We start from the raw sequence: 139653 nt of genomic DNA on the forward strand, positions 1-139653 counted from the left end.
TAGTAAAGATCAAGGGACAAAATAATACCAGCAACTCATAAAAAATCAAAATCAGTGCAACTTCCAGACAATTCTTTTGATATTTACAGGTAATCAACCATTATCTTTTATATAACCTATAAGGTAATCAACCATCTCCAAGTCCAGTATTAGTTGACTAACAATAAACATACAGCTGCCAAAGGGAACATATCAATAAGAAAATCTTCCAGCAAAATTATCTCTGTTTTATGATGGAGTCACTAATGCATTATGACCGCGCTCTATTCCCTTGTGTAACAGGGAAAGCAAGATGTGGTAAAACAAGAAAAAGGACTGTACTCCAGCAACGAAGATTATTCCTTTTAAAAGACAACTAGACAACATCAGTACAAAACTCCAACACTGAGTTTCTGTTCTTTCCTTAGAATCAGCACAGGTCCTTGGTCCTCCCAAAAGTCCCTTCAGACATTATTGCTAGATCCTAGACACAAGCTTAGAACAATCATCAAAGAAGATAAAAGTATTTCCCATAGCCGGTGAGTGATTTTAGTTAAACATTAAGCAACAAGCGAAGGCCATATTCAATCTGTTCTATACAAACTGCAACTTTTCCCACTATCAATGTTTGAACAGAGAAGAAAAGCTAGGTGACAGCAGCATGACATAATTCACTGTATTGCCATACACACAACAATCAACGCGTATAAACACCATGGACATACGCAGATGAAAAACAATGAAGAGATAAAAAGTGAAACAAAGAGGCATCTTACATTGCTATCATCTCCAAAACCATACATCATGTGTTGCACTGTGTAATAAATAAAAGAAATATTAATAAATAAAACAAGATGAAGTTATTTAACATTATTATCACATCTACATAAAGAGTCACTAACAATCTTTCTGAAACATGCCACGTTTCCTCTTAAGTGAACTTTCTGAAGGTTGTGATGCTCCTACTCTAGCTTTTGAGGATGGCCCTGCAGAAGAGTTGTTCATTTTCAATTTATTTTAACGTCCACCTCTCAACCTGCCAAAGTGTCATACCATCGCAAATACCATCAATCAAACGTATCATATATTATTATCTGACAGATACATCACGCAAGTACCATTGAAAAGAAAATAGAAAACTGAACGCACAAAGAATGCACTTCCATAGTTCTTATAATGGTTATCACCACTTACCGCCTACACAATTAGCTCAAAATTTCCCGGTTCTATAAAAAAGGAAGCTCATGGTAAAGATGGAACATACGTTCTTCTATGCAGCACCCAATATATACACAACTCCATATAATAACTGGAAAAAAGTTCTTTTACTGTAAATGATCATCAAATAATAGAATTTATGAAAGATTAAAAGTTAAATCTATTTTTTTTTTCTGTATGTACATTGTGTGGAAGCCATTACTGAAGCTTTGTTATACAAAATCCAAGGTGGGACAGACGCGAATTGGGCTTATCGATCAACAACAAAAAATAATAATTAAAAACACAGTTATCAAACAATCAACATCCAGGAGACCAGGAGTACGAATGAATTGAAGAAAAGGAAGAGAATGCAAGAGCACAGAAAACATAAATTAATTAATTTCTGCAGTCACAATCACAATTAGGATCGTAAAAGAGAAAAAGAATTCCGAAGAGAAACCTGCAAAAGTTTTGATTCCACTGGAGATGACGAGAGCACAATTGTAAACAGAATTTCAAATTGAAATTCCAAAATTATTAAGGTATTAAAGGCATCCGCTCAAATTTACGAGAAATTGGGGAAAAAGTTTATGTTGTTCAAACGGGTATGTCGGTGAAAAAAAAAGAAGAATTTGGGCTTAATGGATCATAGTGGCCATCAAACAAGCCCAAAATAGTTTTAATCAAAGGCCCAAAACCAAAAAAAACTGTTATTCGAGCGATAATTTTGCATGTTTAACAATTTTTTTTTAAAAAAAAATCGCTACATAAATTTTTTGTTGTCTATCAGATATATCAGTTGTAAGTCAGACACAATGAACTTGTTCAATTGATGATAAGTTATGTCTTGTAGGTAAAAATGACATGTTTCGATCAATTGATCATAAATTGTAATAATCAAATAAAATTTGATGACATTCATTCTAATTTCTACGTATCGTATTAAATTGTTACAAGTTATAATATATTGATAAAAGATGTTGATATAATTTAATTATTCACAACTTTTTTCCTCTGGCTCATATAGAATCAATCATTCCTATAATCCATTAAAATAAATTGAAAAGGTGTATGGCTAAACTAATGTAAAAAAAAAAAAAGACTTTGATCATGATTAAGTACAGTAAGTTTAATTAAACAAATGGACTTCTAGAAGATAAGGTAAGTTAGTTAGATACATGGACTTCTAGAAGATAAAGTTAATATTGGAAAAATAATTATAGAATACCTTAACATATTTAGCCCATTCTTCACCTTTTGGCACTTTGCTATTCTTATTTTGAAAAAAATTAGGTAAAATAAATTATAACAATATGTACAAATTAAAATGAAACATGTGTCCTTAGCACTCATTCTTGAGTGTGATTTGTATCTTTTTATTCATGAAAATTATATTATTTTTTAAAATGGTGTTTGTATCTCAACATTTTCACACTACTACTTTTTTTCTTGTAGTAGGACCATCTTTTCCACTCAGCCCTCTTTCCATTTCATAATATCTTAAATTTTGAGGTGTTACGTCTCTTTTTAAGAAAAATAGATTAAAATATAAATAAATTTTTTATTTTTATTTTTATTAATTATTATAAAAAATAACTAAATATTAGGAGGAATAACTAGTTTTAATACTAACTTATAGGGTAAATGGAAGAATATTTTAAACATAATTTTGAAAATTAAAAAATAAAATTAATTTAAAAAATAAAAAAAAACTCAAAGCTTAAGTTATTATGGAATAGAGAAAGTAACTTTTTAATTTTAATTTTCACCCGTAATATCTAAAATCACAAAATTGAAAAGTATCACGGCATACAATTTATACATTTCAGTATAATATCATAAAATTTAAATAAAAGTATTTACTTTTATAAAGCTTTATGTCAAGTCAAAATCAAAAAAATAAAATTAAAATTATAAAAAATAATTAACAAGAGCCATTAAGATAATTTATTTTTTTTTAAAGAACATTTTTGTTCCCTTCTGAGAGATCAGAGATGTCATTTTGGTTGTGTTTGTTACAAAAAAAAAAGTTGAGATTAATTTAAAGATTGTTAGTCGGCAAATTGTTTGTAGCTATTTCAAGAATTGTAAAACCTGTGTTCTAGAAAGCAAAAAAAATACTGAAAAGACAATCTAGAAACAATAAATTAATTAGCTTACATTTAATAAGTATCGATATTATTATTGATCCTTCCTTTTTCCCCAGAATATTACTTATTCTCTAGTATTTCAATCGTAAACACCTTACAACACATCCAAAAAGGGAGCTAAACTAATTGTTTTTATTTTTCGCTTGACGTCTGATATATATATTAAAGTTCGGGGGGCTCAGTGATTTGGGTTTAAGATTTTTCATGGAGGTCTCAAGTTTGACTTTGTTGTTGCATCAAAAGAGATAAATGTTGACTAATTTGGCTAATATTGACGTTGGTAAAATGAAATGGTTGAATAATTGAAATATGAGATTATTCAGAAATACATATTGAATATTGAGATTACGCATTTAATTTCTGATAGTAGATCCATGATAAAAAGAGTTTTTGTGATTGTTCCAGAAGAAATGAAACAAAAAGAAGAAATGAAACAAAAAGATATGATAGAGCTGGGACAGTTATTGTATGAGGTCTACCCAATGCTAGATGCAGAAGCGCATAGTAGATCGATATGAACATTATGAGCTGTCCCGTAATAAAATCAGTTGTTGCTGATACCTTTTTCTCGATGTTTTACCAGCGAAAGCAAGAATTTACATTTTGGGTCGAACTCAGCAGAGAGTTTTACCATGTATGCACCGAAAGAGTAGCGGCAGCGGCAGAAAATCAATTACTCAGAGAGTGACCAGTCATAATCAGCCACGTAGCATTGATTAATAAGGAGAAAGTCCACTGTTCCAAATTTCTTCTTATAAAAACTGCTTCACCATTTCCTCTCTCTCAGCTCAGCCATTTCTTATTTACCTCTTTAAAGAAACCTATTTTCTTCTCTATTTCCTCAGTTTAATCACCTGGGATTCTCCATCAGAAGCTTGAAAGTCTAAAACTTTGGTTATTTTTTCGACCCTTTTGCTTGATTGGTAAGAATTTGAGCTCTTCCTCTTCTTTCTTGAATATTAAAACTGATTTTACCTTGTTCTGTGGTGATTATTGGTGTGTAAAGGGTTTGATCTTTGATGGGGTTTTCTCTGTTGATCTGTATGGTACTATCGTTAAATGAATTCTTGTGTTTGATCATTTTGTACTACAATAGATGATCTTTATTGATACTATTTAAGTCTTCACCTTCTACCCACCATAAACAAATGATTTTTTTTGGATTTTCTTGACCTTATGGTTATGAATTAGAAGAGAATTTCTTTAGTTATATCTGAAAATGCCATGAATGCTAAATGAATATTTGTTGTTGATCATGTTTGGTAGTTTTTTCAACCATTTGAATTGGGGGTAGATGAGGAAGATGGGGAGGAGAGTTTAAGGGGTATATATTTGGATTAAACTAAGATTTTGACTATAAGATAGATTCAAGATTGAGACATATTTGTCAAACTGATGCAATTAGTTTGCCCAACTAATTCTAGAAATTTAGTTCTAAGTAGACCTGATTTGATGCAGTGGAAAGAATAGGCTATTTGATCTTTTTCTGATAATTTTTATGAAAGAAACAAGCTAAGGTTTGGGCTTGGGACTTCCATGTTGGAGGTCTCACGTTTGAAACCCCTGGCTAGCGAAAGTAAGGGGTTTGTCTTCTGGGTCGAGCTCGTCGCACCAGGCTTGCCTTGTTCGGGTTTCCTCTCCTATGTGGTTTGCGAGTTATTACATAGGAGCGGGGTTTTTACCCGGGCGCACCCAAAGGGTTAGCGGCTGCGGGTTTTTCTTTTCGTCAAAAAAAAAAGTGCATATCATTTTTCTGATCTAACTGATCTCCATCTCCCTTGGTTGCTATGGATTGCTTTGAAGCTTCACTAATCTTATAAAATTTGTGTTTTTTATTCACATGCTTTGTCTTTTTGTTCTCTTCTGTTGTGTGGTAGGTGGAACTTAGAAGCTACTATCTAGCTTCCTCCCCACCCTTTTTGTTCCTAATGTAGTAGCCTGCCTACTAATGCTCAACAATACTTTAATACTTTGATTTAAATTTACTTTTCTTGTTGCTAACTATTGATTGTGCTTTCAGATTTGGAAAGACCCTTGGGTTGAACAAGTGTTCAGAAACAAATCTCATGGCCTTGGAGCAGTATTATTCAAACGAGTGGAAATCGATCCCTACTCCAGAATCATCAGACTCAGAGAAGACTTCTGCCTGCTTTGATTGCAACATCTGCTTGGACTTTGCCCGCGATCCGGTTGTTACACTTTGTGGCCATCTCTATTGTTGGCCCTGCATTTACAAGTGGCTTCACTTTCAGAGTGATTCTCTGTCTTCGGATGAACGCCCTCAATGTCCTGTTTGCAAGGCTGAAATCTCCCAAACAGATTTAGTCCCTCTTTACGGACGTGGGGAAACACTACCTGTGTCTGAACCTGAAAACAAGCTCACTCTAAAAGTGCCTCCCAGGCCACCTGCTTTCAGTCCATCATCCTTGTCAAACTCCTTTAACCCTTCTCAGCAACCACCACATCCTCATGCCTATGATCCCCATGCCAGTTACCTCAACAGTTCATCGCCTCCTTCATTCAGTCTCGGAAACAATACATCAGTTGGAGTCTTTCATCCAGTTGTTGGAATGTTCGGAGAGATGGTTTACGCGAGGGTATTCGGTAACTCAGAGAATTTATACACATATCCTAACTCATATCATTTAGTGGCAAATAGTAGTCCAAGATTGAGAAGAAGGGAAATGCAGGCTGACAAGTCTCTAAACAGAATTTCCCTTTTCCTCTTTAGCTGTTTTCTTCTTTGCCTATTGTTATTCTAGTTTCATTTGAGGCACTTTCATCTTGTACACATTGTATAAAATTGATCTTTTGATGAGCATCAAGTCATTTAAAATCATATATGTGAGATTATAACAAGCAAGATTTTGGCTCAAGCACAATGAGTTCAAAACTGACATTTTTGAGTTATTATTGTCCCTCTCTGGCCCCAATATATCTTGAAGTTCATGGAAGAGCTTATAGAGTTTTTCTAGTGGCACCATCAAATAATATGGTGCAGTAGACGAGCTGCTCCTGCCATAATCAAAGATCCAGGGTTCGAAAATTTTTGGTAGGTAGGGGTGCTAACTGCCGGTGCAAATTCAAATTAATTGAACTTGTGGGTTTCAATATCAGATGAAAAACCCAACTCATGGCAAACTTCTTAGGGCTCGTTTGACCATAAATTTTTCAAGAGTATTTGAGAGAAAATTTGACAAATAGTGTTTGTTCATATAAACTTATCATTATTTGGCAAATATTTGAGGCAAATGTTCTAAATTTCCAAATACTAGTTTTTTTTCAGCATTGGAGTCAAATCTCATTATTTGGGATCTTTCAAAAATTGAAATTTTACACCAAACTTTTATTTTTTTTACAAATATACCCTCTATAGTAGTTGATTGCGTTGTATTATATAATTTTTTACGTGAACACCAAAATAGTGATAAAACATTTAGTAAATATGAAAGTGATGATATGATTGTTGATGAAATGAACAATCGACTCAAGGTAACAAAGTCATGTTTTTTGTCCAACTTCACAATGTATGTAATAATGATTGTTGCATTCACTCCAAAACATTGCTCCAGTGTCATGAACACTACTTGTTATTTGTCGTAATGAAAATTCAATTGGCTTGTAATACACTGTATAGTTAGTTTTGATAGTTTTTAAAACTTATGGATATAAATTGCATTTTTCTAAAAAATAAAACTCAAAATAATATTTTAAGAATATTTAAAAATTTATGATCGTTAACGTGGATAAGTTAAATCACTGTTTTATATGGCAGGCAATAGTGATTGTATGGTCCTCTGGCCCCAACATATCGTGGATAAGTAAGTACTTATCATGCTGCTTGTCCACATTTATTTATTTATTGATGTTCATATCTCTTTGAATCAATTATTAAGAAATTTGTCCCCATTAAAATGATAAAATGCTTTAGCCATAATTGTCTTCACTCCAAGGAATATATGATAATATATTACTACTAACTAAAATAAAGGTGCAGACCAAAATATTTATTTTATAATACTTATCATAATAAATATTATTAATGGGTAAAAATGACAATTCTAAGGGCCCGTTTGACCATAGATTTTTTATATAATATTTGATAAAAAAATTGACAAATAATGTTTGTCCATACAATTTGTCATTATTTGACAAATATTTTTGCAAATATCTCAAATTCTCATATACTAGTTTTTTCTAGTATTTGGGCCAAATCTCATTATTTGGAATTTTTTAAAAATTAAAATTTTACCCTAAACTATTTTTTTTACAAGAACACCCTCTATAGTAGTTGTTTACGTTGTATTACATAATTTTTTTACGTGAACACCAAAATAGTGATGAAATATTTAGTGAATATTAAATAGTGATATGATTGTTGATGAAGATGATAAAAAATCAGTTCAAGGTAACAAAGTCATGTGTTTTGTCTACTTCACGATGTATGGAATGATGCTTGTTGCATTCACTCCAAATTACCACATTGCTCTAGTGTCATGGACACTATTTGTTATTGTTGTAACAAATATCCAATTGACTTGTAATACAAACTTATGGTTAGTTTTGATAGTTTTTAAAACTTATGGATATAAAACATATTTTTCTAAAAAGGTGAAATATACTTTCCAAATCCTATGGCCAAACACATGGTGAAATTTAATCTAAACTTTTACTTAAATAATATTTGACAAATTATTTAAAAATTTATGGCCAAACGCTAGGTAAGAATGGCAGGCTGGTATATAACTATGTTATCAACTTTAACCAATGTTCCATAGACATTACAGGCTCTTTTCAAGATATAATAACTATTTACTAAACTAGTATTTATATTATAAGTTAAAAAATTATTTTAAAAAATATGAACTCTTTCTTTAAGATTTTTCATCATTTATTTTGTTTATGATAATTTAAGAAAGATTTATATAAGGTAAAAAGTATTGAATTTAAAATCGCAAATGTTAGGCATCATCAATAACATAAAGGATCACAATATTGCCAATCAATGCTAAATATTTAGTTTAAAAAATGTATTTAAGTTATTAAATATCAAAAGAATAAAACGTAGACTATTTTAGAGTCCGTAGCTTAAAGGGTATAAAATATTAACAAAAATTCCAAAATGGTATACAAAATTTTATATTAACCAAAACGGCAAAATCGCTGGAACAACAGCGATTTACTCTACCGGAAAAAGCAAAATCGCTGCTACTGCAGCGATTTTGCAAAATGTGATTTCTTTTTTTAAAAAAAAATTCAAATCGCTACCATGGCAGCGATTTTCAATTATTTTTTTTAAAAAAATGTTTTTGTTTGAAAAACGCTGCCACTTACATTATTTAAAAAAAAATCTTTAAATTTTTTTTTAAAATGGAAATCGCTGCCTAGGCAACGATTTTCAAAAAAAATAAATAAATTTAAAACAAAACTGTAAATCGCTGCGATTTTCATTTTTTTTTAAGAAGCGTATTTAAGCTATTATATTACGTTATAATGGCAAAATTCCTAATTCTTCCTAACTCGATTTAATTTTTTGTTTTCAATCTTTCGTGATGTATTTAATTTCGAATATATTTCTATCTTATCATATATTCTAGAACTCCTTAATTTAAAATATTATAATGATAATGAAATAATAATTTTATCTATTATAAAATCAATCTTCATTTTTTGAAATAACACAAATTGTACTATGGTAATTAAATTTGTATTAATTTATGTTTCTCTTAGAGTTATTGAGTTAAGGTCTAGTAGAATCAAAATACGTTGGATTAGCAAATTTCACATTTATGGCTTTAGACTTTAGTATATGAAATAATTGGTGGAATAGTTATAAACGTGTATAAACGTTTAAACAAAAAATATCAAAAAGTCCACAATAATTGGGAGCCTAATATTTTATATAATACAAAGTAAATTAGACCCTAGGCGGTGACGTTCGAGACATATATATAAAAAAAATCATAGCATTGATCAAATTATCTTTTTAACATTCTTAATTAGAATTGTCACATCCAAAATAATTAATACCAATTTAAGTTCATGTCCCACCCATTATAAGATATTTTAATAAACTTTGCACTTGATGTGATTAATATAATCTTACACTAAAATTATAAAAGCACTCAAATTGTTAGTTGACATGTCATAGTTTTGCCAACCACAAAAAATATCCTAACTTCTTGTCGTAATGAATTTTCCATCTTTGATTCAAATATTACCATCTTCTCTATCTTAAAAGGAAAAATTACATAAATTAAGCATTTTAAAAAATAATTACTGATTTTAGCGATATTTTTTATTTATTATTATTTGTAGCAATGTTTTGTTAAATCTGTAATATGTATTAAAAGTGAATTATGTATGCAATATATATTAATTATAATTGTTTTTTGAAATATATTATGTTTGTTTGGTAAAAAATTGCCACATTGTATTATAAGTGTATTAAAATGTGTGATAAATGTATTATTCATCATTTAAATTTATATTATATGTGAATAATAAATTGTTCTTTGTAATGTGTATTAAACTTATATTATAAATAAATTAAAAGTAATCAAGTGAAAAAAAATATTATTGCTATAAATGATAAATATTTTTTATTACAGTATATTTATGCAAGTTTCCCTCTCTTAAAAGTCACATGAAGAATAACAGCATATGGCGAAATGTATACTTCCTCTATCTCATTTTATGTGACAGTGACACTTTTTGCATTTCGAGATTCAAACAAGTGTATTTTTTATCGTAATATTTTCATAGATTCTTTCAACATTTTGAATTATCAATTATTGTGATTTATAGTACTCTTTTTACGTTGTTTACAAATATATAATTTTCATTTCAAAAAAATTGAAAATTTCATACGCAAATGTCTAATCAAAATTAAATTGTTTGGCACTCGAAAAACGAAAAGTATCACATATAATGATGCAAAGGTCGTATCATTTAATTTTGTAATCAACTAAATTGAAAGTAGTTCATATTTCCACACTATATTATTCTTTCAGCTTAAATTTTATCGCGTACATAATACATTTTTTTTTATTCAATACTTTTATTGAAGTTAATTAACTTTAAAATATATTAACTTACTAATTATTTTTTTCAAATAAGTTCAATAATAAACTATAATGAAGGAAAAAGTATTATATTCCATCCAATATCTCAATCATGTTAAATACAATTTAAGAAAATGTGGAGCATATGAGCTAATCATTCCTGCTTTAAATATCGACTTTATTAATATTTAGAGTAAACGAGACTTTAACTAAATTGTTTACAAATTTACGTAAATATAGATCTTAACTTGACATACAAATTTACATAAAATTTAATAATGTAAAAAATATTTTTAAATTTTATGATATTAAATTAAAGATGAGTAGAATGTATAAAGTTTTTTTATTAATCTTACAATTTTAATATTAATGTATTAAATTAAAATATAATTTAATTTTGTAATTTTAAACTTGTGGAAAGTTGAAATTAATTTTAATAGTTAACAAATTGAGAAAAATGCATTTTTGTAAATGGCTTAAAATGAAAAATAAAATAAAATAAAAACAGAAATAAATTGAAATAAAAGACTCGTTACTCTGATTCATCGTTTAAAAATTTAAAGTATATGATAGTACTCACCCAACATAATTGGTTGAAATAAATATTCAAATTACTTGCATACTTCATAATCTAGTAACTAATAAGTAAAAGCTTAATTGAAACAAAACTTATTTAATTGTTTAAATGAAATATCGATCATGACTAATATATTTAATATGGCCATGTATTATGCCTACTACAGTAGTATTACTATCATTAATTCATGATATTGATCATTACATGAAATTAATTACGCCGAAGTTATTTGTTAGATAATTAAAGAAGCGTTGTTAACATAAAAAGAAAGAGTCGTCCTCACCCCCTTTTGTCTTCTTTAATTATTGAGATAAAAATAATAATTTACCTAACTATGAAAATGTAACATAACATATAAAGATTATGCATGCAAAACTTTTGTTTTCATTACGAGTATATAAGACTTAACATTGGACAAATATTGAATATGCATCTTTTTTCTTTTTCTTTTTTTAAATCATCACTATTATTATAACAAGCAAAAAATGAAGATGAATTCTGGAAAAGTTTCAACTTTGTTATTCCTAATAATTTACATAGGAGGATCAAATAGCCAATTCACAACTTGGCCCGGCGGCCCTGCTGTTCCTCATCCACTTTGTCTGTCTCAATTTACACTTGTGAACAATGCATGTCAGTATTTGCCAATTACTCCTTTGCCTCCACCAGGACCTGCACCTGTATCCTCTCCAGCACCCCCGTTGTCTCCAGCACCCGCGCCTGCACCTGCACCTGCACCTTCTACGAATCTTGGGTATAATACACAAACTCCAGTAGAAGAGGAATGTTGTAGGTGGATGAAAGCTGTCGATAGCGAATGTGTCTGTTCTCTATTGGCTCATTTGCCTATTTTCCTTTCTAGGCCAATCCATCAGTATACTACTTTGGCTCATGCAACTTGCAGTGTAACTTTCACGTGTGCTTCCTCCGCTAGGTTCCAACAAAATGATCATCAGAAGTCACCACACTCTCCATAACTACTTATTACCATGTTGCATGGAGTTTGCCCGACTCCTACTAATTACCTACTTTATTTACAATAAGTAAAGATTTTTAGGAAGGGATATGGGCCTTTACTTAATTAAAACTCCTAAAAGTTTAAATTATGACTCATTGTATTGAGTAATAAATTGTAATTGTCATCATTTGAATATTTTAAGTTACTCTAGTAATTACTTCAAGCAACAATCTTAATCAATATTAGATGCAACTATGTCTGAGAGAATGTTCACAAGAATAAACAACACCATGATATATTGTGTGTATTCAATCAATATAAATCACATTGAGGAGATAGGAATAGGGAGGTAGGAGACGCGCAAAAACTGAAACTTTGTTCCCCAGATAACATTAATATAGATTCTCCCTAACTAAAAGCTTTAGATTGAAACGCCTAACCTTGTGAGAGTTGCTCAAATCAGTTGTTTCCATACAAGCTGTGTCGGTCAGGTTTGGAGTTTTTCTTCCTTAATAAAGCACAACAACTTGTCACGAAAAACTGGTGAGAAGATATGGTCCTGTTCTAAAGACCTTACAAAATCCGCTGCATTATCCACATTTCCCTGCTTTTCCCAGTAATTTACACATGTAGCTAAGGTCTCCTTGCTAGGTTTGTAATTAGGCGGGCATATTGAGATGGCCTTCTTCAATGCTTCTACAGCCTCTGGGACTAGATCTTCATGTATGTATCCATTTGCCAAGTGACACCATGTGGTGACCCATGGAACACCCCCTTTTGATATTCCTTTGTCCATTAGGGCCTTAGCCTTCCCCAGAAGACCATTTCTACAATAACTGCGAATCAAAACGTCTGGAACACGGAAATCATAGGACAAAGCTTCCGATTCCCATTCCTCAAAGATCTTCTCAACTCTTTCTGTATCACCAAATTTCATTAATGCGCTCATCACACTAATGTAACCTTTATTAAGAATTCTCATGTTCTGCTTATACAAATCCCACACTCGGTGCACCTCTTCTTCCTTTCCAGCTTCAGCATACAGTTTTAACAAATCATTATATGCACCATTACTTTTCTTACGAGTCAAAATCATGCTGTCAAGTTTACTCAGCAACTCTAGAGCTTTTTCCACCTGCTCAACTTTCAAATACAACTCTGCTGCAATACTGTAAGTATCCCAGTGCAAAATGATTTGCTTATCAGATTCCATCATCGCTAATATTTTATCCATCCCCTCAGAATCTCCAGCAGTGGCATATGCAGTTAGCCGTATCGTAAGCGTGAACTCATCAAAATTTACGCCCTTCTGCTCCATTTCATTCATCAGTTTATCCATTTTCTCCCATGTTCCTGATTTACAATAGAGGTTCATCATATGGTTGTAGCACAATGTGCCCTTAGCGAACCCCATATCTCTTAGTTGTTGCATTATGGCCTCAGCTTTCCCTACAGACTTCTCGTTAGTATAGCAATTGAGAAGAGCGGTATACACCTCAGGGCGTCTCAGTATCTGCGAAATGCTATTGAAGTATTTTTCAACCTCTTTTAGGCCTTTAACTTTATAGACTAGGTTAATTCGTTCTGCAATATCAGCAACTTGGAGGGGGAGATATCTTCTGTCTGTCATCCAATGGGACACCTGTTCACAAACTCACAAAGATGAAAGGGCAAAATTTATACAATCAAGAATGAAGATATATAAGTAATTAGCTCAGATCTTTTCACACCAACAAATTAGCCTTTGCAATGCGAGGAGCTATTTTCTTCATTCCTATGCTCATTAGTTGTTACCTTTGGTTAAATTAACAAAGTGACCAAAGGCCACAGGAGCAAGGAACCACACATCTGCAAATTATTTTTTTCAACGATTAATCACAACTAGGAAGCAATCAATGTACACAACATTTGTAGCTTATTATTTCGATAATATCAACTTGCATAAACTGAGTAGGCACGAACTTTCTTCTTAAAACGGCATGGCCTTTTGAGTGGTATGCCTTAGATCATTTGGTGACTTCTAGCATGCACTTGTACAGAGGCAAATGTAGCCTTTTGAGTGTGGGCTCATCTGAACCCATAATTTTTCACACAGATCATAGATATATGTGTAAGAACTTGTTACAATTTCAACAAATATTAGATTTGGACCGATAATTTTAATTTACAGTAAATGGGTTTAGAGCTAAAAAGCTCAAAGGTTCAAACCATTAAGTTTAAATCTTCGATCTACCTTTGCACTTACTTGTACACAAACGCAACAAAGCTGTCAAATAAATCAACTGCACCAACTTATTTTCTCCACCAGAACCTAATTTAGTAGGGATCAAAATTTCTCCAGCACTGTATAGGGTGAAATCCAGGCTAGACAGATGGCGAATCATAAGATGTCAGGCAGAAGCGACAAGCATGAGTCGGCATGAAGTATTTAGAGAAGTCGGTAAGGAACAGGTAAGTCATCTGGATACGATGCTACGTGTGGAAGCCCATCTAGCTCCGGAGACGTGGTACCAGGTACGAAGTGCAGACCGGATTACACTTATTCAAACATTCAACCGTTACACAAGATCCCTATCATTACTCAATGATGATAATGAGCAGCTATTAGGGTTTTAAGAGAACATATTTTGTGGATCTTATCCCTTGATGCTTAGCTATATATATAGGGCCTTACTTCCTTGTTAGAGAGGATCCAAATTTCACTGTCACACAGGTACTACACTATAATTCACTAAGCTACTAAGCTCTCAAGTTCATAACACATAGCTGGTATACTTTCCGGCATTGTTATCACCATCTTACTCGAGGGGGTAATTCAATCTTTTATTTTGGGGAAAAAGGACAGATATACCCCGAACTATCATAAATGCTATGCAAATACTCCTGTCATACTTTTGGGACATTGATGCCCCTGCCGTCCAAAAACTAGAGCATATAAACCCTTTATACTAACGGACGGACATAGACGTGTCATAATCTTATCCATCGATTCGACATATATCGACGTATAAGATAGCGTCACGTGTCCCTATTTAGTCTTCCGTTAGAGTGAATATATGCTCTAGTTTATGAACGATAGGGGCACCAATGTATGTCCCAAAAGTATGACGGAGGATATCAGCATACCATTTACGATAGTTCAGGGGTAGATTTGTCCTTATTTTCTTCATTTTAATTCAAAACAAGTTAGTTCATTACAATTTAACCATTTGGTCAATACAACTCATGTGTAATACCTAATTCATATTAGAGACATATTTGCTGTAGCAACTAATTCGTATTAAGGGCTTAGGTTCGTGCCATCCATTTGAGTTCATGTTTGTATCATTTGCTTAAGAAAAGAGAGAACACAATCAGTTTCTTTCACAATGCATAGTATCAAAACTCACTAAACAACCAAAAAAAAAACAGAAATAAAGTACCTCAAGGGCATGTTTGTATCTTTTATAGCTGTTCAATCTTTTGATAATCCACTGAAGCTCGCCTTTCGCCACTGTTTTCCCTTCTTCAATCCATTGTTCCAGTACTGGAACCATAGACATGTCTGGGCTGCCTAAAGGTGCAATTCTTGCGAAAACCCAATCACGCTTCTTATATTTAGTAGATGTTGTTCCATAGAAACGGTTGATTATTGTTCTCTGAAAATGCATTGGAATTTGTTTCCATAAGGCAGAGAAAGAAAGCTTCATTTTGGAGAAGACGAAGAAGAAATCAATTTGGGGGGTTTTTAGGCGGGTTTAAGAAGCTTTGTATGACCCGATCCATTTGAAATTTAGCCCAAATGAGAAGGAATGTAAATTTTGTAGTCCAGCTTATTTCAAGCCCAATAAATACTGGGCCAAGAAACTTGTCTTGTCCGTTTTTTTGGGGGGAAATTGGCAAAAATAGCCACTTTTGTATTTAGCTACTTTTTGACAATTTTTTGTTTTATGACAAAACTCAAAAGTAAACTTATTACTTGAGAGAGTACTGAAAACACCTTTAAATTTGACACGAATTATAAGTTTTATCCTTGAACTAATGACAAGCTTAATAATACTCATTTACTTGATTAACGAAACTTAAATATATTCACGATCTTTCACATGACATAGCAAGTGATTTCAAACTTTTATAAGAGCATGATATACTCTTCTTAAGAAATCGACAGAAGTGTTAAAAATACCCCAAGTGTATTGACAGTCTTAGAGATATTTTCAATAGGTCTCTCTAAAAAATATAGAAAAACACTAGTATGATCAAAGCTTAGTAAACTCAAATACACTATGTTACCTATTGTAGTTTGAAATTATTTAAAAAGTGTAACTCTGAGCGTGCACACTATGCTCAAATTTTAAAATTTTAAAGGTAATTTCAATGTATAATAATAAAGTTCCAATCCAATTTTTTTTTTTTATAAAAAAAATCAATTCATAGCTGGACTAGTACAAATTCTAGTAGATAACTATGAAGTTGGAACTTCGACACATGTGAAATTGTCTTTTAGTTCAATAAAATGAAACATGGGTGATCTTCAATTTTTGAACAAAATATGTGTAGCATGAGTGTTTAATTCGATTGATCCTAATAATAAATCGAAGGTTATCATGTCAAGTATTGTTTGAAGGTCACGATATCAAGCTTTTACACATAATTTAATTAAGCTATATTTAAAAAAAAATTAATATAAAATTAAATTAAAGTATATTGAATACTTCAATTGATTGATCGCAATATTTAGTTATTACATTGAATTTTTTTGATAACTAATGAAATAACAAGTCAAAATAGGACAAATGTATAATATAACGTAGCATGTATATGATAACTAAATAGGAAAAATAATCTTTTTATAGACACAACTTGAAGAAATTTATGTACCATCATGGGAAATCAAAGAACTTAGGGAAAAGATATAAATTTACCCTTTAATTTGTAGTGAAAAGTAAGTTACACGTTTAAAATATCATGGCGATCTATTACACAATTACTTTTAATAAAATTTAACTAATACCATCCTAAAAAACTGACATGGAAATAAAATTAAATTAAAAAGTAAATTAGGTGTGTTTGAGTCAAAATAAAGTAAAAAATATATTTATTTATTTTGACCTCCACGCCCCTCTATTTAATGCTCATCTTTTCTCATTCTCTTTTAGACTTCTTCTTCATCTTTTTTTCTTATCTTAAACTCTATAATTTCTCACTCAATATCATCATTCTTGAGAATTCTTCACTAATTTAACGCATACTTAATTCAGCAAAGTTATTCACCAAGAAAGATAATTTTCTAATCTAAATTTTACATAACCCATTAGCATCAAAAGAACATTAAAGAGTCAAACCCTAAATTCTTAAATATTTCTTAACAAGAAAAGTTAATTGCTCCTCAACCCCACTTATCAAGATTATCAAGTATACATAGCGCTGCAAATTTGATAGAACGAGGACTTTGGATTCAATAATGATTTATACATAGCAAAATCAAAATTGACTCGACTATAAAATTGATCAATATCAAACTAAAATATTTATTTCAAATTTCACAATCCGTCACCATCAAACACTACTAACTAAAGAGAAATTTCAAAATAAATCATTACCAATTAAAGTTCATTTGTCCCATATTTGAAAAATCCAAAAGAAAGAAAGGTGTTTAGATCGGTTAAGAAGCTGAGAAATATAAGTTTCGGATCCAAAATTGACGTCAATGACGATGAAAAGTGGGACAAAACTATATTGTATAATAATTTTGACTTAATTTGCTATCCATGCCCCCATTTCTTCACGAATTTTCTAATCATCTTTGTTACTCCGTCGATCTTATTTGGCGCAATAGTTTATTTAATATGTTTTATAATGGAGAAGAAAGGATTGAAAATGGAGAAGAAAGGATTGAAAATATAGTCATTCAGGTTAGAAAGAAAAGGAAAAAAATAAAGATAAAAATGGTGTCATTTATGTAAGGAAGAAGAGAGAAGACAGAGGTAAAATGATTAGGAAAAAAGTGAAAAAATGAAGAGCGAAGATAAAGTCAAAATTGGTTAGTAAAAAAAGTGAAAAAATTAAAAAATTACACGTATATTCTTGCACATAATTTGGCAGGCGCGTGCACACAACTCTAATAAATGTGATTGATTTTGTACATTAGGAGGTGATATTAATTACATTTTTAACAAGAATAAGTGTGCAATATGTCGTTATAATACTTTAAACGTGTAAATAACTTTTGGGTACAAATTTAAAAAACAATTTATGCATTTTTTCAAAAACTTATTTTAAAGAACGTGAGATAAAAATGTTTGAAATAAGAAACAAAAAAACAAAAAAATCTAAAAATTGCACATGCAAACATGGGCTCTATACTCTAAATTCCAACTAAACAGATTTAATTAGAGTCAAATCAAGTCAGCTAACAAACTAACTTTGATATAAATAAAATGAAACAAAATATATAAAAAAAAGCTACACTTTCCTGTATTTGATTTGTTTAATTTTGATACTTAGAACTTTTTCCTAATCAAACCAACAAGTCAAAGGCATCTCATTGCTTATTATAAAGTTTATAATAATATATTTATTTAGTATTACGCTAATAAAAGATGATATCTAGTTTAAGTGTAAAAAGTACATTATAATTTGAAATTATATGATTTTATTATTGATCTAAACCTTGGAAAAATATACAATACATGAAAATTGATTTTCCAAGTGTTCTTCAATTGTGATTGTTCATCTGATTTGATGGTAACCAAAGAGTTTTGAATTTGTTGAAGGTCAAATATACTCCATTCAAAAATACTACGTAATTGTTCATCGCATGTTATTTCATTACCAAAAATAGAAAAAGTAAAAAAAAAGTTTTTAAAACATCCAAAAAAAAAACATATCAAGTTATCAACTAAAGAGTTTGAATTTTTTGAAACATATTCAAATATTACCTAAACTGTTCATCACATGTTGTAATAAAAAGTAAAAGTAGAAGAAAAAATAAACGTATTCCAAAAAACATACCAACTACTTGTTTGGTAAAAAAGAAAAATAAATATTAATTTATAAATATTTGTATATAATCTAAACAAAAAATTATGAAAAGTTATATGAATACTGATTAAAAAATCTATGACGATATATGAAAATGAGATGTGCTTATAATAATTTATAAAACCTGTTTTTCCTATTTTCGCTAAAATGAATCATATTCCTCCTTTTTAGCAATTTTGTTTTCTTTTAAAAAATAATTTTTAAATTTTTAATCAATTAAACATAAAAAAATTCAGAAAATAATGAAGATTGCTATTAATTCAAGAAGAATTTTATTTACAAAAAAGCATCAAATGATATACGGATGAAATATGTGTCATGCCGTGCGTGCACAAACATAGTGCTCTGGAGAATAATTTTTTTGGATTTGCATTAATAATTGAATATATATGTTTCCAACAAATTTTAAACATATGGAAAATAAATAAATCATACAAATAAAATATAAAGAAACGTGATTTTATTCATCAAGATTGTGAGCACCTCCCTTGATTCTACTCTCTAAGATAATTTATCCATGATTCAAGGGCTGACGTATTTCTCGAACTATGATGATTTAGATTTGACCTCTCTATATGAATAATCCATCAATTTGTGGAGTATTCGAGATGTTGATCTCTTTGTGGATTTTTCGAGATGCCTTTTAAGGGAATTTAGTATCCTTTATATAGGCATAAATTAGGATTTAGGGTTGAGCAGCCTCCAAGAATACTTATCTGAGTTGAACTCAATTTGTAGAGTCCCAACTCGAATTGAACGCATCCATCTTGTAGAGTCCCACAAAATTTCAATGTCTACAATATACTTTTGAATAAAGTTACATTAATCTTCCAGAATAATAAAAGTCCCATGGTTAATGAGATGAGTAGACTCTTTATAAAGCTTGGACACTCTTCCTCCTTTGAGCTAGCTTTTGAGGTATGAGATAGGCCTAAAACTTAATTTCACACACACTTCCTTTTCACAATTTTTTGTACTCCAATAAATTTCTCTTTTTAATAGTGTACAATTTAATTTTAGATTTTGTGAAATAATTTATATTTATACAAATATCTGATATTTTACATTATAGATATATATTCTTAATTTATATAAAAGTAAAATACTTGAAACATTACATAGCACACGACAACAATATGATAAGATAGGGTATGTTTGAAGAATGAGTATCGGTCTTTGACGTTACGTTAAAAGAAATTCTAATTAGACAAATGTGTCCAAAGTCCATGTATCTTTGGCTTATTATATTCAAGAATCATGAAACTTCTACACATATTCTATAGTCTAAGATAATTATCATATATATCTCTATCACCACAAAAAGATAAAAATATCCACTGATTGAATATTTTGTTGTCTATACAACTAAAATAATGTTTGCATGCACTTGACAGAAAATCTTTTAAGTACCTTTAATTAGAGGGCCGGAGAAAATCTTCTTGAATTTAAAGTTATCATTTTGACATTGACCTCATGGTACGTGATTTAAATTTAATTGAGATTTTAATATGAATTTTAATATTAACGAATAAAAAAGAAAAAGTTATATAATTAATTTAAAATAATATAATATCTAAAAATCCTACCATTTAAATTAATCATGAAAAAATTCTTTTTTCTTCTCTCTCTTAACATAATAGATACACTCCACCTCTGTCAAATAAATTATAAGTTTGTTTGCGTACTAGTACAAATGTTATTATTGATACAAAATCTCAATTATTTCAAACCTAAATCAGTATGAATCCGATTTATAGTAATCCATTTGATATATAATTTTTATATCTAATACATAACTTTTGTATCATTTTCTATTGTATCGAGCGAAGAAGCAATATATCAGTGAGTTTTCAAAAAACTGAGGTTACTGTAATTTAAGAAACTATCCAATATAATACGGTTAACGCCCAAATTGTTGAAATTTCTACACTTTATACTCCCTCACTTTAAAAAAAAATAACCTTATTTCTTTTTTAGTTTGTTTAAAAAAGAACGACCTCTTTTTTTCTAAAAAACCTTTAACTTTAAATTTCCACGTGACATATTTAATGCCACAAAATTAAAAGACATTTTAGTATATTTGTCATAACTTTAATTTATATTTTTTAAACAGGGAAGCCCACCAAAAGCGATAAAATAGAACAAAACGTGCCCGGCCCCTTTTAAAATCTTTCAATCATACATATTACACGTTTTTATTATAAATAGAACAACAAGCACTACACCCTTTTGGTTACTCAACAAAATACCATTAATATAAAGCTATGGCCACAGATGATAATCGGAATATCCATCGGAAAATCGGACGGTCGACGACGAGAACCAAGTGTCCGGCGCCGTTCTTATCGAAAACTTACGATCTTTTGGAGGAGCAAGAAGAAGAAAACAGTAATAGTAATATTAAGGTTGTTTCATGGAATGGTGAAGGAAATGGATTTGTTGTGTGGTGTCCAGATGAATTTTCTGAGGTTATGTTACCTAAATACTTCAAGCACAACAATTTCTCTAGTTTCATTCGTCAACTTAATACCTACGTAAGTCTTTATCTATATCTTCGTTCTGTCTCGATTTGTTTTACTTACTTTTCGTTTTAATTAATAAGTGGAATCATGGTTGTTTCATAATATTTCGGCAAATAATAAGATGAACGATAATATAAATAATAGGCCCAAAGATATGTTATTTCAAATTTTCAACCAATTGACTCAATGGTATATGACATGTATTTGTTGGTAATTGGTTTGATAATTTTGCTGTGGAGTTGGTCTACATTGGTGGCCTAAAGTAAATTTATTAAGCAATTATATTAGCAAAATTGTAGTCCATTTGATTAACTTCTTGTTGTGTGATCTCCACTAATTTATTTTTGAAAAATCACATAATTAATTGCTGTCAAATTGGCCTACCTATATATTTTGCACTGCTCTTTAATTTTAGTTAATCACTAAATATTTTTTTATTGCTAAGTTTATATTTTTATATCATAATACACATTTTTAAAGAACTTATGTCCCCTGTTAGATATTTCCTTCATCTCATTTTATATTTCATCCTTTTCTACAAATAGTTGGTTCATTTTATCTGTTATTTTATAAAAATCAATGCATAAATTATTATGTCGTTTCTTTTTTATCCTTGTGAGTTATTAGCCTTGAAAATACACGTTTGACCAATTTAAAAAAACTTAAATAAAAGATTCATATTCATTAATTGAAAATTTGAGTTCTAAAAAAGTTAAATGAAGGTAGAAAGATAAAATTACATCATTTCTTAATACAAATACAAAGTAAAAATGTGATATACAAAATCAAAATTAAAAATCACCTCAAATTACATGAAAATCTTTGGTGGTCTTTGTCCAAAAAAGTTTCCAAATATTTATTTTGGAAAGATCGTAAAAAATATTCTAAACTTTTTCATTTCACTTTTGTCAAAATTTTGGTCTATAGTGACATCTCTTGGTGACTAAAATGGTAGTCAAATTGGTTGAAAGCCAAAACCGATCAACAAAATCATCCTACTCCAAAGTCAATTTTTGATGACATCTTGTCCTGCTATGGTTTCGTGATGAACTTATTTTGACAATAAAATAGAATACACTATTTCATTTACAATCTAAGAAATTGAATTTTTCAGAAAAATCTCACGCACTGTCAAGATTTTAAAACTCGTTTATATGATTCACATAACTTTTTTCTGAAAGCAAGTTTTTAAAGCTCGCTTTCTGATATGAATTATAGGGTAACTCAAGATCAGAACTTCATTTATTTATGTCTTACGCATAATATATTAACGCGCACTTTAGAAGGGAGGATAAAGCGGTGGGTTGATTTTTAAAGTAGAGTGTGGAAGTGAAACTCACCCGTTTATCACTACACCAAAAATGATTATTAGTGGCAGCAATTTGTCACTCTTTGTATATAGGATTTAATGACACTAAACTAATGCTGGTAAAGACTTAAGCACTCTTTATTAATGTCAATATTTAATATCGCTAAAAGTTGTTTTTGTTGTAGTGTATCTTGATATTAGACTTTTACGATCTTGTCTTTTATTTTATATTAGATTTCTACGGACTTGATAGAAAATTAAATAACTTTTATTTGTGTATTTATTTGATTAAATTTATGTTAATTAATTGCTTTAAATGTATATAGGGGTTCAAGAAAGTAGCATCAAAACGTTGGGAATTTCATCATGAAAAGTTCCAGAAAGGGTGTAGACATTTGTTAGCAGAAATAACAAGAAAGAAATGTGAGCCAAGTGTATTTCCTACATACTTAAATCCTTCTAAAAGGAGCACATTATTATTAGCTACAAATAATAATGATCAAGAGAATACAATTACAAGGCAACTTCTAATGGAAGAGAATCAAAACTTGAAAAAGGAAAGAATGGAATTGCAAATGCAAATTGCACATTTCAAAACATTGGAAATGAAGTTGTTGCAATGCCTTTCTCAATGTGTGGAAAATCCACATAACAAAACTAGAAGGTTGTTTTAGATTGATACGAGTGATTTGTACATCGAACTATTTTTTTTTTAATTCTGAATCATACATGTATAATTATATATCCTAGCCATCCATCGTTAAATGACGAGATAACTTTGTACACTGAACTATTTTTTCTTTTCCCAAGAAGGGGAATAAGGGAGAAAATAATTAAACCCCCTCCCATGCACCCCAAATCTCTGTATAGTTACGACTTTTATTTGTTATGTTGCATTTTTAGAAAGTTAATTTGATTAATATTTCAAGTTAATTAGATTATATTAATTCGATATGTTAAATAAAAAATTTAGATATCAAAACTATACGAAAAGTATTATAATAAATTGTAATTTTTCACACATCAATATGATTAAAAAAATACATTATAAAATGTTAGTTAAAGTTTTTACATAGTTTGATTCTAAAAAAGAAACTACGACAATTAAAAATGGACAGAGATAGTAATTAACAAAATTGAGGGTTGAACCTTTCAAGTCTTGCACAAATTAATTAGTCGTTCTAGTCGTAAGTTAATATATTCGTTTCAAAACATTGATTAATTGTAGAACTAAAATTTCCAAAAGAAGAACTTAACATCTAACGTTAATTTAAAGCCAATTTATTCCTTTGGAAATTCTTGCATTTTTTCTGACTAGAATTAAGAGATTTGACTTTTATTAATATCAACCTTAATTTCTAATTAGGTGATTGCTTTTGGAAAAAATCTTTTTGGCCAGAATTTGGCTAGAATGTAATTTTATTTTTTAAAAATATTTTTACCCTTTTATCTTTAATACCTTATATTAAAAAATGGAAAAATAAAATCAATTTATTTTATAATAAAAAAAGTTATAATTTTTAAAAAAAATTAACCATTTAACATTTCTTTGCTTTTATTGTCGAGTTCATTTTTTTTCTTGGCCACAGACTAAATTGACTACTTATAACTTCAATTAATTGATTGGAAGAAATGCAAGAATGTAGGTGAGAAGTAAATCATTTGTAGAACTATGATTATATCAATACACAAACGCAACTTAAAATGATACTAGTAATCATATTATTGTAAAAGTATTCTTTAAGGAAAATTGAGTTTAGTTTGAGGCGTGTCAAGAACATTATTGTTAAGAATATTTTATCTAAATAATATATTATAAGACGTATTTTTTTGAAATTAATCAATCTATTTTTTAAAATTAACTGAGTACAGAAATAACAGATTTCAAGAAAGAAAATTCAATTTTACTTTACATAGGAGAAATAAGAGAAATAGATATAAAAAGTTATAGGTTTTTCTCCAACGACTAGTTAATGATTAATTATAATTAAATTGACTACATTAAATATCGTAAATTCAAACTATTCGATCAAACTTTTGAAGGGTCAAGATACTTATTTTTAAAAATTAAGGTATTTAGCCAAGCTTTTCGCCAAACAAGGAGTGTTATTTTTTTACAAATATCACAATTAATTTAATTTAAAAAGTAGCTGGAGTTGTATATTTCCAGAAATTGAAGGGTGAATATGCAATTAATGGAACTTCCTTTCGTCCTTCTCCCAATCAGCTAAACCCCGCGTAAAAACTCCCTAAAACCCTAATCACAGTGCTTCACAGAGCAGGAATTTTTGCCCAAATTTCACCGGAAAATGCAAGTGAATCGCCGGATTATCCAAGCCCTAACCGGAATTACGAATCGATTTTACCATTCCGACAAGCCGAAGAAAGTGTCACTCTATTCTAAAATAAGTCCACTGGGAAACCCTAGCTGTAGTGTAACCAATGAGCTAGATGAGTGGGTTTGCAAGGGCAATAAAATCCGATTCGCGGAGATTCAACGCATCATTCTTGATCTTCGTAAACGCAAACGCTTCAGTCAGGCCCTGGAGGTACCACCTATCAGTTCTTACTTCTTTTTGAAAGTAAAAAAAAAATATTGCTTTTTCTGTTTATTATTTTTATTTTGTTGAAACCTTTGCAGCTAATTGAAATATTAGAAATAGAGTAATCTACTTTTCTGTTATTGGTGTTGTGGAATTGGTGAAGCTGCTCAAATGTTAGTAATAATTTAGGACTTGTTTTATGATTGATGATGCCCAGACCGGTCCAGTTTGCGTGAGCTTGGACTATTCCACGGTTACCTGCTACCTCCATTCGTATATGACCCTAAGACCTCAGGGCGATCATTTGGGGTGGTGGTGGTGGTGGTGGTGGTGGGGTTCATCAATGTTACTCATTTATCAGATTCTTCTGTTTCAGCATGTATATGTGTTCTTTGTCCTGACTGAATGGATGTTAATTGTTGAGCAGGCTTCCGAGTGGTTGAAGAGTTCTGGTATTTTCACTTTTTCATCAACTGAACATGCGGTACAACTGGATCTGATTGGTAGGGTTCATGGGTTTCCTGATGCTGAAAGCTACTTCAACAACTTGAGCAAAGAAGATAAGAATGATAAGACATATGGTGCTCTTCTACATTGTTATGTTCGCCAGTGCCAAATGGATAAGGCATTGACACATCTGCGGAAGATGGAGGAGGAGGGTGTCTCTCTATCTTCTGTGGCCTTCAACGATATAATGTCACTGTACACGAGAACTGGTGAGTATGAAAGGATCCCTGAAATGCTGCACCATATGAAGGAAATTGGGGTCCAACCTGACAATTTAAGTTACAGAATCTGTATCAATTCGTATGGAGCAAGATCAGATATTGAGGGGATGGAGAGGGTCTTAAATGAAATGGAGAATCAATCCTTCATTGTCATGGACTGGAACACCTATGCTGCTGTGGCAAATACATATGTTAAAGAAGGCCTAAATGATAAAGCAAACAGTTTCCTCAAGAAAGCGGAGGAGAAGATCGATAATAAAGAAGGGATCGGGTATAACTACCTCATCTCTGTACATTCTAAACTAGGAAACAAAGATGAAGTCATAAGATTATGGTTTCTCGAGAAGAGTGCTCTAAAGAGGTGCATAAATCGGGATTATATAAATATGTTAGAAGCTCTTGTGAGACTTGATTCACTTGAAGAAGCGGAGCAGTTGCTCAAAGAGTGGGAGACATCTGGTAACTGTTATGATATCAGAGTGCCATACATAGTCATTATAGGGTATACGGATAAACAGCTATATGAAAAGGCAGAGACCATGCTTGAAGATATATCTACAAAAGGGAAGATACTAACACCAAATATTTGGGGGAGGCTGGCGGCAGGCTACGTAGATAAAGATAAGTTTGAGAGGGCTGTGAAATGCATGAAAGTTGCTCTTTCCTTGAAGAAGGATAGAAAAGGATGGAAGCCTGACCCTAAGGTCATCATGAGAATACTCAGTTTGTTTGCGGAGAATGGCAATGTGAATGACGCTGAATCATTTTTTCATTCACTGAGGCCCATTGTTGCTGTAAACAGAGAGACGTATCATGCCTTACTAAAATCATATATAGCAGGTGGTAAAGAAGTTGAAAGCCTTCTAAACAATATGAGAGATGATAACATTGACGAAAATGAAGAAACAAAAGTGATACTTGGAATAAACCAATGAGGTTCGAAAAGTTACATATTCTGTAGGAATTTCTTCGATTGTCAATTCTAGATAACTGTTTAGTCTAGTGATGGACATGTGTTTGTCCAGGCTTGCCATGTTCATAACAGTTTATGCGATCCTTTGTTTTTCCTCCTTCCATAGTTCTTGGTTTGTTTTCTTCTCCTCATAATGTTGTCCATTCCCTTGAAAATCATTGCCAAGTCTTTCTGATTTTCTTCATCATCATCTAATTCATTTTCTATTTCCTCAAAGAAGGTTTTGAATATACAACATTCAATCTCTTTCTTTCCCTTCCATGGTTTTGAAGACAAGTTTTCTCGTAAATGATAAGCTTTATTTGAATTTCATCATATGACATTTGAACCAGACATTCATATTCCATTGCATCAACAAAAGGTTTCCACTCTCTAGGCAAAATCCTCAGAATTTTTCTGACTTGTTCGTCATTAGAGTAGGATCTCCCTAAAGCCCTGAGATCTCCAAGAATTTTATTAATCCTCCCGAACATGTCTTTAATGGTTTCATCTTCTTCCATCAAGAAAGTATTATACTCATGAATCAGTTGATACATCCGAGTTTTCTTTAGTTTCTCTGTACCTTCATGGATTATCTCCAACTTGTCCCACATTTCCTTTGCAGTCTTACATCTATAGGTGTTTTCGAACTCTTCCATGCTCAAAGCACAGTAAAGTATGTGTTTGGCTCTAGCATTGGTTTGCAGGACATCCATTTGTTCTCTTGTATAGGATGCCTCGTCGTCATGTTCCTTTCCTTCCTGATCACCAGGAATTGGTAGTGGTCCGTTCTGTATGATTAGCCATGATTGAAGGTCAACTGATTGCACATACACTCTCATTCTAGCCTTCCAATGACGATAATGTTTTCCATCGAAGTATGGTGCCCTTGAATCTTCTTCTTCTGGTTGAAGATATCCTCCTGCAATGTGATAACTAGCCATTGGTGTTTTCTCACTTTCTGCTATGCAAAAACAAACTTGTGAGAGGCTTAAGAAAATATGCTGGAACATAAGTCGAATGTTCCAATGGCAGTCACAATTATATTATATATATACAAAATATGATTTTAAATATGAAAAGTTATGCGGTTAAGCAAATTTATACTACTTAATTAGTAGTTATATCTATAGTTTGCTATAATTATAATTCACGACTAACATTATACATTAATTATGTGGACTGACTTCGAGTTTGTATAATTTGTCACATTTTTGTATATGTATAAAATATACAAATATATATGTATAGTATATAGTTATTTAATCAGTATACATATACAATTCACATCTGTTCCATTCTGTGACCTCCCTCGCTCGCCTCTCTCCTCCCTTTCACTATCACGCTTGCCTCTCTCCTGTCTCTCACAATCTTGCTTGTTTTTTATACAAATGCATGTTATAATATACAATTATCTAACCAATATACATATATCATTCATCTCTCTCCCAATCTCGTTCGCCTACTCTCTGCCCTCTCTCGCTTGCCTCTCTCCAAATCTCTTAAACTCGCTTGCCATATATATAAGTACATATGTATAATATACAATTATCTAACCAATATACATATATAATTCACCTCTCTCACATTTTTACCCCCTCTCTCTCGCCTATTATACAATGTTATCACAGCATAAATTAATTTTAATCAAAACATAAAATAGAATAAAAATACTTAAGTGTTTGAAGTGATGAAATACGTTTTCTCGTCGAAGATTGTTTTATTTTTTGACGGAAGCAGCTCTTTATATAGACCATGTTATAAAAATTTGAATTACATAAATAAATACATTTTTAAAAATAATTACTGATTTTAGCGATACTTTTTGTTTATTATCATTTATAGCAATATTGTGATAAATCTGTAATATGTATTAAAAGTGAAATATGTATGCAATATATTTGAATTATAATTGTTTTTGAAATATATTATGTTTGTTTGGTAAAAAATTATCATATTGTATTATAAGTGTATTAAAATGTGTGAATAAATGCATTATCCATCATTAAAACTTGTATTATGAATAATAAATTTATCTTTGTAATGTGTATTAAACTTGTATTATAAATAAATTAAAAGTGGTCAAATGGAAAAAAAAAAGTTATTGCTATAAATTGTAAATATTTTTTATTATAGTATATTTATGTAAGTTTTCCTTTGTAAGGGAAGGGACATAACAAATTAGTGATGTACTAGTTAATAGTACGTATATATATTCAAAAATATACATCATATGATAGCTTTTTAGATTTGGTCTAACACAAGTGTAATCTTTTAAAAAGATCAAGGAAGTATTAGTTTTCGATAAACCATCGATTCGAAAGACAAGTTATGGAAGCAGAATCAACCATAGGCAAACTAAGATAAGAAAAATAAGGTCTCTACAGAAGCATACATAATTCATGACACTGAATAAATATCAAACTCAGGACTCACACAAATATAGAGACTAGAGTAACAGTAACCATCTCTAAAATTGTGCTGCTCTCATTATAACATGAAATTCTTGTTCAAATACCATCAAAATCACGTCGACACAACATGTAAGGTCTCAGCTAACATGTTATGTCTGATACGCGCAACCTGGACTGGTGGGGGGTTCTTCTATTCAGATATTGTTGACTTCAATTCACCCCCGCTATGTAATTCCAGCACGATATCACATCCTCCTACAAGTTCGCCTTTGTAATACAGCTGCGGATAAGTTGGCCAGTTAGAGAAGGTCTTTAATCCCTGCCTTACTTCTTCGTCGGATAGAATATCAAAGGATCCAAAATCAACCCCTTCCTCCTTCAAGGCATTTACCACCTTGGAGCTGAAACCACATCTTGGAGAATCTGGTGTACCCTTCATGAAGAGCATTACAGGTGAGGAATTCAGTAGATTCTTTAGACGGTCTTCAAGACTAACTTTCTGGTGTATCCCCTTCTCAGTTAGAACCTTCCTAAATTCACCGCTCTTTTGCATCTCCAGTACAATGTCTGATCCACCAATAAGTTCACCCTTTATGTACAGCTGTGGATAACTAGACCAGTTGGAATAAACTTTCAGTCCTTGACGGACTTCATCATCAGAAAGAATGTCAAAAGTCTCAAACTCCACTTTCTCCTGTTTGAGAATATCCACCACCTTTCTGCTGAATCCACACCGGGGTTCATCAACTGTTCCTTTCATAAACAGGATAACTGGGCTAGAGTTTATCAGACCTGCAAGACGAGTAGTCAAGGCAGTACTCAAGCCAGATTGTTCAGATATGCCACCCTTCCCACCAGCAGTTTTATTTGGTTTAGTTTCAAGAGAATCAGAGACCCCAACCCCGTGATCCTTGAAAACATCCGTAAGTTCACCATTCTCATGCATAGTTATAACAATATCACAACCACCAAGAAGTTCACCCTTGCAGTACAGTTGAGGATATGTTGGCCAATTGGAAAATTTCTTCAGACCCTCACGGACCTCACTGTCCATCAGAATATCAAAACTTCCAAATTTGACCTTCTCTTTCTTCAAGATATCGACGACTTTCTGGCTAAAACCACACTTGGGTTCTTCTGGGGTCCCTTTCATGAAAAGCAATACTGGATGAGAAGAAACCAGCTGCTGAAGTCGCTTTGTTAGCCGATCATCAAGACCAGAACTTGACACTTGAGGGGCACCGTTTTCTCTAGACAACTCCTGAATTGCTTCAAGAACAGAGGGACCTGCAGCCATTCCTAGGCTAGCAGGAGCGGCAGGATCCCCAGGAGTGATTGACCCAGCAATTTTTGCAACCTTGTTAGCCAAACTAGATGGATCGGCCCCTTCCAATGTATCAACAGCTTTCCCTTCCTAAAATAAGTAAAGCAATAGATGGCATGACAAGCAAAACGTAGGTTCAAATCAGAGGTAATTGTTCAAATGTCACAAACAATTACAGATGGAACCTAACAAATTTTCTAATCAAATTCACACAATTAGTGAATACCTTCACTTAATTTTTGAAGAATGTTATCTTGGATTTTGGTGAGGCAAAATCATATTTGTTAGGCTAATACAAATGAATTTAATGTTTCTTTATCTTGCTAACAGATGTTCACCTTTTCAAAATAATTAGCTACAAAAATCTGTCCTATTTTCAGAGAAGTTAGTGACTCAAAAATTTGAAATGCCACATTGATGATTTATCTACTGCATAAGCCTTACTCTGAGACTTGCATAGAGCCACCTAAAGATAATGGCAAAAGGACAGACAGTGGAATCTCCAGAAGACAAGTGATTCGAGAAAAAACGTCTAGCAATCAACGTAATTACCCCGTGATGATGTGATGTTTAACAGAAGACACTAAAATTTGCAAATGCCAAGTACTGGTCTGGCATAGAAGAACTACGGAAATGAAGAAGTGAAAATAAGATTATTTATGGACTTCTATATCCGACTGCACTCATAGAGTTCACTGAAGATTTACCAACTTAAGGATGCTTTCAGTAGAAAGTACATGATGTTTAACGAGAAAGATAGCTGGTGTTAACATATTGTAAAGCTTATAGCCTTATACAGTAAGAGAGGTCGCATATTTCCCATTGTCCTTCACTTAATTGCCACCAAATAGTAGTGATATCACATGAAGATACAGATGGCTCTTATACTCTGCTCATGCACGCCTAAAGATGCATATGGTTTTCAAAGATTACGAGCACAAAGAATGGCATGTCGTTGGCAGAGCACAGTCAAGCACTCAAGCATTGTCTTTATAGAAATAAATGAAGAAATGAGAGACAGAGTTTCATATTCAAGTACTATCTGGAGAACAAAAGGAACTCTGAGAAATTAGTAGAATTTTATTTTTTTAAGTGGTTAGAGCATCTTCTGAATATATTTCTTATTCTGAAGACATACAATTTCTATGTAAGAAGTCTCCTTTAAGTAGGTAGACTGTTCTTTGTAAATAAATTTAAGGAAATCATTAGGTTAATAATGTAATAAAAAGGTTGAAACAGAATCCTCACTTCAATACTTTATTTGTTGGCAAAACACAAAAACTATGGAGCTGAGCAGATAACTAGCAGTAATATCATGATGACTCTCAATGCCACGTCCAGTAGCTATACAAAACAAAACATCACAAGTGATGACTCCTGAACTAAGCCGGGGGGATAGCAGAAGTTCTTTAGGATAACTGGAGCATGAGCTGAGGATTACTTCTGCTACTGACCCTCCAAAACAGTAAGGTCACAGAATGGCTAACATGGAGTTGGAAGCAAACTGCACGAAATGCAGGTAGAAGTCGCACAATAAGAGGGTGAGACATTCATTCCCCATCTATTCAGAAGCAAATAAAGGTTTACTAACAGAAACAGATAGACAAGGAAAGCAAATTCCCATGTTAGATACCTTGAAGAAGACAAAGTAAGGTACAGCAGAAACGGAGTGCAGCTCAGATATCTCAGGCTGTTCTTCAGCTTCAACCTGAATACAAAGACAGAAGCAAAATAATCACCGTCAGAGATGAGCTGAAACATCAGAATGAGTAATGAGCAAATTCCAGTAGCACCGGGACATAATTCATTAAGGAATTCAGTTTACAATGGCATCAACCGCTATAGAAGAAAAGTTCATTCCCAATTCACTATGCTAGAACAAACAACTATTCGAGTGTCCTGTGTTCTCCACTTCTCTGCTTGCAGGAAGTAAAATTTGTAGATTCTATTCAAGCAGTAAAATTTAAAGAACCAAATCAATGTAAGACTGCAGAAAATCAAGAGAGGAATAATATTGCTAGGCAACCACAAGAACATATCAATCTGTGTGTGCCCATTCAGGGAGACAAGTTCTTAGTTAATAGCTTTTTCCTTATCTTTTCTGTGTCTATTTGAGTTATCACGGGTGTTCATTTTCTCAACTTGCTTAAAAAATTGAACTACCAAATTGAGGTAAGACTGAAGCAAATCAACAGAGCAATAACTATCTCCACTCTCCCAAAAAAAACTTGTATTACAAAGTCCTCATATTTATATAACATAGCTGGGTAACCACAAGAACTCATATTTCTCTGTGCATCCATTCGGGGAAATAAATTCATATTTAATCCCTCTATCCCAATTTATGTGACACGCTTTCTATTTCAGTCTGTCCCAAAAAGAATGCCACCTTTCTATAATCAGGAAAAAATAACTTTAAAATTTCCTCTTTTACCCTTAATGAATTGATTTATAGCCACACAAAAGACTAAGGTCTGTTTTAAACCACAATTTTAAAAGTCTTCCTTTCTTACTTTGAACTTTGTGCAAGTCAAATGGTACCACATAAATTGGAACAAAGAAGGACTTGTTTTTCCCTACCTTTTTGTGTTTATTTGAGTAAATAATCCATGTTCACTTCCTCAAACTGCTTTTATTTCTTCAACATCTACCGGAGAATGTGACAATGAGCTTTTAAGAGGTAATAATAGTTGCCTAATAGAGCAATGCTTATTTCTATTAGTACCAAGTTTGACCCAAAAACTTTTAACAGTAGCACCCTAAAATTTCACCAAAGTTGGCCTATTGTATAGAAGATTGGCTGTCATTGGTAGAGAATCATATTTTGGTATAAATTCTCTACGTCTTGGCATACTGCTAGTACATAAGAGCTTTCCCGAATTAATAAAACAGTGTGGAGAACTTTTTGGATTTTGTTAGTTCCCTATCTCTGGGCCCCTTTTGACTGTTTCTCAAGTTTTTGCCAAGCTAGCTCCATATATTGCGTTTTGGAGCAGCTTTCTTGCACATTGTGCTTTGTGACTTTGCATCTTCTTGATGCTTTCTAATATCATTTAATTACTTTATCAAACAAAAAAAACAAAAAAAATAAAAACAAAACTATATATCTTATCAAGACAATTGTTTACTACAAACCAAGACTTACTGCGCAAAAGGAAAAATCCCATTGTCACTACAAGAATGAGCTACATTCACTACAAGACCATAAACCCTTCGAAGGATATCTTCCCAAAACAAACATTTTTAAAAAAGCACCCCAAACAGAAACAATATGTCAATCAAAACATCTTTCAATAGCACATCACGAAGCTTCATAGTTCGTCCAAAATCTTATGAACTGTCCTTTTTACTAATGAAGGTGGTACCCGGTAGCGGCTTGCACGCATTTGACTAATCTACCAGTGGTAAAACTGCTCACCAAGGCTAAACACCATGGGGTTATAACCCAGACTCAGACCAATTATCTCCAAGTTGTCACTCCTATGCCTAAACCACTGGACCGTATTGACATCGATATAAACAATTGAGATATATATACTTTCTGAGTTTACTTACATATGAAAACTGAATAGGTTTATGCTGTATGTACTTGGAATTTTCACATTATGAGACCCAAATGTGTAGAATCTACAGTTCACTAAAGAATGAACAACAAAACCCTAAACCCTCAAAGCACAGCAATAAAAAACAAACCCAGAGAACCCCCTCCAAACAAAAAGAGCATATCAAACAGAAAATAGCAATCCAGTAGTTCATTCAAAATTCCATAAGCCACATCAAAAATCATTCAACAAAAATACCAGAACTCAACCAATAAATTAAAAAGATATAAACTTGGTCCATCTCCAATAAAGTTTCACATCAGAAGTGTACAAAAACTCTTAACCCTTCACACCATAGTTAAAAGGGGGGGAAAAAACTAAACAACCCCCAACAAGAACATATCAAACAGAAATATATCAATAATCCATCATTATATTTCATATATTTTGATCATTCAATACAGCGGCAGTCATATATCCAAAACTAATACCAGAAATCGATCAATAAATCAAAAAAGATACAATCTTTTTGGGCTTCTCTTTCATATATACACAAATTGAGGATATTTTGCTTACTCTTAGAAAATGGGCATGTGGGAAATCAGTAGAAAGATGCGAAAAGACTTGGTCCATGTGCTTAGAAGCTTCACACCATGATGCCCAAAAGTGCAAAATCGCCGGTGATCCATCGGCGACAATCTTATCAAGCTCCGTCTTTGATTGAACTTCTTTCACTGATCCTCCTCCGCCCATTCTCGATTCTTTCAGATTCTCTATTTCTCTATGAGAAGTGAAGTAAATACCCTTCAAAGAACAATACCTCCAACAAAACGAAATTTCTCCTCTTTTATGCTGTTTTATATAAAAGCCTACTTCTTTTTCCCTTTTCTTTCATATATATTTTTTAAAAATCTTAAATTCTTCAAATTTTTAATTGTTATTTAGTCTTTTTTTTTTTAATAAAAAAGTTGATTTATAAGTTTATATTTTAAATAATAAAAAAATTTATCATTTTAAATTTTATAGATCGATTAATGTTCAATATGAAGAGATTGTTCGTAGTTTAGTTAGTATTATCATCAACTAGCTAATTTTTGTAAAAATATATGTAAAACATAAGTTTGTAGTCATAACAAGTAAATGCAAGTATTTATTTATCAAATATGAGTTTGCTTATTTGATAAAATTGAATAAAAATTGAGAAAATTTTGCTAATTTCACAAATTATAGGACTTGTATATTTATAAGGAAAAAATATAATTTAAAAGTTAATTGTCTAACAAAATTGTAATTTTAAATCAACATATTTTGAAATTTTAATTTCGTATCATAATTTTAAATTATTACTCAATCATATCATATATCATATATTTATATAAAAGAAAATCCTAGGTCACGTGGCGCCATCACAAGCAAAAATTTCTTTTTAAATTTATTTATTTCTAAAACTAATCTTCCTCTTTCATGATAAGATGTGACTTTTATGAAAAGTTGCGACTTTAAAGAAGAGCTGCGATTTTTATCAAAACTTGTGACTTTTATGATAAGTTGCGACATTAATGAAGAGTGCGACTTTTATCAAAAGTTGTGACTTTAATTAAGAGTTGCGACTTTTATGAAAAGTTGGACTTTAATGAAGAGTTGTGACTTTTAGTAAAGGTTGTGAACTTTCCGAAGGGTTGTAACTTTTCCTAATAGTTATGACCTTTCTGATAAAGCACAATAAATATTTGTTCACACTACCCTTTGTTGTCTATAAACAATGAGATTCTCTCTCATTAAAAAACAACAAAAGTTCTCATGTTCTTCTTCTTCTTCTACTACTTCCTCAAATTTTAATATTCGTGAACTTTGCTCCTGTGGAATGACTTACTAACACCACTGCTTTTGTATCAATAAGTTGATGAATAAGACCGTTCCATCCTAAGTGGATGTAATTCTGTAAGCCTCTGGGATTGGAGGGGAATAGTTTTCTTAAGGGAACATCGTGCATTCACTAGATTCGATTTTTTTCCTTTCTATTCCATTTTGTTTTTACATATCCTGGTATGTTTTTTTACATTTATTAATTCATGCTTATGATATAAATTATTATTTTTGAGTACATGTTTTAAACTCTGTTGTTTATATTTCTGCAACGTAATTGTCTCTGACTATATTGGGCATATACACATATTTACGAATATTCATTGTGCAAAAAATAATAATTGTACTCAGTTCCAAAAATTCATGTTTTGATATTCTATATTAAATTCAATGACTTATATGTACTATATAAGATTACATATTATTTATTTTTACATAGATAGAAAATTCTCGCTTATCAATTGAAGAAATTCATTATGCATGTTCAAAAGTTATAATTGCTTTCATGTTCAAGCGTAATTTCTTTTTTGAAGATGTTAACAAATTTTTTAGTTTTCTCCTAATGCATATCTCACATTTGTATAATCTATGCAACTTAAATGTTTCTTTTTATTACGAAATGTCTTTGTATATATCTTCTTATTTACTTCTTTATTTTTCTTTTAATGTTGATTAAAAAATCAATGATTTATTATTTCGTCAGTAGTTCATTTATTAGAGATTCTTGAGCTATGTGATAATGACAAATAATCAAATTCATGTTAAAATATTACTAATATTTTTAAGAACCTATTTTGACATTATTTTTGATGTGTGAATATTAGAAAAAAAATATTTACAAGTTCAATGCAATTATTATTTTTATAAGCACTTAAAAATTACCTAGTTTAGTATAATAATTTGAAATCATGTCCTTGATCTTAAAAAGGGTATTCTAAAATCAATTTTCTAAGATGCACTAAATAACAGTTTCTAACGACATTACATTTTTAATGCTACAAATAAAATATAAAATACTCAATCTTTTTTGCCTTTATGTAAAATAGAAAAAAGAGATATTGTTGGAAGTTATTAAAGCAATTTCATCACTAATAATAATGCCCATCATCTTGTAAACTCAACTAGTTGGCTTCTTGTGAAATTAGGTCTTAGGCCCAACTTACACCCCAAAAGCTAGCTTAAAGTGAGGAGGATTGCCCAAGCCTTATAAGAAGTTCATCCATCTCATTAATCACCGATGTAGGTCTTTTGTCATTCTTTAACACCCCACCTCACGTCCAGTGCTTAGCGTCTGGTGCCTAGGCAATTTTGATTTTGAGGGGCCCCAACATCAGGTGAGATAGGTCTCGATGTTGGGTCCCCCAAAATCAAAATTGCCCATGCACCAGATGCTAAGCACTGGTCGTGAGGTGGGATGTTAAAGAATGACAAAAAAGTCCCACATCGATGATTAATGAGATGGGTGAATTCTTTATTAGGCTTGGACAATCATCCCCTCCTTGAGCTAGCTTTTGGAGTGTGAGTTAGGCCTAAGACCTTATTTCACACTTCTCTATTTAGTTAAAAAGAATTTAAAAAATTAGGAGCACTTGTCTAATCGTGAACTCGTGGCTTAGCATATTCTTTTTCCAATCATATGTTATTCGAAATCACTTATTTAAATAATTTAAATCTACATATATATATATATATATGAACTTCATGTTTAATATCTTGATAGTTAAAGTCATATGTATCGATGTTTGTAGCTTCATTTCTTTTTAAATGATTAGATTCTCTAGAATTGTCTTTATCTTTTTTCCTTCTCTTATTTCATATTTAGGTTAAGAAATCGTTGTATACTAAAATTATGAGATCAGTTATTCTTTATAAAAAGTGGAATAATATATTATATTATATATTTTCAATCCTTTTTTAGTTGCCCATATTTTCTTTTAATTGTTCATATTTTTTTTAGTTATCCCTATTTACTTGTTTATTTTGACAAATATCAAAAATGAATAAAAAAAAATCTTATTATACCCTCTTGAAAATTTTTAAGTTTTAATTCATGTCATTATAACTTCATTATGCTAATTATTGTTATTTTAATATGCGTGTATTTCTAAAGTGGACAACTAAATATGGACGGAAGGAGTATTCCGATACATAAGATGTGTTTGTCTATCCCATCTAAATAACCAAATGGCCTAAGTAGTTCAGATACAATGACACGAGACTTAAACATCTTTTATTGGTGCAATATGTGTAGGTTCAATTTTTATTATTCTTTTACCCTTTCCATTTCTTGATCTCCATAGTAAAATAATTCATTTTTTAAAAAAAAATTCCAAATAATGCAATTCCCACAAACTGTAACTGAGGTGAGACAAAATTTTGTTTTCCTCACACCAAGTTCATGTTTCCAACAAATTAATACATGCAACCTTAAATGTTGCCTCAGATTTGCCTTTTTTCTGGAAAAGCTCCAATTGTGTTAGGAACTTGTGGCCTATATATACTCTTGTGTTGGTAATAGTATAGCATCATCAACAATCAAATCAAAGTCTTTTTCTTAAATAAACTTAGCTAAAATGGCAGCTCCAACATGTTTGAACATTTGTTTTATGGTTTTGCTAAGCTTAGCAATATGCTCTGCCCAGCCTAATGAAGTTCCCAGAAAGCCTATGGAAGTTGATCATCATCACAACCACAAAGCTCACACTTTGAGTAATATCGGAGGAGGCAGTGATGGCGGATTAGGCATTGGTGGTGGTGGAGGTGGATTTGGCATTGGCGTTGGTGTTGGTGTTGGCGTTGGTGGTGGAAGATTTGGGTTTGGCATTGGTGGAGGAGTCCCTGGTTATATACCTGGCTTTGATTTCCCAGTCTATTCCCCTGATTGTGGTTATGTGTGTCTTGTTAATAATCCTACTGGAGAAGTCACAGAATTCAAAATCTCAGGATTATCACCCTTCACCAAACCATACAGATGCAGGCCAGGGCCAAACAAGCGCGGAGACAGAGATTTTAACCATGAACTTCTTCTAAACTTTGTTTCTACAATGCAGGACAAACAACAACATCTACACAATGGAGGACACAGTGGAGATGTAGGTCACCATGTAGGGGGAGCTAGACGTTTAGGATTTGGTCGTGGAAGTAGCAGAGGAACAGGTGGTTCTGATACCTCTGATCAGTATGCTACTGAGGACCCCGGTTGGAGTTTTGAGGGATGTGGTTATGTATGTCCAGGCAACAGTCCTAGTGGAGGACTCACTGAATTCCATATCTCAGGAATATCACATTTCAGTGAACCTTACAGATGTAGCCCAGATGTATGTGACACTGAAGAATGTGGTGAGTTTCTTCTACGCTTTGTTTCTCCAATGCATTACAAACACGAGAACCAACATGGTCATCAGTCAGAGCAGCAAGACAAGCATGAGAACAAACACGGTCATCAGTCAGACCAGCACGACAGACATGAGAACCAACATGGTCATCAGTCACAGAAGCAAGAGGAAGATATCACAAACAATATCCCCGACCCACCCACACCCCAATCCTGAATCCAAGAAAAAGAAACTATATATGTAATAATGTTATGTAGCTTCAGCCAAAAAAACAGTATATACTGTCTAAGAAGCTAACTATATACAAGTAACTTAATAAAACTTGTTTTAGTTGAATTGATTTGATCACACTAAAAGAATCTCTGTCTATTGAGAAATGAATAAGCAAGCAAAATAATTTGCCCGTATCCAAAGGGTCCACCAAATCATGCTATTGTAGTGCAAAAGAGATCTAAAATGGCTTCTGTTCATCAAACTCGGGTTTTCTACCAAGCCCGAGGTAAGATGGGCTTATATTGGCCATGGTGGGTTCTTATACTGAAAAAAGAGAACATCCTTGTTATAGTTGCTTAATGCAACCTCCATAAACCAAAACAAATGTAAGACAACATTTTGTTATTTTCTCCTCCAAATAGACTTCATGTCGCAATCCGCTGTACTCATAGGCTCAAGCCAACTAGACCTACGAGCCTAATAATATTATGTGACTCTCATCATGTTTTACTTCACTGATTCTGTCAACAATAACAGAAGGAGAAACCTAAGCACACTGTTTGTTTCAAAAACCATGAATGGAGCCACCAGATTATTAGGTAACTGAACACATGTTTAGTAAGAAACAGTCGATTGGTGATGGAAATATTATTATTGCAGCAACATATGATTTCAGATTATTTAACAAGATGGCCACAAAGTAGCATACCGTTTGTGATTTAACATTATTACAATCATGACTCAACTTGGGAAGATCGTCAAAGTTTCAAATCTTCCGTTTCATTCAACCGTAGTAGCACCAGCCCAATTCGCAGCACTTCCCCTGCGAGGAATGCTGTGGAGTTTGGTATACAAGTCCACCTGGAAAATCACAGCATTGACATTTCCTTCATCATCTTCACGCGCAATTCCTTTTACTTTGTGCATTGGATGATCAAAGCTTATTAGCCCAGTGTCACTTATGAAGATACAACCTATACAATCAGCTTTAACACATTGAATACCACTGGATCTCCAAAAATATCAAATTAAACTTAAAGAGGATTTGATTAAGAAACCTGGAGGAAACGGGGTATACAATTTCCCACAAGAAGCTTGAATGAACTCTGAATCATCAGAACATACTAATGATCCATCTGTAGCAGTTCCCCAGTGTAATGGCACACTTCCATCGCGATCCTATACATTGTTTGGAGATACATCAAGTTTATTATGATAAAGGAGCTAGTTATGTTATATATACTGATCATAACATTCAGATTCTTTTCCACTATCAATATAGTTTTAACGTGTGATAGTACGTTAGAGAATCGTCTATAATTGTCTTATAAGTAACTTTATTACTCACCCTAGCAAGAAAAAGAGTGGAGGCTTTAGAGTCAAAGAGAATGAAAGCAAATTTGCCTTCAAGTTCTTTGATGACTTGATCAGGAGGGTATGGCGCCCGATCCCTTAAAACTTTGTAAGCCTCAACCATTATCATAGCTTCTGTAGCTTGTCTTGAAAGACCATAATATTTCCTCAAATCAAAAGTGTTGTCTAAACCACCAGAAAAGATGCAGAATATGTCATCCATCACCACAATAGACCTATATATGTTACACAAAACAAAACAAGCTCCTTTAGTCAGTCACCTTGTTTATTGCCTCTAATCTTGAAATATAACAAAAATTCCCCCTTTATGTATACCCTCATCATCAAAGTACAACAACCAAATCCAAGCACAAACAAGAAACAACTGATCCAAGACATTATCATTTTATAAAAGAAACAAATTAGTTTCAGAACTAAACTTTAATACCTTGGATGGAAAGGGTTTTCATTTCCATGAGAAAAAGCCATGAAATTCCCATTTGAAAGGTGGTAAAAAGTTGAGTCTGGCTTCCATGATTTGAAACTTTCTTCAATCTCTTCCTTTGTTCTAGCCTCCTTTTTCTGTCTACCTGTCTGAGCAACGCTCAGCTCTGAAGGTGGCTTCCCAATAGATTGCTCAAACACAGCCAACATGTTTACTCAAATAAAAGCTAGAAACTTTTTTCAACAACCATAAAATCCCCAGCAGCAAGAACAATATTATGACTATTTATATAAATCACAAATTTCAAAAAAATTAAAAAAAAAATTAAAAATTTCGTATCAAGTCAAACTACGAAATGTACAAACTCGCAGCTGATATGCTTATCCAAATGACTGTTGTAACCGAAAATAAAGTACTGACGTGGCATCAATAATGCTGATAGTACATCTGTCACATCTATCCATTGTTCAAATGGCACTTATTAGTAGTTAAATATTTTACGTTATGAAAATTTTGTATAAATAAAATTATCTTTTTCTTGGAACATGGTTTTGAAAATCCAGAAAATATAACATACTAGTTTTAAATTAGGAATATTTATTATTGTATAGAAGAAAGAAGCCAAGAAAGTTTTGTCTAAATACTGAAGGCTGAAACAAGCAGTGTATAAATGACTTTTACGCACTTCGAGAAGCAGGCAAAATTGGACTCTTCTGGATAACTCATCCAATAAAACTCAATATGATTTGTCTATGCAAAATGAACAAGTTTTAGATAAAGACGCTATACTAATAATGCTTTGGGTCTTTTTCAAACTTTCATTTCTGATAATAATTTTGAGCTAATTTTTCCTTCTATGGAGGTGGACGTGAGAAGGTATCTTTCAATTTCAAGAGATGGGAAGATAACGTAATTAACGATCGAGACATTACGTGAAAAAAGAACTTGTGGGACACAAAAGAACCCACAAAACCATTACTCGAAAACAATGGTCTTGGATTGTGATTCTTTTTGGACTCACACAAACTCGGGATATTTTGTGTATCAGATTGTCCCTTCTTTTTTAATGTCATGTGTTGATTGAAATAACTTGTGCAGTTCAGAAACATGGGTTGAGTAATATTACTTTTATACTTTGGTCCAAATGTTTTCATTTGATATAAGCAACTGTACAGCCATAATTCATAGGACTTTCCTGTTCAAACTTAACAACACGAGGATGATCTCTTAGTAATTTAAGTGCAGATTCTTTTACGACTCCAGTGCCCATCCCATGAATAACAAAAATAACAGAATTAGGCGCTCTTGAATCAATGGCTATTTTGAGCTGATGAGAAGCATCCTCCACTCTCAGGCCACGTAAATCTACGGTGTTTTTAGATGTCTGCAGCACAGGGCCATAAGAATCCTGCTGATTTTTGCTTGCGTCAGAGAGACTTCCAAGGTCCCTGAGACTCCTGATCCGCTGAACCTACATCATCAATCATGATTATCTTTTTTTCATTCCCCATGTTTTTAGAGAGAGTGAGATTTAAGCATTAGCAGAGATCAGTTATATGTGAAACGCAGCCCAGCTCACACGAACAATCTCTAGATACTCGTCTTTACTGAAGCATGCAACACCATTCATTTATCTAAGCTAGGCCTATAAGTTCCAAGCTCAGACTACCTAACTGTTAAACTAGCCTCACATGCATAAAACAATGTGTGTCACTCTATTTCAATCCGTCTCAGTCTTATGTAGAAAAAAATATGTTTTCCAGCATTAGAAGGTAGCTACATTTTCTGTTGGTGTATAAATCTCTATAACACTAAGAGACTCTTAGAACTGGAGCTCAAGTGACATACCAACATGATTAACTCGATCTCAAGTAATTTGGGAGTATTCTTCCATTGTACCCTAATTTTCACAACATTTTCATGGACTTCAAGAGACTGTAGGTCTTTGGAAACAGCCTTCTTAGGTCTACCTCGTTCCATTGAACACCTTCAATTACCATGGTCTCACTGACATCGGTGCGTATGTTCACATGTGTGTGTGTGTGTGTGTGTGTGTGTCTATTATATGTATGTGTATTTTACTTCAAGCAAGAAAGAGAGAGTGATTGAGAAGATAGAACTCAAGAGTCTGCAAACCTGGGTTTTCAAGTTAGCTGCACTGGAGGAATCATCAGGGGGAATGGGTCTTATACTGCTCCTGCCCACGCGGACTCTGATTTTTCCATATTGAACAAGGATAGTGTCATCATCCCCAGGTTCCTCAACCACAGTGGCCAACTTATTTCCAAATGCCTTCACATATACTTGTTCGCCAACCTGTGGTGTGTAAAGGCTCTGGCCTATTTCTCTGACAAGAAAATCTTTACTAGGCTGATGAGCTTCAACTATCGATGCAATAGCAGCTTCCGCTTTTTTTACAAGTGTATTAATCTCGTCAGCACTTACATTTCCAAGTCGGCTCTCAAACCGCTGTACTATAGTTTGGATCTCATTTTTCACAGCTCTCACTTCCTGTTGTACTTCATGTGTTTCCTTTGCTATGAGGGCAGCTTCACGTCCATCAAGATCTTGTGTTTCATTGTTAATCTTCATTGCATGAAAAAGAAGAATGAAAATAGTGAAGATCATAGGAAACCCAAATAATGGTTAAAATATTTCTGAGGTCGGTCGACAGCATCTCCCCAAAAAATATCTGATAATATTTCAAGTCAGTTAAACCAGAAATATTTACTCTGAAGTTATAAACTATGTCGATTAGAGTTTACTAATATGGTAATACACCAACAGGCAACAATCAAATAGAATCCGCAGTAACACAGATCTAAGAGCACATCTAGAAACTAAATCAATGACGTTTCAGAAAAGCGAAAACAGTTGAAAAGAATTCTCATAGCTGGGTTCACGCAAAGAGAATTGATAGAAAAAGAGAGCAATACAGAGCAGAACTGAGGAAACTGAATGACAGTATGCAACTTCATCTTGACTCTGCTGTGGATAATGACGACAATTTTCATGCGGAGGATCATCGCGAAAAGATGCACACTCACAAATTAAGATACGGTGGCCTTTAGGACACAACTTGGATAAAAGATCAAGAAACCTCCTGGATATGATAACTTTTTGAATTGTCATATCATCCACAAGTTTATACATTCTATAATAGCAAAGAAATTGGGACCTTCTTTCTCTCATTTGTACTGCGGATATATGAATGGGATAATGGACTAAATCCCCAAGAAAAGTACCAGAAAGATACCTCATTATAAATGTTCATAATATCTGAATGAAGAGAAGCAGCTTCCATTGCTTGAGATTCTAGTCTATCTCTTTCTTCAATTAGTGACCGATAAAGTAAACCCTTCTGCTCCTGCTGCTTGTCTGGTCTCAGTTTGTTCACCCATAATACTGCTCGCTCAATTATTCTTTCATCAAAGCCCATTGATTTTGCAATATTCAAGGCATTTGATTCACCCATGCTTCCCCATAGAATCCGATAGGTAGGCTGTAGAGTCTCCAAGGAAAACTCTGTTGCTGCTGTTTCAAACCGATTGTCCTTTTCTTTTAAGCGAGTTAAATCCGCATAGTGGGTAGTTACAACAGCTAAATTAACCCTATCCTTGAGATATTGCAGTATGCTTTCTGAAAGTGCTACACCTTCTGAAGGATCGGTCCCACTTCCAATTTCATCAATAAGAACTAGAGATTCTCCAGAAGCAACTTCCAGAATCTCACGAAGCCGTGAAATGTGCCCACTAAAGGTTGATAGACTTTGCTCCAGAGACTTCAGCAGGCAAAATATAAAATTTCAATTGATAAGATAGATGGTGCGAATAAAAGAAACAAGACAATGAAGAAGCACATGAAACTTCGACTGGGTTAGATTGAAAAAAGACATACATCTGAGATGGATGATGGGGAAAGAAGGGAGTACAACAAAACCAAGTACCTGTTGGTCTCCAATGTCTGCCAGAATAAGATCAAACCATGGAAGCTGTGGTTTATTTTGGGCAGGCAAATACATGCCAGCCTTCAACATCATAGAAGCCAGTCCTAGAGTCTTCATTGAAGCCGTTTTGCCTCCGGTATTTGGGCCCGAGATGACAACAACCTTTGTTCCATGACCAATTTTAATATCAATGGGCACAGGGAAATGTGCACGAGATTTTGTCTCGAAATTCATGACACCATTTCCTTGATCCAAATCAGGTGATCTTGGGGACACATCAGCCGACAAGTTTTTCAAGGAGGACTCAAGAAGCAAAGGATGTTGTATCCCTTCTACATTTATAGATAAATGTTCAGATTGGGATATGTTGCAATTTCTTGGACTTAAAGCTGGACAGGCAGCACCCATCCACTGAGCATGAGCAGCCCTTGCAAATGCAAGATCGATTTCCAATATTTTATCTAATAAGTGCTTTATTTTCATATTAGATTCTGCTATTTCAGATGTAAGCAAACTCAAAATTGTTTGCTCCTCAACCCTCTCAGAACTAGAAAGTTTAACTTCCATGTTGTTTAGCTCAACTGCCTCTTTAGGTTCCATGAAGTATGTAGATCCACTACTGCTTGTATCTAGGATTACAGAATTAGGAAGCAAAGATCTATGTGAAGCTCTCACAGCAACACACAATCTTGAACGGCGCTTGGTCACTAAAGGCCTATCAAATCCTCCACCTTGAAAAACTTGAGTTGATAATTGCTTCAACAATAATTCTAGATTATCCATGTTCCTCTTTCTCTCAGATCTTGTAATTTCCAAATCTTCACTAGCTCTATCAAGGATTACTGAAAAGCTGCAATCAATACAGAATTCTATTTTTTGCTCCAATTCCACAAGAAAATCACAACTGTGAAGAATTTCCTTCAGAGAAGAGTACCTGTTTGAAGATAATTAGACATTCTAATGAAACTGCTCAATACTATTTAAATGGCAGTTCATGAGAATCCATCACTACCACATGAGACATGCTTCGCCATTTTGAGTTAACTGCAATTGGGAGTAGGAAGGCATTCTCAGAGGAACAGCAAATAAAGGGAAAACACACTCAAGGTGAATTCATCTTTAAAGCCCGCATTCTTAATAATCTTTCAAAAAGCACCACAGCATAGCGTAAATTCGAGAAAGGAATGAGACCGTATTTACCACTTCCTACAAATATCTTGGAAGAGTGCTCACTCCGATATTCATCAGATGAACTATATTTCACCTCTTACTTTTTCATTAAGTTTATTCCCAGATGGACAGCCACCAACCTCTTTGATACATTTTGGATAGAAACTTCAGCTATGCGGCAGTTCTTTTGACCAAAAATCTAGAACTATTGTCAATTCTACCATATGATTTTGCAATCAGTAGAAAACAAAATTTACCAACTGTTACCTTAAGACTTTTGAGCTAAGCAAAAAACGTTCTTAAAGATAAATTAGCAAGCTTAAGGCATGCTATAGAGACAAATTTTGCTTTTGAATCATCATCCTATGGACTAGCTGACCCCAGATTTTAAATTGCAATTTGCTTGAATCTCACGGGATCACCCTATCATCTACAATCAGAGGTTCTTTATACCATAAGAATCCAACACCAAGCAACTACAACGTAGAACAACAAACAAAATAATGCAATGCTTTAAGTAGAGTACTAAATACAGCAATATACCTTTCAGAGAAATCAATCTCCTCCAACTGTTGGAGCAAAAATCTCGCCGCTGCCAAGGTCCGTTTCACAGAGCAAAGTTCACGAATCGAGAGTATACCGCCTGCAACGGAAGCATCAACAATTGGGGAAATATCTTCAATTCCGGTAAAATCCAACGGCCGAGGTACAGCCACGGCGGCCGAGGTCTGAGAGAGAAGTCTACTGCTCTCTTCACGAGTTTTACCCACCGGAATCCGAGCAGATTGTGCTGCGGCGTATCCCATTGATGTGGACGTGAAAGCGGAGAGCTGTTGACACACGGCGGGCCATTCTAGAAGCTTCAAGGTTTCGGATTGCAGTGACTCGGCGAGTTTGACTCTGTGAGTTGACTCGGATGAGAAACGGACGGAGAACCTAGTTGTACGACGGTTACAGAGCGAGCTGTGAGGCGGAGGAAGATGAATGCTGAAGAAATTGTTGGATTTGCATTTGCAGTTGAAAAGATTCATTGAAGATAAAGTTTGAATTTTGTTGAGCTTTTGGGTGCGTTATCCAGTTACTCTAAAATGGAGGGAAGGGTGGGTTACACGGCAATACAGTAAGCTGTCCATTATGTCATCAACACTCTCAAACTTTTTATTATGGGTTCGATCCGTAAAATCAATTATTATAAATGTTTTATATCGTATAAGATGTGTTTTTTTAAAACGTCAAACTATATCAACGTGATATTACAATTTGCTGACTTTAAAATATGAAGCGATTAAAATCTAACAGAAAAGTGGTGTTCGAATCAGTTTTTGCAAGAAAGACAAAATTAAGTTGATATTCGTTTCTCATGGAATTTGTAACTATGAAGATGGATTTAAGTCTTACAGTGTACTTCATCAACAACAAGAGCTTTCAGCTTAAATTGACATATTTATTTTCTACAGAGTTAAATATCGAATGACTATCAACTAAGGGCGTACAACAGATTATATACACTCCAGCCCTGTTGCATGCCTAAAAGAAGAGTTAAGACGATGAACAACTTAGATCCATGCAAAGATTGGTTTTGATCTGAATTGACAAAGTTCTCAATTCCATCTACATGTCATGCCATGTGGTCGTCTCCAACCTATGCAAAACATGGAACAGTAAGACTGCAGTTTGAAATGGACATCAACATTGCATAAGGGAATGAATATGGATGATATGGTGAGCGGTAGATTTACCAATAGGCTCGTAGCACTAACTATTTATGAAGAATTGGGAGAGCGCATGCTTGAGAAGCATGATTTCCCTCCTTGTATACCAGATTTCCGCCCACAAAGGTTGACAAAACTTTCCCAGAGAGTCTTGATCCCATGTATGCGGATATACTCTGCCAATACAGAGAAAGGAATAAGAACAATAAACAAGATTTGAGAATCAAAAACCAGAAGCAAGGAATGTAACAACTGCAGCATGCGAATAATCTGACAGCTGAATTTCAAGTTGTAGGTGATTTACTTCTGTCTAAATTACAACTTCATCTATTTGAATATAACCCTTAAACGTGTTTCCTAGTAGTTATTCCTTCTAAGAAAAAAATCAAAATCTCTGCACACGCATATCAGGTATAAGAAACTACTATAACAATTACTAGTTAACAGGTAAGTTTACTTACAGGGTGCTTAATATGTACAGGGTAGTCATTATCCAGGTCGAACTCCATGTCTGGCTCCCAAACAACTATATCTGCTTGGTTCCCCACAGCAATTGCCCCCTGCAAAAGAACTATAATCAAATACCAGCTACCAAGATAGGAAGTATCATAAAAATTTACAGCAGCAGTTACAAAACTTTGTATGGATCATAAACCGGAACAAATTATAGTAGCCTTATCTGACATCAATTTTTTCAAAACTTAAAGCAAAATGACATTTGAACTTGTTTAATTCCTAACAGTAAATGTAATATTGAACTACTTCAACATGATACCTTAGTCGTTAGACCTGCAAGTTTGGCAGGCTTCTCACTCCACCAAGAAGCCAATTGCTCAAATGTTATTCCATGCTTACGCCCATGTGTCCATGTCACGGGTAGAACAAACTGCATAAAAGTAACAACACCTTATAGTATTTCAAACAGATTATGATGATTATGTTTTGATACTTATGCCAAGCATTGTGTTAATTGTAATTCATTTCTTTTAGTCTGTCTGAGAAACCACACCAATATTGACATGCCTGGGAACAGTAGCAGAGCTACAACTGTGGTGCATGACACACTATCAACTATCTACTGTAGGTCAATTTGCAAGTATAACAGGAAAGTCGCTGATAGGGCTAAGAAAGTTTATGTTGATAAATATGTATTCTCATACGAGTGGCTAAAAGGTTATCTTTATACTCTAGATACACAAAAAGGACCTATATGACTTCTCTAATCTTCAGAAACAAAAGTGCAACTAAGATGGTATCGTAGTTCTAATAGGAATTTTTGGAGGACTAAAAGAGTAGAAGTTTCGGAATAAAAATCTCGCTTCAACCATGAGTTCTACGAAAAATGTTTGACTGATACATTGGAGACATAGTTTACGTAGTCCCATCCATCCATATGCATGTAAGCTTTTCCATAATATATGAGTTTCAAGATGATCCCATTATCTCCAAATGGCTTATATCTGCATTATTTCTGAGCCCACATAGTAATCACATGTAACTAGTAAAAGTAAAGACCTGTAAGGAAGATATGCCACCCCATGCTTTCAAGAAGTCACCCTCATCTAAAAGTTTCATTTCTGGCACAGAAGGCGAGTGGTCAGAACTTAACATGTCAATATCTCCATCCTGAAATGTACACAAATAAATGAAGTAAATTCTTTGAAAGAAGAAATATGGGATGTGATTATAGCAGTAACGGAGTTTGGAAGTTTCCTATACCAGTAACGCATCCCATAGTTTTTCTTTATTGGCTGCATCACGAATGGGTGGAGCACACTTAAACCGAGTATCTCCATCAGGAATATCTTCAGCTGCAAAAGCGAGATAATGGGGGCAAGTTTCAACGGTGATGCTATCACCCCTTTGTTTGGCTTCCTATGATTAAAAAGGAAGAAGATATTTTCAGAATGATAATGTAAGATATTCCACAGCAATTTAAGGTGTAAAATTAGAAACAATTATTTTAATATCTAGGCCACTCTCAGCTGAATCAATATTACTGTTTACTCAGCATTCATGAAAGTGACCATATTGTGATATAAACATGTGATGGTCAGCCCTTACATCATTTACTAAAGTCACGAAGAGTAACAGAATTTTTTGACAATGATGACTTCCCTTCTCTTAACAAAAATAGCCCACCACAAAGGGTCAAGGGGTACAAAGGCTACAAATGGGATAGAATACAAATGAACAACTAAAAGAACACAGAACGGTGAGAGAAATGTTTTGTTACCTTAATGAGGTTTAGTGAAGTTCTAGCATCAGATAGATGAACAATATGGAGATGAGCTCCTTCAGCAGAACCACCAGCCCTCGTGTCCTTTGACAGTGTTATGAGCTGATTGATAGCAGCCTCTTCCCTGTTAAAGAACAAAAATTTCAAAAGGTAATACGATTTGAAAAAACAGTAGAAAATAGATGATGTAAGAGAGAAAGAGAGAGGGATAAGAAAGAGAAATCATAGTGAGAGAGGAACGTTTTGACAAAATTTAAAAACATTAAAACATGCACCAGATGAAAGTAAAGAAAGAAATGTTTGTCATACCTTTGGAAATACATACAGACATGTTAAGAATGAGACACAACCGGAAACACAAGAAGAATGACATGTAACCTCAACACAAATCTACTCTAGATTCGAGCATATGATAAAAGGTAATATATTTACATTGAAGCAGGCCTGGTCTTGAGATATGTAGAGTATGATCTAGCATTCTCGACCCCATCCTCCAGCTCCACTTTTTCATCAAGATCTAGTAGCACTTCGGCATGAACAAGTAGGGGTCTTTTGTATCGAGCCAGAGTTGGGAGTGCTTCCTGCGTAGTTAAGCATTAAATCATAAGAATAGTAGAGAGTCTAATAAAGTTGGTTCTAATGACCATCTGCGAAGTCATACCTACATAATTGCTGCAGAATGATTGACAAAAATAAACAGAAGAAAATATATTTTGAGAAAAGAAAAAAAAAAAGAAGAAAGATTACATACCTTTATGTGGGATGCAGTTGTCATGGGAAAGTCATTGATGCCTGATGGCACCATAAAAGACTGCAAAAAGGAAAATATGTCCAATTATAAATGTGACAAATTAATTGAAGTCACATAGTAGAGTGCTACAAAGGATGCCCAAAATGATCTCTCAAACATTAAAGATACATTGTCACTTCGTAAGGTAATAATTGCAAAGTTATTAACTTGTCCAAAAATGTTTTGTATTTAGTTTATTGGATATGTCATCAATCTTTGCTTGACTTCAAGACAGCTATGATATCAAAAACTGAAAAGGAACAGAATGCTCAATCTGAGGTCTAGTGCATGCATGTTTGCCAGTATACCTTCAATCCCAGAACCCCTGCATTTAGAAGTCTTTCCAGAGAACTTGTATTTTCTGCATTTTCTGGAACCAAACCTCCCCAGAAACCTGTTAATACAAAGAGTAAGTACCGTCTTACTACAACATCAATCAATCAAGAATAAAGCTTCACAATCATACCAACATCCACGTAGACCCTCCCTTCTGCAGCCTGTACCTGCCAAAACAACAGTAACCCTGATTATATGTCGTTCAATATGACTACACCTATATGAATCTAGGAGCTTCTGTTAGCATTTTTATATGTTCATTAGTTTGAATGCCATAAACTCCTTACAGATGCACCATATTAGAAAACCAGCTGACCTCAACAAAAACAAAAACACATGCACTAATAATCACGCGAGAAACAATAGTTTCCTTTGGTAAGCTAGAATTATTTACTCTGTCAAAATGGTCTGCAAAATATATCAAAAATCTATATGACATGCTTACCTTAAGTTTTAAAGTTTCTTCAGAAACTGTTGATGGAGCACTATTAAGAGGCATGTCAACTAATGTGGTTACTCCACCTGGAAAGAACATTGTAAGATGAAACACGATATTAGGTTCTGCGTAATCCCACACATATGAACACTGAATGTTGAATCCAGCAAAATAAGGCAGGCAGCTACAACTTCAAATTACAAATATTTTTAAAAAAAGTTTAAAAGAACAAACTCATATTAATGTCATAATTATCCACATTCATAGCTACCCATCTCGAATAGTTTTAAGTTACATGTGACGAGCTTGAATTTAAATCCATGTACCTGCAGCAGCTGCTTTTGTTCCTGAAGGAAACCCTTCCCATTCTGATCTTCCAGGATCATCAAGATGGGCATGCCTAGAATGGACAAAATAATAATTAGGAACAAGGCTTTATGAGTTAACCCTTATCATCTAGTTTTGATATTGGCAAAGAAACAAAAACTAAGCTCAAGTCCTCCAAATCGAGCCAGAACTAACACAAGCCAGGTATATCATTTTAGACTCCCATCACTACTCTGCTAAAGATTCTACTTTATTTTTTACTCCCACACTCGCTGGGAGGATTGATAGTATTATGCTAAATCTTCCACACAACTCGAACTTCTAACATACTAGTTGGGGTCTAGTTGGAGTCTCAATCATCAGCTATTTGTGAGATGAAGTCTCATAAAGAAATAGCATACATCCTGAAAGAATTGTGATTTATTTTGTAGATTAGTATTGGAGCTAGGAAGTCTATGACAGAGAAATACTTCAGAGAACTAGAGCAGGTATTCTGGATATAAGTAAGGCAGGGTAAGTGGAAACGGCCTTAAGTTTTCAGGTACTCATGCAAGTGCAAATGTATGTACGACAGTATGAGTGATTGGTTGCTGACACAAAGCAACATCCTTGAACCATAAAACCAAAAGGTTGATTGTCTAATAACTGCAAACTTTTAAACCTAGTTCAACTTATCAAGGAAGTCGTTTTGACCAACAGCATGCTTCAGGACCCAGCATATTCTTTCCAACAGACAGCTTTGTTGGGTTACAGGTGGATAGATGATGACAATAAGCCCTTCCATTTTTTGCCTAAAAGATTCATGTTATGCTCATCTGAAAGCCTTTCAAGGTTCCATCAGTTAAAGAAGTACCCTGCTCTTACAGTGAAGTTAAAGGTTTTAAAAATAAATACGAAACTCCATACTAAGGAATTCAATGAATCCAAATTAGTATATAGACATCACACTTGATCAAAACCCATGGTGTGGACAATCCAAAGACATCAACACCTCCAAGATGATAATACTTCCCCCTCTTAATATCCAGTGAATGCAAATTATGCTTAAATATAAGTGGCACACACTATCAATTACACCAGAGTTGTCAAATGCTTAACATAAAGAGAACATCAAAATTAACTCTTATTCAGGTTTGACACCTTTATCAGTAAGGAATTTCCAATAGTTAAGAGCTATGATACCCTATTTTCTTGTGAAATAATATCTCAAATTTCTCATTAAAAAGTTTAAATTTTCTCTCCACACAGCAATTCCCATCTGCTGCTATTAAGTGCATAGGCCTAAACAATTGTTTAGGTTTTCTAAATCTGCTTAAAGTTCTCCATGATTTAACATAAATTTAAGAAACAACATAGGAAATCATAACTAACACGAGGATAGAGTTTTATCTTACACATCAATAAATCCAGGCATGACCACAGACTCCCCAAAATTGACCACTGTGGTAAACCGAGAATTTACATGCCAATTCTCTTCAGCAACAACAGATATAATTCTTCCTTCCTTTATCTCAACTGTTTACATCACATTAGGAGAAACAATTTGTCACCAGGAATGAGAACAAGTAGCTAATAATTTCCCTGAAATCAAAGAAATTTTAAACTTTAGTTCAACAAACCTGCACCGGAAATTGTCCCATTTGGAGTCACAATACGTTTGCTGGATATCCAATAGTGATTATGAGGCAGAAGGCTGCAGTCACTTGAGGGAAGCTGAGGTATAAAACCATAAACTGTCTTGAGGATCATTCAAAAGTTATAGAACAAAAAGATAGTACCTGAGTACAGCATACTATGAAGCATAAAAACTGGAAAAAGCACATGTAGATGGCTGTTAGCAAAGGTTAAATTACATAAGCTTGCCTCAAGGCTCTTAGATGTACTGCATGTAGACATGCTGAAATTTGACCAACTTTTTTATTTATTCAGAAAAATTATTATATGTTTCGCAGTAAAATCTCAGGGAATCCAACATAGTATCCCTTCCCTATTTCTTATGGCAAATCTTTTTCCATCAGTCTTTCCATCATATAACTAACATGATAGAATGGATATCCAGATCTACAGTACTTAAGCATTTCACATGCAAGAACTTCATGACGAAACTTTTTTGACAAGTGCTTCATGAAGAGGCTTTTTTCTGGAATTTGTTAAGATTCCATCATCAAATCTCTTAACAAAAACAAAAAGCCCCCTTATTTGGAAAAAAAAAAAAAACTCTGTCCACAAACAGACCATCCAAACACAAAATCACACAAATGTACAATATATGCATAATCAACAACAACATATCTCATTGTAACACATTCTAGATTTCAGTGAGTGTGTGTCTTTATGAATGTTAAGAAAGATTAATCTTTTCCTCATTCTTGAAAAAGGGTAACCAATAAATTTTATTTTTATCATCCTCCCCTCACCACCCCCAACCCCACATCACATCCTACAAAAAGGGATTTTCTGCACAAGAAAAAAACAATGGTATATTTAAAAAAAAAAGCATAAAGATCAAACCTTTTTTGAGAAATCAAAGTAAAACAGGAAAGAAAGGAAGAGTGGTAGCAGAGCCAGAGTACTCTTCTTTCCAGATTCCATGTTTCTCTGCTAACCCTCAGCCTTCTTTGTGTATGATCTCTTGTGCATTAATGGCTTCCACTTTATACTGCAAAAAGTTTGTTTTCTTTTTCAATTTTTGATTGTAATGTTTGTTGACGTGTAAAAGATGACCAACCAATAGCACGCACAGATTTCCACCTTGTATGGAAAGTAGTAACATTAACCACAAACCAAGAAAATACAAAAAACAATCAATTAACAATGGGCGGCTCAGAGGAATCTGTTAAGATACTGCCCCCACAATGCACCAGCCTCCTGTCTCTGCCTACCAATGGAATAGTGTAGAACTATATTGCTCGAACCCTTTAAAATTGTTATTCTAAATAAAATTTTATAAGTTTTATTTATATTTTTAAAGAATCTGAATAACACATCATTAAAAAAGTCTTTTTGAATATAACGGTTCCAAATAACATTTGTATAATTTTATAAATATTTTTAAATTAGAATTTCTTTAAATTAATTGAGCTCGAACGTAAGTAATATATATAAACGTAACTTTGATAAGTAATAGAATATACGTGAAGATATGTGTTATATATATATTCATGCTCCTAGTTTTCTTGATTCGGAAAAAATAATTAATATGACAGAATGTATCTTGAAAATAATGAAAGATTGGAAGTATAGGAAAGCAAATTTTAATAATTAATATGACAGAATGTATCTTGAAAATAATGAAAGATTGAAAGTATAGCAAAGCAAATTTTGAAGTTCTACAAGTAAGAAAATAAATGAGAAAATATTGAAAGATGTATATATTTAATATGATTTAATCAATCGGCTTTATATTTATTGAAGGATATAAATAATTTACTATATAAAAAAAATACATGATATCGAGAAAAATAATCTCATCTAGACAAACTTTTTCTAATTAGAATAAGACTAGTCATATATAGAAACTCCGTTTTACTTTTAGAAAAGTTCAATTATAATTTTTCTAAAAAATAATAATATTTCTTTATTTTTAATTATTTATTCGTTTTTTACTTAATACACCTACTAATAAAATAATAGTTAAAATAGCAAATTTAATATTTTATTCTAATGATTCGATAGAATTTAAAATAAATTTACTAAAAATCACAAGATTTAGTCATTGATTTTAATATTCAGTGACAGAGGGGACTGATGGTCAAATTATTAATTTAAAAAGCCTGTGAAGAATCTCGTGACTACTATGCCTAGAAAAAAAAAATATTACAAATGCTTAATACTAGCAATATTTAAATTAATAAGGTTACACAACAAATTATTAGTTAAGTTAATAATGACTTGAGTCATAAAATATTTTAGTAATAGAAAACACAATATATCATATAAATTAAAATAAAATTCAAGTAATAAAAAAGGTACTACATGTTATGTACTTTTTGTTTGTTGTAAAAATATTATTAAATATGATCATCAAAAACCTCAGTATAGAAATGTTTGTCGTTGCACTTATTAAAAGTCAATTTGACTAATTTTCAAAGGTAAATCAGATCACATTAGTTTGATATTTTAAACAAATAAATTAGATATTCTAAAACTATATGAAAAAGTACTATAAATTACAATTTTTTGCATATTAATATGATGAAAAAATGCATCTTAAAATATTAATCAAAGTTTTTATAGTTTGACTCTAAAAACAAAAATCATGACAAATAATATCGAACGAAGAGAGTACTGATTATGTTATTATTGTTGTTATTACGTGTAAGTTTTCTCTTTTTTTTTCTCCCCTTTTTTTCTTTTCAAGTTGTTGTTTGGAGTGATAAATTCCAATAAACAAGTGACAAATTGATAGTGAAGTTACCGAGTGATTCCTACAAGTGGGTCCATGTGAATAATTTTTTTTTTGAATATCTTCTCTTCTTTTTTCTTTTTCTTTTCCTTTTTTATACTTAATTAATTAATTAATTGTATTAGATTCTACTCTATATGTGGCCCCATTTTTCTCCTTATCTTCTGGAAGATTCATTGATTAAGATTCACTAATTTATTAAACCACAAACAAAAAGTATGCTTAGTGCAAAGTATTCTTTGACCTTTGCATTAATTTAGAGGAGAGAAAAATATATTTTTCTGATGTTTTAATATTAATATAACTGGTATATTTTTTTAGTAAAAGTTATTCTAAAAAATTGTTTTTTAAGTAACATTTATTTTAATATATATTTAAATTTGAAATTGTTAGTCAAATTTCATTTTCCTTATCTGTCCAAGATGTATTTTGGAGGTATTCACTAAAAACAGGTGATTAATGTGACAGTTAACGAGAGATTCTAATAAGTGGGTCCAAATGAACATTTAATTATTTCATTACATCCAAAACGTGTCCTCTTAATCCTCATTAGATTATAAAGAAAGGTCCACTAATTAATTATACATCCACGCAACAAAACTCCATTATGCACATTTTGTTCGCTAATTAGTAAGATCATCTTGATAATAAAAATTTATACTTTATTTTTTTTTTCAAAGCTCAAAAGGGGATTGTCCGATTAAAAAGAAAATTTGATAAATTAATTTCAAGATGCATGTTTCACTTGTGAAATTTTGCCAGTATATTATTGTTGTTGCGATTCATTACAATTCTAAATCATTTTTTAACAACAAAGAGCATTCACTCTCAATAATCATTATGATCATCTTAGTGATAACCTTTCTATCTCTATAAAATAGAAATAAAATTCGTGTACTTTATTTTCCTCAAAAACAATTAATGGAATTTTACAAATATATCGTTGTTGTTGCGATTCACTATATTTGACATCTCCCAACGTGACTCTAGACTCTAGAAAGGACCTTTTTTTTATAACAAAAATGAGCATTGGCTCCCAAATACTCACTAATCACTATGATCATCTTAGTAACAACCTCTCTATCTTTACAAAACATGATTTTATACTTTGTTTTCCTCAAAATCTATTATGTAATTTTATAATTATTGTGACTCGCTATAATTGACATCTCGTAGTGTAATTCTAAAATGACTTTTTTTTTAACAACAAAATAAGCATCACACTTGCGATACTTTTTCCCTACAAAACATTAAATTCTCATACCTTTAGGAGGGGGTGCACATACATCTGCTGAACTTCAGAAAAAAATCATGTATATTTATTTTGAAAAATCGACTGAAATTAATATATAATTAATAGTGCACTCATGAGAAGCATAAGAGTGCTAATGTGTTGTTGGTACAAGTTATAGAAATCACATGTGAAACTAGGGTTTGAATCCTACTAAGTTTAACTTAGAGTTCATATTTGAGCTAACGTTATATTAGCATAGTCTGAAGTCTTCAAATTTTGAATTCGCCTTTACGACATCAAAGAAATAAAACTTTATTTTTTAGTAGTAACTTTTTTTTGTTAGTGGAAAATTTTGACACATTGAGAAAACAAAATAGGATACGAAACTAGCTAAAGCATGGCCAATGAATTATAGATAAAAGAAATGAATAGAAAGGTGTTTGTTGGGTCTCTAATTGCTTATATATTTTCCAAACATATGATGTGAAAGTTATTTTGTCCTCCTCAAAAAAGCCTATTTTCTTGCTTATTTTGTTGACGAATACACTAAATTGGTGATTATTTATTTCTTTTAAAGAAAAAAAAATAACATTATTGATAGAAACAAAAACAAGTGGTTAATTTACTTTCTTGCTAATGAGAATCTTTTCTTTTCTTTTTGATAAAAAAGAAAAAGATTTATTTTGAAGAATAAAGATGTTCAGTCAAAATTTGATGAAGAATAAAGATGTTCAGTCAAAAAAATATTAATTTAGAAGTTTGTTTTTAGTTGTTAAGCAAAAGTTGAAGACAGCAGACTCTCAAAATTAAGTAGTACTTTTGTTTTTTTATATATATATATAGTTTTAGGGCAAACCAAATTAAATCACAATTTGACATTTCAAAGGATTAATTGAACACAAAAAATAATTATGTTTGAATTAATTTATGTAGTACAATTTGGATGTGAGTGTTAGAGTCCTTAATTTTGATAATAATGACATATATTGAATCCTAAGATTTTTGAAATAAAATTTACAAAATTTAAAAATTACGTAAGAAGTAAGATATGATTTTTTTAAAAAAATACAAGAAAAAACTCACTCAAAACTTTTCTAATATGAAAGATGACAACATACATTGAGAACAAAGCAAATAACAAAAGCACTTGTCATATGATTTGTGTCAAACGGTTACTCTTTTGAAGTACTTTTTTATATTAAAAATAATAAAATTTATATTCAAAAATTCATTTGACTCTTAAAATTCGATAGATATGACGGAGAATTGAAATAGGATCGAACAATAACTTAAAACACTGCTTAAACAATTTGGTAGAACAAACTCTTATTTTAACTCAACCAACAATCCGAGCTCATTGAAAACGTGTTTACACAAAAATAATATAGTGAGATATTAGTGTTTTTTCTTGATGAAATTCAATTAAATTAATTTTTGGAGTTGATTAAATTAGATTTTGAAGTTTAAATATTTGGAAAAAAAATAGTATAAATTACAATAATTCTTATCTTAATATGATGCATCTTAAAATGTTGATATAAATTGATATAATTTGAATCTCAAAAAATAAAATGTGATTAGCCAAAAAAAAAGAATCACAAAAAAGTAATTAAGTGAGAGTTAGCAAATACCCCACTAATGTATATTGTCATTTCAATGGTATGTTTTTTCAAACTTAGTTTAGGTTGTGTTTGGAAGGAGAGAAAAATATATATTTTTATGATAAGTATATTTAAATATATTTAATTTCTAATTTTTAGTAAAGAAGGAAATGATTATTGTCCCAAAAGTATTTATATGCAATATAGCAAAATACTATACGTGTGAAATGAGATGTAAGAAGTAGGGTTCCGGGATGTGATGATTGAGAGTTGAGCGCATTGGGAGACGTAGAATATTAACGAATTTGGAAATGATTTCGTCTATCAATTTTAAGAAATTAATATTACTAGAAATTTCGATTCATCAAACATAAAAAATTGCAAATACCAGAGCTATAAGATTTAATTATATAAATTTAGATGTTACATATTGTGCAACTAAACACTAAAAATAAAGAGATTAATGCTAGGAATAAAAAGCTAAAAATAAGGAGAAGATCAAAACATAATAATTGCTTGCCTTAAGAAACTCCAATACAATCAGCAAACATTATAATCCATGAACGAGAAGATCAAGGAATTATTTTGAGGATATAAAAACTTATACACTATACTATATTTATAAAATTGTCAATTTTGGAAACTAACTATGAAAAAAAATCAGATTATTTATTAAAAATTGTGTTCAAAATCCTCTTTGGGCCAATGTGAATTCTCCTTCCACGTCAGGCGTTTGCAAGAAATAGCCTATTTAACATGTCATATTCAAATTTTAGTCAAATTTAATCTATGCGCTACTACTTCTACTTGTTGAATTGTAATAGTAAAATTAGACTTTCAATAATACGCAAGAAATTTAATTTTGCTTCTTCTTTCACAATTGAAGCAATAGCAATTCGGGAGATATTGTTCATATGTGGCGATTGATGATATCTTTGGAAATAGAGGTCATTTGCGAGCGATATCTGGTGATTGATGAAACCTTTCGAAGAAATCTGGATTATATATATTGCTCGAACATGCAATATGTTAGCTCATAATCTAGCTAAATTCTCTATTCACGTATAAATAAGTTTTCTTGGGATTCTTTCAGTAACAGATCTAGGATTTTCATTAAGGGATTTGGAAGAAATCAGGATTATATATATTGCTCGAACATGCAGTATGTTAGCTCATAATCTAGCTAAATTCTCTATTTCACGTATAAATAAGTTTTCTTGGGATTCTTCCAGTAACAGATCTAGGATTTTCATTAAGGAATTTAGAAAAAAAGAAAGAATAGTGCTTAAGATTTAAAAATACTTCAAATATACGACGTCTGGGTCCGCCTCTGGATTCTTCCCTCCCAAGTTGTGTTGTAACTTGTAACTGATGCAATTGTGTCCTATGGATATCTAAAACATATTTTAAAGTAATGCAATGAAGTGTTTTACTGGAAAAAAAACTTCAAATCGTGAGATCTCAGGGTTAAATCCCAGGTGTTACATTGTAGTAACTTTTTGAATCCGCTGGTTTGAATTCCATTGGACCTAGATGAATAAAAATGTGAAATTTGGTTGAGGTTTTAGCTCAAGTGATACAATATGATTAACGATTGTGCCTCGTTTAGTAAAATGGTGCACTTAAAGTGTTCAATGAATTGCTTGAATGATTTTTGTCAGGCAGTCCCTTAAGACAACTGCTGTGCAAGGGAGGTGTAAACTCAAGAAAGATGTGGAGTTGGAGTCTGATTGCGACTCGTCTAATCCTGAAACATTTGTGCCCCAGTTGAACTAGCTGAACGGGAGGATGATTTAGTGATTGACGAGGCCTGGAAGCTGTGGGATGACATATTGAGAGAAGAGGTTGTCTGTCCTTTGCTCAAGGACTTAAGGGTGAGGCAAACCTTACTCTAATTAGACAAATTGGGATCATACCCAAAGCGACATTGTCTGGCTTAGGGGTACAGAAGTGGATATCTATCTACTCATGTTCCTCTCAGACTTATGTCTAACTATTGGCAAAGAGAGCAAAGTCTGGATCTGCCCCTGTATGCTAGAGGTGCTCTGTAATGACCCAAGCATCGCGCATTGGGTTAAGAATCAGTCCACTGACCATGCAGCCTTGCCAAAGTAATTCATGAGCTAAATTGTGTATGTGAGAGTCAGAGATACACTCTTAAACTTAAAGTGATCTAGTCTGTAGCATGGTATTGAGGTAGTTAGAGATTTGTTGTAGAATATTGTTTGGTGCATGGACTATCAAAAAAAGAAGTGACTAAGCTATTGAAGGTTATATGGGGTTGGATCACTGCCATATGTAGCCTTAAATGAGAAGGATATGAACCTCGGAATCTCCATACCTGGTTTCAGATGAATGTGATTTCAAGGAACAAGATAAAAGTTACATTATCTTTATGATACAGTACTCTCACTCTCAAACTATTCCTTAAGGTATGCTCATTATTGCTAAGTTAATGAAGGTAAAGAAGCGTTATGGTTTTTAACAGTCATCGCTGTTACTGCATGTCACCTGACTGTAGTATTAGAGTTGCTATCTTTTACTACATGTCACCTGAGTGTAATGCTAGAGTTGCCTTCATCAGAGGGGCACTTTGTCTGCTATCTATTAATCTACAAGCTTAGATAAAAATTAGTTCTGAGTGAACGACATTAACCTGCTTGCTTAACAGAGAAATGCTTAAAAGTTTGCTATTATTCCAGAAAACATAGAGGAAACATTTTAATGTGCTTTTGTTGAGGATCAAACCAGGTTACTCTGTAGAGTTGTCACACAACTGCCCATCCAGAGAAGCAACTCGCTCAGTAGTGTTGTCACACAAGATAAGGCTTCTCATCTTCTTTTAGCCTGAAGTAGTATGATTAGTGCAAGTAAAATTTAAGAAACATATTAGGGGTAAATGCAATGTGAGCCACAAATCAAACAAATTAGTAACTACTCCAGATAATGTCGATTACACTCTTTTTTGGTACTTTTTTCATAAAAAAGTGTCAGGACAGAAAATGGCAAAGTGGTTTACAACATGTTTTGCATAAATCTGCATTATTGTCTTGTTACTCTCTACAATTTTGGTTACAAACAAACTCAATTAAACATGATCATAACTTAGCATATTTCTTGAGATTCACAGCAGCATCTTTAGCATTTTCAGGTATAGACATGTTGACCTTAAGAGTAACTCTTGATGATGCTAACAAAGTCTTTTTTTCCTCATTAGCTGGATCAATCTTCCAAAGACAAACTTCCCAAACATGAATACTTTTGCCAATATTGATTGGAACAGCCTCAGCAAAAACAAGGTCCCCTAAATGAGCACTCTTGAGATGATGGATGCTTAGATGAACTCCAGCCACTCTCTGAAAACCAGAAGCCATGTGTGCTCCCATACTTGCCAGAGACTCAGCCATCAAAGCTGAAACTCCACCGTGCAGCACCTTAAATGGCTGACAACACTTATCTGTCACAGGAAGACGACCAGTGATTTTGTGGGGTGTGATTTCTACAAACTCAAAACCAATCCCATGAAGTGGAATATCTAAAACTTTAGCCTTTACCCCTGATGATGATGATGGTCCCATATTCTCTGTCTCTTTTTCACTCTTCAAATCTTGAAAAGAACAGACTATGCTTCCTTCAAAGTTATATACATCAATATCTCAACAATGAAAAGATAATTACACCAGAAAGTTTCAGTCTTGGAGTCAAATATTGTGAATCTTTGATATGTTTGTGGGAATCAAGAATCTTGATTTGAAGGAACCAGATTGATACAATAAAGTTTCAGTCTTTGATTTAAATATTATGAAATTTTGGATCTGATTATGAAAATCAAGAATGTTGATTTGAAGTGGCAGGTAAAAAGCAGATTGAAGATGAAGATTTAATCATTGGAGTTTGGTTTGCTGTGAGGAGGAAGAAGGTCAAACGATAAAGTTTGTGGTAGGTGGAATATGAAAGGGCACCGTTTTTTTGTTCCTAATATAGGGTTAATCTTGAATTATGATGCATTTATTGCTAGTTAGCATAAAAAGTACTAGTATTTTCTTTTTTTGTTTTTTTTCTAAAATAAGGAAAAACTACTTAATTAGAATATTCTTATAATTTGAAATTTATATCATCAATTAATAATTTCGTATCATATTTCAAATTAGATACACTTAAATGTATACTTTCTTCATTCATTTTTACTTGTCATATTTTTATTTGTCAGTTGGCATGTCTATTAAGAAAATAATGATTAATACAATGAGTTTACCATTTTAATTCAATTAATTGATGGAGTTCCTAAAATATTTACTTACTATATTTTTAAAATATATAAATCATTGTTAATAATTTGAGGTTATAATTGACAAAAAAAATTTGTCCTTCTTGATTTGTCAAAAATGAAAAGTAAAAAAAGAAATCATACAAGGAAATATTTGACGAATAAATAGGGACGGAGGGAGTATTTTATACACTAAAATACAAGATTTTTTATTACTAGATATACTGAAATAGGGTGAAAGGCGAGCGCAAATAGGATAAAGGAGAATGAGATTCGTTTATATATCTCATATATCTGCAAAGCAGACTATATGCATGTTCCTCTAGGTATTTGGTGTGATTCACATGTGTCTAATATATCATATATATATATGAGAGGGTGACTAATACAGGAGGAAGGCGAGCGAGATTTGTTAGTTTATCTAAGATACATGATATAGTGTATCTAGAGAAAATTACATCTAATTTTGAGTCCAGATACTTTGTAATACATATATTTGGACATCTTTGATTGCTTCAAAATTTAATAGGATTTGTAATATTATAAACTTACGTGTATCTAAGTAACTCATAAGGTTTTCGTAAACTACCCTTTTAGAAAAAAAGATATTTTTCAAACAATAATTATTATTTTAAAATAGTTATAAAATTAATTGATAAAATGTACTTTTAAAAATTAGGCTAAAGAGGCTATTGGTTTGCCTCTTCCAAATTTCACAATGTGAAAAATGCATTTCCCAAAAAAGTTTTTGGACCACAGGCAATCTTTTCAATTTGGGATAGATTTGTATTTTGCATGGTTCTTTGGATTCCATTTTTACGGTGAATAAGACATGGAAAATTATAGTCGTTTTTATTAATTTATTTGTTTATTATATTAAAAATAAAATAATTTTTATTTAATTTAAAAAATTAAACAGACTTATTATTTTATCTTTATAAAACAATGTTTTAAAATTATTCATAATTAATTAGAATTGATATAATAAAATAATTATTTGTTAAGGGCGTATCAAATAAGTACATTTTGCATTGTTTATACATAAACTAATGAAATTCATCAAAATTCCCCCGTAATATTATCAATTCATCGTTAATTTATATTAAACTATCTATGTCTAATTATCAATTATCGAATTATTAAATTCAAAATTTAATAATTCCAAACCGAATACCTATGGAGATCTTAACGAATCAATAGATTTGTATTTGCACGACTCTTATAGATTTTTTAGAGTGAAAAGATTGAAAAAAAAGTAAAATTTTTACCTTTTTTTTATACCCCTTCTACTCCTTTTAATTGGTTCATTATTTTAAAAAATAAGTTTTTCATTTTTATTTGTTATATTTAACAAATAAAAGAAGATAAATATTTTTTTCTATATTTATTTCTCACATTATTTTTAAAAATTTAATACTAAACATCAATTAACAACAACTATGACCGGAAAAATGGGTACTAATTGATAAGGCCTAAGCGTATAACACGTGAGTTGTGATACTCTGGTGAAATTATTTTATCTTTGATTAAAAATTTAGAGTTCAAATTTTGAATATAGAAAAAATCTGATTGAGAGTTGCACCTCAAAATGAATGCTGCAATATGCTATGTGAATTTAATTAAAACTTCAACATAGACTTTAAATATGAAATAAAAATAATAATTTGTCGTTTATCTTGTTTTATTATTATTGATGAGGACATGCATGTTGCGGCCTCCGTGATTGCTTCGCTAGATTTTGAAACGCATGCGTAAGTTGCTGAGCACTACGAGCCATTACACTCAGAATTTCAAACAGTTGTCAGTTTCAATTTTGTTCTTCCTGAGGGTAAAATAGGAAAAAAAATAATATTTTCTTAATTTAGTAAGTGATTGAATAAAATGAGTCCATTATTGTTAGTAAGATGTCCATATAATATGGAACGGAGGAAGTATTGACTTGACATAAAATTTTAAAAGGAAACATAAAATTTTAAAAAGGAAAATTCTTTTGGTCAGAACTTAGCCAAGGTGATATTCAATCTGTGTTATTTTATTTTTTTAAATATTTTTACATTTTTTTAACTTTAATACCTTTTAAAAAATGGAAAAAATATCAATTTACTTTAAAACTAAAAAAAATATTATAATTATTTTTAATTTTCTAACTATTTAGCACTTTTCTTTTAAAAAATAAAAAAAAATTAATCTTATAATTTTAATAAAATATAATAATTAGGGCTGAACTCATAATTTGAAGACAACTGATGCACCACTAATATACGACTAATGCACGTATAAATATGAATGAAATGATTATACTAGATAAAGTTTGTTTTGTGGATTTGGTGTCATATATATATATATATATTTTATTTTTTTTTTTATTTTTTTTTATAAAAAAATTTCGAAGTTATAGGACATGTGAGTTTGCTTCTGCATAAAATCAAATTCTACTTAAAATGTACTAAAATAATTTTTAGTATTGTGATTTTAAATGTATGGTGAAAAAATTGAAATTATAAAATTGCACTAAAAAAAAAAGAAAGAAAGAAAAATGACATTTTTTAAAAAGTAAATCAAAAAATAAATTTAAAAAATAGGGGTATTTAGAAGGTGAAAGTTGATATAAAACTATAGTGAAATAATTTGTACTCAAAACTAATAATATGCAGGAAAACAAAAGCAAGAACAACAAAGTCGCCTAAATTTCCGAATCAACGATTATTCCCCCCATTTCCTGCATATTCTTTTTTATTTTATTAAAATCCACTATCTTCATCTTCCACATAATTAAAAAAAAATAAAATTCTGCAAAATTTGATATAGATAAAACAAAATACGAAAATTAAAGATTAGAGAGAAATAATGATTCCACAGAAATGGGCACCACCTTGTAACAAGCAATGCACAAATAAATTCTCAGCCCTCACCCAAATTCCTTGTAATTTACTCTCTTAATTCCCCCTTTCAATTGTAATTTAAAGGTCTTATATTTCTGTTAATATTTGAACTTGTAATATCATCGCTCATAAGTATCAAGTAATTCGATTAATCGCTAACCAATTAGTAGGATCATGGAATTAAGATGGCCTTCGTATAGCTGGACCTAACTAGTCTGGGATTGAGACGTGAATGTTGAATTAGTTAGAATAATGACTTGTTTTATACTTCGACTCATGGATAATGATGCATTTTATTTGTTGTTTTAAACAGTAAATTATACATTATCATGCGTAAAATTTTTGTAGGGAGAGTTTTTTGCAAAAAGGCGTGTGATGATGACGGCGATACATGGGAGGAATGTAAGTTCCCTAAACTTTATTGGTTTCTATGTTGCAGATGTATGTATCATGTAGAACAAAGGAACATTCAAATTTTAAAATGATATAGGAAAGCATATCGTTGTTTAGGCGTTTAATTGAACTTGGAACCTCGATGTATCTGTATTCAATTTAAGGTAGAATAGAAATGAAAAGGTATGTGCAGGTTTGGAACAATGCGATGAGATGTGCTATAAAGGTCCGGTTATGAAGGATCAACAATGGAGTGCTTGTATTGATCGCGCCCCTGGTTCTGCTACCCACTCTGAGGTTTACACCATCTCTTCATTTTTATCACTTTTGCCCTTTTTATACTATGCTGTTCGAATCAACGTGTTTGTTCTTTTATCAATGCAGGATTGTCATCGCGCTTGTGTAGCTGGCTGTGGTTTCAAGGTCAGTTTCTTGTATATTACATAAAACAGGGAAAACATGCTATATACATAGTCTTAGATCCACTCTGTTTTTAGAGGCGTATTTATGATGAGTACTATTGCAGGTTCATCTGAACCCAAACATATAATATATTAATAAGATCACGTTCATTCTGAACCCTCACTAACTCTAGATGTTACGTTAGCCTATTACCATTTTGCTTTATTGGATGCTGTCAAATGTGTTTATTTTTATCTTACTGTGTTGCTTGTGCAGTTTGATATCCCTCCTGAGGAAGTAAATAAAATCCAATCAAACAGGTCTTCCAAGACTCTAGCAGAAGAGGAGCCAGCTGATAAAAACAAGTAAACTTGAAGATTTTCTTAATGCAACTAATTGTAATGGGCAAGAATAGCATATATATATATATATAGTTTATTCTACGAGATAGGATTTCTATTATAGGAAACAGTTTCTCTATTCCTCGAAAGGTACAATTGAGGTCTGTGTATATTCCATTCTAATCGTACACTATTTGTGGGATTATACTGAGTATATTATTGTTGTAACTTCATTATGCAAATAGAAGTGTTAACTTTTTCTTTTTGTAATACAACAATCTATACATAATTGCTCGTAAAGTTTAAATTTATGCAATTATAAATTACAACGTAATTATGTAAGTAAATCTTTTATGAAAATATTGACGGGTAATTAATACTTTATCGGTGGATAAACTACACTAATCATGTGAAAATTATTTACATAATTTATACCATCAAAAATATTTAATTTAAAATGTTAATCATAATGAAGAAATTAGCTACCTGGGAGATAAGTGACAACTTGCTTACAATAGGTTTGAGAAGCTTCTGCTTTTGGAAATTTCATAAGCATTCGAGAATTTAATTTTTTTATGAAAATATGATAAAGTTTCACTCGAGAAATTTGAAACTATATAACAAAATTAATTTTCGATACGAAGTAGTATTTCGTTGAACCCAAAAATGCTGTCCAATTCATATTGGGCCTTCAAAGTTTTTGGCCCAAATAGCAAGAGAAAAGTACCTTTGCTCGCCCGAGTGGGGTTTAATACATAAATCTACAGTTCCTGTAATGTTTATGAATCCGGCGGTATATGTATTAGCAGAAATAGGGGAGAATCATCATTCAGCAAAACTAAAACCCTAGATTGAGAAATTGAAGTATTGAAAACCTTTATTTGATCTGTAACAACAATGCCGCAAGTGAAGATCGTCGCCAGGAATTTCATGGACATGGTGGCTTCATTGCCTGTCATGAAACTCGACATGCTTTACGACAATTCCTTTATCTGTGAAGCCATTCTTAGGTATTCTAAAAATCCCCAATTTGATCGAATGTTAAGAGTTTTTCTTGCTGCACAACCAGTTATAGGATTACTTTCTGCAAGTAAAAATGGATGTAATTTCACCATTTTAGCATATAGTGATATGTACTGTGTACATTTGGATGCAAAAGATGTTTACTTTGTCTTTAAGCTTATTATTATGGAGAAATGAACTTCAAGATATAGTCATAGATGGATGAAGTTAATCAGCAGCAAGTGCTGTGCTGACACAAGTATAAACATACACAAGCACAAAATTTTTAATGTTTGACTGTTTTTATAGAAAGTATTTGGAGTATACTTTTTCTTGTATGCATGGCAACAAGAGATTGATTAATTCACTAGTACTTAGCACTCACTGTTTTCACCTCGAGCTATATCAGGGGAATTCACTTTGTGATACTATTTTGAAACATGCCATATTATGTGCTAGATCGTTACCTCCCTTAGCGAAGAAGTATGTGCTGCAAATGTTGTATATAGACATACCAATTACAGCCAAGTCGATGGAGGAGTGGGTGCTTCCAGATGGATTCTCAAAGCATAAAGTTGCCATTGATAGATTGATACAGCTGAGAGTAATGACAGAAACATTTGACAGGTTATTGAGCAGATTCTTCTCTCTTGATAGCTGCTATATTTTTTTGTCTTGAATAACGCTGACCTATAACAACATTTGACACTTAAATTTTTATTTGGCTGTTATAAGCAAAAAAGAGATGCAAAAAATCTAATTTTTAATGTGATAAAAGAGGATAAACTTATTAAATTTAAAATCTCAGAAGTAATCATATTTCAGCAATTCAAAATTAAAGAATGCTTGTACATTATTAATGAATTTTGACCCTTACAAGATGTAGTTTTCCTCTAATGGAATACAAAGTCACTGCCTGTTGTTAAATTTCCTCCTCAACCGGAGGCGGATGCTATATAGAGGTCTGTATTTACTTTTCCGGCTTGATCTTTATCTGGTTGTCATGTTTTTCACTTAGCACCTTAAATACACATGAGCAAAGTTAGAACTTTGGTCAAAATAAGCAAAAGCATGATTAAAGGGAATATCTTGAATTGTCAATGCTTGCTTATCTTTCTTTTGTTTTTTCCTTTTAAGTTTTGCTCTTTATAAGCATTATAGAAGTTTTAGGTAGTAGAAATCATGTCTCAACTATTGGAATGACGAAATCTGGTCAGGTTGATCCACAATATCTTTGCATGTTGTTATAGTCAGTTTTTGATTGTTGAACGTTGCCATTCTCTTTGATTTCTTTCAGGAAAAAGGAAGCCATGTATCAACTAAACCCAAAATTTCAATTTAATCTTCAGAAGCATATAGTCTATGGGTAAGCTTTATTATCTTATTTATGTTATTTTCTTTGTAGGTGTTAATGATCACTACTGGCCAGCCCTCTCTGAGATGGGTGATTTAAAAATGAAAGTACATGTACAGTTAGTAGAAGTACTAGTCAATGACATTTGGCGTCTAGACACCAGATTCATGGCCTATTAATCCCCGTCTCAAAGGAACGATTTCTTTACTCATTTGCATATTTGAATAAATTTGGCCCAAATGGAGTTGAGTTAATATGGAGAATTGATGTAGGTGACTGCAACTAGTTTGGGATTGATCGATTGAGGCATAGTTATTATTATTGTTGTTGTAGGTATATTCACACTTGTGTATATGTTCCATTTTATTCATCCTATATGACTTCTTGATTTGTCTTGCTAAATTTCTAATTGGGCTCAAGTTCAGAATTTGACCCTGATACATTTGACCCTCAGTTGACCTATAAGATGCTATACTTGATACAGTAACTTGTTGTGGTAATACTTCTACATGATGCTGAATATCTGTCTTAACCTTGGTCTTGTAATTGCACACTTCATATATAATATGTGATTTCAATTACTGTAGTGGAGTCTTACCAAGGGAACCAATGCCTTCTAATATCACTGTGAGGCTTCCTAGCTTGGAGGAGTTAGAGGCATATGCTGTTGAACAATGGGAGGTATGACTTGCATTTTGTTAGTAGTTCTTGTCCGTTGATTTTCCAGGAGCGTTCAGAATATGTAATAATATGTTGTGAGACAATCTGCTTTGCTTTCGGTCTTGATCAAACTGCAGCCTGAATATAATTTTGGCAACTATTTTTATGACTTGCAACTGTCGCAACCAGTGCTTTCTGCTGAACCTTATAAGCTCCAGTGAAGCTGGAAAGACCACAAACATAAGCTCTTCGATGATGAAAATCTTCCAGCGTGGACTTTTAAGTCAGAGGTACCGTCCACCTCAGTGTTATGGATATATATTTACTCGCACAAAACATATGTATAGTTCTTTGTCCTCATGTGTATGGATGATTTTGTAATAATCGATATAATCTCCATGAGTTCATGCCTTCTTAAGCAGAGACGATAGAGAACCTCCTAGGTTGACTGAAAGTGGGTTCCAGTTCTTGGTACGATTTACTGAATTATCTGAATCAATTAGTGTTCTTTTTTGTTGGGAAATTGTATTGACTGGTGGCATATTACAGCTAATGGACACAAATGCACAGCTTTGGTACATCATCAGGGAGTACATAACAAATGCTGAGGTATTGCTGACCACCTCCTTCTCTCCCTGCATGTGTGTGTATGTGTGTCTCAAGCTCCATTGGTTCATTGGGTGGTGTTGTAATTCAGTTACATTTGACATTTGCTTATCCCTCACTTTTGCGGCTAGTCTTCTGATAGACTTTGAAGATAGGTGGGGAGGAATTTTCAGAGATGCAGCTTCGGCCTTTGTAGAGCTTGCTATAATTATATCACCTTCTCTGCCTCTCTAAGGTCGTCAAAGCGAAAGCATTCCTAAGCCTGAATAGAGGAAGAGAGTTGAGGGAAACCGGTGGCCAATGTAAAAATAGTCAAACTATTTTGAATACTGAAAAAATGTGCAGAATGGATACAGGCGATTAATACAAGATCATATAGCTAACCCCATTTAGTTTGGGGATTGGAACCTAGTTGAGTTGAGCTTATTAGTTCCACCTTAGATTTTATCGTTGCTGATAACATATTTTAGGCACTCTTTCCTTACCTCTTTAAATTAGTTAATACAAGCAAGAATCAAGAAGATATTCTTTCTTTGATTTAAGATTTTGGTTGAGAAGATATTGTGCCTATGACCATTATTTGGATTGTCTAGTATGGACTTCTATTTGTATAACTTTTGGAAAATTTAATGATATTAAATGATTACTCTGTATTTTCATATTAATGCAGGAGCGAGGAGTGGATTCAGCAGATCTTATTGCATTTCTTTTGGAGCTAAGCTTTCATGTTACTGGCAAGGTATTGCTAGACAGTTCTAGAGGAGCTTCTTGAATTAAGTTTGTCCTGGAGCTGTAGTAAATGATACCATCTTTTGAACTCTAAATGCTTGAATTTTAGTTAGTTCTGGAGCACTCAGATGTTTGGTTGAAAAGTGGTGAATTTGTTTTTGCAGAAAGTTTTGTACTTTGACTTTAAAAAACAATATTTGAAAAAACTGAAAAATATTGTGACAAAGTCTTTCAACCATTTTCCCAACCACACGGTTGTAATCTTCATTTCTTCAGTATGCTCAAGTTTCGTATGTTTGTTGAATTCTCTTCTGATATAGGCATACAACACAAACACAATAACTGATCTCCAGAGAAGTATAATTAAGGACCTTTCAGATTTGGGATTGGTCAAACTGCAGCAGGTGAATACTCCTTGTTGCCCCATCAATGAGCTCACGAGAGTGAAAGATTTTTGTCTTTTTTATTATGTTCTTAATTACCCATTTGATGCTGTTTAGGGAAGGAAAGAGAGTTGGTTTATTCCCACCAAACTGGCGACCAACCTGTCAATTAGCTTAGCGGATACAACTACTAGGAAACAGGTATGCTGCACTCGCAAGTGTTCCCTAGAGTAGTTGGGTCAAGTTACACAGAAATCCAATTTATCTATTTGTTTCTATCTTTATTCTTAAAGTTTTCTTATAAAGCAAGTGTGTACAGAAATTTTTGAATTTTATGCTTCCTGTCATCCAGATTTTTTTTGATCATGAAAAAAAATAAATAAAAAAATCTGGATGACAGGAAGCATAAAATTCTAAATTTCTGTATACACTTGCTTTATAAGAAAACCGTAAGAATAAAGATAGCTTAGTTTGAAACGAGTTCAATGATACCTTACTGACAGCAAATGCATCTTTGCCTTCCCACCCACACTCATCAGGGTTTTATCGTTATTGAAACAAACTTCAGACTGTATGCATATTCAACATCAAAATTGCACTGTGAGATCCTACGCCTTTTTGCAAGGTACCAAACGATTTGCTGCTGCTGCTTGTGTTTTTTTTATAGTTTGGTTGAGAAAAGAGATCATATGGAAAGAACAGGTGCTAACTCTCCTCTTGATAGCATTACCTGGACTCTGTTGCTACTTTTTGTTGGAATTAATACCATCAAACTTTATCTGACACTAGTCTGGTGCTTGCCAAGAAATGCATTACTTGTATCATTTGCGAGGTGGGAGAGGATGTCCTACTTATGAATCTTCATTTACCTTCATACGGACCGAAATATCAGGCAGATCTTGTTCTTCTGTCAATATTATTATCTTAAGTATTTCATTTGCTTTCACTTCCATTTATGCAGCTCTCTGCTATGTATTCAGCATCTTAATCTCATAGGTGTGCATTGATGGTGTTTTTCCAGTACTATTTTGGTGGTTGCATATGTTTACCTCCATACAGAGTAAAAAAGAGAGCATATAGACTCTGTCAAATTTTAGTAAATTCATCATACATCATGTGCAATATATTAAACAATTGTGATGCAAGAGTTCAAGGCTTATCTAAATTCTGGAGTATACTAGAGAGTTGGCTTTCCCTAGATTCTGGAGTATCAAATGCAATAAATGCTACCAATCTGGATATTATTACACACATACACCTCCTGCTGAAAAAAAGGAAAGAACTAGCTACGTGGATAAAAAAAGATGAATGAGATTGTGCATCCTACTGGCTCAATGCAGAAGTCAGAAGATGTCACCAAAAGAATGGAACACTTTCTTCAAATCTGTGTCATAATTGGCCTGGGTAAACACAATCATTGATGCTTGGAGTTTGGATTAAATAGGATAGATTGTTTGGAGTTGATAAGCAGAAGAATTTCAGCAGAGCTATTGGAAAGTGGATAACATGTTTACAGTGTAGAATGCTTCTAGGGATGTTTGTTTGAGCTTTTGCTTCTCTCTTTCTTCCCCCTTCTGAGATAAGAACTTGTCCAATTATTCATGGGTTATGCCTAATACTCTGTGTTGGCTGTTGAGTGTATATTTTCTAGTAGTAGATTTCTTTAATCAACTTCTGTGGTTAGATTTCCAAGTAACAAATTTTAGCTGCAAATACAGGGTGGAATACCAGCTTCCAAATCTCATTGTTGGTGCTATTAATAAAGAGAGTTTATATAAAGCTTTTCAAAACGGCATTACTTCTGAGCAGGCAAGTTTCAGCTGCTATTTATTTATTGACCAGCATTGTCTTGTATCAGAGACAACTAATTAAAATACTATCTAAGAAAGCAACTGTATGTGGAGTGCTTGCTATATTTGTTGAAGATTTTTTTTTTTTGATGATGTGTGGAATGCTTATATTTGTATAAAAGCAAAACGTTGACAAATATTGATGATGTGGGACATTTTTGTTGGAAGTTCTTAGTAATTCTTCATCAGCTACTTATTGTGGACTAATTGATAGATGTTGATTAATTGCACTCCTCTCAGAAAAGGTCCTTCTATAGTTTTGTTTCTGGTCCTTTAATCCACTTATCATGTTTAATAGTAGTTACACACCTTTCAAAATTAGCACACCCTTGAATGCATTAATGGAATTACTGAGCCTATTGTGCTTCTGGTACCAAAGTTCTTACTGCAGTACCGCACTTCAGAATTTTGTATGAAGTAGAAAGAGTTAAATATGACATAATGGAAACTGTTGCTTGAGTTGTCTGGAGTGGTTTATATTCGAGTTCCAGTTATCCTATCCTTAGTTATCAAAATACATGGACTTAGATGTCACGGTTCCCCCAAAAAGGAACAATCTGTCATATGGTGATTCGTCAAAAATGTTTCAAGTGATACTATGAAGTATTCTGTATGGATGTAATTATACAACACAAATGAGCAGCTACTCTACAATTTCTTTTGCTTGTAGTTAAGTTTTGACTGCTGTTGTGATTTGAATGCATGGATTGCAGATAGTTTCTTTCCTTCAGCAGAATGCACATCCTAGGGTTGCCGAGAGGATACCATCTGTGCCGGAGAACGTTACTGATCAGGTTCCTTCACTATCTCTCATAGCGTTGAAACTGAAAGACAGCTTTAGAAACCAAATATTACTCTAATTGCACCACATTTAATTGACAGTCCTATAGAATTTGTTCTTGACTAGTCACACGTTCCCACAATTATGGCGGACCAAAATCTATTCAAACAATCCATTGACAGAGATATAACTTATGAAAAGATTTATTGGAAAATAAGTTCTTGTCCAACTAACTAATTCAACTGCCACTTTCTCATGCCAGATTAGATTGTGGGAATCTGATCTGAATCGGGTTGAGATGACGCCAGCCCACTTCTACGATGAATTCCCTTCTAAAGTGGGTATCAAGCACCATGTTATTTGCATTGCAACCTAAACTTCGCTTTTTAATATGTTTGTATGCCTAACATGATTGTGGTTGCTTACTTTTAGGATGTCTTTGAGGCTGCCTGTGATTTTGCCAGAGAATATGGAGGATTACTGTGGGAGGACTCTAAGCGCATGCGTCTCGTTGTTAAAGCTGATATTTTGGCTGAGATGAAGGAATTTCTTCGTCGTCAAAAGCAATAACTCTTCTTTGCATACTGTCTTCATTTAAATGAAGGGTTTCATCAGTTATCGTCCGTCTATATATTTATTCCCAACTTAACTTGTACATGAATTTTGCTGTGGGTGTATTTTATTCATTGTGCTTCGACTTACAAATCATCATCAAAACTATTGATAGCCTAAAAGAGCCTTGTGAATCTGTTTGGGTTTACACAAACATAATATTATGTATTGCTATGACTATGATCTTTTATCTTTTCCAACTAGTTGTGGATATAAACATAATATCTTCATAGAATCATCTTGTCAATAATACATCCACATCTCTCCTTTAAAATCTTGGGATGTTGTTATCATGAAAAATTGAAATTAGATTGTTCTTATCCTTGACCACATATTTGGACAAAGATCCATTTTGGGTTTATATAAGCAAATCAAGCAACTCATAATTCAGTAGGTCCTCCAACAATAAGCTCTTTCTTGGAAATTTCTTCTGAGCCTATCTGGGGAACTTTTGCATATCTAGGCATTTCACCATCACTATTATTTCTTTAAAAAAATCAACAATCTAAACAGTTATAAATCACATCAATATGCTTTCTTATGCACTCTTCCAAGCATCCTTAAAAACATAAGAACAATTTTACCTAGCAAGTGCTCTTCTATTTCCCCTCCTAAGTGAATGAAACAGCTCCTGTTTAAAATTCAAGATGGTAAAACTTGTAAAGAGTTGCCTGCAATTATCCCTCAAGATCACAAACATAACAATAGGATTTATGGGCATTGCCATGCTCATCTATGGTGTATGGATGATCAGAGTTTGGCAGCGCGATGCTGCCAACTCACCCTCATCCCCTGATTATGCTCAGTTTCCTTGGTGAGTTCGGGTATCTAACTTTCTTTTTTATTTTACAATACAGTATAATTTTTCAACGAAGCTAATACTCACAGTGGTGAAATAATGACAGGTTTATCCATGCATTTCTTGGTGTTGGCACTGCTTTGTGTGCAATCACTTTCCTTGGTCATGTTGCAGCAAACACTGGCAATTCCTATTGCCTCTCATTTGTATCCTTTTTTCTTTATATTTCTCATATATAAATACTCTTTGAGTAAATTTATTTTTGGTCCAAAGGAGAAAAATGGAACTGCATAGAGAGAAACAAAAATGGACCTTAACTATACTTATAGTATATGTTCTTCATATTTGTGCTTCTTTTAGCAGAGATTGCAATTACAGCTGATGTTTTCTTGAACTCTGATTGGGAGAAGGTATGCATCTTACATCTAAGATATCTTTTATCATATTGTTATATTCAAATCTATCTCTCTGTATTCTATTGATCAAGACATCAACAAAACAACCTTGTGTTGTAAAAATGGGAAAAATATAATTGAAGAAGAAATGACTTTTGAGGCGCGAAAGAATAGACTTTTCTTAAAGAGATATTGCTTCATGTTCTTTCACGAACAGATGTTTTTGTTCAATTTAAAACCTCTATATATTACAGACTATCTAACAATACCACCAACACATGTACCGGATAACTCTCTGTCCTGCCAAAGCTTGGACAATTTGCTTCTCTCCAATGTTCTCACTGTGTTTTACCTGAATCAGGATTTGCCTGAAGATCCATCAGGAAGGTTTGATGATTTCAAGGATTTTGTGGACTCGAATAGCGATGTCTGCCAATGGATTACCCTGCTTTGTGTTCTAACACAGGTAAGAAATAAAAGCAACCACCTTCAAGAATTTCAGTATGTTTTACTTGGCTCAGATTAGTTACATGATTCTTAATGCATAAGAAATGATCATAAGCAGGGATGTTGTATCTTATTGGCTACAATTCTAAGAACTCTTGGGCATGTTAAGGAAAATAGTCATGAGTATGAAGGTGAATATGCAGAACCATCAGCTCCACTTCTTCGCCCTCCGCAACTGCCTCCAAATCCTCTGTATCCATATGTTATTGGTGAACCAGTTCATATTGAACCACATTCTGCCTACAAAAATGTTTGAGTTTTGGAAGACAAAATGGTTTGATCCTCTTTGTAAAACTAAGAAACCTCTCTTTTTGGCTTATATGTTATTCAAGTCTGAAGAAGTTGAAGTGAATGAAGTTATCCTTTATGGAAAAATATGCTATGTAGCTTCTCCAATTGCTTAAGAATGAGCTTTTTTAATCAGAAACAGATGAGACCATTTTATGTATAATTAAGATAGTGAGTTTTGCAACTTTTATGTTTTGAGTGGTATCATTTTTGTTTATTACAATGAACAATTAAATTACATTGTTTATGCATGTTGAACTTCTTTCGACTTCTTCATATATTAAACTCCCCTACTGAAAATCCTTTGCGAACATTTTCATTTTCTGAACCATTTCTTATCCTTGGTAAAAATTTAACAGCACTATCTTACTTCAAATGCTTTGCAGAAAAAGGGAAAATTACAGATTGGAAACTAAATACATCATATATTATACATTCTTATAAATAGCAACCATACAACTCTGCACTTGAGAAAGCTCAAATGCTGGTATTCATGGCATACTTGAAGATTAGAAAACAAACAACAATTGTGTTTTCAAGAAGTAAAACTGAAACTGTACAGGCATGTACAAATTAGGAGATACAATTAAAAACCTCCATTTTTTTTTTGGCTAATCTTATCTAACTTAGCTTCAACCCCTGCACCACAATGACTCGGTCGGGTTCTTCTAAATCAGGAAGGTGATAAAGTAATCCACCTGCATTTCTAAATCTAGCGAGACCAATTACTTCATCTTTAGTATGATTCAATCCCCCAATGAAAGCATTGATCATCTACCTTATATGAGTATCATAGTGATCAAAAACATTATCTGGCACGATCAAGGGTAGCTTATCTATAAACATGAATAGCCGCCTCAGATTCTCCCTTGTTATCGTTGACATGTCCACGATGTCTTTGTTGTCCATGTATACCCACAGATCACTGGAGTTTACCCTTTTAAGGCTATCGCGGCAAAAAGGGCAGGATTGTGACCTTGAACGCCTGCAATGCATTGTATGAGATAACTCTCAGTGTGAGTAGTTGTACGAGCAAAATTAGCTGTACAGAAAGGAGACATAATGCTGAATATACATATTTGGCAGAGTAATAAAGTATGACGCCCTAGTAGAAACGAGTGCAATACTGACCCAAAAAAAGAAAGTATTTGACCATCACTAAGAGCTGCTATTCTCCCCAAAGTGGCCCTTAACAAGAAGATGGTACTACTAAATTCCATATATCGCTTGCCACAGGAACTTGATAATTTCGAATACTCCCTATTTAGGAGATTGCTACAGCTTATAATCAATTGAACATACTCAGAATGCAGAAATGCGCCACAGTGCTTTTCCCTTTCGTCCCTCTTAATAATTTTCCATTAGGTTGTAAGACAAAACGGTAAAGTTCTCCCATGTGATTTATAGGTCACACTTTGAGGCGTGGAAGCAGCCACTAATGTGTCCATTATAATAGGTTGTCAACATAACACCCCTTGGAAGTGTGGCATTCCCCGTACCCTGCTAACGAAAGATGCTATGTGCACAGGGCTGCTAAAGGTTGTAAGACGCAATTCCATCAATTTGGTTCCAGAATATAGTACTACCCCATTTCATTTCATTAAGCTGAATAAGATATAGCAGGAACCAATTTACTTCACCCCAAATGGAGAGGCAACTGCAGCAACTTTATGCCTCCTCTAATGCTTTAGAGGACCATGGGGATCCTGTTATCTTATCTTCTCCTAAGAAACATCCCCCCCATGGAAAGGCAGCAACCTAGGACGGTAGAGATATCTTTACCTAATATTATTGACAACTCCAAATGCGGTTAAATGGACAAAGCACATTAACATGGACTAAGAAATTAGTCCTAGCTGCAACGTTTGTGTGAATAGCCCCTACAATCTGCAGAATAGCAGCAAATCTATGTGCCTGCAGGATCTCTATATTGTACAAAATCACGCAAAAAAACTTGGCAGGCTAGTTAGGAGGTGGAGGTCTGCCTCTTCGCAATTAATTCACCAACTTATCATATGACTATTTATTAGTGATGTTCTCCATGCACCCGCGTGCAGAGGGAAATCCTCCTAAAACATCCCGGATCAGTATGTTCAAACGATGACACTGAAACCCGGTACTACGGTGATGAAAAGAGCAGAGATGCACTCCAGCTTCTCAGACAATTCAGAGTTACTGATTAGCAGGAAAATCACACTCTGGGCTCTGGCTGTAACATGTTTCCTAAATACAGAGTATTAAGATGACTGCTAGCTTTATATAGAGCTTAACACTGATAATACTCACTCAATAAAATGAAATAACAGTAACAATTTAGGACAGTGCACTTCTCCTGCACATGCGCACAGCATCGTAAAAGACACGAAATAAATAAAGAAGAATGTAAAAGCACACACAGCAGACAAGCCTAAGCTATATAGCTATATCACTTGAAGTAGCTCCCTTTTACCATGTTCTGCTTAACTATACCGTGACACAGGGAAACTGACACTATCTGAAGCATTTATCACAGTTTATTAAACTGCCAACTACAAAAGGAAGGGGAGATACAGATGCAGCCATTTTCCTAAGCAAGTCATCTCTATAATGAATTTCAAAAACTAAGGTACAAAAGGTCCAGCTTACTAAAAAGAGTTTTGTATCATTAAGTTATGTGGCTAACATGCACACAAGAAAGTAAATACTGACCTACCCTGTAACAACCCAGACCTAGCTATTAACTTGTTCCTGCCCTAGACGTTTTTAAATAGCTGACCTGATAAATAGAGCTAGACTACCTAATAGAGGGACCACCCACAGAACCTCACACCAGGAAGCACTCGACAGCTGTTCTGTGAACATTCAAGTGTATGAAGGGGGTTAGAAAGAGTGGAAAGGAAATGTGGAGTTGGCGTGGGATGATAGAGATCTGAATATAGTAGTTAAACTTAACACACATCTTCTATCTCAGACAAACTGCAAAATTAAACATACCATTCACGATAGCATTTCAAACACAGGGCGTGATTGCATTTGGGAAGGACAATTTTGCTGTTCATTTCCATGCAGATTCCACATTCCTCTTCCCTCTCAATGTCCGAGTCAGAAGATTGTCTGTAATCCTCATCATCTCTTCTCCTGTACCTCTCCTGGCAAACTGCTTTTTGCTTTTTGTCTTCTGAATCCGTAACACCTCTTTCAAGTTGAAGTAAGGAGGGATAAATAACAGCTGCACAATATTAATGATGAATAGCAACCATTATTCAGTATAGCTGATTAATCTTAACAGTTCACATGAATGAGAAAATGAAGGAAAATGTAGAAAATCACCATAGAACTCCCTAATGCTTGCTTTCCTTTCATGAACTGACATGGTTGTGGTGCCATCAACATAAACCTAGAGCCCAAAGAAAAATCCAGTTCAACACCACATTATTGCAACATGAAAAAAAGCTTGAGATAGAGGGAATTAGCAATGCATGAACATGAACATCCATACCTTGTAAATAAGAATTCTCAACAATCCAAGTGCACCAGCAAGGTGGCAATCAGTCCACTGGACTAAGAAAAGGAACAGGTGCGCTGCTGGACTGTAGGACATTCTCATCTGTAGGCAGGCTCCATCGTACTCTCGGGGAAAGTCAGATGCCCTGCACCCCAAATTCCAACAATCACATTCCAAATGACAGAACTATCAAGGAAGAACTAACCACTGAATTACCAGGTCCAGACAAACATATTCACCATACAGAACAAAGAAAAGTTCATCAAACCATCCTAACCGAATTGCAAAAGCCACTAATAAAGGAGGGAAGTGGGAAAAGAAAAATGGAACGGTAGAAACAAGGAATACAGGGACAATGCAACAATTAACTTCCTCTTATTATTGTTCAGCCATGTAACCACATTGCAACAAATTGAAATTCAAGGAAGGGACACCATTACAAAAAATAAGCACCTCTACCCCACTCCCACACAACCCACCCACAAAAAAGGTGCGGAAAACTAGCCGACTAACCCTACAGTAAGTACCTAAAATGGATATAGTCAGGATGAAGGTATGCCTTGGAATCATAAAAAAAGGTTATTTATTAATCATAATATTAGAGTTTAGACGCTTTTTACAAGCTAAGCATCAGATTAGCCTTGAAAATGATAACTTTATCTCCTTTTGAAGCAATCAAAGAAGTGAACTCAAAACAAACACTGATTGATAACAACCTTATTCAAAAGCACCACAATTTTAAACACAGAAAAAACAAAAAGAGGAAGGCGAAAACTGTCACCACTGCCACCAAATCTTAGCAAATCTAACCACAAAAATTTCAATTTGCATAAAGAACAGTAGAAAAAAAGAACTTATAGAATGTTAGAGATGAAAATCAAGAAACAGAAAAATCAGAGAAAAAATTTCAAACTTTTTAGCAAGAAATAAAAACCCATATCATAAAAATCATTCAAAACAAAATAGACCAGGAATCAAAGAGAAAAAAATCACCTCTGAACCAAAATACCAGAAACAAGAGCATACTTGAAATTTGAAATGGTTAAGACTCTGAAGCCATAAAATCATGGAAAAAGGAAAAGAAAAAACAAAAAGGGTCTTACGGAAATACAGTAAAACTCCAGAAAACAACAATAAAGATTCATCCCCAAGCATAACTGATAAACAAGAGCAACAAAAAAGTTCTGTTTTTTTTTTCCAAGGATGTTGATGATGATGAAGAAGAAGTTTGACTCACAGAGTATTAGCATGCTGAATATCAGCTTCAAGAACTTTAAGAGAGTCCTTAAAAGACTTTCGCATTGGCCCTCCAATTCCAATTCCTCCTCTATTCATACCTGCAATTTTCCTTCTCTTTCGCTCTTTTCTCCAACCACCCAAAACCCAAAAAAAAACGAATTTTACTCACAACCAAACACTCCTTACCATCACAAATCCACTTCAACACCACCCCTTTTTTTCCTCAAATCAAAATCTATTCGATTCTCTTGTAAGAATTTTCCCCAAATTTTGATGACTCTGTTTCTTCTTCTTTTTCTCAGCTTCTTTTACTGTACAGAATGAAGAAAGAGAAAAAATAAATGGAAGAGTTCTTATCCCTGGACACGTGGACTTGAACTTATGACAACCCAAAAGGATTCAAAAGTAATAATACTCATACACCAGGGGTATATTTGGAAATGTAATGTATCAAAATTAATGGACCACTAAACAAGCACATCAATTTCAGCTTCCGAACTTACTATTTCAAAATAAGTGATATTTTTAATTCAGACATATAATATGATATCGATAATATTATTTTATTTTATCGACGATAGTAAATATAGTACAAACTGACATAAAAGTAAAGTGTAAGCAGGATGTTTTGAGTTAGTTTTTAAGTATGTGATGACAAATTCTTCTATTTCTCTCTCTTTATTATCTGTTTTTCCAAAAAGAAAAAGGATAAAAAATGTCCTTACTTAAAAGAATAAAAAGTCCTTCGTTTATAATTTATCAAAAAAAGTTTTTATTATTAATATTTTAATTTAAAAATAATTTACAATTAATATTTTGATCCAAAAATACTCTTATAGTAAGATAAAAATATTCTTTTTCACATAAATATATTTTTTTCTTTTTAACCATATTTTCTTCTTGATTAAAGAACAATAATCTTATTTTCTTTCTTTAAAATCACTTTAGCAAAATGTAGCAAATATCTTTTTCAATTCTTAATCTCATCAATCAATTAAAATAAAAGTAACTTCATCTATCGTCTCGCCAGATAATATATATCATATGTATAAGATCATAGTGTATCTATTATTAATTTATATTTATATAACAATAGCAAATAATTATAATAAAATAAGAAATATTTTCATTTTTTTATTTTTTTGATTGAAGATAATTTGCTAATTTTAAAAAATATTATTAGAAAAAGAATGTGTTATATAAATAATATATTTATTTGAATAAACGAGTATTTTTTATCCAAAATATTAATAAAAATATTTTTTTAATTAAAATATTGATGAGAAAAATATTTTTGAATAAAACTATAAATAAAAGATATTTTTGTTTCTTTTACATAATTTAAGATATTTTTTATTCTTTTCCCTTTTAAAAAATTATTTTTTGTTTTGTTTTTGTTTGGTTAGTTTTGTTTTGTCTGCCACTTTTTTCCTTTACTTTCGGTTGCTTTCCCTCCACGCACCGATGACGGCTTACCCCACATCCTTCTTTAATTTTGCCCTTTCGATTCCTTTTATTTACCTTTTAGCCACTAGCCTTCTCTTTTTTTGACCATTTACCTAATTTGTACGGCCTAATAATTTAATTATTTTCCTTTTGTAGTATTAATTTATCTTTTATCTTTAAATGAGAAGCAATTATCTTAATTTGACCTTATCTTAATTTATAATCCTTCCATATTTTATCATATAGTATAATCACGAGATTCAGCGCAAACTTCAATGCAAGTGCTTCAATTGTTCAAAATGAAAAAAAATATCAACATAAAAAGGAAAAAGTTAATTCAACATAAAACTTTATTTGGTATATATCCAAATTAGTCTTAATTAATCCCAACATAATATCGATACCAAAATTTGAAACGGATAAAAAGAAATTAAATTATGTATAACACGTAATAGTTTCAATTTTTTTTAAAAAAAAAAGATATTTTAATAATTCAACTTAAAATACAACATTTTCAATAGCATCTATCTTCTTCTTTTTCCGTTTGGTATTTAAAATTTTGTATTAAAATTTGACCTATGAAATATAGAATTTCATTCAAGGGAAAATGTTTTATATTAAAAAAAATTGTATAATTTAAATTTAAATTTAAAATTCTGATTAAAAATTCGATATCATATTTTTTTCTTGGTGATCCAAGTTGATAAAGAAAATACTACCCAAAAAATATCTCCAGAAACAACAAATTAACTACTCGTCCATTTTAGAATAAGTTAATTATGGTAGTTCTTTTATAGTTTAAAGTAAGTGAATTAATCAAAATTTAAGAAAGTTATTGAAATTTTAAAATTTTCATTTTTGTTATTTTTATTTTCAAAAATAGTTTGAAGTTTGAGAATAACAAAAATGGCAAAAGCGAAAAGTAATGATTAATTTATGTCCTAAATAGTTTTTCTTAATGAGTGTCAATTGTATTAAAAATTCACTAATTTTGAGATGAAAAAGTATTATTTAACCTGATCAATTACTAATTTGTGATCTTAAGCATTTTGATGAAATAATCCAAGATCAAAATGACCAATTTTTTTTTAATGATTCAACCGTGTTGACTTTTGAACTAAAGTAGGTAAATCAATTACTAGATTATTAAAATTTATATATGGGTGATTTATTATTTAAGAAAAGAGTGGTGATTGTTTAAATTAAATTTACAAGTGTCAAGCATCAACATTTAATTCTAATTTCATGATGACCAAATCCTTACCAAACTTAATCAATTAGCCATTATAATATATTTCTTCATCATTCAAAGTGCAGAATTACATAATACCATTATTGAAAAAAAAAAAAGATTAAAAAGTAAGTTTTTGATGATAAAGGTATCAGTGATATTGATTGCTTATAAAATAATAATTTCACAATGTTTTGATTATACTTTCTCGGTCCTTAATTATTTATTTATTTTGATCAATCAAGAAAGGATAAATTTTTAATCTATTATATTCTCAATTAAATAATTAATTATTTTAAAAAATATAGAATTTTTTATTTATTTCATAATTAATAGGGTTAAGATAGTAAACGTAATACACCATTAATTATTTTTTTAATATGTATGTTAATTTAAAAGTGAATACGTAAAAGAGAACGGGAAAAATATTTACTCTTAAAAAAATAAAAGAGACTTCCGACGAATAGAGGTGAACTCAAAATTTATTCAAATATGAGCTCTAAGATATATTTAAAACTTTATAGTAAAAACAATGATTTGAATACTGTGGTTGGATTCAAACCTAGTTTTCGTGGTAAATCCTCTAACTTGTACCACCAATATGGTGACACTTTAATGTTTTCAATGAATGCACTGTTAATTATAAATTATGTCAGTATATATATTTATAATATGAAAAATTCTTTTGACAAAAAAACTTGACCATAATTTGACCAAAATGGTAAAGTAACATATACATATTATAAACTAAGTAATTTTTATTAATATTTTATTCGAAATTAACGGATACATATATATTCTTTTTCTCTAAATTTTACTTTTTTATGAGTACTTCAATAGGCATTTTTTCGTTACTTTTTCTGAAAGTGAAATTTAAAAAAATGGTGATGTTTTTCAAAATTTTAGGTCTAAAATGTCTCAAAGTTCAAACTTCAGTTTTGTTTATTTTTTTTTCATCTTAAATTTATATTGCGGAAATCGAAACTAAGAATACCTCCATTTCAGTTTAAAAGATATACTTTTTACAAAAATAAAAAATAAAAAATAAAACATTTCTAAATTTGATAATAATTAATCTTAAATCTCTTATCTACTCTTAACAACAGTCCTTATAACCACACATAAAAGCTCCCCTTTTTGTTAATTTTTTCTTTAAAAAAACAGTTGTACAAGTTGAAAAATTAAAAGAAAAGAAAAAATATGATCTCAAACCTCTTTAACGCACTTAAAAAGGGGATGAATATCAGCATTTTGTGTTCAATAAAAATAATTTCTAAATAAATGGAGTCTTCAATAGGAATATATTCTAATTGAGATATTTAAGTAAAATATACGAATAATTTTAAGTGACTTTAGATGATTGAAACTTTTTATTTTTAACTGCATAAATTTTATTAACTCAAACTATATCACGTAAATTAAAACGAGTACAATATTGTTGCATGTATCCCAAGAAATAATGGAGGGTCCCCTCAACACATTTTGAGAAGTTGGGATCCATTTTTTTGGATCCCCAAAAATATTGCTAATTGCACTTGCACCTACATATTTTCTCCTATAAACGAGACACAAAAATATTTATGTGTGACATATTTTTTTATCTTTTTTATATTCCATATATTTTGTTCATGTGATGATTAACATCAACTTAGGGAGACAGTGATATTATTTGGAGGATTTTTTTATCGCACTTTTCTTTGAAAAGTTCATTCAAAACTAATATTGGACTAAGAAAATATCATATTTAATTTTTTGTCAATTGTCATAACATATAAATGTACTTTTTTAATTTGATAAATGTATGTGTTCGATGTGATAATTTGTGTAAATAATACTTAATTTAATTTGTATTGCATTATATAAAATATGCGTATATAATATTCAGTTTTATATAAATTTGAATATTTACTTGTAACACCTAAAATTAAAAAAAGATATTTTCTATGTCCAACAATAGTTATTCAATATTGACTTGGCACACTCTTGAAGAAACTGTAAATAGAAGGGTAATTTTACTATATCACTCTTTAAATATAATAAATATACTGTCTTAAAAAGTGTAATAGAATAATGACTATAATTAATAATAACGTAAATTAGGAACTAAGTATAAACTTATCCATGAATTTTATAAAATGGACAAATATTGTTAAACATATATTTTTAGTATAATAAGTTAGACATATATTTTTAATATAATAAAAATATATTATTGAACAATGAACATTACATTTCATTATTGGAAAAATACATATATATTAATTGAGATCAAATTAAATACATTTATATGTTATATTAAAAGCATTTTTTAAAAATTTGAGAAGTTCAATATATAACATGGGGCCAATGGTTGGTAAAGAGTATTTAAAACTAAATTATCTATATTAAAAAAATCTAATTGTAGTGCTAGAGTCTACTAGAATATTCATATTTTAAACTTTCTTGGAAATTTTATATCATTTTTCCAAACTTCATTTTTGTGTATATATAATTTAAATATTAATTATGTATGCCTTTTCTCTAACATTTTTTTCCCAAAAGATAATATTATACTATTAATGGAATAATCACCAAGTCAACTTGTCAAGGTTAGAATCATTAGTTACAATCTAATTAATACATTTTCGAAAAGAATCCGTTGGATTTAATTTTGTAAAAATACTCAAATACATTATCAAGAAGTTCTTGAGTTTATTTTGACTCTTTATTATTGTTCGATATTTATATTAAAGTTTAATTAAATTTAAATTCATATCGTAAAATGTTATATTGAGTATAACACTCCTTAACAATAGATACTCAAGTTCAAAACTTTTAATTAAAAAAAAACAAAAACTTATTCATTTTATCACAATTTTTGAGTTTCAAAATAACATCAATTTATTCGATATAAAAAAAATACTATCATACTTGATTAATTGAAATTTGTATACGAAGGGCCAAACAAAAAAGTGAAAAATATTTTTATCGAGTAATTTCATTTATACTTGAACTCAAAATTTTTGATTAAAAATAAAAAAAACTTTTAACTATTACTGACATATATTAAATAAAAAAAGAAAGACAATTTGAAGTAGTACTACTCTAATAAATAGTTGGAGTTAGTTTTGAAATTATATACACCTTCTTCTTCCTCTCTTTTCTTTTGGGGGTGGGGTCATTGTACTTAATTTTTGTGTCTTAAGATGATTTTAAAAAAAATTTATCAAGCATCAATTTATTTTTTTATGTTATGATATTTTTAAGTTATATCATTCACCCTTCAAAAAGTGTATAGGCTGCTAAGCATAAATTTAATTGTTAAAAGAATAAAAATAAAAAATCAAATCATTTAAAAATTAAATCATACAATTAATCCATTTGAAAATTAAACCATACAATTAAATATTTATTTTTGCGCAATTTTTTAATTGTATATTTAATATTTGATATTTATATTTAAACAATTGAAAATCCCAACGGAGAAGTAAAGCCCTTCACCTATGATTTATTATTATTATTTTACAAAAATTCCATAGTGTTGAGAGTTAATCATATTATATTTCTACTTTTTCCAAATTACAAAAATTCTTTATATTTGATGAAATTCGAATACATCTCAAAACGTCTTGATACATCGCGTCTCAATTTTATGTACATCACTCCACATAAAGTGATGTATCCGAGAGATACATTTTTGATGTATCTGGCTAATGCATCACGTAAAGCAACGTGTCGATACATCACATATGTCTCAATAATCATCATAAAGTGAAGTATTCAATTGATATGTAGCATAAAGTGATGTATTCAACTGTTACATCGCATAAAATAAGAGTGTTTTAATAATTTTTTCAAATAATCGATTTTTAAAAAAAATAAATGATACATTTAAGTAATTTTTTTTTCTTTTCTTTTTGTTGATCTAAATGAATGCAAAATTGCACAGGAAAATAGTGAATGAATTGATTACTTGATTGATGAAAGCTATGAAAAAGATATTATAAATGGTGGGTCATAATCAATATATAGAGATAATGAAGCTTCATGATAGAGGAATATATATTGTGGGGTTTGATGTCAAAATCAATAGGCAAACATATATTATAATATAAAAACTTTATCTTTTTATCATTTAATATCACTATCCCACAAACCATGCAATCAAATTAGGATAAGGACATAAATGCAATTGTCTATTTCTTCACATATAAATAATAATATCATAACTACTGTTTTTCTCATAATTTAATAATATCTATTTTTTTAAATAACAAATTTCTCTTTTTTATTCCCTGGAATTTTCCTCTGCTAGTTGTTTCTAAAACAATTAGTATTGCACATTTTAATTTGGTACAGCAATTCATGAGTGGTATTAGTAGTTGGGATTTAAATATGAATTGACTATTTTGTGGGTTTATTCCCTTTTTAAAAAAATGAATTCTCAATGTTACAATATTCATTGTCCTATTTGATTAAGGTATTTTTAGTTTGAGAATCTCTCAATATTTTAATTTGAGTCCTTTTAAGGTTGAGCGTATTAAAATTTCACCATGTTTGCTGGGAGGATGGCGTAAGAATTAGGATCGTTTTATAGCTAGTTTGAATTATATCGATATCAATAACATAGAGATTAATCATGTATGTATTATTATTTTATATACATACATGTATTATTTCTTTCAATTTTACATAATTTTCTTTTATATATGACATGTATTAGTTATGCAGGATTTGAATTACAAATCAGATATCATATTAATTTTTCCACCAATTGTTTATATATACTAATTTTAACATAAACATGAAAAATGTTTGAACATAGACTTTTTTCACTCTAATATATTTAGTTTATAAATATATATATATACCTTATTATAATTTGATATAAATATTTTGAGCAAGTAATATTATCCATTAGATCACTTCAAGATTTCAATTATATACGTTTCCAATGGGCCAATTCAGTGGTCATAAAATAATAATTTAAATTAGGGTACCATTATCCATGCCACCTATTTTATCCATTCATTTTTTAATTGTTATAATTTTAAGAAATTTTATTAATGTTTTAAAATGTATTCTTTTATTAAATAAGCGAAAAAATTATAATTTATAGTACTTTTCGTATAATTTTTTGAATACCTATTTTTTTTGCTATAAAATTAACGTAATCTAATTTAATTTTGAAAATTTATTAAATTGTCTTTTAAAAATGAAACGTAACAATTAAAAATGAAAGAAGAAATAATTATATAAGAAGATTAAATTCAGCAGAGACCACCATTTCCTTTTTTTTTACATGTACATTGATGCTTGTAAAATTTTGATTAATATGAATAGGGATCGAATTGATATAGCAGATGATATTCTTATAGGAATATTAAGGATTGATTCATTTTGATTGTGCTTTTTAATTGAGTTTGTTGCATTGAAGATTGAACTAATTTGATAAGGATTATATTTTTTGAGTGTAAAAATATAGGGATTCTGGTTTACTATGATCTTGATTGGCGTGATCGATCCATAAATCCATTATTTTTGAAAAAAATTAAAAGGCTAAATGATATTTGAATATATTATTCTCACATTAAAAAAATTACATAAATAAATTATTATTTGAATTTTATTATTTGCACATAGATAATTTTTAGTCGGTGCATTGCGAGTGACTTCTCGATGAACAAGTTATGATTGCTCTTGTTGATATAGTTTCATGATTTCAAACAATTTCGTATTCTAACAGTCCCGTCTTACTATTTCTTCTTCTCAATCATTCAAGATATTATATGGATTTAATGAGTTAAACTCTCTTCATGTATATAATTTTTTGGTAAGTTTGTCAGTAGACAAAGTCTTTAGAGTTTATTTATTAAAAATAGAAAAAACTCCTTTAGATAAGTACAAGCAAGGGGTAGGGCTTACATTACCAATTCTAATGAGTTAAAATTAAATTAAAGAAAAAAAGAAAAGTTTTGTAAGGTAGTATATTGGTCTAAAATTGAAAACGAATTCGATACAAATAGGAAAAATTGAATATAATGACAATTGACAAACTATTAATTCAAATCAAATACTATAACTACAATTTGATTTAATTGTGCCTCATATCAAACCTGTTGTCAGTCGCCTCTCTCCCTTAAACTCTCGCTCGCCACTCTTCCTCTCTCGCTTCCACTCTCTCCCTCGCCTCTCTCGCTTTATACAAACAAATATGTACAATTGAGTTTCTGTTTGTATAAAGCGAGATAAAATTATATATACACATGCAAAAATACATATTTTCGTCCCATACACTTATAATTATACAATACAAATATTTCTCTGCGCACTTTTCTTTTGTCTTTCTCTCTTTGTCGCTTTATATAAACACAATTTATACATAATACAATGTATATGTTCGTATAAAGCGAAAGATAGAACGATATTTGATATACAAACGTTTTATTTCGATTCAATTGTATACAAATTCAAATTTTATACAGATATACAAACACAAAGTTTGCTATGAAGCGCAATTATGCAAACTATAGTTATAACATATATTTTTGTGCTTGCTATATGTGGAAGTTGCTCATAAAAATATAACTTTCAAATTTAATTCCGAAATAGTGGATGCTATCCTAACAAGTGACATACCACATGCAAAAATAGAAAGAAATTTTTAAGAGTTTTTTTGCACATTTTTGTTAATTTATGGGCCTTTATATTTTATCAACAACTATTGGACAGGGCCTCGACTAGTTGGGCCTTTCGAAAAAAATATATTTTGTCACCACTCATACAAAGTAAAATTAACATCCCACACACATTTAAGAGGATAAATATCAAGTTGTATATACAAACCCCGTGTCTTTTGGGTTCTCCACTTCTCCTGTTGGCCCTAAGTATACACTACATATACATTTGGATTTGATATGTATGTATTGTGTATGTGCGTATATATTATATAACATACATAATCAGTATAAAATTATACACTATTCGAATGTTATATATTGGGGGCTACATATTGGGTTGCAATTTGCCTTACTATTTTATGAAGGTTACTCATTACAAATTCATAAGACGATATAAAACAACTTATTATTCGCGTTTTAGTCTTTCATTCAGATTCACACAAAAAAAATTACTATGAGATAAAATATTCCTTAATTAAAATGATTTCATTTTCAAAGTTTGAAAATCAAATAATTTTATACCTCTCATGATTCTAATGAGCTACCACTCGACCACTTAATGATTCAACAACAACATGGGAGAGATTTAATCATGGGAAAAATTAGTCTTCTTTAAAGATTTGGTTTTTAAGGTGGACCTAAAGGAAATTTTATTTATTAAAAGATTGTATTTTGGTAGACATTAATCTAATATAACAAATTAAAATTTGTAAAAATTGATAAATTTGATAGACACATGTACCCCTATCCATCATCATATTAACGAAAATGCCCTTCTGCCCCAGAAACAGGGTGATGCCACCAAACTCTCAGTTGAGGTCCTTCATCTGAGAAAAACCAGAGATTCAATTGAATCAATGCTAAATGAATACCCTTATCACAAAAAGATTCAATCTTCAAAGTTTCCCTCAAAATTTGCTCTTTCACTTTCCACAACTTTCCAAGAAAACCCCACATAACACTCATCCATTTCCAAGAAAATTTTCATATACTGCCAAGACTCTAACTTTATGCTCTGTTACAGCTTCCGAATCATTATCTTGTGGTGGCTGGGATGACCCAAGTTTCATTGGTGATCCAATTAGCCCTGGTGAGTCCAACCAGCTTCATAATTTTCTTAATAAACTAGGAATTAATGATAAAAAGTATGTCTTTGTTTGCCTCTTGGGGTTTGTTTGTGCTTTGGCTATTTCAAGGGTGAAAGTTTCTTCAATTATAGCAATTCCTGGTTGTGTTATTGTTTTTGCACTTGGGTTTTCAATTGGGGTTTTTAATGGTGGTAAAATGAACTTAGATGGTAATAAGAGGTTGCATCAAGATCAGATTTGTAAAGATTTTATTGAGAAATTAAGGGTTTTGGTGGATTTTCTTAGTGGGGTTGATGTAGAGATTGGTAATTTGAAGAAGGGTGTTAGGAAAGGAATTGAGTATAATCAAATTACTGTGGAAGATTTGGGAAGTTTCGAAAAGAGTCTGGAATCTATAAATTTTTCTGCTCTCAATGCCAGAAAGGTTATAGAAGGTTGTATTGAAAGCTTGTCAATTGATGGACAAGAAAAAGGGGGGAAAATCAGTCAAAAATCGAGTAAGAAGAAGAAGGAGCCGGGTAAATATGGATTCGACTTCTTTCAGATTGCTGCTGGTCTGTTTCAAGCAAACTCGGGTTCGAAGTCTACTAAAATGAAAGATCATGGTGACACTGAGTTAATGGACAGAAAGATGAATGGCTCTAAGCAAGGGAATATCTTGAGTTCTGCTACTAAAGAAAGATATTTGAATTTTGATATGGATCTAGACGGCCTTGGTGGCACTTCAAGGCACAGTTTCAATGATGATGCCATTAGACAAGACAGAGTGGGTGGGACATTTGGGAAGGCTAGCAGAATAAACGTAGTTTCTGATGGAAATTTCAATTTTTCCGAGATGGATAGTAACACTGTTAAATCAGTTTTCAACAGAGAAGAATATAGTTACCAGACAAGTAGAGTACAATTTATGAGGAACCAACGGGTGTCTCATAGAATGAGTCATCCTTGTAAATTTGAATCTTGGGTTTCTGATGATGGTTTAGCTGATTCTATTGATTTTAGCGTCAGTATGGAGCAAAGCAATACTGAAGCATCTTCGTTGCATGAAAAGGACGTCGAGAATTTTGAAGGAGTAAGGAGCCATGTTGGTGGAAAAGAAAATGATGAAGACACCTACAGTCATTTTCTTGGAGAAGAGATGAGAAACCCTGAAAAGGAACCCTCCATGGGTAGAGATGAGGCCTCAAATGAATTTGAATCTGGTCACTCTCCATCTTCAGCAGGTTCCATTGATTTGCAATTTAATAAGTACCTTACTGAGGCAAATATTCTAGTACAAGAAGCAAAGGACTGTTTAAGGAGGCACGACGGCGACAAGCATGCTGAGAATGCGTTTTACGAGTCTGCTGTATTGCTCTCAAAAGCTATAGATATCCGCCCCATGAGTTTATTGGCTGTGGGACAGTTGGGTAATACTTACCTTCTTCATGGAGAACTTAAGTTAAGGATCAGCCGTGATTTGAGAGCTTTACTAACTGATGCTGTATCATTAAATAAACGGGCTAAAATACGTGATGCGCTAGATGATACGGTTCCAAGGGAAGACAAAATTACATCTTATCTTGTAAATGTATGTGAAGAGTGTGAAGAACTACTTATTAAGGCAGGAAGACAGTATAGGTTAGCCTTGTCGATAGATGGGAATGATATGAGAGCTTTGTATAATTGGGGAATTGCTCTCTCGTTGCGTGGGCAGTTGATTGCAGACATTGGACCTGTAAGCATCTTTCTTGAGATTACTTGGTTTAATTTTCTTTTTTCTGATGGTTTGTACTGAAAATTGTGAAATGAGATCAATATCTCATATTATGGACTAAATTCAAATAGCATTGCTTAGCAGTTCTCTGCTCTCTCACTAAAGCTACTAGATTGTTTGGGAACTTTTTCTACCCCTTTCATAGTCAATGTTCTGCCAAATTTCAGGGTTCTGCACGTGATGCCGACAAAGTTTTCTTGGCTGCAATTGATAAGTTCGATGCGATGATCTCCAGAGGAAATGTATATGCACCTGATGGTATGAGAAATAACTATTCGTCCATACTGTAAATTTAGAGTCTTTTACGTGTACAACCATCATTCCAGCAATGACGGTTGTTTAACTGTTCTTCTTTCTCTCTTTTGCGGTGGAGCTACAAAATCTATCAACAATAAAGGAGCTCGCCCTGCCACTTCTTCGTCATCAGTTCCTAATGTTTTGATTAGGAACTAATGAAAGGAGAAAGTTGGTGTCATCTCTAGGCCAGCTGATTATGTCATTTGATGTATGAGCTTTTGATATTCTCTCGTCTCCTTTTGCTTTGCTAAAAGTTGAACTGGTAAAACTGATGTCTTATCTTTGGCGAACTTAAAGTTAGATAAGAATAGATGAACTAGTAAGTGCGCGTGGAAAGCAAATATCATCCCCCCTCTCCTCGCATTTATGCTGTTCATTGTTTTAATAATAATAGTATTGAACTGGTCATTATATAGCTAGGCCTTAATGGATGAGTAGCATCAGCATCATTAATATGGAGTTACTATTACACAAAGAAGGAAAACAAAAGAATTCTACGGATTACTTAACATGTGGGCTTACGACAAATTTTCTTCGTACAGCTCTTTTCAGATGGGCCACAGCATTGCAGCACAGATCTCGCCTACGACCTAGAACAAGTAGAGAGAAGGTGAAGTTATTGCAGCAGGCTCAAAGGTTATACAAAGATGCCCTTCATATGGACTCCGATAACCTTCAAGCACGAAAGGCCTTGTCATCCTGCATATCTGAGCTCAAGTACTGGTATAGATAGTCATACAATAAATTTTAGTTATCCTTCTTTTTCTCCATTTGATAACATAAACCAAGTTTACATATTTATCAGTTCCATATGGTTGAGATAATAAGCAGGGAGCTTACTAAATACAAAGTTCTCATTCATCTGTCAAATAATACACAAAATCCAAAGCAAACTCAAGCTACATTTTATTTGATTATGTACAACAGTTTTAAGATGTATCCTACATATTTTACTGTTTCCATTAGCATCTGTGTTTACACGGTTTTGTGGCAATTCTTCTGAATTCTGCATAATTGTTTTCACTTGTCTTTAATTTCAGTTTCCTTTACTATCATAGCTCGCGGTATCACTGCATAATTGGATATCAGAACTACTAACTCATGTTTACGTATCGTCAAGGAATTCAATCAAATTGAGGAACTTGTAAACCACTTGCACAATAAGACTCATTGTTTCTAAGAATGTGAAGTTTATTATTTATACATTTCGTTATAAATATATATATATATACACATTTTGACACAGACAGACAGTCCTGAAAACATGTTTTTTGGGTTGTCACTTGGTGATTTTTGTTATAAAAGCTGGCATTTCATCATCAAGCTGACATTAAGCATTTGTATGCCTTATTTTACTGAACACAATGTAACTGAAACTTGAATTATTTGGTGACTTGACATCATTCATAACATGCTAAAGCTGGTGATTTCTCCGTCGTGTCTTTTGTCATTATTTTCAAAGGAAAAGGGTTCGATAAATACTCCAACTTTGATCGAAATTGCTGTGACGATACCAAACTTTATGGAGGGTCTTTTACCCCTGCACTTTTTGAAAGTGTATTTTAAAGGTATATATGTGTCTACGTAAACACATTACTATTCAAAATGATGCAATATTTATGATGTCCGGTGAGCACATACATGCCTTTAAAATGCACTGTCAAATATTGCAGGCATGAAAGGTCCTCCGTAAAGTTCGATAGTAGCAACAATTTCGGTCAAAGTTAGGATATATTTCAGACATTTTCCCCTTATTTTTATTAGAGATACACTTCAATATTTCCTATAGCGGTTAATTCGTATACTGAAGGCCTATTTGGACCGACTTTTAACTTGTCATAAGTTAAAATCCTACCGTAAGCTTAAAACGAAGTGCTTAAAAATATTTTTTTTTATCTTATCCAAACATAAAAAATGTGTTTTAAAACTATTTTGACTTAAAATAAATTAATTCAAACAGGGCTCTAAGACTTAGCTGAATGCAAACAAATGAAATTGATTGTATATTTCCAGAAAAGAAAAAAACCCTTGTTTTCTTCCATTAGTCTCTCGTTTCTTGTAATAATAATAATATCTATATAAAAAAAAGTTGCGCGCTTCTGGATAATTAATTGAAAAATTATGTCCACGCAAAATTCAGATTCTTTCCTCTTTAATGTACAACATAAGCATCGAGCAAAATGTCATACGATTAATATGCTGAGTCATTTTTTCCAAAAGAGAAAAAGTTATTTTCTCGTTCGATATTATTTGTCATTTTGTGTTTTTTAATAGTCAATTTGATTAATTTTTAAAGTTAAATTAGATTACATTAATTCAATATTTTAAACAAAAGAAATTAGATATTCTAAAACTATATAAAAAGTATTATAAATTATAACTTTTTGCATATTACTATGATGATTGACTTTAAAAATAAATAGTAGCATTTCGGTCCTTGATAGTAGCATCCATTCACCTTTTTTATCGCTTATTCTCAAAATAGATTTTTATGGACAAATTATATATTTTCATCCATTCACCTTTTTTATCCTTATTCTCAAAATAAATTTTTATGGACAATTATATGTTTTCATATTTATATCCTCGTCATTAAATACTTATCATTAATAGGAAATATTTGATAAAAAGTAGTTCAAACAGTATTTTTTCCAAGCATCACCAAGAAGTTTCAGTTCTTCAGTTCATTTAAGCAAAATTTATGCAAACATAGTCCCATTTTTCAAAAAAAATAAAAATAAAAATAAAACTCAATAAATATGATGACATTTAAGAAAAAATTAACTCAACATATATGGCATTTAATTGTGTATTATTGCTTTGATGTATTCTCCCTTTCTGGTTGATGCCTCGCATTAGCGATACTCCTGAAAACTTCCAGAATTCCTTTAAATGTTACAACTCCGATCAAATTATGATCTTCATCCATCACCCAAATGGAATTAGCGCGATGTGCTAGAGCTTGGATCATCACAGCCACCAATGAACTCCATGGATAACAAGTAATCGCCTCGGATCTTCTTGCTGAAGAATATCGTCCTAGCACAGTAACTTTGCTTGAGCCTGATTCATCATCTGATGAACAGCTTGAAGCAGAAGATGATGATGAAGACAGTGAAAACTCTTCATCTATTAGTTCAACCATTGCCCCAAGTTTCTTTTCTTGTAACCTCATCTTGACCAACTCGATCAAGTCCTCTGGAGGACCACCGTAGTCGATGTAAGTCATGAGATCACCAGCTGAAAGTGTCGCGATTGCTGCTGCAACGGTCTCATCACAGTAGGCTAGAGTGAAGGGAGAGATTTCACCAATCAATCGGTTGTCTTCATCAACAACTGCAACTGAGCTCTGCTCAATATACGCCCGAATTATGGCATCCAAAGAAGAAATTGCAGGATCATGATAACTAACAGTCATCATATCGTGATTTATGATGTTGAGTGATTCAATTGAAAAAGTAGGCATAGGAGAGAAGACTCCAATGGAGTTCAGAAGGAACCGGACAATGTCTTCCTGCGTTAGCCAACAGTATTCAACTCCGTTATGATTTGTGGGAGTCAAAAATGACGCTTTACTCAAAAGCTTTTTCCTCGAAGGGGTGCTCTTATAATTTTGAATTGGTATAACCAGATTCTGAGCGCCTTCAAGAATGTAATCTATCGCTTCCAACAAGCTGAACAACCAAAGATAACACACATGAGAAGCCTGCCAATAATCAATCTTCAAATAGATCATATGAAGAATGCTTTAAAATTAACACCCAATATTATTCAAATCACATTAATACATCTCACTTTCATCTCATCTACAATAATCAATCTTCAAATAGATCATATGAAGAATGCTTTAAAATTAAAGCCCAATATTATTCAAATCACATTAATACATCTCACTTTGATCTCATCTATCACAACTAGTTGTGTTCACCATTTTGAATCCCATCAATGATCTTACTAGTTTCAGGGATCTCTGACTTTAATCTTAAACCAATTGAGGGTAGCCAAATACGAACATCATCACGAACAAAATTAACCATGACATACATGTGCCAAAGGTTGTGGCACATAAACAACAAAGCTTAATCAAGAAAGGCCAAAAAGCGAGCATTAAAATTTGATGCTGAAAAAGTAGATCTATGATTAAAATCAAATCAAATCAGAATTATACAAAGTTAACTGATGAAAAAAGGATTTTGAGGGCTATAAGGGTTTCTTTTTTTCTTTTCAGCAAATCCTTTAGCAGTATTCCTACACAGTATCTCAAAATACCAATTCATTCTAAAAACTAATTGTTCAAAAAAAAAAATTAAAACAGAAACAGAATAGAAATCAAGCCTTTAACCTTTGAAGAAAATGTAATTGCAAAAGGAACAACACCAATATAATTTCTAATTTTATAAAAAAATGCGAAAAAATTCTTCATAATAATTACCTAGAATTTGGATCTAAATGTCTGACAATGGAATTCCCTTTAGGCAAAATCTGTTCCACAGGAGTTTGAAGAGCCTTAGAAGGATCAGCCAAATTCTCTTCCGTACAGAGGAAGCAAATCACATCGACCATACAGATCTTCCCAATACAGCGGCAAACAGAATCTCCTCCGCCTCCTTCTTCTTCTGCAACCTTCCTGCTATGGTCACAGCTCCAAACGCTTACATGAGTCTCTCCGGATTTTTTCAACAATGTCAACGCCTCCGATACAGTAGCTTCAGCTGGAATAGGCTTTAACGCCGGCTTACCAAGACACAGGTCAGATACCTCCCGATTCAAAAAACTTACTGCCATGCAAATGCGAATATTCAACAGAAAGAATACCGATATAAAATAGAGAAAGAAAAAATACCGATATAAAATAGAGAAAGAGATCGGCCGGAAAATTCTTTTACAGGAAAATAGAACGGAAGACCTAGTCGGTGGTGATAGGTTAGATATGTGAATTCTAAGCTGAATATGAGGAAAAAATTGATGTATTTATAGGTGGTGACATTCCATTCATTTATTATTTTTTTCAAAAAAATAAATAAGATACTATCTCCTAAATTTGTTTTGATATACTTTCCGCTTTGTTCACAAATACTGAATTTTTCACTTTTGAGCAACTCTTTTCAATTTTTCAATTAAAATTATAAAAATTAATGAGTATTTAAGAATACATAATTTTACTAAGAGAGATTAAATAAATTAAAACTAATTAAATAACTTGTTGCTTTTAGCATGTAGTTTGGTTTGGTACAACTTGCTGTAACCTTTTTCTTCTAAAAAACAATACAAAAAATTAATTTTTTTATTAAAAAACAGCGTTTGAAGTTCATATTACATGATATATAGCGCCACATTAAATATATAATTTGAGTCTCATAATTTAATTAAATTAAATTAATTAAAATAAGTAAAATATTTTTTATAGACGGAAATTGTCCCTTTTTAGAACCTCAATTTGAATCAATCAGCAACTTATACAATATCAATTATTTATTTTATTTATTTAACAATTTTATCTCAAAATCGATCTAAATAATAATTAGCAATAATCAAAACTCATCGAATTTTGAACTCTCATGACTTGATATTTTATACATTTTATTCTCATTTATAAGTTTCTCGTTTGATAAATATATAAATTTATTCATAAAAGTCATTTACAAATTGTCACCTAATCGTCGGGGTAGATATACTTTGTATAGCAAAAAGATAGTGTGGGCCCTGGGAATCTAAAGTGATTAATGGTTTTGATTAAGATGTTTAACTATTTTCCTGGGCAAACTGAAATCACATTAATTAAGTTAGATCTTAATTTTAGCATATTTTAGCATAACGTAAGATGCCTGTATATAGCTAATCTAAAAAGTATGAACCGAAAATAGGTAAAAACAGCAATTAAAGGATAGAAACTGAAAACATAGTTTTAAAATTAATTGCAGATATTTATTGTCTCAAACTACCAGTGCAATTAAAAAAAAAATTAAATCTGTATTAATGGTAGGTAAGAGTGGTGGCTCGTAAAGGTAATTAGGAGTAATTAGGTAATAGGCATAGTAATTTTAGGATATAATATACGATTATTTTATCCAAGTTCGGTCAGAAGGAATTTGAAGAAATTTATTTGAAATTTCACGTCTAAATAAGAGAAATCAAGGATTGTATTAATTGTATTTATAAAAATAATCGTAAGTTAATTATACTTAGAATTCTATTACAATAATAATAATAATAATAATAATGCAATTATAAATAATCTAAATCCTAGTTGTACTATAACAATGTAAACCCGTCGGTCACCTTCATTGGACCTGTTCCAATCATCAACTTCCTTCGACACTTGTTGCAGACACGTCAGTCAGCTGCGTTGGGCATGTTCCTTTGACCTGTTCCAATCGTCAGCTTCCTTCTTCTTCAACAGTATTAGGTGATTTTCATTCCACCATTTCTTTCATAGTGATGGATAAATGGGTGGAATAACTAATCTTGAGATATCAACATGTTGTAGTGTTGGGATTACTTCATTCTTAATCAGAGATTTCGGATTTGAGTCATGACATGTATGGAGAAATCTTATATGGAGCGATATTGCTGAATTGACCTGCGATGTGAGATACGAATTTTATCGGGGTTCCAATACAGACTTTGAAGTTTGGACTAGTGAAAAAACAAAAACAAAACTTATGCAGAGATAACTTATCTCGAAATAATTAGTATAAAAATAACTTATTTTCAAACAAACGACACCTTAGAATTTTTCGACAGTTAAATAGAATTACGCCACAAATTTATGATATTGTTAAGTTAAAGATATGATAAGTTATTCGACGTTATTAATTAAATACTAAGTTAAGTTTAGTTAACTGGAAGTTTATAATGCTGGTATAAGATGAAAATTAATTAATTCAAACATATTCAGATAGGAATGATTTATTATATTTGTAATACTAACAAAAAAAAAAATTTGGAAATGACTTTCGTGTACTCATTAAAAAAAAAGGAAATAGCGTACTCATGAAATAAGAAAAGAAAGAAGCAAAGATTAGCTTTAATTTGTATCCGCAATTTCGCACCAGATAACTCGTTCAATTTCATAATCTTTTACGTTTAAATTTGTTTGCATGATGCAAATTTTTAAGAAGTTTCTTTTTAATTATATAATTTTTAACTTTAAAATATAGAAATGAAAAAGTAAAATAAGATAAATAAATTGAAATAATTGAATGATTGTGATGTATAATGTGGTAATGATTATGAGAGTTAAAAGAATATGAAAAATCGATCAAAAGGATTGAACATAGCCGAATCGAATTGATTTGTGTCAATTTTTCAATAAAATTGCATACTTTTTTTAAGTGTATAACCGTCTCGAAAAATTGAAATGGTCTTTTTAATTTATTAAAAAAAATTCACGTGTACGTAAATATATTTCTACTATTAACAATATGTCAAATATAAGTTTAATTTAGGTTCTAGGCCATTATTGACGGAATGACTTTAGATCTTTGCTCTTTAATTAACATTTAATTAATTAATTTTAAAATTAAAAAAAATATTATAATAAATGCTCTATCAAACAATACAACAACAATATTTTACTTTCTTGACTTCTTCCCGAAGAATTGAAGTACTTCCCTATGAATATTGTATATTTGCGAAAGAAATATTTTAATAATTATATATTTTAAAAGGATATTCTTATGTAAAAATAATAAAATGAACCAAACTGTCTCGATATAAAAAAGAAATCAGTATAACTAAAATAATTTTAATTATATATTATAAAATATCTTATAAAAAAATAAAAATAATATATTATTTTTTAAAAAATAACCGAACGAATCGTTACATTAACAACCCGTGATGATATATGTAAAGGCTTTGCAGATATTTGTAACAAAGGCCATGTGCATCTACCAAACAGAAACAAAATAAAGTCATTAAATAATTAGTCATATATGTGCTGTAATTATTATTATTATTATTATTATTATTATTGTTGTCGTCGTCAAAATGATGATACGGTCAAGTACTAAAAATGTCATCAAGTTGTATTTAAACTATAAAGTTCCTCTCCCACACGTCCTTATAATAACATACAAAATATACTAATCAGAAGAACTCTCTGGATCCCCAATAATGCATTTTAGAAAAGATAAAAGGCAAATTTATACAAAATTTTCAAACTTTGATGACTATCTCGTAAATTTAGAACAAAAGATTTTATAATTCAATTATTTATATATATTTATATTTTAACACAATCACTGAAATAAAGTTAATAGATATTTCAATTTCAACTAACAATAAAGTATTAACGATTATTAACAGTAATAAAGTTGCTCCTTTTTATTGAACTTTTCTATTATACAAATGAATTTTGTTTTTGCTAATCCACATTAATACAACTTTTTGTTCAACTTGGCAAATGAAATTCAACGAGGCATTTAATTTTAGAATAATATAACTAAACAATAAACATCATAGACAGGAAGAATGCATCAAAGTTTTGAAAATTCTTCTATGTGCCAAAAATTACAACTTTAATATGCTTTCATTGAACTGTGAATTTTGTAATATTTAAAATGATATCATTTGGTTAAATTATTTTTAATTATTAAAAGAAATAACGTTAAATTTATGACTCCACCATAATTGCGTAACAACTATCGATGAGACAAAATCTTTGTCTATATTCTTTTGTCGTAGCTAAGAAGAGAGAATTAAATGGAGATATTGATAGGAGACTAGTGCACTTTTATAATCTTCCAAATGTGTGGAGCAAAAAAAATTATGAAGAAGTAACAATTTCCATTGAGTAGGAACTTTGTACATTTAATTCCATAGGGTATAATAAAATTTTAGTATCACGAATTTGACGCGAGGTATGAAATATAATAATTTTATTATAAAATATATAATTATTTTATTTTATAATTAAAGATATTAAATAATTTTAAAATTATTTATCATGTTATTTATATCAGAATGATAAAATACTTATTTTATATATATAATAAATAATTTATCTCAAAATAATAACTTATTTTCAATTAAACGATCCGTTTAAATCTTAGATCATATTTCTAGTGGATAAAGATAATACTCTAATTTGTGGAATCATCTCAAGAACAAGACAAAATTGATTTAATTAATTATTACGACTTTAGAATAGAACTAAAGAATATTTTAGAATATGCTGCACATCTATATATGATATTTAGTCTTAAAAGCTGCTGAACTTTAGGCTAAGTGCCTATATGACAAAATACATATATTAAAAAACAAATGAGAATGTTTTTTTTATAAAAAAATCTTAAATAAGTACTTTTGAAATAAAATCGTTTGTGTTTGGTTTATTTTTTGTTAAAATAACTTTTGAGTGTTACATTAAAAGAAGTATAAAATTAGAATCTTGTCGAGTACAAATTATTATTTTTTCAAAAAATATTTTTAAGAATAAGCATATTTTAAAAATTGGACTAACTAGACGAATTCTTGAAATCGATCTGATATTCTTTTTATTTATTATTTTGTTAATTTCCCAAACATATCTAATTATAGAAACAAAAGGAGAGTGTGACCCCAATATTACTTGTTTAAACAAAAAAATTGTATTTTTAATTTTTTGGGAATTATAGGGAAAAAAAATCATTTATTGCAGTGTCCATTTTTTCTTTTCTTTCTTGTGGTTTTAAAAATCTTCTTGTGGTTTTGTCGTACATGTCAACATTGATATAATAAATTAAAATAAATATAAAGGAGCTAAAAATGTAGAAACACGCAAATTCTTCTATACACATTAGATCTCACCTAATCAATCACAAAACAATTTTTCCCCAAAATTTCACGTTATCACTAATTTAGAGTAGCATTTTTATAAGTAATTTATTGGAAGAAAAAAAAAGAAAATCAAGTTATATATTTACACGTGTTTTATTTAAGTCGAGGATCTATCAGAATAATTTCTTTATTTTCACAAAGCTTTACTTGAGCCGAGGGTTCAATGTTTTAGAAGACATTGTTGAACTCGGCCCGAGGCGGGGTTCTAACAGAATGCATTTGAGATTCAAGTGTGTAGCTTAGTTTTGTAAGACTTACTCTCTCCGTCCCGTATTGTTTGTCATGTTACGCTTTTTGAAAGTCAATTTAACTAATTTTCAAAGTTAAATTAGATCATATTAATTCGATATTTTAAATAAAAAAATTAAATATTCTAAAACTATATGAAAAGTACTATAAATTGCAATTTTTGCATATTAATATGATGAAAAAATACATTATAAAATGTTATCAAAGTTTTTATAGTTTGACTCTAAAAATAGAACCATGACAAACAATACCGGACGGGAAGAGTACGCCTTAATCGCCTGACTGTACGTCTTAAGCATGTTTGATGCCCAACACTCAGGCTCGTCTAACAGATTTTACACAAGTTATGTGTTAAATTTTTAAGCTAATATGGTTAAACCTCATATGAACAATCTTTAATATATTTTTTTAATCTATAGAAATAAGAAGATTTAGAGATACTCAAATAACAAGTTTTGGTTAACACCGTAAAGATGACTATATATTATGTAAAATTTCTTTTTAGAATGCAGAACTAAATTTATTTTTTTTACTAATCATTGATCTTCAAGTTTTTGTCACATGTCTCAAAATTATCATATATTTTTTTAGCTATTTGATAATAATTTTATTTTTATTAATGACGGAGTGATATTTTTTGTTATAATATTAGTAAATTTTTTTGATTATTTTTTTTGGAGAGATGGGAGGGGATTGCATAGTATGATAATAATATATTTTTAGGATTAATGATTCTTTTTATTATTATTAGAAAATGAAGATATTAAATTATTTATATTTGTATAATCATGTTAGAAGTTTTATTTTCTATAAATTTTCCTAATCATGTTTGCAATTATTTTATAATGTATTTTTATAATTTTATTTTATTATCTTATTATATCACATTAAAATTTTAAAATTCATAAAATTTTATGCTCAATATTATTTACGCCTCACGTTATGCTAAATAAAACGCGCTATTCTACGCCCCAACTAGAAACGAATAGAGAGAGTGACCCCATTGTTACTCCATTAAGGAAATTGTATTTTTTTTATTTTTTGGGCATTACAAGAAAAATATATCATTTATTGTAATGTCATTTATTTCGTTTCTTCATGTTGTGGTTTAATCATTCTATGTGTCAACTTGGATATAAATAAAGTGAATAGAAAGGAGCTAATAAATGGAGAATAAGACTTGACACACAAATTCTTCCATACACCTTACCTAACCAATCACAAAACAAATACTTCCCGAAATTTCACGTCAATCACTCTTTAAATAGTAAAATATTTATTTAAAAGAAAAAAAAATATAATTAAATAATACATTTAGACATTACTTGAATCGTGGATCTATCAGAGCAATTTCTATATTTTAATAAGATAGAAATAAAGTTGCATATATATCACCCTACTAACTTAATGATTATAGCATATAAAATTGGAAAAACCATTGAAAGTTATTAATGTATAATGTATTCATCAATAGCCAATTGTTTTGTTAGTACTGGTTTTATTATTTTAGATTTTTATTTTACATTACATTAAAAATGTAAAAGGGAAAATAATAAATAAAACTGGAAAAAAGATGGAGGTCCTACCGGGAGTCGAACCCAGGTCGCTGGATTCAAAGTCCAGAGTGCTAACCACTACACCATAGAACCACTAAGCTGTTACACTTTGTTGTTTCCTTATTTGGAAATATATAGATGAAATTATAAAAGTTTGTAAACTTGACGTGAATTATTAGTTTGCTCTTTGAATTTGTGATATTCTTAAAAATACTCATTTATCTGACTAACTGAATTTAAATATATCTCGATCTTGCAATAATACGAGTGAAATATATCCCTGTTTTCGATCAAGTGCAGTTTCAACGATTCTCACGATTTTTTATTAAGAGTCACATGTTTCTACGAGAGTTTGAGATCTTAAGTCATGTGACAGATCATGAGTGTATCTAAATTTAGTTAGTCAAGTAAATGAACGTTTTTAAATATGTAAAGAGGAAGAAACTAATATTTGCATCCAATTCAGGGGTGTTTTCAATAATTTTTCTTTTATGATTATATATCCTACAATTTCTACATTACCACTCGATGCATCTATATACTTATCCTGTTATCTGTATCAAATATTTAATCAAATTAATTCTATTTAATCATTAGAAATTTCAATCTCTTTAAACGAATCTTAATCAACGATGACATGTTCATTAATTAAGGCTACCGAATTTTACACTATAGCCATGTATGTCATATGTGACAAATTCTTAATCATAATAAACTAATATATAATGTCACCCTTTGAAATTACATAATCATGAAAAAATTAACACAATATTAAATAAATATGAGCACAAATAGATATTAAAGGAACGATAGAAAATCTTATTTTCTTTTTCCGCAAATCTAATATAATGTTTAATGTGCATTTTTCATAACAAGGCGGTTCCTACTAGTGGGACTAGTTGATGTTTGAAATTTTAATTAAGAATTATTAACTTGTTAAATAAGTGATTATTCAAATTGTTTTTAAACATATCTTTTTTTTTTTTGGTAACACTGGAAATACGTTAAACATATCTTAATGCTAATCATCTAGTTGCCACAAGCATTATCTAAATCTATGGTCGGAGCTTAATAATATCTATTATTTGCCTACTTTGAAAAGACAGTTTAAGAAACGACAAAAGAATAAAATACAAATAAAAGTAAGACGTTGAATTTGTTTATGTAATTATGTTTCTTAAACTACTAGATGATACACATGATAACATAATTTTTTTTTAATGTTTTATTATACAAAAAAGTAATACTTATGCCACAGAATAATTAAACACAATTAAAGGCCGTACACTACATTGTTTATGAATTATGATCAATGATTAATCATTTTTCTTATAATCACTGATGGACACCTAGCTGAGAATATTTTATTGATGAGCAAGGGATGATTTTTAAAAGAGAGAAGTTAGGCGTAAACCTAACGTAAAGAGTAATAATTATAGATAATTATGGAAACTTTAATAGAATTTAAAAACCTTATGAATAGACGATGCAGTAAAATTAAGATATTTTTATTCAAATTCATTTGCAAATTATTGTTGATTTTCTGGAATTATAGTACTATTATTTTATTAGATTGTCAAATTTTTATTTTACGCTTCTTTAAATCTTTTAATGTTCAGTTTTACACACTAGGTATGAATTCAAGATTTAAAGTTTATATGATTTCTATTTTCTCTGTCCGATTTTATTTGTCATGGTTTTCTTTTATAGAGTCAAATAATAAAAACTTTGAGTAACATTTTATGATATATTTTTTTCATCATTTTGATATGCAAAAAATTACAATTTAAGTATTTTTTGTATAGTTTTTATATATTTAATTGTTTTGTTTAATATAGCAAATTAATATAATCTAATTTAACTTCACAAATTAGTCAAATTGACTTTCAAAAAGCGCAATATAATAAATAAAAGTGGACGCATGAAATACCTAATATAGTAATATATCAACCTAAAGTTAATACTATAAGAGAGAGAGTCACAAAAAAATCATTAAATTCACGTGAATCTATAACCCACTATACTATATATATCCTTACTATGTACACAAGTCCCTTTTTTAATGCGTACGACTATTACATGACATAGAAATTACATCTAATAAGAAAATTAATAATATTTCACTTTAATAAGACGGAATCTTTTATATTTTGTCCATCGCCACAAATTATTGAAGTAAACATGGAGATTTTGATCAAACTAAGTCATTATATAAAGCAATTCATCAAAATAATATGTTTTTCTAAAAATTTACAAAACTAGTATAAACGTATTTCACAGTATCGTTTAGGGTATATTTTATTTTTTAAAAGCTGATGGCGTTAGGTTTATATACATTACTCACACAACGTTTTACTCCTAAAACGTTACTGCGAGTAACGTTTTAGGAGTTTTTGGAGTAAAACATTATTTACAGTAACGTATAACAACCTAACGCCGTTAGCTTTTAAAAAACGAAATATATCCTAAAACGTTACTGTGAAATACGTTTATACTAGTTTTGTAAAATTTTAGGAATACGTATTATTTTGATGAATTGCTTTATATAATAACGTAGTTTGATAAAAAATTCGTAAACATGCATGCAAATAACGTGAAATTAAACGAAAACTATAACGATAACTTCATGGACTACTATTCCATGAAAATTATGTATTTGATTAAAGAAAATAATAGATAAAACAAAACGTGCTCATTTGACTAAAAAGAAAATCGAAAGACACAAAACTGTTCCTCAGGTAGTGATCGTTTGTCTATTATGGTTAATGGAATATTTTGAATTTAAATATAAAAAATATTTTATTTTTAAATTTATATGGTAGATATTTAGATTATTCGAGTTGATGACTTCTAAATCTAAATGATAATTCAAAAGATTAAAAAATATATTGTCTTGTTTGATCGATGTATAATTTCCAAATTCCATTATGATAAAAATAGTTTGTGTGGAAGAATAATTGGCCACGATGACAGGGAGGGACCTGAATAAAAACGAAATTCATGTGGAATAGATGCCTAAAACTAAAAATTATGCTACGTTGCATATGCTCATAGGGGTTTCTAATATGTGGTCCTTAATTACTCCAAGGGACGTATTCAAGGGCCAATTGAAGACGCTGATAGCGATGAATTTCATTTATATGACGTTATTTAACTTGATATTTAATAATTCAATTCGAGTTATTAATATTGTGATCTCCTTTTCCATTCTCAAATTTATTATTTTTTGAAAAATGTTTTTTAAAAATACTCTCAAACAAAACCAATTTAAAGGGTAGAAAAGAAATTTGAAAGTTTAGAAAATCTTTTTGATTATTAAAATGGACTAAAAACACTTCTAACTTGGCATAGATGATTAGTCCCTAAATTATTGTCAGCCTCGAAAACATCGATATGCCATATGACATAACAAGTGATTTTAAACTCTTATAAAAACATGCGACTCTTAGTAAAATAGAATTTGAAAAAAGTGTTGAAAACACAGTTAAACTTAAAAAGAACTTAGGGATGTATTTCGCTCATGTTGCAAAGATCGGAAAAATATTTAAGTTCAATTAGTCAAATACAAAAGTATTTTTAAAACCACAAATAATTCATATATGAAACCAATAATTCAAACCAAGTTCAAAGATATTTTTAATATTCTATTTTTTAAAAATAAATAAAAAAGAGAAGGTATAATTGAATTTTTTCTGAGAGAAAAAAAATTATGAAATAGTTAAAAAAAAAAAAGAATATACTTCCAAACACATGCCGATAAGAAAAAAAAAAAGAAATTCAAGTTGAAATTCGCCCATGATACATACCTGTGGTCAAATATAAATAAGTCCATAACCCCGTGTGAACTCGGCGTTTTGTTCTTATCGAGTTTGACACATATACATGTACTCGATTTGGAGGCGTTGCCGGATAAGACTAAAAAAATATGTTGAAATTTTTGACAATAATTACAATTTGCTATGATTTTGTTTCTTATACTAAAATATATATATATATATATATAAAATATGCTTTATCAGTACATTTGAATGTACGATATTAATCATGGTTGTTGTAACAGAAGAAAAAACCACGTTTCATTACATGTCATTTCTTTCTCTAATAATATTTGGGGTTTTGATAGTTCTCTATTTTCTATTTTGAGTCTTCTTTGTTAGCGCCAACTTGTGTTGTGGAAAAAAATAAAATTCTTCATGAGATATTTTTTCGGGATTTGAGAATTAATCGTATTCGAAGAAGTATAACGTAAATAGTGTATTTATATACTATTGATCGATAGATTTCATAGCTTAAATATGTAATGCATATAGGTGGATGATTGAATAGTAAGGGATTGTTTGATTGCTGGTTAGAGTTATGCATATACTGTTAGTACTATATTTATTTATATGAATTACGTAGTTATGTAGGGTTTAGCTATATTTTACACAAAATAATACATAAATTTCATTAATTTTACATATGTGTTAGTTGTGGATGTTTTTAAATTACGTACCAAATATTGTATTAAATGTTATACATAGCAAATAATGCTACCAAAGATAATATTATTATGCAGAATATAAAAAAATATAACGTAACTTAGCTCTTAACCAACTAACAAATGATTCATAAGAAATTTAACCAAACTATCTAAACATGTAGTATGAATTAGATAATGTATATATTTCATATAATATTTTCTCTCTCTTTGCCCCCCTTGCCTTTCTCAAGCTAGAGAGATAGAACAAGAATTTTATATATATTAACAAAAACTGTGAGAGAAATTCAGCCCAAATCACTTAAATATGGGCCTCATTTAGCCCATGAACCGAATCACTTCAAATATGGTCTTCATTTAGCCCAATCACTTCAAATATGGGCCTCATTTAGCCCATGAACCTATTTTGTGAGAGAAATTGAGCCCACTAAGTTATTACCCGGATGTTCAAAATCGAAATCCGAACTTTTTCCCAGTTCTCGTTTCCATCAAAATTTGGTTTTGGACCTGGTGATCAAAGATTCAAAACTACTGAAATGCCTCGATGTGAAAGTAAAAATGACGATCGGAGAATATCGTCTCCGTATTCTTACAAAGATCGGAAGTCGCATCATCACGAGGTCAATTTTTCTCTTAAAATTTTCTGACCATATCATAATTTGATTCAAATTGCTCATAATTTGCTTGAATAATTTGAGTTAATCATCACAAAAATCTAGTAATTTGACCTAAACGACGAATTTCTAATGTACTGGTGATCTTGGACGTGAACTAAAGCAATTTAATCTGAGAAAGAGTACTAATTTTTATTTTATTTCAAGCAACAGTTAGTTGGATGAAGATTACGACTTGAAGCTCCACTAGGCCAATTTTTTTGTGTTGTGTAGAGATTAGGGGGTACATAACTCTGGCAAAACCGGTAACCTGAATGGAATAAGTGTTGGTGGTTTATGGATATCAGGTTATTGAGTTACCAAATTTGTAGGATGAGAAATGGTTGTGTGTGAATGGAACTTTTATGTTACATTGCCACATGGTTGTGGCTGAAGAGAAAATGCAATGCCAAATTGATTGAAATTCTCATTTCTAAGAACTTCGAGGATGAAAATTAAAATGTATTAGCCTGTCAACTTTACTTTCCTGTTTTTTAGAGAATGTAGAAAGTATTAGCTAAGGGTGTTAATGTTACCTTGGAGTAGTAATCGACCATGGTGTCTATCACGGGAGACTAATGTTGACAAAAAGAAGTAGGTGGTTTATTCCAATACTTCTTAAGCTTTGGTGGAAAAAGAGCTGCCCGGTATATGTGCCGGTGAGAAATTGAAGGTACTTTAGTATTTGATGTTTAATAATTAAAATCTGCATGTTGTATTCATGCAATTCGATTTAATTTCAAGCACTCTTACTTAAAATAACCTGTCTCTTTTTTGTTTCCTACATTGTCAACTCCATAGAAGAAGCTTTTGATTGGGAATTTTGATCAGTTAGGCCAATTTTAGTTTGTATGTCATCTCCTGAACTCGTGAGCATATATTTCTTTGCTTGCTGCTATGGCCTAATTTCAGAATATCGTCTAATTGAGCTTCTCCAGAGCCATTCTAATGGATCGCAGCACTTTAGACTGAAGGCTAATTTTTCTGGAGATCAATACCGTCACTGTCACCGTCAGCGTGAGGACTACAAGGATAAAAGCACCAGGAGCTACAGAAGAAATGACGACAATGAGGATTACAGCCGTTCCAGGAACCATAAATTTGACAGGTCATTTTAGGAGAAGTGTTTGTATGCATAAGCTTTTAGATCTTTTCATTTGTTATGATGGTTCTTTTGTGGGGTAGGGGGTGAGTTTATTTTGAATTGATAGGTCATACTTCCCTCATGGTTTATTATGCTCTGTCTAATTTCCAAATGTTATAGCTACATTCAGTTTGAAGAAATAAATAGTTAGAGGATAGTTAATATATAGGATTTGTTAACACAAACAGTTCCATGAGGAAAATCAAGGCACTCGGCTCTCAGCTGGAAGTCTTTGTACAGTTGTAATTTTGCCCAACATAAGACAATTCTTGCTGTTTCAACAATAAGAAGAATATTTCTTTGATTGGTTTCCTTTATTTTATGCATTTTTTAGCTTTCTATCAATGGGCAACATTAGCACTAAGGCTGTTCTGGACACTACAGTAGGATGTCCCAAGTACAAAATTTGTTCAACTTTGTAATAAACTAAACGGAATCTACCATAGAGTGCTCTTCATATGCATATTATACATTCACTGAAAAGCTAACTAACTAAGCATCTATGTTTGAGGACAAACAGCTGCAGTTCTTCTGTTGAAACATCTTTGATTCCTTTCTTTCTGCACCACCTAACAGACAGATGCAGGAATGGTTCTCTATAATCTGCTCAGCGCCCAAGGAGTTCCTTGACATTCTTTGGCATCACATATCTTAAACCCAAAATATGTTCAAAATAAGGTTCCACAACTGGATAGGTAGGAAAAGTGCAAATAGAAAGAAAAAAAGACGATACTTATCATTTCATATTTATCTTTGTACTTCTCACAGCAACAGATTCTTGGCAGGTTATTAGATATTAAAGAATTAAAGAATTAAAGAAAAACACAAAGCCAAATTATACATATAAACCTTTTGTTTCATGATGGATTATATATATATAGCTTACATGATTGTTTTACGAGTACAAGTAACACACTGGATGAATGAATATTTTTTTTTGAAAATGGTAATATTAAAATGATTATCATTTTTATTTGGCCATTTTGTTATTATTGTGATTTTATAGGCGCCAAGATCGTGGAGGTAGATATAAGGGTGAGACATGTAGATCCCGTTCTAGGTCAAAGGATCGGTCTCATGAAGAAGCTAGATCAAGATCAAGTTCTCCTTTACCCCAAAGAGGTTTCCTAATAATTTTTTTTAACAATATGAATTTCCGAATTGATAACTCTTTATTCTTTAATACGCTTTACTCCCAGGTTTTCTTTTCACAAATTATGGCAAGATCTCAAGTGGTCACATTATCATGTGGTTTAATTTTAAGGGTGTTTTTGGTATGGAGGAAAATCCAAATTTTCCATGTTCAGGTTAGAATATCCTCTACGAAAAGTTCCTTAAAAATGAGGAAAATGACTTCCCTAATCAAAGTAAGAAAAATAAGTCACATAAATGACATTACAAGTTCATTATCTCTTACTCACCCACCCAACATCCCCCATCCCCTACTCTTGACCATTCCAACCCCCACCTCCCCTAAACCACCACTTCCCACCACATCCCACCCCTAAAGTGTTTTGCTGGATAACATAGAAAATACTGTTGAGATAATATTTTCTTGCTTACCTACCAAACCTTAGAAAATAAGTAAGAAACCCACTAATATTTCAAGAAAAACATATTCTAAAAAAATATTTTCCATGGAAGTCATCTTCCTCCATACAAATACACTCCAAATGTTTTCAATTATTTTATTATATTAAGAGGATTCAAGTCTTTTTCTCGATGCTCTATTTCATTTTCCTGAGAGGGATTTGTTTGTTTTCGTTCTTGTAAAACATGAATGTGTTTTACTCAAATCATAGAAAAAATTCTTGATTCACTTAACGCATCCACAAATTGATTTGTCATAGTCTGTTTTTCTTTTCGACAGCAAGCGGACAAGTGGCTTTGATATGGCTCCACCTGTTGCCGCATCTTTTTCTTGTGGGGCAGGTGAGCATTTAGAACCTGAACAGCACATATTATTGTTCTCTCTTACCAAAAATGATGTCAGTACTGTATTTAGAGATTAATGGTTATGTTCAATATGATAAGCTTTAATTGGTTTCATGCTGATAATTTCTACTTGAACTGAGAGATCGTTGTTGTGTTGTTTGCTGTTGTGTTGGTTCCTTTTTTGTGATTTTGTTCATATGGCTAAGAAGGCAATATTGGAATTTATGTCCCACCATGCTACTCGTGGGCGTGAGGACTGTAGATTTAATTCAACGAGGAATCAGTGCTTCGGTTAGCTGGAACTTTTCCATCATCAACAGCAACTGTTGTAATTTGGTTGACTCACAATTGTTATCCAGGAACCTGCAGTGCTCGAATGTAATTCTAGTTTTATTATCTGAATGGTATACAATATCTAGGTAAGGAATAGTAGCTTTTCCCTTTTATGCTCTCTCTTCTGGTAAAAAGCTACTAATTTAATCCCTTTGTGTCGAAGACAAAAATTTTCAAAAAATTATATTAGGTAATCTGTTCAATTTTAGCATTTAAATCTGTCATGTGTCAGTTGTAACACATTAATTTCTCAGTTCTTACATTTTGATTCATCACTTTCGATTACCTCTTCACTTATTCCTCATTATGTAGAACAACTTCTGGGTTCTTCGAAGGGTCATCCATTGATTTCTGGAATGTTACAGAATGTTTTTCCAACTGATGCAACTCAGGTACGACTATTTTAATTCATATGATTGTTTCTTATATTTATTTTTTGCATCCATTTAATTATTTCTCTGAATAAAGTGTCTTCAACAGGGTAATCCATTAGGTTCATTCCCTTTCTTGCCAGTCCAAGCCATGAGTCAGCAAGTAACTATATTTTTCTGAAGCTCAATTCTCTTCTGTATTTACAACAAGTATTTCACATTTTTATCTGTTTTTTTCATAGGCTACAAGGCATGCACGACGAGTCTATGTTGGTAGCCTTCCACCACTGGCTAATGAACAGGTATGGCAATATTGGTATAATGGTCCATTTCCATCATCTTTCTTCCACTTTGTACCTGGGGTCCTGACTTCTCTCTGAAATGGTTGTCATGACTTAATAGCACATGTTATACTTTATTTTATTTTTTTAAAGCTTGCACGTTGTAGAGGCTTGTATTACATGTATTCTAAGATTGGTAATTGTTCTTCAAGTCATGAGTTTGAACCTTGCCGCGGACCAAAAATCTGGTATTCAGAAGGGTGAGGTGACTATCCATGGAGATTCGAACTGTGCATATTCGATAAAAGAATGGTGATGACTCTTAGAAATGGTTTTATGGTAAAAGGGTGAGAAAATGGTGAAAACAGAGGTTCATTGTAGGGTCAGACGCAGGTATAAATTTTAACTCGAGGAGGAAATGTTTTGGAAACAGCTCCCTAGCCATAGGCATATAACTTACAATGTTGATCTATTTTTATAAATTAGGGCATAGCCTTGCATTCTTGCTAATTTGGGATTGAGGAGTAGTTGGTTTATTTATGAGCATGAATACATCAATTTGAAAGATGTTCTCTTCTTGCATTGTGAAGATTGAAAAATTTGCCCCCTCCCAAACAAAGGGGCATGTTCATGAAAATTCTCTCCTTGTGCTGAAATTGTCCCATTAAAAGCTGACATTTTAACTCAATTTAAGACTATATCAAGGCCAAGGTGTCCCTTTTGCATTCTCGTAAGAGTGAGTCAACATTGAGAGTGCTCAAGTCTCAAGCGTGGTATGCCATCTAAGAAAATATGCTCTATGGTAGTATCTTATTACAGGACTTTCTCATATCAAATTTTGTTTCTCTTGGGATTTCTTATTTCTCCTTCTTTTGCTGCATCTGAAACAGACAATCTCCGCATTTTTTAGTCATGTTATGATTGCAGTTGGTGGAAATTCTGCTGGCCCAGGTGCATTCAAGTTTCCAAAGTGATACTTTCATATATATCCACTGTTACACCCCTTGTGAGTTTAACCTTTTTCTGAATCTCAGGTGATGCAGTTGTCAATGTGTACATTAATCACGAAAAGAAGTTTGCATTTGTGGAGACGAGAACGGTGGAAGAAGCCAGTAATGCAATGGCATTAGATGGAGTTGTTTTTGAGGCATGTTAAACTATAGCCTTTTCTCTCTCTCTCTCTAGGTTTTGGGATTCATCTAGTTTCTCTCTTTTGGCCAATGAGAAGTGACTTAAACTTCTAACACTTCTCTTTTTTCAATTTGGCTGGAAGGGGGTAAGGTGGTGGTTTGGGAGTGTGAAGGAAAGAGCAAGGGAAACTCAAGGGACTTGAGATAATTTTTATATCTACGGTTGGAAAGATATTTAACAACTTATTAATTGAAAAAAGTGATTCGCTTCTATTGTTCCCCTTTATTTTTTGTATGTTTATGAGGGTTTCCATTATAATACATGAGATGGAAAAACAGTCCTGATTCTTCGTGAATAGAACTGTATCTGTGACTCCAGGTAATGACATCCATCTATGTTCTTTAGTGCTCAATAATTCTGATATCTACACGAATCATCTTATTGAGGTTAACTGAAGATGCTGATATGTTTTGAGAGATGACGCAACTCTCATCATGTTGTGAGTAATAGAAAGCACTTCCAATCCTCTTAAATTTTTTATTCAAATGAAAGCACTAATGCTGAGAACTTCCTGGCTCCTTTTTCTGTATACTTGTTTGAGGGGCAAGAGTTTGGGAAATAACTTTTGACTTGAAAAGAAATTTATGTGTTTTGCATGGATATTTCAAGAGGAATAGTTTGGATGACACCTTTAGGCTTTAAAGGAATTTTATAATTTCTTGTCAGCATTAATTCTCCATAATAGTAGTACTTGTTCCAATGAACATATCTTATGTAGACATATGAAAATCTTCAAATATTCTTCCCCACTGGCAGTGACATATAAATGAGTATTCTTTGTTGTTCTTAGCTGGGAGCTCGTGTCTCTAGTTCTTTGTTTCGCCAGGTGCATTTGTTAGTCTAACTATTTGTTAATTCTCTATGCTTTACTGTAAACAGGGTATTTCTGTCAGGATTCGAAGGCCCACTGATTACAATGCTTCGTTGGCTGCTGCAATTGGTCCTGGCCATCCAAGCCCTCACCTTAACTTAACTGCTGCTGGACTCATGCCTGGGTAAGTGGAAGTTGTCTATTTCCCTTCATTGTTGTTGCTCCTGAAATCATGCCGCTGTTTTATGGTGGCTTAGTTTTGCTTGATTGGTATTGTTAAGGTTAGTTCTAATAGATAATTTCAGGGCCGAAAATATATTGGAATGAATGATTGGCCGCAAAAGTCCAATATAATCACAAGATGAGTGTCACTGAGATACACATGCTAAGATAGATTTGCCGTCATATAAGATTGGAAATGATCACATTAGGCAGAAGGTGCAAGTAGCATACATCGAGAATAAAGTTAGAGATAGTTGCTTGAGATGGTTTGGTTATATCTTTCGTCAACCTTCAGATGCACTGGTCTATAGCCTATAGGTGCAAAACCATGTCAAGTGAATTTGTTAAAAAGGGACGAGATAGACCCAAAATCACATGAACGCAAGTTTTCTTGAAATCCCTATAACCTTTTAAAAAATGAACTCCTTTTTGACCTCCCTCACTTCTGATACTAGACAAAGCTGTCAGCATTCCTTTCAATGCCATGCAGACCTAGAGAAGAAGTACAATGGAAGAAAAAGATTTATGTAGGCAATACCTTTTAGTTGGGTCTATGCCAGTGGAAAATATAGAGATAGTACTACAACTAATTATTATTGTTGTTGAGACTGGCTTAATGAGCATATATTGTGAGATGCTCCAACTGTATGAGTGTGTTTATCTCGAAACAATGAGCACAATAAACGTTAATTCTTCAATTTTTCCCTGTTAGTTTTTAGTTTCTTTTCTCTCTGTCTCTCTCCCTATTTTGGGATTTTTCTTGGGAGGGGAAGTGGATTAAGGATGGAATCTTACAGATGCACACCAAGAACCGTTACACAGAGAAAATATGATTCTAACAGTTACAGCGCTTTGGTGTCTTCTATTTTGGGAGACTATTTTGTGTATGGTCTTTGTTCTAACAAATAATGTTATTCTTTTCCTCTTAATTTCTTTCTTACCCTATCAAGCTGTTTCCTTTTTGTTTTTGTATTCATGTGCTTATTTTTCTCATCAGAGCAACTGGGGATGCGGAGGACCAAGATCGTATTTTTATTGGTGGATTGCCATACATTTTTACTGAAGTGCAGATAAAAGAATTACTGGAGTCTTTTGGGTACACGAACCTTTTATTAGATGGCCATTATCACTAAGTTTCAGAATTTTCTGGAGCTATGATGTACTGAATGTTGTCTAGTGCAGACCGTTGCGTAGATTTGAGGTGGTGAAGGATAGAGACACAGGAAACTCTAAAGGTTATGGTTTCTGTGCATATCAGGTGATTAAGCTGATATCTAAGTTTATTCTTGCCTTAGACTTTTGAGATGTAGAAAATGTTCCAACTCTTCCCATATCAAGATTGATTTTTGAAAGCTGATTAATTAGAGGCTGATATGTTCCAACTCTTCCCATATCTTTACTGCAGCGTATCAGCCATTTGCGGATAATTTGCTTAATCTCTGTCCATTCTTCCTATTCCCGTTTACTGAAGATGTCACATTTAAGAAAAAGTTCACTGAAGATGTCAATCTGTTAAGTTACAATTTACAAATGAGGCCTCCCAATTTTTTTAGATTTCCAAGAATAGGTAGATTTTTGTTCTCCTTGGCAGCACTTTTCTCCGTTCAGCCTCTTTCTACTTTGATTAATAGGATATGGTCTCATCTTCATGCCAGTTGAGTAAAATGCTCAAAAGTTTACCAAATCTGCAGAGGTTTCACCGAGTCATCTAGATCTCAGTTTTTCACCTCCTTTAGATAAAATGCCATTGCTTCTTGATAATTCTGAAGAAGGTTCTACATTATAATGGGTAGCTGACCAGCTATTACTTGCTTCAGAATCCATTGGATACAGACATGGCTTGTGCTTCTTAAATGGCTTAAAAATGGGTGACAAGACACTGACGGTTCGACGTGCTACCTCTAGGTATGTTCTTATCTAGCTTGTAGGAAATCTAATGATTGAAGACTGGCAATATTTGAGGCCATTTAAAATTTTGGCCTGCAGTAATTTAGTCCGGATTTCATCTCCTATACTCTTTTTTTCTATGAAATATTGCTCTTGGAATTTCCTCTAAGTCTTGCATTACCTCTTTGTTTGTGTTTTAGTAGAATGAATTTATAGTGGTTTCTTTGTCGTACATCTATTTCTGTTTCGCATCTGAAGCAATCATTTATAGTAACAAATCAATTTTTCTAAACTGAACTCTTTTGATTGTTTACTTTTGTGTTCAAACATCATCCGGGTCTATACTGTACATTGCCAGATTACTATGTTTTTGATGTTCATGTTAGAGTGATGACCTTCCTGTGAGATGAAATATGGAAGTACATTATGCGACCCAAGAAATGTGTGTCTTCAGCCAATTTGGATAGTCTGAGATGTTTTATCAATTTTGTCAATCTTTGGGAACAGTACCAACTGACTGAATCAAATTTTGTTTATTTGCTCAGTAAAGAGTCTTGTGCTTTTAGAAACAAATGTCTTGCATGCTCACTTCGTCAGTCTCAAAAAGTAGAATTTGTAAACTGCCTTGAGCTTAACAATGTTCAGCAGCCAAGTAAACTTTTGAATGATGATTAACTTCTTCCCATATACTGATTATATCTTCCATATGTTATTTCGATGAAGGGGTGTGTGGTTTCTGGGAACAACACTTGTGATTCTGTATTTAACCTCTCCATGGTAATTTACTGTACTCTTTTATAACTTTTTTCCAATCATGTTTAACAGCAGTGGGCAGGTGAAATCTGAACAGGAGTATATATTAGCTCAGGCAAGGCTGCACATAGCTATGCAGGTTTGAATACTTTCTACAGTATTAACTTATTCTTCTAAATACTGCCTTTGTCCCAAAAGTTTCGACATTTTTCACTTCTTGAGCTTTGAGCTAAAGTGAACTTTAACTAACATTTTATAATATGTTCACGTGCAGTTTGATATGTGCGAATTGTAATTTGTTGTACTTATTGTGAAACTTCTAATGTCTAATTTTAATTCAATATAATAAATAAATTGATCTGATCTAACTCCTAAAATTGGTCAAACTGACCTCAATAAGCTAAAAGTGATTGGGACCCAGTGTGCATTTTCCCTAATTTTGAATGCTGAAGATTACGTTGCTTGCTTGCAGAAAATGGCTTTTGAAGCTAGTGGTATGACTATTCCTGGTACAGAGATAGGGCCTGTTGTGACTGCTGAAATTCCAACCAAGGTCTTATGCTTAACCGAGGTATTTGCTAGTCTGCAAAAGGTTATAGAACTTATATTTAATGACAAGGTAAAATATTGTAGTAATGCTAACGAGTTAGTCATTCTCTGGATGTTTTGAAGGTGATTACCCCTCAAGAATTATTTGATGACGTAAAGTATGGAGAAATTTTGGAAGACATGAAAGAAGAAGGCCAAAAATTTGGTAACTGCAGCTTCTCATTCATTAAAATATCTTCTGTTATCTCTTTGTTGTTTTTTGATATGTTCTTTATGTTTCCATCTGTTTCTCATGTTCACATAGAAATTGTTTCTATTAAAAAAAGATGATTGAACATGAGACACTTTCAAATTGATTTATAGTATGATGGTTGATTGCTCACCTTCATAATTGGATGAACCAATGATTTAAGACTTAAATGAAGAAGAGTTTAAGGGAAAAAGGTAACTGGATTTATAATAGTTTTCAGTTCTATGGGCAAAACATTTTTGAATTGATGATAAAAGATTGGGTACCTTTGTAGAACAATATACTTTCAACTGTTCGTGCTTGAACTTTCAGCCACGAATTTTGTCTCGCAAGCTGCTGCTCTATAATGTCGATTTCACTCATAGGACTACCCCTCATAAGTCTCTGCTACTTTCATAACATGGGCGTTTTGACGTGTTCCCTATTTATGTGGATTCTCGTCTTTCAGTTTATTAATATTTCCTGATATATTGTGCATCCATTTCTGTTTCGGGTTTTCCTTTTATATGTGCTACTCAATCTGTACAATTAAGTATTTGATAAGTCATTGGATTTCCTTTGGCTGAATTATAGGTGACTTGATTGATGTTGTTATTCCTCGGCCAGAACCTGATCAAAAAATGGTGGTGTTTTTGGGAAGGTAATAATGTTGTCACTTTTACGTGTCCGAGCTTTAAGAATTAATTCGATTTTGTTATGCTGAGCAATTGTTGTATCTGTGCTGTGTGTTCTGCAAATATATTTTATTGTTGAAATAATTTGCTGCCATTGAAAGCCCCATGGTCACTTCTTGGTTGACATTGGTAAAAAAAAGTGCTCTGTTACTAGAAGTTATCGCTTATTTTCCTTTTTACTGTTTGATTCTAGATTTTGAGATCATCTTAGAATGTACTGTTTAGGCAATTTTTGAATGAAGAAGTGATGCATAAGCATTTTTATTTTTTTCTTTCCTCATCTGTCTCTCATATGTATTAATCCTCAACATTTTGCTGCACAGAGAATTGAAACGACTCATTATTTAATCCTCATAAAAAATGCACACAGAATGTAGCATCACTATCAAATGATCATTTTGCCAGTAATGTACATCTTGATAGTTCACTTCACCCTGCATGGGTGTTATATATAGCCATAAATCAACAGTCAGGATAATACGCAACAATTATAGTAGTCTTTTTCGATCTTGAATCCCCTCTCCTCCTTTCAGATGGTTTTGTGTTTCAAACTGCAGGTATTTCTCGAGTACTCTGACACTATCGATTGCACGAAAGCAGAAGCAGCACTTGGTGGCAGGAAATTTGGAGGGAATACTGCTGTTGCCATTTTTTATCCTGAAGACATACAACAAGAAGGATTATGCCTCTTAGTTTTCTGAATATCTTCCATGTTTATAGTCTTGTATAGTTTTAGTGCTTGCAATCGGCCATTTAGCTGCGGTCAAGGCTGTTCGATAATTATTTTTCTTCCATCACAATTGCAACGCTAACCCAGCCATGGTGGGTGGTTTTGGGCTGTTGTTTGATATAGTCTCGCTATTAGGAGAAGTTTTTCATGTTTCAAACTATTGTAATGACCAGATTTTGGATATATTTATATAATTCTCAATATTACTAAAATATAAGCCTTGTTCCACTATTAGTTGATACCAATTTCATGTGATTTGAAATCTAATCTAATTTTAGCATATTCAGTTATCATATAACTTACCTTATGTTGCATACAATCATTTCTAGTACTAATACTTTTCAATTCTATTCGATTGCAGATTCATCTAAACATTGATATTTCAATAATATTCATTTCCTTTATTAATTAGTTGAGGTTAAAATAACCCAATATTCATCTCAATATAAGTACTAATGTTAACATAACACAAAGAGCAAGGAGAATGAATGAATAATCAGATCTCTTTCTCATTTCTTATTTAAGACAACATAAAAGTTCAAACTACCAAAAGAAAAAAAATATTAAATTAAAGTAGAGATTCAAGAACGTGAAGAAATGCCAAAAGGGAATATAATACTTAGTGAAGTTTTATCCAAAAAGTATGATTTGCTGATTAGGATTTGTGTCACTGTCAATTCATGTTATTATAGATAAATTTTGACCATTTCAATTTTTAATCCAAGATTTGTTGGGAACTAAAATCCTCAAGCAACCAATGGTCTAATCTAACTTGGCCATTTCATAAGATTAACATATTGTTTTTGTTATCCAACTCAAGTTTTAAAGCGAAAAAGAAAATATTTATTTAATCCAAGAACTAAAATCCTCAAACACAACCAATGGTCTAACTCTTGTCCATATTATAAGATTAACATATTCTTTATACTGTCCACCTCAAGTTTAAAAGTGAAAAAACAAACAAAAATATTTTTTGGTTCCATGTCATCCACCTCAAGTTAAGAGGGGGGAGGGGGGGGTGATTTTTTTTATTCTATGGCCCCACTAAAATCCTTAAAAACAATCAGTGGCCCCACTTGCCCATTTTTATATAATTAACTTAACTTTCTCTCCATCTCAAGATTATTAATGGACAATGTTTGACACTTTTTGTCTCCTCCAACCCTCTTAGCTATAAATACTCATCTAATCACTTATCATTTCTTATATTTGGCACCAAAGTTTATCACCTTGTTTGTGCTTCCTCACTAATTTACTTTTTCATAGATTTTGTTTGAGAAGAAAGAAAATGTTGGCAATTTTCAAGAAAAGTGTGGTTGATCCACCAATGGAGCTGCAGAGCCCAGCCTCTTTGCAATCATCAAACAAGGCTGTTTCCCCTGAAGAGACTATGAAGAATTTCTTAGCTTCAAATTCCAACAATGGGTTTTCCATTGGATTCATGGACAAGGCATTCTTGGCCTATTCCAAACCTCCATCCTCATCAAATGCTCAACAAAGGTGAATCTTTTTAACCCCCCACCAGAAGAAGAAAGAAATCACCCATGCCTCTGTTATCTTGAGATTTGGCTATATTTTTTATGAAATGATCATAAAGATTCAATTTTTCACTTGTAAATGAACAAAAAGATGTAGTGGGATGCTAAATGTTAATGATCATTTCTTGAATTCTTCATTCTTTTGTCATTTTGCAGCTTTTTATTTGTGGTAATGAGACAAATGTATGGACTTTTTTGTTTTTTCAGGTTGTTCTGTGGGTTGAATGACATATACTGCATTTTCTTGGGAAGCTTGAACAACTTATGGGCACTAAACAAGCAGTATGGTCTGCCAAAGGGTACCAATGAGGCCATGCTTGTGAGTGAAGCATATCGTACCCTTCGTGACAGAGGTCCATTCCCAGCTCATGAGGTTCTCAAGGGACTTGAGGGTAGCTATGGCTTTGTGATCTATGATCACAAGGCTGGTAATGTCTTTGTTGCCCTTGTGAGTTCTTTTCTAGTTCTAAAGTTTATCCCCATCAATATGCAATTTTTAATAATGGTAGTTTTCGAGCCTGTTAGTGCTGAGCACCTCAACTATTCATTAGAGTACATGTTGCCTCTTACCAACACAGCTATGTCATAACTGCCTACTAAGGCTTAGGCAGATAGAAAGAAATGATTTTAGCAGATTCTAACTCTTTCTTGTAGTTACAATCACCAAAAGGAAGTGCATTGTCTCTATAAATGTATATAAACAACATTTTCTTACTCTAATTGGAGATGGAATGATGGTGATATCAATCTTGAAAGGGAACATATACAATAGATCATTTATTATATTCTATTAAGACATAATTTCCTTTTTTTTCTCTTTCATTGAATGTCATGAATTGTGTCTATGTATAGGGTGCTGATGAAACTGCAAAGATATTCTGGGGAATAGCATCTGATGGATCTGTCATGATCTCTGATAATGTGGATCATATCAAAGGAAGCTGTCTCAAATCATTTGCTCCCTTCCCAACCGGTATGTAGCTCAAATTGGACCAATGTTTAAAGCAAGATGTCTTTTATCTTTTCCGGTTACACTTGACAAGAGGCTGATGGGATACAACTTCTTTTAACAAGAAAAACACATTGAAAAAAAAATGATTTTTGATGAGATGGATATCTTGGCAGGGTGCATGTACCACAGTGAAAGTGGATTGAAGAGCTTTGAGCATCCAAGTTTCAAGATGAAAGCAATGCCAAGAGTGGATAGTGAAGGAGCCATGTGTGGAGCTTGCTTCAAAGTTGATGTCTACTCCAAGGTGAATAGCATGCCAAGAGTTGGAAGTTCTGCCAACTGGGCTAATTGGGGCCAGCAGGCTTAGGTTCATTTGGACCTCATTTTAACTAACTACAATATAAAGAAGAAAAGAAAAAAGTACTTTATCTTTGTCTTCATTCCTGTTGTTATTTTCTGTTTCCCTATTGTATTTCAATAAGCCTCCTGCATCTTCCATAAGGGCCTCAGCTTTGTAAATTTTCACATGAGGTTCCAACATGAGAAGATTGTTGAGTTTCCCTTTTTGTTTGTTTGCTTAGTTCCTAAGTGTTGAAAATTAGTAATGAGCAATTAGAACAATCTATATAAGTTATTTGTAATGACAATCAAGATGCAATGACCATTTAGTTATTTTCTTCACAAAATTTGTGCTAAACCCCTTTAAGTTTCTGTAAACATTGAGCCCCATCCTCATCCCTAAAATAATTCATTTCAACCACTATGAAATTATTCAGAGATGGATGGTTGGATACTCACTAACATGAGTGAACAATTTGAATTTGAAGCTTACAAAGGAGGACGCAGAGAAAGCTGAGCAGGTCATCTCATCTTTGTCACCAGATGAGTTGGAAAGAATGGTGAGATGGGCAGCAAGGATTCAAACAGGAATACAAGTTCTCAAGATTACCAAAGATTTTGTCATGGCAAATCCTGGCATGAGCTTGGCACTTTTTGTGCCCATTTTTGCAGTCTTCCTTCACCTGTTTGGCTACATCTGAGCTTTTTCTGTTCTTTTATATTTTCTTGTCATGTTAGGAAAATTCATACATTTTTTCTTATAAGTTAATAAAATTCTATACAGAACAGCACTAAACAGTGCTGGATATGTACAATATAGCATTACAAGAAACTCATACTCCTTAATTATTCTTGCTAGGACTTAAAGAGATCTATTTAGCATCATAAACAATATACTTTCTACACCAAAAAGTTAAGCTGTGATCATGTCTAGATCTCTTTTGATTTGTTACCTTTTGATAGAAATTGGTATCTGAAACTTGCTAGCCTGACTTATCTGGATTCGTGCTGGTAGGCCTACTAAGAGAGTGAAGTGCTCCCTCTAAGAAATCCTCCATTCCTTGTACTGAACTACCAAGTGCTTTCATTCCTAGACACAATGATAGCGACTCGGTAGTCTTACAAAAGATCCAGTTCAAGATAAAAAACCTTTCATATATGTATTGCAACTTAATGTAGCAGAAATAGATAAACTTTTATAATCTGCATTTTCAAATGTGCATCAATATCTTAAACTAACATATCTTTTACATCCCAAGTGTTTCATGAAAATCTCACCCCCATTTGACTTAAAGAACTGCTGGTTCCACTATGACTACTGAAAGTTTGTTGCATATCTTATTTCATTTCTCATAATCCTAATGTTGAACAAACTTTCAGGTATAGTATTCTTGGTTCTATTTTAAAACCTCGTAATCTTGAATCACTTAGATGGTGGTTTCAGGTGAACGAGAAAGGAAGACAAGAAATCACAACAGCTAGACCAACCAAATGTTCATGCTCTATGTTTTTTTGAGTATGTCACCATTTGTATGTGTGTAAGTGTGGGGGATGCGTGCTGCAAAATAGGAACTCATTTGTTATCAATGAATGTCGAATAAGTAAGACTTAAAATGGTTCAACAAATATAGGCCTATGCCCATTCCCAATAGTTTTCAAGCCACTCTTGTATTTTAATTGTGTCAGAGTTTTGTGAATCTGTACGATGATTCGATTATTTGCCATTTACTGCTGTTGTTCTTGGTGAACTCTTCTTTAAAAATCATTAGCTGATAATCCACATATCCATACAGCTCAAGAAGCTTCAAAGTAGGTATATCATCAGTCTAAATACTTCTCAAGCAAGCTCTTCTAACTCTTTTGGTGACAGATCCAGAAGCTGAGGTTGGGTCTGAGCTTCTAGCACGAGGGAAAAATTAGTCTGAATAGAGCATACTGGTGAGTCTTACACTAGTTCCATCAAAAACTCGTGTTTCAGATATTTATTTTAAACATTTTTCACACTTGTATAAACTGCTCTTGGATGCTCCTACTTACTCTGGTACTGGTTTTTTCTTGCACTCTATTTTGAACTGTTACGTAAGTCTTTTAGTATTGCTAGATCTGTCAATGTTATGGAGAATGTCATTGTTGTATTTTACATGGTACATGATTTCATTTACCCTCTATTCTAAGTTACAAGGTCAAATGTTATTCCATCATTCAAGCAAAAGCAGAAGTACAAAGCCAAGTAAACGCTGATATAGACATGCAACTGATTTATAGAAGATATAACTTAAATAATTGTACAACCCCTAACCTTCACAAAAAGAAAAAACTAAAAAAAGGATATGAAGATCACATAATGGCTAGCTTGGCAAAGTGTCTTTTAAACAGGAGTAGCAAACTCTAGGATCTCTTTGTTACTCTGAAATACTGACATCAATTTCTGTCAAAGTGATTAGTGTGTTTATCCTGTCTCTACTTGGGTCATCCAAGACAGTTAAGTTGTTCTTCATTGGATTTTTTGGTGAGTCACCCTTGTAGGGCTACCCCATTCAATATCAACCTTATATAGCCTAATGGCACAAGCTGGCACATAGATAAAAATCATATTCCATGTCTAATGTGATCTTACCTGCTGGCTCTAATATGATTTCCATAAGTGAACGTGAGGCTACCTGATATCGATGATGTTGTTTAGCCTTGCAGAGCTGAGCAACAAAGTGGGGCACTTGAATCTCATCTTCTGTCGCTGCTCTTGTGTTAAAGAAATGAACACCATTTCCAATGGTGTTTAGGGGCAATGATGGGTGTAAATTCATTAGATGGCACGATAGAGATGGTATGAATATGCCTGAATTATTTGCCTTGGACGCTGCCCTTCCACATTCATGTATAAGTGCTGTGGCAACTTCAAATCGAGTTGGATTCTGCACTCCTAGATTCATTGAAACTGTATCCTTGAGTCTGCCTAAACTAGAGGATGAGAAACTGTACATTTTTGACACACATGGTTGATGCTGATCACATAGAACATCAGGCACAGCATACCGGAGGATCATCCATTAGTAGGAAGAAAGAATTCACATCAAACTGGGAGATGGTTTGAAATCAGTCTCTCGAGTTATAGCAGCACAATCATTGAGGAACTTAGAGATACACATGCATCAACAATCTTATGTGATATGCATAACTGACTGCTATGCCACCATAATCGAAATGGCTTAATTGGACCACTAGTGGCCTTCTGTCGTTGAATGAACTAGGAGTCCTCCAAGGCAAGTCTTGTGAGTACACTGAATCTGTAGCATGGTTGAGAATTTCAGACATTGGACAACTGACTCGGACATTTAGATACTCAACACCAATGTCATTGCAATCAACATAGAAGCTTTTATCATCCATGATTAATCTTCCGGCAAAGGGATAATATGAGGCCAATACTTTTGAAAGGGAGTATTCAAGAATCTGGCTGTACATTGTTTGCTGCAGGTTTAGCGTGTGATCGCTGAGAGAGAAGATTGTGACGTATACGTGAAGCAGGGGAATGTTCTTTTGTGAAATAATCATTGATAACACCATTACTGTGAGCACAGGTCAGGTCCTTCAAAAGTACTAGTTTGCAAGTCTTAAGGTTTAAATTCCTGCAATATAATGTAGAAGGAAGATAGTAATGGTTGAAGAACAGTAAAAATAATTATATTACATGACTTGTATGTTCTACGCGTTCTTTCTTTGTAATAGTAATTGTTAAACAGGTCAAGATGAGTATGTTTGAATTAATATAATCAATTATTGTACAAGAAGGTTGACTTCATATGTACTTTGTTAGATTATATCATTTGTTACACTTCCATCTCATTCCTCAAGTACCAACAGGAAGTTTTATATATGATATCATTCCATACTGACATTGAGACTGTTTTGAGAATTGATATAAATCTTACAGCTGTGGCTTATAATACTAAATTCCATTTAAATCAATGATTTCTATTTTAGATGTTCCTCTACATATTGAAATAGCTCCTTCCTTCTTTTCAAAGCTATCAATTTACCATAGGAACTCCGATAAGACTCATTCGATCTTCTCTAGTGACTTTGGGACTATTCCATTCATTGTCTTCTTCCTATTTCTTATTCCTTATGACAAGAGTCTGTCTTGCCTCTATGAACATCTTTTGTAAGTGGTAGAAACGTCTGCAAAAGGTGGGTGGGCATCTACGAGTTCAAACAATCTTTAATTTGATTCTCTATAGCTAATGCTACAATTCGTTGTTTATTTAGGAGGGTTTACTTCAACTATACTAACACCCCTTTGTCCTTCCCCATTAATAAATCATGGTTCTTAATTAAGGAAACAAAACTTCTAAAAGATTGAATAAACGAGACAGAAAACTACGATTTGAACCAGAGACTATCTTAATTAGTTCAAATTTTTAATCTTGTCTTATAGGCTTCTTTGTCAATGTAACCGAAGATAGTGAAGCAAAGCACATGATTTACAAATCCAGTCATCATTCATACCATCTGGATTATTCACAATTCATGCATCAATAACGTTTCAAACAGATAAGTAAAACGCTTCCCCACCTTTTTCTTGCAAAAATTCCACCCAATGGCACTTGGAATTTTACTAATAAATAGATAGAATCGGTTTTACTCGCCGAGGAAAACTCAAGAGAATAGCGCACAAAGAAATCAAGCATAAGGAGACACGGTCTAAGAAACTGAACCAGAAACTATTGCAATATCTGAGCTAGTCGACTCTACACAATTTGGCACAAGTATAACCAGGAGGAGGACAGAGAAACACTTGTATAGGACCTTCAACGCAAAACAAGCCAAGGCAACCCACACACCCTGCCACTCATTTATTAAGACCAACAACTACCGCAGCAACCATAGTCACCAGAAATAACAGGGAGGGTGAGAGAGACATTTCAGAAGCAAATCTGATTACTTGACGTCTACTTGGAGCAAATGGATTGCCCTCATACAAATAACAGGTGTGTCATTATTATACACAGCTACAACCCCAGAAAAACTCTGGTTTAAGAAGATAACCTAATATATTCAACCCATTGGACAAAAGAACTTGGTCCAAGTGAGTGGATTTTTTCTTAGTTCCTAAATTTGATGACCATTTCCAGAAAACTGGTTTTCAATCATCTTGACTTCTTCCCGAAACTTCTCTCCGTATACCAGTGAAGTAAGATCAGACAATATACCAATTACCCAACTTCAGGACCAGCCTCACTAGTCACACTGATCTTTAAGGTATAGTACATGACCAGAGTGACAAATCCACAATAAGCTGGCAGAGTCCAAGGTGTTTGTCTCCATGTGCTGAACCATTTCTGTTCACAGAAGTTGGAAGAACCACTGTTAGTGAACTATTCCAATGCTCTATACAACTCTAACCCAACTCCCACCACACATGGGACAGCCACATGCCCACTCTTCCAATGCTCTATACAACTCTAACCCAAGTCCCACCACACATGGGACAGCCACATGCCCACCGGCTGATCCACCATACTTCCTTCTCATGTTGATTGGCAGAAGGGTTGCCACCTGGTGAAGCAAAAGCTGAAGTCTGTCTCAAACATCTTATGCACTGCAATAGAAGTCAACACTGTAAGTTGAGAACTAAACTGAAACTATGACAAAAATTTCCTGTTGTGCTACTCTATATCAATGAAGTATCGACATTGCAGCAACGTAAGTTATAGGAATAAGACTATGTTTACAAACCATCTGCTCTTAAATAGAAAAAAAAAATAAGTATATTGAAAGTAATGCCAAGTGCAATTAAAACTAAATCTGGACGAAGAATAGGGTTCGAGTGAAGCTTTCTTTGTTTTGCTTTTCCCAAAATATATCATTGGGCAGATGTTACAATACAGTGATTGACTGACTATTTCATCGGAAAAGCCAAGGACCTATCAGCAAAACAACACATGATGTGGCCTACACACTAACTTCCATTAACTGATCAACATTAAGTAGGTTCAACACCAACATACAAGTTGACCTCTGCAGCATTAAACATATGCACCTATGAAAATCTAATACTAGATTGTATACATGTGAGTGTCATACATAGAGGGTAGAAAACTGAAATATAACAATTATCATTTGTTTAATGAACAATAAAACCTTTTGATCTTAATAAACCTAGCATTTAAAAATCACTCACCATAAAAAGATTTAACATTTGGAAATCATAAATAAACTTTTGTGCAACACAGGTAGCAAATATAACATTTATGACATAAAAATACCTCCCAACTCAAATGCAGAATGAAGAGAGCAAATTTCCCTAGACATTTTCTGGAAATGAAGTGAAAGTCATAGCATACATAGACATATGGGAAACTAAAATACCACAACACCAAAACAAACATTGATCATTGAGGCTTTTAGACGAAGGAATTAAAGCAATTTCAAATAATATCTTGTTATAATTTCAACAAGAAAAATATGTTGACTTTATCCAAGTTAAATTTGTGCATAATAAACGTTAGGATTGACTTCTGTTGTTCACACGTTAGGGACACCGACCTAGTTATCTCTCTCCAATACACAATCCAACTTGCTTAATTATAACATTATGCCTTCATGCAAAGAGATGCCATAGAAAATGAATAAAAGCAAAAATTGAATCAAGGGATAAATAGAGATCCAAAAGTCAGACAAACCTTGTACCAAACCCCTTCAAGCCCAGTCTTCCAAACAGCTGTCACAACATCTCGTCGAGATCCCATTATACCAAGATATGCACCCAGCCCCACTGAAGTATTCAGCCCAAAAGCAGCATCTCTTTCAGACATCCTGCGTTTCCTAGGCCACAAACCATGAGCTCCATAATATACATCACAGTTTTCTAATGAGCTGTACTGTGTCAAATCCCTTGATGGGCTAAGCTTAGAATTGTCATCCATATCTTCTGGATCAGACCAAGGTCCACCAAACATATTTCTCCTGTGCCATTCCTCAGCAGGTGGATGGAGTTCTAACTCACGCAATAGCAGCCCGGCAGCATCCGCACCTCTAGGCCTAGGCATATTCTGCAAGAAAGGGGATTGAGATAAGTGTCTAAGAATTATGGGGATTTCTACCCATCCCTACATGAGTTGTCTTTTTCAAGTTGTTTGCTGTTCTTTTTCCTGTCAAGGAGATTTGAAGTACCAAAAGTGGCCCAATGAGCTATACAAATATAAACAGCTGAACTCCGCCCACCCGACAAACATTTTTCTTTCACATCTTATTTTCTTGTAGTGCACATAATTGAAAAAGGATGGCCCGATATGAGGTTTATGAATGTTAGGAAGGAGCTTCAAGTGAACTACCTGCATGTGAGGTCCCAGGGAAGCTTCAACTACTTCCGGCAATACAGTATAGTTCCCATCAATATAATGAAGGCGGACCTGAATGTTGTTGCTCCCAACCTGAGAAACTGGCAGCGGATGTACCAAACCAGCAGTCCGGCGACAAAGATCCATCAGAATAAGAAAAAGGACCTTCACCTGCAATAAAATATCAAATTAATCAATATTCTATCCACAGGGTGAAACACTGCCATCTTTCCAACTATCAATAGCCATCCAAATCCACGTTTCACTACTTCATTACCTTCTAAAACAATTATTTTTTTACTTTCTCACAAGGGCTTCCTTTCATCAATATGAAACTTTACATCCACAAAACGTATGGCCTTGACTAATCAACAACTTCGACGATAAGTATGCATACCGATGAGCCATTTCATAATTCCTCGACAATAACCAACAATCTAGAAAAAAAATGCCTAAATATCAATTATTAGATAACAGTACAAGACTACAAGGAAGAGCTCAATTTCTTGTTGATTCAAAACTTCTCAAAGTAAGATACTTACATTAGCAATTAAAATTGAGTTGTCATGATCAACCAAACTGATAAAAAGATTCTCATTCACTACACAACCAATCGAAAATCAGAGAAAGAGATAAAGTAAAGGGACAAAAAAAATTTAATTCATTCTTGAGCTCTCATCATTTTCTAGCTTGCCCATGTTGTTGCTTTCATGACTTAGATAGCTCAAGATTTCTTGTTCAGATTCTTAGCCAGTTACTTTTGGCTTCTTAACTCAATATCGAGAACTAGCTCTTTCCTCTTCATGAACTGATAAAATCACTAAAAGTTTCTCAAATATTTTCATTCTGATAATTCGTATCTGCTGCTGAACCATAATGGTTATTTATTCTTGTCCATTTATCTCTCAGACAGGACAATTGAATAATACATTTAGAGCTAACATGGACCTCCTCACCTGAATAATCAGCCTGCTTGCTATATCATAACAAGAATAAGTTTCCAACCAGCTCGACAGAACAGTGGAAGAATCCATCTAGAGAATATAAAAGATCCTGTTTGACAGAGACTTCCCCATCTGGACAGCCTGGCTGTCTCATAACACGTAACCAACCAACTTCAAGAATTTCTTTCCCATGAATTTTCCAAATCTGATTTGAAAGTGAACTTCGCAATCTCATTACACAGCATATACTGGTGTTTAAGTTTGAATCTGCTTTCATTGATTGAAAGTTTCTTCCACTCCTTGGTGCAATTCATTGGACAGCGATAAGTTGACATTTTTGCCAACTTATGCTACCTTTTAATGATAAATTCATTCCCATTTGCAAGATTAATGGACTAATAATGGTTTGGATGACATAATTCCATTTTTGGGAGCCTTTGAAGAGAATAAGGATTAGAATAGCTTCCAATACTTGATAAAATTGGACATGAAGACCAAAAGTTGAAGAAAAATTGGTTAAAAGAGGAAAGGGAAAAATCTGAGTAGGCCACGTAGCTGACCCATGTAGTTGGCCTCACCCGTGCAGCCAAAGAAAAAAAATAGCTTCTGGAAGTATCCAGGCAGCTGAGAAAGAGGGTTTTTTTGCCATACTTTTGGGTGACTTCAAATAGAAACCTAGGCAATTCTTTTGTTTTCAACAGTGAGGAACATATCTTGGTTTCATCAGTCTGCCGCCCCTCATAATGCACCAAATTCTGAGACTTGGATACCACTAGGAGTCTCCGGCTATTCTGAAACCACCAATTTGGTGATACATGGAAATTGAGAATTATTCTAAAATGGAGTAAAAGTATAGCAATCCAAAACAAAGAACAGTACAAGGAGAAACAAGAGCAACTGGTAAATTAATAGTTTATAAAGTTTACCTCCTCATATGTGTATCCTTGACCAGCATTTCCAGAACCAATCCTAGACCGTTTAGATGGACCTTCTTCAGACCCCTTTGCTCCTGTTCCAACCTGACCGCCTAGCGTTGGTTTTGCACCAGAGTTGGAATCTTCTGTTTTGCCTGGAATACCGGGCTGAGGTTTTTGCATTGAAGAATCAGCATTCCTTTGAGCAGCCCCCATAAAACGCGGTAATTGTGTTCCACGGAAGAAAAAACAGAAATGCAGAAGTTGACATAGCCGATGAAGAAAATGGCAGTCCCCTATAAGCCTAACAGCCGGAGTTCCAGGGAAAGTGCCAGTGTTGATACTTATGGGCATAAATGTAGAAGGACCAGTGATGGGGTTTGGGGCTGAACTAGGAACACTGTCGGCAGTACTGCTAATTTTTGCTATAGCTCCTTGTACCCAAGCTTGCATCTGAGTGCTCCCAGCAGAACTTGCAGTACCACCCTGAGCACCTGAAAAGAAGAGGCCCCTGGTTTAGCTCAGAGAGGAGACGTGGATTCTTGGATCCAGGAAGGGATATACCTTAACAGCACATAACAGAGAGAAGCAAACAAACTAACCCTGGGAAGTGGCAGGAGATGAAGCACTTTGAGTAGGACTAGTCACCATACTCCTACTCCCACCTGTACCTGCAGTAACAGCATGACTAGCCAATGTACGGCAAAAACTTGCATAGCGCCGTAAGCGTGTGATGAAATGAGACGCCAGATCCAGTATCGCATCTACATATGCCTGAATTAAATCATCCCAATACTTGAGAAACTCAAACACTGAACGCAGAAATAGACGTCTTTGGTTACACATACAGAAAGGTGATGATCACCAAGACATCTATCAAATTGCGGGAAACCAGTGGGTGGAGAAGGTACATCGGACAAGTGTAAGAAAATACCTGGATACTTGGCACAAGTGATGGTTCAACAGCCATCGCCTCAGGATCAATACCAAACAGTGTCTCGCTAGAAGCTTGCCATGGCTCCGGAACCAATGCTGATGGGTTTGTTAAAGCTGATTCGATTCCCTTGCCAAGCATATCTAGCAACAATCTTGCTTGCATGTCAAGCACCATTGCCCGGACTTCTTGAGCATTTGTACCTTCTAGAAGCCTGCATTTTATCCTGTCTAGACTCTGCATTACACGGATGAGATATATCAACACTCAACGATATCCAAGAAGTAGAACTCATCATACATTCCTGAGAATGAACTTTGATGAAATCATGAAATAAACAAACAGTTTTAAAATTCAAGAACTACTTGTATGTATGTATGTATGCACAGATTGAATGATAGAAAAACATGATTCGATATCTGATAAATACATACATGACACACACACAAAGACACAATCTTCCAAACACACAGATTGAATGATAGAAAAACATGATTCGATATCTGATAAATACATACATGACACACACACAAAGACACAATCTTCCAAACAACACACTATTAGACTAGTATATGATCGAGAGAAACAAAAAATAGTTACATTGCCAACTATCGTAATAGAGGAAGTGTTGTAATTCATATGTTAACTTAAATATGATCCTCATGCTCTCAAGATGGAAAATAATTAAACGTGTAATCCATACACTGCTCCATTATCTTCTCCAAAGCCTAATACACACCCCACCCCCACCCCAACAGAGATGAATTCTCCATCCTGAGCAAGTGAAGTCAGACTGATATCATGCAAGAGCAAAACTCATATAGAGAAAGCAAAGCAAAAAAAAGATGAGCGGAATGTGAAATGCAACATTCGATATCTTCACGTAATTGCTATATTGTCATAAGTCTCCATCCAATTTAATACACCAGGATGATATATATATTTTTTTGTGAAATTGGTAACTTTGTCTATTCCTCAGAAGTCAGTACTAAAACTGTACTGGTCAGTATTTACAACATGTACTTCAATGATACACCAGGATGATAGTTTCCTCATATGCAAATGATAGGCTTGAAGTTGGAATTAAATAAAAGAAACACACCGGTCCATACTGCTGTCTATGCTGAGTTGAAGGGAGGGAATGGAAATCTGCATCCAGTACAGCAATGACACTGTTCAAAGCGACTGCATTAAAAACACACATTAGTGATTGCCAGATTCTTCATGAACAGGTCTGATCCACCCAGCATCATGAAGTCAAAATTACTCAAACAGAAAAAGGCCAGAGATCAACTGATTTTTAACATCACATCCTCAATCAAGACAAAAAGCAAGGCCAAAAGAAAGCTCAAAGTTGAACAAGGGCCTTGAGCAGAACAAGGCGAGACATTATATTAGACTGAAGCACAATCTCTTCAAACACCAATGAGCAACCCCTCCTCTCTTATTTGAGAAGGTAACATATCCACTATATTCATAAGCATCATTAGCACAAATTTTTTGCTGGAAGCCAATTAATGAGCATCCATAAAGCCACTCAGCTTGATAAACTTTGAGAAGATGGAGGACTTTCGGAAGAGCAAACAAAAAAAAGGCACAGCTGAGGATGTCATGGAAGTGGAATAGCTGTCTTCAATTATTCAGAATCAAAGCAGAAGAGACGAAAAACAAGGAAAGCAAGCATCCAAGGACCGGTAATACCCTCCAAATGACACAAGAATTTCAACAAACTAAAACTGCTATAAAATTTTATTTTGCAGTCCATGAAACCCAAGTAAAGATTTTGCAGCAGAATGACCAACGATTACGCAAAAAAATTAGTGCTATAATAGGAACATGTATGCAACTCTAAATTGAAGATATGACATTTCAATTCTTTAGAATCCATATATTGCAAAAGCTGGGGGGCACATTACTTGAACCTGGTGATCAGTACAGAGACTGATTACTGATTACCTCACAAGTAGAACAGGAATGAAATTTTTTATTTCAAAACTCTTTAGTCAGGATTCCTATTAACACATCAAATAGCAAACAATCATAAATCCTGTCATAGACTCATTCAAATCCAGATAATGAATTTTTGGTATCCATAGTATGGAAGGAGACATCGCTTTTGCTAATTCACATTGAAGGGTGATATAAAATTGGTCTGTTTCCGGCATCATATCCATAGTTAACCTATTTATATTTCATCCTCTTCACCAACTCCAAGCTAGATATCAAGGTCCCTAAATCTATTTTAGCTCTTGATCATACATCAAGTTTGAAGTACTTTCCAAATCCATTCCAGCAGTTAAATTCTAAAGCTGCCAACAGACCAAAGCTCTTACCAATACCATCCTCAGCAGCACTTTGTGTGCATCCCACAGCATCCCACCAATCAACTCCAACCAAAAGACTCCACCAAAATCTTCCAATAAAAAGAAAAACATGTCAGCTCTGGGAAGATGGTTTAATATCATAAATCAATACTATTCTAACTAGATGTATGTTACCAGTTTCAAAAAAAAAATACTATTCTAACTAGATGTAATAACAGTCAGATTGAAATGCATCACTGGACATGCTAAGGTGCTTTAATATTCATGTACCTCTCAGCAATTGCACGTTCCCAATTCGCAGAATTGGCTTTCACCTGATTACTAGGAACAGCAGGAGGAAGAACTCGAATAATCTTTAATATTGTACAATCTCTGGTGGTATCATGCCAAACAGAAGCTGAGCAGCAACTCGTCGAAGAGAAGGCCGGAGAAGCAATGGCAGATCCAACATCAATATGGTAGTTATCAACAGGGGTGAAGCTTGGACCTGAGAATACATGGACTCCACCTCGTAGAAAAGCGACAGCTATCTCACCACCATGAGCAGAATACACAATACGAGCAAGGGTTCTAACATCACTTGGAAGATCAAAGGGATCAAAACTAACCCTCTTTCCCATCTCAACACCAGAGTCAGCCATGTTTTTTCCAAAAGGAACTGGTCCGGCTCCCACAGCTTGGGGTCTCTTAAAATCATTTCCAGCTGGGATACATTTAATTACTTTACTCACCCATACTGTCTGTTTTGGTGCCTGGCCACCAAAGCTGGACGTGGGATTTCCAAATATCTGGTGGAGGACAACATCCTCCACAGATGATTCCCAGCGTTGAACCCTCCATCCTGTGATTGAAGGGCCTTCATCAGGATCATAAGGCGACATGTATTGTCCTACAAAAACAAATATAAATTTGTAAAAAGTTGGTGCCAGAAAGAAAACCAGAGAAGGGAAACCCATCTTCACTAGACAAATTTGAAGGACAAAAAGGGACATTAGGTCCATATCCCTACCCTCAACAATCACAACAGCTATCACAGAACCACCACGGGTCGGGTCAAAAGCAACTGCAGTAACACCAGAACCCCATGTTGTGGTAGCTGTGGATTGAGCAGCAGCTTCAGGACTAACATATGCAGAAAAGTTGGAAACTGGCGAGCAATGAAGCGTGACCATGTCACTGTAATGTTGTTCCGTTAGCTTTTTGCCTTGCTTAGCCTCTTGTAATAAATAATCCTGCGAGCTAAGCAAATATGCAGCTAAAGGGGCATATCCATCCCAAGAAGGTGGATTAAGTGATGCTGGAACCCCATTGCTTACACTTGTCTTCGGAGTTG

The 139653-nt window shown here is 32.5% G+C and overlaps 21 protein-coding genes, 1 non-coding gene and 1 pseudogene across 35 annotated transcripts in view; 11 read left to right on the forward strand and 12 right to left on the reverse strand.

Annotated features, from left to right (window-relative positions):
• Positions 1 to 1777, reverse strand: part of LOC107009141 (transcription initiation factor TFIID subunit 13) — a 3437-nt gene extending 1660 nt beyond the window's left edge. Inside the window, exons 1-3 of the mRNA XM_015208417.2 lie at positions 1640 to 1777; positions 882 to 1015; positions 756 to 793 (exon numbers count right to left, since the gene is read on the reverse strand). Of these exons, the coding sequence (XP_015063903.1) occupies positions 756 to 793; positions 882 to 984 (141 nt within the window). The 5' untranslated portion in view covers positions 985 to 1015; positions 1640 to 1777. The remainder of the gene's footprint in view (positions 1 to 755; positions 794 to 881; positions 1016 to 1639) is intronic.
• A 2320-nt stretch (positions 1778 to 4097) lies between these two features.
• Positions 4098 to 6226, forward strand: LOC107009142 (E3 ubiquitin-protein ligase RMA1H1-like). Its single transcript, XM_015208418.2, has 2 exons — positions 4098 to 4252; positions 5350 to 6226. Exon 2 carries the CDS (start codon positions 5396 to 5398, stop codon positions 6089 to 6091), a length of 696 nt encoding a protein of 231 aa, XP_015063904.1. The 5' UTR covers positions 4098 to 4252; positions 5350 to 5395; the 3' UTR covers positions 6092 to 6226.
• Positions 6227 to 11368: 5142 nt separating this feature from the next.
• Positions 11369 to 12112, forward strand: LOC107008782 (formin-like protein 2). Its single transcript, XM_027914978.1, has 2 exons — positions 11369 to 11950; positions 11985 to 12112. Exon 1 carries the CDS (start codon positions 11456 to 11458, stop codon positions 11945 to 11947), a length of 492 nt encoding a protein of 163 aa, XP_027770779.1. The 5' UTR covers positions 11369 to 11455; the 3' UTR covers positions 11948 to 11950; positions 11985 to 12112.
• On the reverse strand, positions 11854 to 15649 carry LOC107008781 (pentatricopeptide repeat-containing protein At2g20710, mitochondrial-like). Of its 3 annotated transcripts, none has more exons than XM_015207948.2 (3): positions 15351 to 15649; positions 12369 to 13570; positions 11854 to 11995 (listed from the first exon to the last, which is right to left on the reverse strand). In XM_015207948.2, exons 1-2 carry the CDS (start codon positions 15615 to 15617, stop codon positions 12416 to 12418), a joined length of 1422 nt encoding a protein of 473 aa, XP_015063434.1. In that variant the 5' UTR covers positions 15618 to 15649; the 3' UTR covers positions 11854 to 11995; positions 12369 to 12415. The 3 variants fall into 3 exon arrangements, with proteins under 3 accessions (XP_015063434.1, XP_027770778.1, XP_015063433.1); XM_027914977.1 differs by having other exon boundaries at positions 11864 to 11998; XM_015207947.2 differs by lacking the exon at positions 11854 to 11995 and having other exon boundaries at positions 12147 to 13570.
• A 5477-nt stretch (positions 15650 to 21126) lies between these two features.
• LOC107009384 (heat stress transcription factor B-2a-like) lies at positions 21127 to 23671 on the forward strand. The gene is made up of 2 exons (XM_015208711.2): positions 21127 to 21485; positions 23109 to 23671. The coding sequence occupies exons 1-2, from the start codon at positions 21216 to 21218 to the stop codon at positions 23454 to 23456; spliced, it is 618 nt and encodes a 205-aa protein (XP_015064197.1). The 5' UTR covers positions 21127 to 21215; the 3' UTR covers positions 23457 to 23671.
• Positions 23672 to 24962: 1291 nt separating this feature from the next.
• On the forward strand, positions 24963 to 27184 carry LOC107009383 (pentatricopeptide repeat-containing protein At4g21705, mitochondrial). Its single transcript, XM_015208710.2, has 2 exons — positions 24963 to 25331; positions 25753 to 27184. The coding sequence occupies exons 1-2, from the start codon at positions 25092 to 25094 to the stop codon at positions 26986 to 26988; spliced, it is 1476 nt and encodes a 491-aa protein (XP_015064196.1). The 5' UTR covers positions 24963 to 25091; the 3' UTR covers positions 26989 to 27184.
• A 2093-nt stretch (positions 27185 to 29277) lies between these two features.
• Positions 29278 to 35150, reverse strand: LOC107011553 (monothiol glutaredoxin-S17). Its single transcript, XM_015211098.2, has 3 exons — positions 34862 to 35150; positions 32377 to 32451; positions 29278 to 30833 (listed from the first exon to the last, which is right to left on the reverse strand). Exons 1-3 carry the CDS (start codon positions 35036 to 35038, stop codon positions 29610 to 29612), a joined length of 1476 nt encoding a protein of 491 aa, XP_015066584.1. The 5' UTR covers positions 35039 to 35150; the 3' UTR covers positions 29278 to 29609.
• Positions 35151 to 38724: 3574 nt separating this feature from the next.
• LOC107010082 (anther-specific protein TA-29-like) lies at positions 38725 to 39702 on the forward strand. The gene has a single exon (XM_015209346.1). The coding sequence runs from the start codon at positions 38725 to 38727 to the stop codon at positions 39700 to 39702; it is 978 nt and encodes a 325-aa protein (XP_015064832.1).
• Positions 39703 to 40313: 611 nt separating this feature from the next.
• LOC107010948 (stem-specific protein TSJT1) lies at positions 40314 to 41756 on the reverse strand. The gene is made up of 4 exons (XM_015210214.1): positions 41501 to 41756; positions 41048 to 41288; positions 40758 to 40878; positions 40314 to 40673 (listed from the first exon to the last, which is right to left on the reverse strand). Exons 1-4 carry the CDS (start codon positions 41704 to 41706, stop codon positions 40480 to 40482), a joined length of 762 nt encoding a protein of 253 aa, XP_015065700.1. The 5' UTR covers positions 41707 to 41756; the 3' UTR covers positions 40314 to 40479.
• Positions 41757 to 42595: 839 nt separating this feature from the next.
• LOC107010946 (endonuclease MutS2) lies at positions 42596 to 47781 on the reverse strand. The gene is made up of 5 exons (XM_015210211.2): positions 47157 to 47781; positions 45444 to 46377; positions 44754 to 45278; positions 43634 to 44083; positions 42596 to 42968 (listed from the first exon to the last, which is right to left on the reverse strand). Exons 1-5 carry the CDS (start codon positions 47642 to 47644, stop codon positions 42648 to 42650), a joined length of 2718 nt encoding a protein of 905 aa, XP_015065697.1. The 5' UTR covers positions 47645 to 47781; the 3' UTR covers positions 42596 to 42647.
• A 168-nt stretch (positions 47782 to 47949) lies between these two features.
• On the reverse strand, positions 47950 to 55171 carry LOC107010947 (allantoinase). Its single transcript, XM_015210212.2, has 16 exons — positions 54965 to 55171; positions 54073 to 54166; positions 53848 to 53968; positions 52453 to 52526; positions 52136 to 52212; positions 51821 to 51857; positions 51663 to 51748; positions 51316 to 51375; positions 50997 to 51145; positions 50562 to 50688; positions 50045 to 50200; positions 49841 to 49951; positions 49101 to 49211; positions 48787 to 48885; positions 48353 to 48501; positions 47950 to 48255 (listed from the first exon to the last, which is right to left on the reverse strand). The coding sequence occupies exons 1-15, from the start codon at positions 55043 to 55045 to the stop codon at positions 48373 to 48375; spliced, it is 1512 nt and encodes a 503-aa protein (XP_015065698.1). The 5' UTR covers positions 55046 to 55171; the 3' UTR covers positions 47950 to 48255; positions 48353 to 48372.
• A 7429-nt stretch (positions 55172 to 62600) lies between these two features.
• LOC107009148 (1,4-dihydroxy-2-naphthoyl-CoA thioesterase 1) lies at positions 62601 to 63683 on the reverse strand. The gene has a single exon (XM_015208424.2). The coding sequence runs from the start codon at positions 63269 to 63271 to the stop codon at positions 62792 to 62794; it is 480 nt and encodes a 159-aa protein (XP_015063910.1). The 5' UTR covers positions 63272 to 63683; the 3' UTR covers positions 62601 to 62791.
• Positions 63684 to 66599: 2916 nt separating this feature from the next.
• LOC107010083 lies at positions 66600 to 68267 on the forward strand. Its single transcript, XM_015209347.2, has 5 exons — positions 66600 to 66883; positions 67191 to 67244; positions 67429 to 67532; positions 67620 to 67658; positions 67914 to 68267. The coding sequence occupies exons 1-5, from the start codon at positions 66808 to 66810 to the stop codon at positions 68004 to 68006; spliced, it is 366 nt and encodes a 121-aa protein (XP_015064833.1). The 5' UTR covers positions 66600 to 66807; the 3' UTR covers positions 68007 to 68267.
• A 474-nt stretch (positions 68268 to 68741) lies between these two features.
• Positions 68742 to 76190, forward strand: LOC107011063 (general transcription and DNA repair factor IIH subunit TFB2). Of its 3 annotated transcripts, XM_015210384.2 has the most exons (15): positions 68745 to 68988; positions 69440 to 69607; positions 70278 to 70346; positions 70922 to 71015; positions 71184 to 71284; positions 71417 to 71465; positions 71544 to 71603; positions 72271 to 72339; positions 72650 to 72733; positions 72830 to 72913; positions 73252 to 73337; positions 74431 to 74521; positions 75276 to 75356; positions 75606 to 75680; positions 75776 to 76190. In XM_015210384.2, exons 1-15 carry the CDS (start codon positions 68876 to 68878, stop codon positions 75911 to 75913), a joined length of 1362 nt encoding a protein of 453 aa, XP_015065870.1. In that variant the 5' UTR covers positions 68745 to 68875; the 3' UTR covers positions 75914 to 76190. The 3 variants fall into 3 exon arrangements, 1 of the variants encoding a protein (XP_015065870.1); XR_003576950.1 differs by lacking the exon at positions 75776 to 76190 and having other exon boundaries at positions 68743 to 68988; positions 73252 to 73414; positions 75606 to 75658; XR_003576949.1 differs by lacking the exons at positions 75276 to 75356; positions 75606 to 75680; positions 75776 to 76190 and having other exon boundaries at positions 68742 to 68988; positions 73252 to 74317.
• A 162-nt stretch (positions 76191 to 76352) lies between these two features.
• LOC107011065 (tetraspanin-19-like) lies at positions 76353 to 78182 on the forward strand. The gene is made up of 5 exons (XM_015210387.2): positions 76353 to 76769; positions 76861 to 76960; positions 77084 to 77164; positions 77511 to 77615; positions 77715 to 78182. Exons 1-5 carry the CDS (start codon positions 76603 to 76605, stop codon positions 77910 to 77912), a joined length of 651 nt encoding a protein of 216 aa, XP_015065873.1. The 5' UTR covers positions 76353 to 76602; the 3' UTR covers positions 77913 to 78182.
• Positions 78183 to 78342: 160 nt separating this feature from the next.
• LOC107011064 (E3 ubiquitin-protein ligase AIRP2-like) lies at positions 78343 to 83028 on the reverse strand. The gene is made up of 5 exons (XM_015210385.2): positions 82666 to 83028; positions 81423 to 81573; positions 81254 to 81320; positions 80918 to 81152; positions 78343 to 78929 (listed from the first exon to the last, which is right to left on the reverse strand). The coding sequence occupies exons 1-5, from the start codon at positions 82761 to 82763 to the stop codon at positions 78719 to 78721; spliced, it is 762 nt and encodes a 253-aa protein (XP_015065871.1). The 5' UTR covers positions 82764 to 83028; the 3' UTR covers positions 78343 to 78718.
• Positions 83029 to 92775: 9747 nt separating this feature from the next.
• On the forward strand, positions 92776 to 96124 carry LOC107011990. The gene is made up of 3 exons (XM_015211691.2): positions 92776 to 94808; positions 95015 to 95105; positions 95687 to 96124. Exons 1-3 carry the CDS (start codon positions 92868 to 92870, stop codon positions 95875 to 95877), a joined length of 2223 nt encoding a protein of 740 aa, XP_015067177.1. The 5' UTR covers positions 92776 to 92867; the 3' UTR covers positions 95878 to 96124.
• Positions 96125 to 97789: 1665 nt separating this feature from the next.
• Positions 97790 to 100177, reverse strand: LOC107008670 (CBS domain-containing protein CBSX5-like). The gene is made up of 2 exons (XM_015207803.2): positions 99577 to 100177; positions 97790 to 98818 (listed from the first exon to the last, which is right to left on the reverse strand). Exons 1-2 carry the CDS (start codon positions 99927 to 99929, stop codon positions 97957 to 97959), a joined length of 1215 nt encoding a protein of 404 aa, XP_015063289.1. The 5' UTR covers positions 99930 to 100177; the 3' UTR covers positions 97790 to 97956.
• Positions 100178 to 106792: 6615 nt separating this feature from the next.
• TRNAQ-UUG lies at positions 106793 to 106864 on the reverse strand. The gene has a single exon. It is a non-coding gene; the product is annotated as a tRNA-Gln (tRNA).
• A 4566-nt stretch (positions 106865 to 111430) lies between these two features.
• Positions 111431 to 123247, forward strand: LOC107012043 (annotated as a pseudogene).
• A 924-nt stretch (positions 123248 to 124171) lies between these two features.
• LOC107009060 (stem-specific protein TSJT1-like) lies at positions 124172 to 129649 on the forward strand. Of its 3 annotated transcripts, none has more exons than XM_015208321.2 (6): positions 124172 to 124535; positions 124781 to 125021; positions 125426 to 125546; positions 125699 to 125829; positions 126353 to 127802; positions 128548 to 129649. In XM_015208321.2, the coding sequence occupies exons 1-5, from the start codon at positions 124324 to 124326 to the stop codon at positions 126563 to 126565; spliced, it is 918 nt and encodes a 305-aa protein (XP_015063807.1). In that variant the 5' UTR covers positions 124172 to 124323; the 3' UTR covers positions 126566 to 127802; positions 128548 to 129649. The 3 variants fall into 3 exon arrangements, with proteins under 3 accessions (XP_015063807.1, XP_015063808.1, XP_015063809.1); XM_015208322.2 differs by having other exon boundaries at positions 128556 to 129649; XM_015208323.2 differs by having other exon boundaries at positions 124179 to 124535; positions 125699 to 125945.
• LOC107010084 (acylsugar acyltransferase 3-like) lies at positions 126848 to 129251 on the reverse strand. The gene is made up of 3 exons (XM_015209349.1): positions 129045 to 129251; positions 128482 to 128866; positions 126848 to 126954 (listed from the first exon to the last, which is right to left on the reverse strand). The coding sequence occupies exons 1-3, from the start codon at positions 129249 to 129251 to the stop codon at positions 126848 to 126850; spliced, it is 699 nt and encodes a 232-aa protein (XP_015064835.1).
• Positions 129650 to 130566: 917 nt separating the features above from the next.
• The window catches only part of LOC107011156 (mediator of RNA polymerase II transcription subunit 16), a 17997-nt gene continuing 8910 nt past the window's right edge, over positions 130567 to 139653 (reverse strand). For 6 of the 8 annotated variants that reach the window (XM_015210530.2, XM_027914728.1, XM_015210533.2 and 3 more), the window contains 10 exons: positions 139330 to 139653; positions 138591 to 139209; positions 138330 to 138409; positions 137099 to 137181; positions 135997 to 136233; positions 135665 to 135836; positions 135075 to 135556; positions 133199 to 133375; positions 132548 to 132916; positions 130567 to 131463 (listed from right to left, as the gene is read on the reverse strand). The exon at positions 139330 to 139653 is cut by the window's right edge and continues 273 nt beyond it. In XM_015210530.2, the coding sequence (XP_015066016.1) occupies positions 131317 to 131463; positions 132548 to 132916; positions 133199 to 133375; positions 135075 to 135556; positions 135665 to 135836; positions 135997 to 136233; positions 137099 to 137181; positions 138330 to 138409; positions 138591 to 139209; positions 139330 to 139653 (2690 nt within the window). In that variant the 3' untranslated portion in view covers positions 130567 to 131316. Of the gene's footprint in view, positions 131464 to 132547; positions 132917 to 133198; positions 133376 to 133481; positions 133642 to 133746; positions 134940 to 135074; positions 135557 to 135664; positions 135837 to 135996; positions 136234 to 137098; positions 137182 to 138329; positions 138410 to 138590; positions 139210 to 139329 lie in introns of those variants that run through there. The other 2 variants (XR_003576887.1, XR_003576885.1) reach the window with 2 other exon arrangements.

The sequence above is a fragment of the Solanum pennellii genome, chromosome 2, assembly GCF_001406875.1.
Source record: "Solanum pennellii chromosome 2, SPENNV200".
NCBI lineage: Eukaryota > Viridiplantae > Streptophyta > Magnoliopsida > Solanales > Solanaceae > Solanum > Solanum pennellii.

What these genes read in the sequence shown, in the direction of transcription:
- LOC107008670 (XM_015207803.2), bottom strand. Translation starts at nt 99,929, where the DNA reads ATGGCAGTAAGTTTTTTGAATCGGGAGGTATCTGACCTGTGTCTTGGT. An exon ending in CATTTAGATCCAAATTCTAG is followed by an intron (nt 98,819 to 99,576) that starts GTAATTATTATG and finishes TTGGTTGTTCAG; the next exon opens with CTTGTTGGAAGCGATAGATT.
- LOC107010083 (XM_015209347.2), top strand. Translation starts at nt 66,808, where the DNA reads ATGATTCCACAGAAATGGGCACCACCTTGTAACAAGCAATGCACAAAT. An exon ending in GTTCTGCTACCCACTCTGAG is followed by an intron (nt 67,533 to 67,619) that starts GTTTACACCATC and finishes TTATCAATGCAG; the next exon opens with GATTGTCATCGCGCTTGTGT. An exon ending in TAGCTGGCTGTGGTTTCAAG is followed by an intron (nt 67,659 to 67,913) that starts GTCAGTTTCTTG and finishes TTGCTTGTGCAG; the next exon opens with TTTGATATCCCTCCTGAGGA.
- LOC107011064 (XM_015210385.2), bottom strand. Translation starts at nt 82,763, where the DNA reads ATGAATAGAGGAGGAATTGGAATTGGAGGGCCAATGCGAAAGTCTTTT. An exon ending in TGAGAATTCTTATTTACAAG is followed by an intron (nt 81,321 to 81,422) that starts GTATGGATGTTC and finishes TTTGGGCTCTAG; the next exon opens with GTTTATGTTGATGGCACCAC. An exon ending in TTGAAATGCTATCGTGAATG is followed by an intron (nt 78,930 to 80,917) that starts GTATGTTTAATT and finishes AATGCATTGCAG; the next exon opens with GCGTTCAAGGTCACAATCCT.
- LOC107009384 (XM_015208711.2), top strand. Translation starts at nt 21,216, where the DNA reads ATGGCCACAGATGATAATCGGAATATCCATCGGAAAATCGGACGGTCG. An exon ending in TTCGTCAACTTAATACCTAC is followed by an intron (nt 21,486 to 23,108) that starts GTAAGTCTTTAT and finishes AAATGTATATAG; the next exon opens with GGGTTCAAGAAAGTAGCATC.
- LOC107010947 (XM_015210212.2), bottom strand. Translation starts at nt 55,045, where the DNA reads ATGGAATCTGGAAAGAAGAGTACTCTGGCTCTGCTACCACTCTTCCTT. An exon ending in ACTTTGATTTCTCAAAAAAG is followed by an intron (nt 54,167 to 54,964) that starts GTTTGATCTTTA and finishes TTTATACCTCAG; the next exon opens with CTTCCCTCAAGTGACTGCAG. An exon ending in AAGAAACTTTAAAACTTAAG is followed by an intron (nt 51,858 to 52,135) that starts GTAAGCATGTCA and finishes TTGTTTTGGCAG; the next exon opens with GTACAGGCTGCAGAAGGGAG.
- LOC107011990 (XM_015211691.2), top strand. Translation starts at nt 92,868, where the DNA reads ATGAATACCCTTATCACAAAAAGATTCAATCTTCAAAGTTTCCCTCAA. An exon ending in TGATTGCAGACATTGGACCT is followed by an intron (nt 94,809 to 95,014) that starts GTAAGCATCTTT and finishes GCCAAATTTCAG; the next exon opens with GGTTCTGCACGTGATGCCGA. An exon ending in AAATGTATATGCACCTGATG is followed by an intron (nt 95,106 to 95,686) that starts GTATGAGAAATA and finishes TTCTTCGTACAG; the next exon opens with CTCTTTTCAGATGGGCCACA.
- LOC107010946 (XM_015210211.2), bottom strand. Translation starts at nt 47,644, where the DNA reads ATGAATCTTTTCAACTGCAAATGCAAATCCAACAATTTCTTCAGCATT. An exon ending in CAGACATTGGAGACCAACAG is followed by an intron (nt 45,279 to 45,443) that starts GTACTTGGTTTT and finishes TGCCTGCTGAAG; the next exon opens with TCTCTGGAGCAAAGTCTATC. An exon ending in TTATGAACATTTATAATGAG is followed by an intron (nt 44,084 to 44,753) that starts GTATCTTTCTGG and finishes CATGCAATGAAG; the next exon opens with ATTAACAATGAAACACAAGA.
- LOC107009142 (XM_015208418.2), top strand. Translation starts at nt 5,396, where the DNA reads ATGGCCTTGGAGCAGTATTATTCAAACGAGTGGAAATCGATCCCTACT.
- LOC107008782 (XM_027914978.1), top strand. Translation starts at nt 11,456, where the DNA reads ATGAAGATGAATTCTGGAAAAGTTTCAACTTTGTTATTCCTAATAATT.
- LOC107011063 (XM_015210384.2), top strand. Translation starts at nt 68,876, where the DNA reads ATGCCGCAAGTGAAGATCGTCGCCAGGAATTTCATGGACATGGTGGCT. An exon ending in AAAGTGGGTTCCAGTTCTTG is followed by an intron (nt 71,466 to 71,543) that starts GTACGATTTACT and finishes GGCATATTACAG; the next exon opens with CTAATGGACACAAATGCACA. An exon ending in CGGAGAACGTTACTGATCAG is followed by an intron (nt 75,357 to 75,605) that starts GTTCCTTCACTA and finishes TTCTCATGCCAG; the next exon opens with ATTAGATTGTGGGAATCTGA.
- LOC107010082 (XM_015209346.1), top strand. Translation starts at nt 38,725, where the DNA reads ATGGCAGCTCCAACATGTTTGAACATTTGTTTTATGGTTTTGCTAAGC.
- LOC107011065 (XM_015210387.2), top strand. Translation starts at nt 76,603, where the DNA reads ATGGTAAAACTTGTAAAGAGTTGCCTGCAATTATCCCTCAAGATCACA. An exon ending in ATTCCTATTGCCTCTCATTT is followed by an intron (nt 76,961 to 77,083) that starts GTATCCTTTTTT and finishes CTATACTTATAG; the next exon opens with TATATGTTCTTCATATTTGT. An exon ending in TGAACTCTGATTGGGAGAAG is followed by an intron (nt 77,165 to 77,510) that starts GTATGCATCTTA and finishes TACCTGAATCAG; the next exon opens with GATTTGCCTGAAGATCCATC.
- LOC107009148 (XM_015208424.2), bottom strand. Translation starts at nt 63,271, where the DNA reads ATGGGACCATCATCATCATCAGGGGTAAAGGCTAAAGTTTTAGATATT.
- LOC107008781 (XM_015207948.2), bottom strand. Translation starts at nt 15,617, where the DNA reads ATGAAGCTTTCTTTCTCTGCCTTATGGAAACAAATTCCAATGCATTTT. An exon ending in GATACAAACATGCCCTTGAG is followed by an intron (nt 13,571 to 15,350) that starts GTACTTTATTTC and finishes GTTTGTGAACAG; the next exon opens with GTGTCCCATTGGATGACAGA.
- LOC107010948 (XM_015210214.1), bottom strand. Translation starts at nt 41,706, where the DNA reads ATGTTGGCTGTGTTTGAGCAATCTATTGGGAAGCCACCTTCAGAGCTG. An exon ending in GAAAACCCTTTCCATCCAAG is followed by an intron (nt 41,289 to 41,500) that starts GTATTAAAGTTT and finishes TAACATATATAG; the next exon opens with GTCTATTGTGGTGATGGATG. An exon ending in CCACTCTTTTTCTTGCTAGG is followed by an intron (nt 40,879 to 41,047) that starts GTGAGTAATAAA and finishes AACAATGTATAG; the next exon opens with GATCGCGATGGAAGTGTGCC.
- LOC107009383 (XM_015208710.2), top strand. Translation starts at nt 25,092, where the DNA reads ATGCAAGTGAATCGCCGGATTATCCAAGCCCTAACCGGAATTACGAAT. An exon ending in GCTTCAGTCAGGCCCTGGAG is followed by an intron (nt 25,332 to 25,752) that starts GTACCACCTATC and finishes ATTGTTGAGCAG; the next exon opens with GCTTCCGAGTGGTTGAAGAG.
- LOC107011553 (XM_015211098.2), bottom strand. Translation starts at nt 35,038, where the DNA reads ATGGGCGGAGGAGGATCAGTGAAAGAAGTTCAATCAAAGACGGAGCTT. An exon ending in CACATGCCCATTTTCTAAGA is followed by an intron (nt 32,452 to 34,861) that starts GTAAGCAAAATA and finishes CTTTGTATTCAG; the next exon opens with GTTGAAGCTGAAGAACAGCC. An exon ending in CTTACTTTGTCTTCTTCAAG is followed by an intron (nt 30,834 to 32,376) that starts GTATCTAACATG and finishes TACTTATTTTAG; the next exon opens with GAAGGGAAAGCTGTTGATAC.
- LOC107009060 (XM_015208321.2), top strand. Translation starts at nt 124,324, where the DNA reads ATGTTGGCAATTTTCAAGAAAAGTGTGGTTGATCCACCAATGGAGCTG. An exon ending in GTAATGTCTTTGTTGCCCTT is followed by an intron (nt 125,022 to 125,425) that starts GTGAGTTCTTTT and finishes GTCTATGTATAG; the next exon opens with GGTGCTGATGAAACTGCAAA. An exon ending in ATTTGCTCCCTTCCCAACCG is followed by an intron (nt 125,547 to 125,698) that starts GTATGTAGCTCA and finishes ATATCTTGGCAG; the next exon opens with GGTGCATGTACCACAGTGAA.
- LOC107010084 (XM_015209349.1), bottom strand. Translation starts at nt 129,251, where the DNA reads ATGGATGATAAAAGCTTCTATGTTGATTGCAATGACATTGGTGTTGAG. An exon ending in TCGATTATGGTGGCATAGCA is followed by an intron (nt 128,867 to 129,044) that starts GTCAGTTATGCA and finishes CTATGTGATCAG; the next exon opens with CATCAACCATGTGTGTCAAA. An exon ending in AATCATATTAGAGCCAGCAG is followed by an intron (nt 126,955 to 128,481) that starts GTAAGATCACAT and finishes CATTGTGTCTAG; the next exon opens with GAATGAAAGCACTTGGTAGT.